This window comes from Oryctolagus cuniculus, chromosome 6, assembly GCF_964237555.1.
Source record: "Oryctolagus cuniculus chromosome 6, mOryCun1.1, whole genome shotgun sequence".
NCBI classification, from domain to species: domain Eukaryota; kingdom Metazoa; phylum Chordata; class Mammalia; order Lagomorpha; family Leporidae; genus Oryctolagus; species Oryctolagus cuniculus.
The window spans coordinates 769,748-913,926 of record NC_091437.1 but is presented as its reverse complement, the minus strand read 5'-3'; the positions used below and the strand labels follow the sequence as shown (position 1 = coordinate 913,926).

At 41.2% G+C, this 144,179-nt stretch overlaps 7 protein-coding genes, 1 long non-coding RNA gene and 1 pseudogene across 8 annotated transcripts; 3 read left to right on the top strand and 6 right to left on the bottom strand.

Annotated features, from left to right (window-relative positions):
- The first annotated feature begins 8,144 nt into the window (after positions 1 to 8,144).
- On the top strand, positions 8,145 to 9,110 carry LOC127486241 (olfactory receptor 2T2). Its single transcript, XM_051830027.2, has one exon. The coding sequence runs from the start codon at positions 8,145 to 8,147 to the stop codon at positions 9,108 to 9,110; it is 966 nt and encodes a 321-aa protein (XP_051685987.2).
- A 7,877-nt stretch (positions 9,111 to 16,987) lies between these two features.
- Positions 16,988 to 18,013, top strand: LOC100354590 (olfactory receptor 2T11-like; annotated as a pseudogene).
- Positions 18,014 to 29,571: 11,558 nt separating this feature from the next.
- LOC138850109 (uncharacterized) lies at positions 29,572 to 75,763 on the bottom strand. Its single transcript, XR_011389625.1, has 3 exons — positions 74,551 to 75,763; positions 61,344 to 61,505; positions 29,572 to 29,934 (listed from the first exon to the last, which is right to left on the bottom strand). It is a non-coding gene; the product is annotated as an uncharacterized lncRNA (long non-coding RNA).
- Positions 38,483 to 39,949, bottom strand: LOC127486242 (olfactory receptor 2H1-like). Its single transcript, XM_051830029.2, has one exon. It carries the CDS (start codon positions 39,452 to 39,454, stop codon positions 38,516 to 38,518), a length of 939 nt encoding a protein of 312 aa, XP_051685989.2. The 5' UTR covers positions 39,455 to 39,949; the 3' UTR covers positions 38,483 to 38,515.
- LOC100340051 (olfactory receptor 14I1) lies at positions 59,017 to 59,952 on the top strand. The gene has a single exon (XM_002724227.4). It carries the CDS (start codon positions 59,017 to 59,019, stop codon positions 59,950 to 59,952), a length of 936 nt encoding a protein of 311 aa, XP_002724273.3.
- Positions 62,299 to 65,048, bottom strand: LOC127488833 (olfactory receptor 14C36-like). Its single transcript, XM_070075949.1, has one exon. It carries the CDS (start codon positions 63,246 to 63,248, stop codon positions 62,313 to 62,315), a length of 936 nt encoding a protein of 311 aa, XP_069932050.1. The 5' UTR covers positions 63,249 to 65,048; the 3' UTR covers positions 62,299 to 62,312.
- A 2,528-nt stretch (positions 75,764 to 78,291) lies between the features above and the next one.
- On the bottom strand, positions 78,292 to 79,742 carry LOC127488935 (olfactory receptor 2G6). The gene has a single exon (XM_051839619.2). It carries the CDS (start codon positions 79,505 to 79,507, stop codon positions 78,515 to 78,517), a length of 993 nt encoding a protein of 330 aa, XP_051695579.1. The 5' UTR covers positions 79,508 to 79,742; the 3' UTR covers positions 78,292 to 78,514.
- A 15,198-nt stretch (positions 79,743 to 94,940) lies between these two features.
- LOC127488835 (olfactory receptor 2H1-like) lies at positions 94,941 to 96,548 on the bottom strand. Its single transcript, XM_051839461.2, has one exon. The coding sequence runs from the start codon at positions 96,288 to 96,290 to the stop codon at positions 95,352 to 95,354; it is 939 nt and encodes a 312-aa protein (XP_051695421.2). The 5' UTR covers positions 96,291 to 96,548; the 3' UTR covers positions 94,941 to 95,351.
- An 18,261-nt stretch (positions 96,549 to 114,809) lies between these two features.
- Positions 114,810 to 115,751, bottom strand: LOC100349302 (olfactory receptor 2H1-like). Its single transcript, XM_070076399.1, has one exon. The coding sequence runs from the start codon at positions 115,749 to 115,751 to the stop codon at positions 114,810 to 114,812; it is 942 nt and encodes a 313-aa protein (XP_069932500.1).
- Between the last annotated feature and the right edge of the window lie 28,428 nt (positions 115,752 to 144,179).

The following is a 144,179-nucleotide window of genomic DNA, read 5'->3' as shown; positions in this document are numbered from 1 at the left end:
GTAACATGGAGAGAATGACCTGTTTGTTTTATGGAACAGTGAGTCTGCCTCACAAAGGATTCTGGATAGGAAAGAAATGGCTTCAGATCTGGCCAGCTCAGGAGCTTCTTCCAGATCTCTCTTGCAGGTGGGAGGGGCCCAAGGACTTGGGCCATCTTCCACTGCTTTCTCAGGCCATAGCAGAGAACTGGATCAGAAGTGGAACAACTGGGACTCCAACCACTGCCCATATGGGATACTGACACTGCAGGAGGCAGCTTTACCTGCTATTCCACAGAGCCGGCCCCAGGACAAATTAACTAATTGTACTGAATTCATGTTTTTCAATGAATTAAATTACGATTTTCTAACCCAGTTCTTACCCCAGAAGTGTAGTATGAGGGAAAATGAGATAACTGGTGTGGAACAAGTTTAGCTTCAGAGGTGCTGTGTGCTCTTCAACATGCAGAGGGAGGCAAAGCTCACCCCACGCTCTTATTGCAGGGGTGGTCATGAGTCTTGGATTGCCCTCACAGCAGATTTCTGTGCCCAGAGGGGAGGCTGCAGAGTGAGCAATTCCATCAAGACCTGTAATAAAACAGAGAAGGTGCCTCCAGGGCTGGTGTTGCTCTAACGCAGCATCCACTTCCCCTTCAGTGCCCCCAGTAACTCACAAGAAGCTGGCAGTTGCAAGGCCCCTGATGCTGCTCTTTCTATATAACTTCAGAAATGGGGCGGGGGCTGAGTGCCCACAGTGTGGAACATCTGCATCCCCTATCAGAGCACCAGTTCCAGGACCTGCTTGCTAATGCCCTTGGGAAGACAGTGGATGTTGGCTCAAGCACATGGGCTCTTCCCTCCACGTGGGAGAGCTGGACGGAGCTCCAGACTCCTGGCTTGTGCCTGGTCAGGCCATGGCACTTGGGGAACAAACCAGCAGATGGAAGTTCTTTCTCAGTCTCTCGCTATATATATCTCTGTCAATTTGACTTTCAAGTAGATAAAAAAATAAATAAGTAAACACTAATAAAAGAAAACAGGTATATGCTCTGATGGGGAGACAGCTGCCTTGTGGAAGCGATGACTCCGCAATTCTGTGGGATCTGCCTTCCTGTCTCCCACCTGCTTCCAGCCGCCCTCTCCTCTTCCAGCTGAGCTTGTGGTGCAGCATTGCCCTCAAGCGACGGCTGAGTGCATGAAGCGCCATGCGCAGGTCTTTTCAGCTTCAACAGCTCCCTGCCTTCCAGAGCAGGGTCACCAATCCCAGAACAGGCTTGTCGCAGTGAACTTTTCTCTTCCCTACTTAGGGTCACTGTCTTCTCTCCCATCTCCTCCACCCCACATTTCTCTCCATTCCCATCACTGACTAACAACCTCTCCTTCTATCTCCAAACTCTCTCCTCTTTCCTTTCTCTCACCTCAGCTGCTACCCTGAGGTCACCTGAGGCTGTAACCTACCTGTGGCTGTGGCACACCACCCCCACAGAAAGAGTCCACTGGCATCAGTCACTGAGGGCCTGCTGGACTTGTGGATGGCAATGCACCCATGAGCTGGTTTAGTACACATGAAGCTTTCAATCAATACTATGTTGCTGTTGCTGTTGGCATTGTCATCACTGGTGTTGTTCTACTTTCCAGACGAGACCACCTTCTCGTTTATTTTCTTCTCCAAAGAAATAAATAATTCACATGTCAAAATTTTTATTTTATTTGTGCTTGCAGGGCTCCTGTGTGACCGCCTTGACTCCTTGGTCCCCGCTCTGGCAGCCTTTCCTGCTTTCTTCTTTCTCTTCCTGTTGTCCCTTTTTCCTGCTGTATTTGATATCCTTCCACTCTACCCCTAAGATGAATAATTCTGAGAAACACTTGCCCTCTGTGTCAGATGTCTATAATTAAATATAATTTCCCAAAGAAAACAAGCCAATGATTTGGAAAGAAGAGGTTTTTGTTATGCCACATCACCTTTGAGAAATGTCAAATCTCAACTTTATATTTAGGGTTAGCCTGGGTCTCACAACACCCCTGGATCAGGGATCCAGGGGCAATGCTATGACTAGACAAGGTGTTCTATAATTAAATGTCAGGTAGTGTTGCAGGTTTTCACTTGGGAGAAGAATGCAGCCTGTGACAAGAGGCGCTAGTCTTCCTCCAGTGTACTGAGTGTTGCTAACTGATGCAGGCATCAATTCTGGACTCCCCTAGGGGGTGGAACTCTATTATTAATGAACACCCTTCTCTTGGCCCAGCCTCACCTCTGTGCCTCAGTAAGAAGTCGGTCACTCCACAGCTGCCATCCTACGCTGGGACTCAGCCCATCTGAGGTGGGATTTGGGTTTTCATGGGAAGCACAGAGAAAGTTACCCCAACACTGCAGTGTTTTTTGGGGGGGGCATTGTTCTGCAACCAATAGCAGCTGGCTGTGCTGTGACCTTATCTGCTGATAACACAGAGAGAGGTGGATGAATGCATGCCCAGACTTGGGCAAGCAGACTAATGGACAAGCAATAGGCCAATGGTGTAGGGGCATGCATGGATCTAGTGAATAGGGAGAGGGTGGCACAGTGATGGTGGAAAGAGAGCTTCCTGTACATGAGGAGGCATATCAGGCAAGTGTGGGCAGGTGGCAAGGGTGTGTGTGATTGAGGGGATGACAGATTGGGAGGCAAAGGACACCCTCTTTGTATGTTCTTACGTGTGTGTGAAGGTGTTCTGCATATTTGGGAGAAAAATAAAATGCTGAATGTTTTCTTTTTCCTTTTTGATGACAGCTACCACCCATCTCACTCCATGAAACATAAGATATAGTATTTTTAAATAAAGATAATGCTCTGTAAAGAAATCCCCTCAAAGCCATCCTAGCCGGTGGCTGTATGATTGAGGCAGATGGCGACAGAGATGTGGTGAGCTGGGGGACTGTTAGGTGCAGTGGCGAACTCCCAGTGATCAGACTTGCAGCTCTCTGCCTCTCGGCCACCCACCCACTGAGGGCCATGGGAAGCCCCTCTCTCCTGCCCCCATTTCCTTCTCTGCAGCATTAGTAGGGTGGACTCCATGGCCCAGACACAATGTCCTCACTTCTGTTTCCCAGCAGGCAAACTGACACCCTGTTCAGAAGCCTGTCTCTGTAGGTGATAATAGGAGCCTCCTGGCAGCTGGCAGCTGGCAGCTTGGGTTGTAGATCATCCACCAGGTACCCCAGAACCTGGCTGTGCTCACTACTTTCTGCTCCATTGCTGGTAGCCTTGGTAACATTTTCTAGGTATGTTACACTCTCCCTGCTGCACTCATTCCTGGCAGTCAATATGCAATAAATATGCCTATGTGGCATCATCATGCTAATTTTTTTTAGGCAAGGGAAGGTTCTTCTATTTTTTTTTTTTAATGCTAAATTGGCTGTGGTGATGATGAGGGAAACTAAAGTACTGGTTGATTTTTTTTTTTGCTGATCAAACCCGTTACCATTTAAAGAACAGTGCAGGTAAAGAGGATATCTACAAAAATATATGATCATTAGAATTAGATATCAGGCAAAGGAAAAAGACAAGTTGTTACCTCTGGATATGAAATTGCCAGAATTCGTAAACTCTGATTATTTAACATCTAAAGTATTTCCAAAGTGTTTCCTAATTTGTGATTGTAGAAAAAGGTTATAGTTCAGTGATCACAGCTAATTATAGTTACCAAAAGCTTATTAATAATAATTAATATTAATCATCTTTGTGACAGTTAATATTATTCATATTACTTTCAACATTGTAGAACTGTAGAATTTGTATCTTTCTTAAACACCCATTTCATCCTGTAACTTTCTTACTAAAAGGAATCTGGCACTACACCCTATTTTCCTAGATACCTTGAGCCAAAGTCCTCAGCCTCTATTCCCTGGCCCAGAGGAGCTCTCCATGGTGCTGAACCCTGGCTTCCCCACCCCACATGCTGATGGTTCCTCCGGCAAACCTGGGCTGACATTGCTCAGTCTCCCTCTGCCTGTTTGCTGTGCACCTGAGTCTTCCTGTCTCAGAGTGGCACAGGAAACCCCCATGAAACATTCCAGGACCAGGGAGACAGGCGGCAGAGACCACTCTGGTTGGTTCACAGAGAGGGCTCTATCAGCCGACATCTCAGGGCTCTTGCTGAGCTGCATTCATGCAGACGTGTTGGAATGGACTGGCCAAACTCTCCTCCCTGGTGAAATACTGCCTGGCCTCATGTGGAGGGTTCTTCTCACAAGCTGCTGTGAGGGTCACCAGCAGTGCCTGGATCTGGGCCTGTCTCAGAACAATGCTGGCTTGAAGTCCTAAAATGTACAGCTTCCCCCAAGCAACACCCTGGAAGGCCCTCCCTGCATACACTCAACAATATATACACTTGCATGTTCCAGACACACACACACACACACACACACACACAGTAGAACTCACTCACTTGTGCACATATCACTTGCACATTCAAAAACATACTCACGACACATGTGCATGCCACACACATTCAACATATATACATACATGCCCCAGACATACTAAATCACTCCACATACACATACAATACAGAACTCACTCACATGTACACATATCACATACACACTCAAAAACCTGTTCATGCTCACAAGTGCATGCCACACACACACTCAACACACAGTCACTGGCAACTCGGATCCAAGTTGTAGGTTTTACTTCCTGAGTCTCTGATTGATTAAACATTGAAACGTGGCATAAGTTGTGTCTTTCCATTGCCAGCTTTCTATTCTGTGTTCTAGGATCTACCCAAAGATGGTCCTAGGAGGATCCTGGGTCTTTTGAAGATTGTGTAAAGTGCAATCTAGAATTTATTTTCACTCCATTTTTGACTCAAAAGCATTCACTCATTTTCTTTGGTAATTCGCAAATTGATTCATTGTGTCAGTCTGGGAATTGCAGTTTATCCAGGTATAATTTTAAACGGATGATAAGAAGATGATATAATTTTAAAAGTAATTAATATATAAAATCTATAATTTGTGTAAATAGAAAAAAAGATTGATGCTCAAGATGGTGCTACTGTCTGCCTACATGGATATTTTGTTTTCCAAGCAGTTTTTGCAGTGGGATTTCAGGTGTGAATGAAATTTCAGGTGTAGGGTGTCTCCAAAGACAGCCTCTAGGCTGTGACTCTGAGCTGTGCCTTCACTCATTAAAACAGGCAAAGGGGGCTAACATTCACCCAGCTGTTCAGTTACCATCTGATACTCAGGGATTTGTTTTTCTTCTCCCGTACAGATAAGGTGTGTCAAATTTAAATTTTAGTACAAACTAATGTAAAATTGCTTTTCATTTTCTCCTGTAAAGTCCTACTTAATCATCTTTGATGACCAAGAAGGAAAAGCATCTATTTCTCTTATGATTTTTACTACAAAGCGGGGGGCGGGGCTCATTCTTTCCAGGTGCTTCAGAGACTGCATCTGTAACCACTGTGGAACAAAAGATGCATGTGTGTTTACAGTGTTGTCAATCAACACATTTGATAAAAATGTTTCTTCAGGAACCCATCACTGAGATGAGGAGAGGCCTATTGTGATGTGAGGGGTCTTTAAAGGTTTGTGAAACTGCAAAATATGAAAAAGTGTGTGTATCATAAAAAATCTCTGTATAAAAATAAATCTATATTTTAATTTCATTTCCATGAACTTAGTGAAGTACCCTTGTATAATAATAGTCTTAAAAATTAATTAAGTATAGTGTTCAAAGTCAATAAAAATGAAAACTGACAGTTCATTTCTCAATATCCCTCAACACATCACAGAGATGCACAGTCACACAGACACTTCCATCGCTGGTTCACTCCCTAGCTGGCCATGACAGCCAGTGTTGGGCTAGGCTGAAACCAGAGTCTCCCATATAGGAGCAGGGGTCCATCCACTTGGGCCATCTTCTGCTGTTTCCCAAGCCATTAGCAGGGAGCTAGATTGGAAATGGAGCAGGTAGGAGGAGACCTGGTACCCATATAGGATGTCAGGGTTGAACTCCGCAGCTTTATCTGCTACTCCACAGCACTGGCCCCTGCCAATTTCTTAAGTCACAAATGGATGCTTGTTTAAAATCTTAACAATGTAGTAATACTAATCATATAGGACAACTCAATTTCTATGAACCTATGAATTATTGATTACAAGACAATATGGAGAATAGGACAGCTATGAACTTGATGAAGTTTTCCATATAAAGTGAAGGGATTGCAAAACATATATAGAAGTTAGCTCCATGTAAAAATAAAACATATACTACAGAGGTACTGTGTGGATTATTACTTCTTTTTTTTTAAACTTTTATTTAATGAATATAAATTTCCAAAGTACAGCTTATGGATTACAATGGCTTCCCCCCCATAACGTCCCTCCCACCCGCAACCCTCCCCTTATCCACTCCCTCTCCCTTTCCATTCACATCAAGATTCATTTTCGTTTCTCTTTATATACAGAAGATCAGTTTAGCATACATTAAGTATAGATTTCAACAGTTTGCTCCCACACAGAAACATAAAGTGAAAAATACTGTTTGAGTACTAGTTATAGCATTAAATCTCAATGTACAGCACACTAAGGACAAAGATCCTACATGAGGAGTTAGTGCACAGTGACTCCTGTTGTTGACTTAACAAATTGACACTCTTGTTTATGGCATCAGTTATCAACCTAGGCTCTTGTCATGAGCTGCCAAGGCTATGGAAGCCCCCTGAGTTCACTGACTCTGATCATATTTAGACAAAGCCATGGTCAAAGTGGAAGTTCTCTCCTCCCTTCAGAGAAAGGTACCTCCTTCTTTGATGACCCGTTCTTTCCACTGGGATCTCACTCAGCGAGGTCCTTCATGTAGGACAGTTTTTGCCATTATGCCTTAAGGCTGATTCTGAGGCCAGAGTGCTGTTTAGGACATTTGCCATTCTATGGGTCTGCTGTGTATCTCACTTCCAATGTTGGATCATTCTCTCCCTTTTTTATTCTACCAGCTAGTATTTGCAGACACTAGTCTTGTTTATGTGCTCCCTTTGACTCTTAGTCCTATCATTATGATCAATTGTGAACAGAAATTGATCACTGGGACTAGTGAGATGGCATTGGTACATGCCACCTCAATGGGATTGAATTCGAATCCCCTGGTAAGTCAGCTTGAGCATGTCCCGAATTGCACATCTCTTCCCTCTCTTATTCCCACTCTTATATTTAACAGCGATCACTTTTCAGTTAAGTTTCAGCACTTAAGAAGAATTGTGTATTGATTACAGTATTCAACCAAAAGTATTAAGTAGAAAAAAAAACATACTAAGAGGGATAACATATCAAGTTGCTCATCAACAGTCAGGGTGAGGGCTGATCAAGTCACCATTTCTCATAGTGTTCATCTCACTTTAACAGGTTTCCTTTTTGGTGCTCAGTTAGTTGTCACCTATCAAGGAGAGTTCAAGGAAGAGTAGGGGAAGAAACAGCAGAAGAAACTCTTCCAGAACAAGTGATTCACAGTGGACCTGCGTGGAGAGCGTGGGAGCCCACAGTTCGGGATACCAGCGGCAGACTCAACATACGTCAGCACTGCAACGCAAGGTGAGCCGAACCTCAATAGCCCGAGACACCGGCAGGCAAGCGGAAAGAGGAGACTAGAGGGAATGACCCCGGAGGGAAAAGTTTACCAGGCTAACTAGAAGAGAGAGAGAGAGAGAAAAAAAAGGTGACTGGTACAGACATGGGTTTCTCTCTCTCCGCTCACCTCTCAAAGGTGAGCAAGACAAAGAGCAGGTGCCATCTTGGACATACGTCATAAGCAGAGTGACCTCAGGTCTGCACTGGCCCTGAGCCTAGCAGAAAAACCTGACTCTGGGCTGGGCGAATTAACAGGAGATTAGGACCTAGTAAATTTGTGGGATTATTACTTCTGCACTTCATATGTAGCTTACAGAGGATGGACTTGTGGTGGCCCTGAACAGATGATGACTTTGTGTGAGTTTAGAGGTTAATCAGTGGCATAAAGATAGTTAATATGAAACCTGGATTTAAAGTGATTCTGAAGTCCATGTCCTTCCTTTACTCCCATTGTTTCTGCCATACCATGGGTGGTGACCTCTTCCATAATACGATGATTGAGTAACCCACAGACTTCTTGGCTCTGCAGCCTCGGGGGCTGCCAGGCCATGTGGACATGGAGATTCTGCACAACTCCACAGACTTCATCCTCCTGGGTCTCATCACCCACCCCACGTGCCCTGGCCTCATCTTTGCAGTCATCTTCTCCATCTTTGTGGTGGCTGTCACAGCCAACGTGGCCATGATCCTGCTCATCCACAGGGACCCGCACTTCCACACGCCCATGTACTTCTTGCTCAGCCAGCTCTCCTTTATGGACACTGTCTACATCTGTGTCACTGTCCCCAAGACACTCCAAGACCTGCTGTCCAAGGAAAAGACCATTTCCTTCCTGGGCTGTGCATTTCAGATCTTCTTCTACCTGACCCTTGTTGGAGGTGAATTCTTCCTGCTGGGCTTCATGGCCTATGACAGATATGTGGCTGTGTGCAGGCCCTTGCGGTACCCTCTCCTCATGAACCGCAGGGTTTGCTTATTCATGGTGGTGAGCTCCTGGGTAGGCGGATCCTTGGATGGATTCATGCTAAGTCCTGTCACCATGAGCTTCCCCTACTGTGGGTCTCGAGAGATCAATCACTTCTTCTGTGAGATCCCAGCGGTGCTGAAGCTGTCATGCACAGACACGTCTCTCTACGAGACCCTGATGTACGCTTGCTGCGTGCTGATGCTGCTCATCCCTTTGTCTGTCATTTCTGTCTCCTACACACACATCCTCATCACGGTCCACAGGATGAACTCTGCCAAGGGCCGGCACAAAGCCTTCACAACGTGTTCCTCCCATATAATGGTGGTGATCATCTTCTATGGGGCAGCCTTCTACACCAATGTGCTGCCCCATTCCTACCACACGCCAGAGAAAGATAAGGTTGTGTCTGCATTCTACACCATCCTCACCCCCATGCTGAACCCCCTCATCTACAGCCTGAGAAACAAGGATGTGGAAGAGGCTCTTAGGAAAGCCCTGGGGAGGTGTGCTGCCTCCCGGAGAATCAGAGCAGGGAGAGTGCCCAGGAAATACTAGGAGTGGGTGATGAAGCAAGTCTCCTTGTTGCTATGGCCAATGACACAGTCATTCCAGAAAGTACTGCCTTGATTTTGAAAAGCATGCCCTGTCATTTTCACAACTCAAAATCACCCACTGAGAAAAGTCATTGCACTGCAAGCACCAGTTAAGAAAAGTAGACAAAAGCAGCAAGCACCTCATCATGGTTAACTTGCTCAAATCCATGCTTAGTCCATCAGCACCACCAATCATCCCAGCAGGCAAGCACCCCTTCTGAGTATCATCAACAGTCATTTTTGATATATTTTTGCGATTTATTTAGAGAGAGGAAGATATTTCATCCATTGGTTCATTCCTCAAATGGTCACCATGGCCGGGGTTAGTCTGGGCCAAAGCCAAGGACCAGGAGTTTCATCCAGGTCTCCCATGTGGGTGCAGGTACCCAAGTACATGGGTCACCTTCTGTTGTTTTCCCAGGTGCATTTTATACATCACAAGTGGGTGCTTTCAGTCTGTATTGATGACCAACTTCTGCACAGAAATTACAGCAGAATTTTACATGTCCTTGATAATTTAACAGCAAATATCCAAAACAAGTGAAATGTTTTCTAATGGTAATATAATAACTTAGCACTTTCCTTAGAAAACTTTTGTGTAGTTTATATGATTGTATTTTGGGTTCTGTATTTATAGTCACATTTTAGCAATGTCATTATCTTCTTACCTAAAGACTTATACTGTGGACACTTACTCTGCCTTTATTCACATAGAATAAAATATCCCTGGAAGTTAATAGCATTTATTGATTGCTTCATTGATTGATTTTTTTAAAAAAAAATGACTTTACCATTAAGTTTGCAATGTTACTACAAACCTACAAAAATACATCTATACTTGAATAAAGTGCACATACATAGAACAATGAATCAAGATATTTCATGTGCTGACTTAACTCCCTGTGGTCAAGTTTCTCAATTTCCCTATTGACAGTCTCTCCATTGTTATGCAAAGGGACAAAGATTTCCTTTCTTAATTGATTGGAGTTAGGTGTGGTGTTTTGATAGGTGTGCAACTTTGATAGGGCATTGACTAAACAAGGATCACACTGAGTCTTCTACCCATTCATTTATGTAACTGACTTCTTCCTGGGTATAGGTCCTAAAATATGAGAAATACAAAGTGGCATTGATTCACCTGGAGTTGCTTTTCTCTAACAGTAAAAGACTTAGAAAACACCTTACAAGTATCTGCCTGCTTACATGGTTGACAATGACACAGCACAGGTCACTCAATCCTATGCTATTCTGTGTCAACAGAGAGACAGGGAAAGCACTTGCTCCTCTAAGTTTCCTTCAGTGTGCTAAGCGCCAGGTTGGTTTTGCCTCAGAAAGTTCCTACTGGTTTGATCTTTTCCTGGCGTTAAACAGAGTATCCTGGAGGGATGGATCTCTTCACCTGCAGATGGAGGCCAGGATTACTTGTGAATGAAATTGTGAAACACTCTCACTACTGGATCCATCCTAGATCCCTGCACTGACACCATCTTCTTTCTCCTTCCTCTTCCCCCACCTAGCACCATCATGGTCCTCCCTATATAAAACCAGTTCACTTCACTCCTACCCATGTCTTCATTCCCTTCTCCACAGGGGCCGACCTGCACCCCGGGCCTCTCTGGATTATTATCTAGAAAGACTTCTGTTCTTACACATCCGAGACTGATGCTTGTGAGTTTAACAGTGCATGTAACTCATACACTGGCAGCTATTTCAAAACACTGCGTGAGGAAGGTTGTTAAAATTTCCTGGAGATGTGCATTGGTGTCTGGGACACAGGAGGAGGGACTTCTGCAATGCTGCTCAGAGTCCAGTCAATGGGATCGCTTGTGGTTACATGTTTGTGCTCCCTTTGGCAGGGTCAATCATTCCCACCACTAAGAATGTGCATATTCCACCTAAATGTGATTTTTTAAAACTGTGAAGTCTCACCATATACATGGTGGGTGCCTACTTTGCTCACAAATAGCACTAACCCCATCCTAATAAGGAGTGACAAGGACATTTTCCCCCAGTCATCTCACCAAATTCTTGTCCAAGTTGACTTAAGGTCACCAGTGTTTCATCTTTCTAAAAACTCATACATTCCCTTGGGAAAGAGTGAGATAATTACATTTGCTTACAATTTGTTTTCAGTATTATCACATTCTACATTTGCAACTTGACATTCACATGACATGCATTGTTCTCAAGCATGAGGAAAAGAGGGAGAGAGAATATTCCCCATTTCCAAAACGCATTCAGCTGCCTTATCTGATTCTGATTCTGGTCCTCACAAAGATCTATGAAGTAGAACACACAGGAGATGTGCCCCATGGGGAAAGGAGAAACTAATGTTCAGAGCAAATTAGTGCTTCATTTAAGCAAGAAAGAACCCTGCCTTCTGACTTCTGGTCTGGTGATGTGGTGCCAGACTTAGGCGCTAATTGACAGGCAATGTCTAAAGGAGAAGCTCCTGGTATAACATGTGACTGCCAGCTTGTTAATCCTAATAATGCCCTCAAGGAGCAACGTGGGGATAAAGCCACACCTGGTCACTGTTGGATGCCAGTGCACTGGTCTACCCAGGGCCTGAAGACCCCAGTGAGGCTGCTCCTGCAGGTGAGGGGCTTAGATGTGAAATTCACGGAACCTTTGCTTTTAAGTGTTTGTTTTATTTGTTTAAGGAAGAAGCATTTATATGTACACAGCATGAAATTAGAATGACAGGAAAGATAAAATCTACCATTAAACATTTTCTTAATTAACCAGGAAGATTTCAGGTAACTGAAAATACTTGGGCGATTATTCAGCCTGGGGAGAGAATGGAGACCTGTGTCGCCCAGAAGATGACAGTGCCTCCCCGCCAAGTGGAGTCCCTCCTCTAAAGGGAGGGACATGAAAGCAAAATCCTTCAGACACACGCAGGAGGAGGGAACACTGGAACAACAGGTAACTACTTGACATCCATGGGTTATTTAGCTAAACAACAGGCTAAGTCACAGTTAAATAAACTAAAACAGACCCTTTCAGGCAGGTTAGTACTGGGAGCAAATCTGAAGGACAACTAAGGTCAGGTCACATATTCCCCAAACATTTGCAGGGGAGCTTCCTTCAAACTGTCAGAGACTCAGAGGTCAGGTGAAAGTGTACAGGTTCTGTTTCCATTACATCCCTCACATTAGCTGAGAACGTCCAAGTGATGAACAAATGCCTGCAACATCAGCTCTGACTATCCAATGTTGTTTCTTTTCTTCCATCAGCCCTTGAAGCTTATTTGATTTTATCAAATTTTACTCCTCACATAAGCAAAACCAAGGATCTTTCTCTTGCTCGGTGATAGACCCAGGCACACAGAAAAGTCCCTGCTGTGTTAGAGAAGTGTGCTCTCCACCAATACCACTGTAATGGACCAGTGAAGGCCATTTCATCTCAGGGGCTTCACACTCTAAAGCACAAGCCTGATTCTTCTAATCTTGTCCCTGGGCATCTCAGGTGTGAAGAATGGCAGTGGAAACAAGGTCAGTGGAATCAGGAGACTTTTGCAGACCAGGTAGAATTGTATGCTGAGGGTAAAGCTGGGAGCAAAACAACTGTCATCAAATTCTTTCCAAATTCCCCTATTGTTTTTTAAAATTTTATTAATTTATTGAGAGGTAGAGTTACAAACACAGAGAGGGAGAGACAGAGAGGTCTTCCATCTGTTGGTTCACTCCCGAAATGGCCACAATGGCTGTAGTTGGGTGGATCCAAAGCTAGCAGCAGGAGCTTCTTCTGGGTCTCCCACATGGGTGCAGGGACCCAAGCACCTCAGCCATCTTCTACTGCTTTCCCAGGCCATAGCAAAGAGCTGGATAGGAAGTGGAGCAGCCGGGAGTAGAAGTGGCTCCCATATGGTTTGCTGGCACTGCAGGTGGAGGTTTAGCCTATTGTGCCACAGCGCTGGCTCCTGTGAAGAAATCCTGCCTCTACACCATGGTCTGCACTTGGCATTTGGTGTCAGAAATAGTGGCCAGGTTCTGCAGCATCTACCCCTTTGGAACGTCAGTTCCAATCCTCTGCCTGGGACACCCCCTTGCCAGGGTGAGCAGGGTTGGCGTGCTCATATTCTACCTCCTCACGTGGCACATAAGCAAGAGGCAGCAGCACCAAGCGTTCAGCAACACACTTAGTAAGGGGAGCACTCAGTGGTGGGAGCAGTTTTTGTGATGCCACCCAGGAGGTCGAGACTGCCTTTGCTTTTCCAGGGATGCTTAGTTGGGTAACTAACCGGAGAGTCTGACCTGGCCCCAGCAGTGAACGGCCATGCTGAGAATGTCTGGCCCTGTGATGGCCTCCCCAAGGGGCTGCCCTGTGACCAGCAATGCTGGTCTGCCTTCGCAGAAGTGCCTGCCTAAAAGTGACAAAACTGCCCCAACAGGCCAGCTAAACACAGCATGGGAATTTGAATTCTGATGACAGAGTTGGCATTTGACATGAAGTCTGTTTTACAATACTGTTTAAAAGGAAAATGTCCAGGTAGGCATTTGACACTACTTGGGATGTTCACATCCCATGTGGAGGTGTGGAGGTTTGACTGCTGCACTGCTCCCGACTCTAGCTTCCTGCTAAGTCACACCTGGGAGGCAGTGGTGGTGGCTCAAGTGCTTGGGTCCCTGTCACTCATGTGGGAAACCCAGATGGAGTTACAGACTGCTGGTTTTGCCTGCTGCAGGTATTTAGGGAGTGAACCAGCAGATGAGTTCTCTCCTTCTCTCTGTTGGTCTATCTCCCTCTCTCTACTCTCTGTCTTTTGAATAAAAAATACAATAAGTAACCAAATGTTTTTAAAAATAAAATAACTCTTTAATCCCCATTTGTAAAAAAAGAAATTATCAATTCCCAACTTGACTCTCACTGGGATTAAACATGACAATATGTCTGATCTGATTTCATCATCATTTAAAAAATCATCTGTTATTTTTTACTTTATGTTTCTGTGTGGGAGCAAACTGTTGAACTCTTTACTTAATGCATGCTAAACTGATCTTCTGTATATAAAGAGAATCAAAAATGAATCTTGATGTGAATGGAAGGGGAAAGGGAGTGGGAAAGGGGAGGGTTGCGGGTGGGAGGGACGCTATGGGGGGGAAGCCATTGTAATCCATAAGCTGTACTTTGGAAATTTACGTTCATTTAATAAAAAAATAAAAAACAAGAACTGGTGAGAGGAAGTCTGGCAAACCAAAGGGAAAATAAATTGCTGGATTAAGACTTGAAAAAAAAAGAAAAGAAAAGAAATAATCCCCATTTGTGGGATCTGTACCTGGGAAATTCTCAGGGACAAGTATGCAAAATCTCACCATTGTTTACCACGTGGATTTAGCTCTGTAAGCATTCACAGAGTTACTGCAGTAATGTCACAATTTACTGCATAAGGATTGAACCTGGGCTCACACATTTTAAAACGGTTTCCATGTGTGTATTGTAACGGTTGTGTCCTCAGAGTCATTTATTTTGAGGGAGCTCTGCCACCCCCTCCCCCTCCCCCTCACCATGCAGGGTGCTCTGCAGTAGCATGGTACTTTCCCACAGCTGAGGGAATTTGAACGCCCACAAACTCAGTTTATAATATCGCAGTTCTGAAGGTCAGAAGCCTGGCACTGGTCACACCGGGCTGGGGTCAGGTTGCTGGGAGAATGGCGCTCCTGCTTGGACGGTGAGGACAGAATCCATCGCTTGGCCTCTTCTGGTGTCCAGCAACCACCCTGGTTCCTGAGCTCACCGCACTTCCTGTCTGCAGAATCAGGGGCTGAACCGCTCTGACCTCTGCTTCGATACCAGGTCTCCCTTAACTGTCCTGCAGGGCCTCCACATGCAGAACAGCCCAGATCAATCTCCTCATGTCAGAGTCCTTCTGTGGGGCCTGCAGGCAGAGTCCTTTGTACCACAGAAGGCAGAGCCACAGGTGCGGGGGACCAGGCAGGGAGCTCTGGGGGAGCTGCTGGTTTATTTAACACTCAGGCAAGGCTATCACAGCTTCATTGCATTTAGTGAAGTAGAAAGTTAATGGTAAGTCCTATGATATTTTTAGGAAAAATTTCCGGGTAACAAGAAGCAAATGCAGAGAACAATTAATGGGTGATGATTTCCTTTCTGTCTGTTTCACAGAGAGTAGATTCAGACTGTTCTATTAACACCTACCAGGTGGTCTCTGGATGAATCATAACACTTGAAGCTACAGTTAGCTCTTTTGTAATACATGGACAGAGCTGACTGACCGGTGTCACAGCAAGGACAGCTGCAGAAGACAGAGGACTGGTGAGTGAGTGCTGCCCTGGCAGACAGCTATGCTGACATCCCCTAGCCTCAGCCACGTGAGCTGGTTGTGAGCCATAGGGGAGTGAGTTGTGAGCCATCAGAAGTGCATTCTTGCCCCAGGGGTGGACAGCTCTGTTAAGACTCTGGAGCCTAAAGTATGACTACTCTTTTATCAATGAACTTTTAATGAACTAAAAATGGCTTTAGGCAATGCTTCGCTTCAATTTCTCTGAGCAATGGAATGGGCCTTAAATGAGTGGTCAGGGTATCCAGACCACCTGACCTAGACCTGCTGTTGGCATGCGCTGCTGTTACTAACCCCAGGGAAAGTGCAGAGAGCAGGGGCCATCATCCTGCTAGGATCTCCTCTGCTTTGTACTGGATTCTACTGCCCACATGCCCTGTCAACAAATTCCTTTGGGAAGCAGGTGTGGCTCAGGCCTGCTGAAGAAAAACCAGCTAAATTTGAATTTCAGATAGTGAATCTTCCCAGTGTGAGTCTATCAGAAACAAGAACTACAAGACATCCTTGATGCTTCTCTGGAAGTCACATGGCTGAGCCTGCAGGACTGAGACTGTGGGGCCACAGAGAGCATGTCCTGGCCCTCAGGTCCAAGTACAAGGGTGCTGGGTACTCACACCACCAAAGCCAACACTTGGGAGGAGAGCACTTTACTGCAGGGGTGACTCTTGTAGAATCAGTCTTTAACCCACCGACAGTAAAGATAAAAATCTGTTCTGAAACTGTGCCCTGTGGTTCTCACACCTCGCATATAGCTTGTAACCAAGTGCAGCTATGGCCTCTGGGTGAACACTGGCAGAGGGCAGCCTAGCTAACATCCTGTTCCTTACAGGACTGTTGGGGACATAGCTTCAAGCAGCCACCACTTAATTGTGAATCCCCATCCTCTGTTTCCCAAACCCAGAGTAGCAATGGGGAGCCATGCAGGGTGTAACAGAGACTGCTTGTGAAGAATTTAATTCTGAAAGGGGATTGCCAATAAGTGAGAGAGCAAAGGCTATTTGGAGAAAGACCCTCTAGGGCAACACCAAGCAGTCTGAGCAACAGTGAGGACCCCCAGCGCTGGTTTCCAGTAGCAAGAAAGAGCAGAGACCCTGTAAACACCCGGCCCCCACCCTCTGTTCCTCATTGCTCACTTTAGCCATTCCGTCCCTCCATGAGTCACTTACTGAGACCAACCACACGCTGGGTGACTTCCTGGATGCAGGCACTACAGGAAGAGCAGGACAGGTAAGGTGAGAGCCCTCCCCAGGCGTGGCAGACAGCCACGATGTCACCCAGTCCCCATGGCCTATTCAGTAGCTGGAACAGAGACTCAAATAAACAGGGACATTCTCCTAGATGAAGAGCACAATGGCTCCTGCTGCCAATTCCCTGCTCCTGGATTGTGGCCTGGGAAATCTCATCCTAGCCAGACCCCCACCTTACCCCACCCCACCCCGAAGTGTCGTCTCCACTGCCTCTTTCCCATGTGGAGTGTGTTGGGTCTTGTTTCCCTCCAGGTCTTTGGGTCTCCCTGCTCCTGGGAGCTGCCACAGGCAATGCTGGTGAGAAATAGAACCTCGTCCTCTGACTTTGTGTTCCTGGGCCTTCAGGTGAGCAGCGAGACCACAGGGGTGGTATTTACAGTCATCTTTGCAATCTTCGTGGTGGCTGTCATGGCAAATGTGCTCATGATAGTCCTGATCCAGGCCGACTCCCTCCTCCACACGCCCATGTACTTCCTGCTCAGTCAGCTGTCCGTCATGGACACCCTCTTCATCTGCACCACAGTACCCAAGCTCCTGGTGGACATGGTTTCCAAGGAGAAGACCATTTCCTTTGTGGCCTGTGGCATTCAGATCTTCCTCTACTTGACCGTGATCGGCTCAGAGTTCTTCCTCTTGGGCCTCATGGCCTACGACTGCTACGTGGCCGTGTGTAACCCCCTCAGGTACTCCGTTCTCATGAACCACAAGGTGTGTCTTCTGCTGGCTACTCGGGCCTGGCTGGGCGGCTCCCTGGATGGCTTTCTGCTCACCCCCATTACCATGAATGTCCCATATTGTGGCTCCCACACCATCGACCACTTCTTCTGTGAGATCCTGGCCGTTCTTAGGCTGGCCTGTGCAGACACATCCCTGCATGAAACCCTGATGTACATCTGCTGCGTTCTCATGCTGCTCATCCCCATCTCTATCATCTCCACCTCCTAATCCCTCATCCTGGTCACCGTCCACCGCATGCACTCCGCAGAGGGCCGCAAAAAGGCTTTTGCGACCTGCTCTTCCCACTTGACCGTGGTCAGCATTTTCTACGGGGCTGCCTTCTACACCTACATGCTGCCCAGTCCTTCCACACCCCCGAACAGGACAAGGTGGTGTCGGCCTTCTACACCATTGTCACACCCATGCTGAACCCCCTCATCTTCAGCCTCAGGAACAGGGATGTGATGGGGGCATTTAAAAGGATGCTGACACGTTGTTCATCTGCTCAGAAAGTAGTGACAAGTAACACCTAGGCATTCAGCAACAGCGACAGGAGGACAGGGCTTCTAAGAACCACCTCCATGTGCCCTGTTCCCTCAAAGTGTGCCTCCTGTTGGGGATTAGGATGCTTCAGTCTGTCAGGACTCCTGCTCCTGAGGGAAGTGGGGGATGTAGGGACCTTTTGGCAAAATATTATAAAAGAAATGATTATTAAGTAAGCCCAGGAATTCATTGTGTCTTTGTTTTTTGTTTGTTTAGGGAAAGAATTCAAATATTCATAGTAACTGTTTTGTGTTGAACTTGGCCTTCTTCACAACCTATTTCCTGGTCAAACCAAACCAAAGCCCTAAAAAGCTACCTAATTTTGTGCAGCAAATTGCATGATGATTTCTAAAGCAACAATGTAAAAGAATGCCAATCTAAAAAGCAGTGACAAAGATGATGAACCACACAATTCACTCATGTTTTTTATCATGAGATTGATACCACAACCTTGAGAGCTCGGATCATCCTTGCCTCTGTTGTGCTGATGTCAAAGCTCCCAAATACTTGGCCACTCTGATGAACTGAACAGAACCTGTGTTGAGGCATGAACAGCAGAGTGCCACACAGCTACTAGAGGGAGCAGACTCTGGTGTTTGCCACTGAAGAACACTGCTGTGCTTCATGCCTTATGAGGGTAATAACAGCACACCAGACTTGGTCACCTCCTTAGTCCAAAGCTGCAAATTCCCCAGTTCCGTGCATTCAACAACAATGCTTGGAGGCATCTGGGCCTTGATTCTGAGCTGCAGACACCTGGAGAGTTCTCTGTCATGGTCTGGCACGGTAAGATCTCAGTGTCCACAGTGCGTGAAACACAGCAGGGAGAAAATGCAGATGCAGGGAGAAAACTCGTGCAGTTTCAAACAGGAAGAACAACATGGCTGGAGCAGGACGGAGACCCAAGAACTCCTGGATTCTGTGTGTGTTGGAAACCAATGTGGAATGAAGGACAGCTCACTGGTTTGAGCAGAAAGATAGGTGAACAGAATTGTTACTGACTGACTGAGCTTAGGAAGACTTCCACAGTGGCAGTTAGGAGAAATCAAGAATTTTTGAAATGTCTCTTAGATGTCAAAGGCATACAGCAATTCAACTGGAATTCAGATTTGATTCTGAATTCAGGGCTAGTTGAGGTCACTCTACCTAAGAGAATGGATTTGAGATTTAGACCTGAGGCTCAAGTCTAAATGAGAAGTGAATGAGAGAGGCAATAAGGTCTTGTGAAGTAAGAAGAAACAACATCTGAGGCAAGGGTAAAGAAAGCATTTGAAGAAAGAGGCTAGGATCACCTGCAACAAGTGCACACTATAGCTGGAGGAAGACTGTGGGGCAACATGGAACACCCTGGGACATTCCCAGGAGCAGCTTCCTGGGGGACATCCCACCTGGACAGGACTCCAGAGCGTGGATTGGATGAGGGCAGTATAAGTAGTGTTGATATTGGGTTTCTTTTTTGTTTCTGTTTGGAAAGGAGAGGAGAGACATGGAACACATGTAGAAGGGCATGAGACACCAATGTGCTTGTTGTCTGCTGCCACAGCTGTCTATGGTTTCAAAAGAATTAGCCAGTTCAGCGAAATAAAACAGTGATGGATGAGACATGGAGCAAGCTTCAGGGGGATGTTCTCTGAGCACAGATGTCAGCACAGAGCAGAGAGGTTGACATGTGTGAATGCATGTGTGTGCACTTGTGTGCCCGTGTGTGTGCGCATGCATGTATGCATGCACATATGTGTGTGCATGTGTGTGTGTGTATTCACGGTCAGGTCACTGCCTACAGCAGTAGGGAAGGCAGAGCACAGGACATGTGAGAGGGCTATCTGACAGCTTTCATCTCCTTCTCAGAGGAACTGGAGTCAAGCCCAGCTTCCGTGAGCAGAGAGCAGGGGCTCTTGTTCAAAGTTTTGGAGTGACTAAAGTCATCCTGCAGAGGGGGCAGGTGAGCGAGTAGGGCAGAGACAGAAGCACTGAAGGGCATCCTTAGCACCGCCCAGGATTGGGTTTATGAATTTTATGAACATGTCTGTCTGATAATTTGTGACACGTACTCAAATAAATGTATTGTTAATTATATTTATCCCAAGTGATAAATAAATGTTTACTGTGTGCCGATTTATGTGTGGCTGGCATTTGTGCATCTCCCAATATGCATTTTATATTTCAATTAACACACTATATAAAATGAATGAGTATTTATTACAAGGTATATGTGCTAGCTTAATAAACACTCTTGTATAGTTGCCATGTGCGAGTACATACAAGCACTTGTGTGCAGCGAGGAGAAGCAGTGAGTATTATCTGAGGTCCATTGGGTGAAATCAAGGCAGTGCATGTGCGTGAGGTGTGAGATGAGCCATAGCAGGATGGGGCCCACCCTCTCTCAATTCCTTAATGAAAATTCCCTAATATGTACAGATACTATTTAGATCTGAATATAAATAACACTGAAAAATGTGGCTTTGTGTTATCCTTATTTGCCTATTTCTCTTCCAGCTTGCTAGAATGTACACACGATGGCAGGAGCTCAGGCCACCATCTTGCCCAAATGAAAGCATCCTTATCCTCCCCATGGTGGAGGAGGAGGCTGGGTGATGTCTGTACCACCTCAGGGACAGTCAGAGATCAGAAGTGACCACTTAAGTCTATATACTCTGGGAGGAGGCAAGATGGCAGAATAGGAAGGGAGCACACTGATAGTCCAGGGAGAGACAGTTTAATAAAAGTGGAGATACTGCAGGAAGAGTAGGGGAGGAAACAGCAGAAGAAACTCTTCCAGAACGTGTGATTCACAGTGGACTTGTGTGGAGAGGGTGGGAGCCCACAGTTCGGGACACCAGTGGCAGACTCAACACACAAGTGCTGGAACACGAGGTGAACCGAACCTCAATGGCCAGAGACTCCGGCAGGCAAGCGGAGAGAAGAGACTAGAGGGAACGACCCCCCGGGGGGGGGGGGAAGTTCACCAGGCTAACTGGAAGAGAGAGAGAGAAAAAAAAAAAAAGGTGACTGGTACAGACACGGGTTTCTCTCTCTCCGCTCACCTCTCAAGGGCGAGAAAGACAAAGAGCAGGCGCCATCTTGGACATACGTCATAAGCGAAGCAACCTCAGGTCTGCACTGGCCCTGAGCCTAGCAGAAAAACCTGACTCTGGGCGGGGCGAATTAACAGGAGATTAGGACCTAGTAAATTTGTGGTGCTACTGAACTGAGACTGTGAAAAAAGAGACGGTGGGGGAGAGAACTCACGGAATTCACGTGAGTACTCTCCAGAGACGCTACAATTCTGTAACTTTGGCAACCCAGTGGGAGACTGAAGGAGAATTTGAGCCCACTCTGAGGGCAGAACAGATTCCCTGTGTGGTCCTGGGGAAAGAGCTTCTGATCTCTGCCTCCTGTGGGTATATCATTTGCCTGCTAACTACCTCCAACTTCATTCAGCTGTGCAGAATTACTTCCCTTTTGAATCAAAAAAAGAAAGAGAGAGAGAGAGAGAGATCTACCACACCTAACCTGGGAGTGTCACCTTTGGCACACCAAACAGAGCTCTCAGGCCACACCCATCTCAAGCCCTAAGGCTCCATCAAAAACAGATAGTCCACTTAATCTAGAGTCATACTATAACAAGAAAAAGCACCACAGTGAAGAAACCAAATATCTCCAATATGCCAAATAACAAACGCAAAAACTGAGGTAATAAAAACAAAGAAGTCACCATGACGCCCCCAAATGAAAAAGACACCCCAATTCAAGATTATGAAGATGATGACATAGAAGAAATGCAAGAAGCAGATCTCAAAAAATTGATAAGAACATTAAGAAGTTCTCAAAAACAAATTCTTGAACTACAGAAATCCTTAATGGACAAGATAGAAAATCTCTCTCGTGAAAATGAAATATTAAGGAGGAATCAAAATGAAACGAAACAGCTAGTACAACAGGAAACTGTGATAGTGATGAGAAATCATTATGAAGTGAAGAATTCAATAGATCAAATGAAAAACACAATAGAGAGCCTTACAAACAGAATGGGTGAAGCAGAAGAGAGAATATCGGACTTAGAAGACAGAAAAGAGGAAAGGATACAGTCAGACCAAAGAAAAGAAGAGGAATTTAGAAATCTAAAAATTATTGTTGGGAATCTTCAGGATACTATTAAAAAACCCAACATTCGGGTTCTAGGAGTTCCTGAAGGCATGGAGAGGGAGAAAGGATTAGAAGGCCTTTTTAGTGAGATATTAGCAGAAAATTTCCCAGGTTTGGAGAAGGACAGAGAAATCCTAGTACAGGAAGCTCACAGAACCCCTAATAAACACAACAAAAGAGATCCTCACCACGACACGTTATAATTAAACTCTCCACAGTGAAACATAAAGAAAAGATCCTAAAATGGGCAAGAGAGAAACTTCAGATTACTCTCAGAGGATCTCCAATCAGACTCACAGGTGACTTCTCATCAGAAACCCTACAAGCTAGGAGGGAATGGCGAGATATAGCCCAGGTACTAAGAGAGAAAAACTGCCAGCCCAGAATATTATATCCTGCAAAGCTCTCATTCATCAATGAAGGTGAAATAAAGACTTTTCATAGCAAACAGAAATTGAAAGAATTTGTTGCCACTCAGCCAGCCCTGCAAAAGATGCTTAAAGATGTGTTACACACAGAAACACAGAAACACGGTCATCAATATGAAAGAAGGTTAAGGAAGGAAATCTCACAGCAAAAGATCACAGGGAATTCAAAGCATATATTAGAACTTATCTTTGGCAAATGGCAGGGCAAAGTTACCACTTATCATTAGTCACATTGAACGTGAATGGCCTGAACTGTCCAGTTAAAAGACACTGATTGGCTGATTGGGTTAAGGAACAAAACCCATCTATTTGCTGCTTACAAGAAACACATCTTTCCAACAAAGATCCATACAGACTGAAAGTGAAAGGCTGGAAAAAGATATACCATGCCAACAGAAATGAAAAAAGAGTGGGCGTAGCCATCTTAATATCGGACAACATAAACTTTACCACAAAAACTGTTAAGAGAGACAAAGAGGGACACTATATAATGATTAAGGGATCAATACAACAACAAAATATAACAATTATCAATGTATATGCACCTAACTACAGGGCACCGGTTTATCTAAAAGATTTGTTAACGGACTTAAAGGGAGACTTAGACCCCAATACAATAGTACTGGGGGACTTCAATACTCCACTCTCAGAAATAGACAGATCAATAGGACAGAAGATCAACAAGGAGACAGTAGATTTAAACGACACTATAGCCCAAATGGATCTAACAGATATATACAGAACTTTCAATCCTACAGCTAAAGATTTTACATTCTTCTCAGCAGTACATGGAACCTTCTCTAGGATTGACCACATACTAGGCCATAAAGCAAGTCTCAGCAAATTCAAAAGAATTAGAATCATACCATGCAGCTTCTCAGACCATAAAGGAATGAAATTGGAAATTAGCAACTCAGGAATCCCTAGAGCATACGCAAACACATGGAGATTGAACAACATGCTCCTGAATGAACAATGGGTCATAGAAGAAATCAAAAGAGAAATCAAAAACTTTCTGGAAGTAAATGAGGATAACAGAACAACATACCAAAACTTATGGGACACAGCAAAAGCAGTGTTAAGAGGAAAGTTTATATCAATAGGTGCCTACATCAAGAAATTGGAAAGGCACCAAATAGATGAGCTTTCAATTCACCTCAAGGATCTAGAAAACCTACAGCAAACCAGACACAAATCTAGTAGGAGAAGAGAAATAATTAAAATCAGAGAAGAAATCAACAGGATTGAATCAAGAAAACATTCCAAAAAATCAGCCAAACGAGGAGCTGCTTTTTTGAAAAAATAAACAAAATTGACACCCCATTGGACCAACTAACTAAAAAAAGAAAAGACCCAAATCAATAAAATCAGAGATGAAAAAGGAAATGTAACAACAGACACCACAGAAATAAAAAGAATCATCAGAAATTACTAAAAGGACTTGTATGCCAGCACACAGGGAAACCTATCAGAAATGGATAGCTTCCTGGACACATGCAACCTACCTAAATTGAACCAGGAAGACATTGAAAACTTAAACAGACCCATAACTAAGACAGAAATTGAAACAGTAATAAAGGCCCTCCCAACAAAGAAAAGCCCAGGACCAGATGGACTCACTGCTGAATTCTACCAGACATTTAAAGAAGAACTAACTCCAATTTTTTTCAAACTATTCAGAACAATAGAAAAAGAGGGAGTCCTCCCAAATTCTTTCTATAAAGCCAGCATCACCTTAGGGACACTAACCCACTGTTGGTGGGAATGCAAACTGGTAAAGCCACTAGGGAAGTCAGTCTGGAGATTCTTCAGGAACCAGAATATAACCCTATCATACAACCCAGCCGTCCCACTCCTTGGAATTTACCCAAAGGAAATTAAATTGGTAAACAAACAAGCTGTCTACACATTCATGTTTATTGCAGTTCAATTCACAATAGCTAAGACCTGGAACCAAACCAAATGCCCATCAACAGTAGACTGGATAAAGAAATTATGGGACATGTACTCTATAGAATACTATACAACAGTCAAAAGTCAAAAGAGGGAATCCTCCCAAATTCTTTCTATGAAGCCAGCATCACCTTAATTCCCAAGCCGGAAAAAGATGCAGCATTTAAAGAGAATTACAGACCAATATCCCTGATGAACATAGATGCAAAAATCCTCAATAAAATTCTCGCCAATAGAATGCAACAACACATCAGAAAGATCATCCACCCAGACCAAGTGGGATTTATCCCTGGTATGCAGGGATGGTTTAATGTGCACAAGACAATCAATGTGATACACCACATTAACAGACTGCAGACGAAAAACAATATGATTATCTCAATAGATGCCGAGAAAGCATTTGATAAAATACAACACCCGTTCATGATGAAAACTCTAAGCAAACTGGGTTTGGAAGGAACATTCCTCAATACAATCAAAGCAATCTAAGAAAAACCCACAGCCAACATCCTATTGAATGGGGAAAAGTTGGAAGCATTTCCACTGAGATCTGGTACCAGACAGGGATGCCCACTCTCACCACTGCTAATCAATATAGTTCTGGAAGTTCTAGCCAGAGCTATTAGGCAAGAAAAAGAAATTAAAGGGATACAAATTGGGAAGGAAGAACTCAAACTATCCCTCTTTGCAGATGATATGATTCTTTATTTAGGGGACTCAAAGAACTCTACTAAGAGACTATTGGAACTCATAGAAGATTTTGGCAAAGTAGCAGGGTATAAAATCAATGCACAAAAATCAACAGCCTTTGTATACACAGACAATGCCATGGCTGAGGAAGAACTTCTAAGATCAATCCCATTCACAATAGCTACAAAAACAATCAAATACCTTGGAATAAACTTAACCAAGGACGTTAAAGATCTCTACGATGAAAATTACAAAACCTTAAGGTAAGAAATAGAAGAGGATACCAAGAAATGGAAAAATCTTCCATGCTCTTGGATTGGAAGAATCAACATCATCAAAATGTCCATTCTCCCAAAAGCAATTTAGACATTCAATGCAATACCAATCAAGATACCGAAGACCTTGTTCTCAGATCTGGAAAAAATGGTGCTGAAATTTATATGGAGACACAGGACACCTTGAATAGCTAAAGCAATCTTGTACAACAAAAACAAAGCTGGAGGCATCACAATACCAGATTTCAGGACATACTACAGGGCAGTTGTAATCAAAACAGCATGGTACTGGTACAGAAACAGATGGATAGACCAATGGAACAGAATTGAAACACCAGAAATCAACCCAAACATCTACAGCCAACTTATATTTGATCAAGGATCTAAAACTAATTCCTGGAGCAAGGACAGTCTATCCAATAAATGGTGCTGGGAAAATTGGATTTCCACGTGCAGAAGCATGAAGCAAGACCCCTACCATTTCCCTTACACAAAAATCCACTCAACATGGATTAAAGACTTAAATCTATGACCTGACACCACAAAATTATTAGAGAGCATTGGAAAAACCCTGCAAGATATAGGTACCTGCAATGACTTCTTGGAAAAGACCCCAGAAGCACAGGCAGTCAAAGCCAAAATTAACATTTGGGATTGCATCAAATTGAGAAGTTTCTGTACTGCAAAAGAGACAGTCAGGAAAGTGAAGAGACAACTGACAGAATGGGTAAAATATTTGCAAATTATGCAACTGATAAAGGGTTGATAACCAGAATCCACAAAGAAATCAAGAAACTCCACAAGATCAAAACAAACAACCCACTTAAGAGATGGGCCAAGTACCTCAATAGACATTTTTCAAAAGAGGAAAACCAAATGGCCAACAGACACATGAAAAAATGTTCAAGATCCCTAGCAATCAGGGAAATGCAAATCAAAACCACAATGAGGTTCCACCTCACCCTGGTTAGAATGGCTCACATTCGGAAATCTACCAACAACAGATGCTGGCGAGGATGTGGGGAAAAAGGGACACTAACCCACTGTTGGTGGGAATGCAAACTGATCAAGCCACTATGGAAGTCAGTCTGGAGATTCCTCAGAAACCTGAATATAACCCTACCATTCAACCCAGCCATCCCACTCCTTGGAATTTACCCAAAGGAAATTAAATTGGCAAACCAAAAAGCATTCTGCACATTAATGTTTATTGCAGCTCAATTCACAATAGCTAAGACCTGGAACCAACCCAAATGCCCATCAACAGTAGACTGGATAAAGAAATTATGGGACATGTACTCTATAGAATACTATACAGCAGTCAAAAACAACGAAACCCAGTCATTGGCAACAAGATGGAGGAATCTGGAAAAACATCATGCTGAGTGAATTAAGCCAGTCCCAAAGGGACAAATATCATATGTTCTCCCTGATTGGCGACAACTAACTGAGCACCAAAGGGGAAACTTGTTGAAGTGAAATGGACACTATGAGAAACAGTGACTTGATCAGCTCTTGTCCTGACGGTTGATGTAAATGTAACACTTTATCCATTTTAGTATTTTTTTGTTCTGGTACCATTAGTTGAACTCTGTAATTTACACATAATTATTCTTAGGTGTTTAAGTTTTAACTGAAAAGTGATCCCTGTTAGGAATTTGGAAAACATTATGTTGAGTGAAATAAGCCAATCCCAAAGGGACAAATACCACTTGTTCTCCTTGATAGGTGACAACTAACTGAGCACCAAAAAGGAAACCTGTTAAAGTGAGATGAACACTATGAGAAACGGTGACTTGATCAGCCCTCACCCTGACTGTTGATGAGCAGCTTAATATGTTATCCCTCTTAGTATTTTGTTTGTTTGTTCTACTGAATACTTTTGGTTGAATACTGTAATCAATACAGAATTCTTCTTAAGTGCTGAAACTTAAGTGATCGCTGTTAAATATAAGAGTGGGAATAAGAGAGGGAAGAGATGTGCAATTCGGGACATGCTCAAGCTGACTTACCTCAAACGGTAGAGTTAGAAACATACCAGGGGATTCGAATTCAATCCCATTGAGGTGGCATGTACCAATGCCATCTCACTAGTCCCAGTGATCAATTTCTGTTCACAATTGATCATAATGATAGGACTAAGAACAAAGGGATCACATAAACAAGACTAGTGTCTGCAAATACTAGCTGATAGAATAAAAAAGGGAGAGAATGATCCAACATTGGAAGTGAGATACACAGCAGACCCATAGAATGGCAAATGTCCTAAACAGCACTCTGGCCTCATAATCAGCCCTTAAGGCATGCGGATCCAGCTGAAATGCCCATGAGAGTATTTCAGGCATGGAAAGCCAAGACACTCTGGCAAAAAAAAAAAAAAAAAAAAACCTAAATGAAAGATCTCCACGAGTGAGATCCCAGTGGAAAGAACGGGTCATCCAAGAAGGAGGTACCTTTCTCTGAAGGGAGGAGAGAACTTCCACTTTGACCATGGCCTTGTCTAAAAATGATCAGAGTCAGTGAACTCAGGGGGCTTCCATAGCCTTGGCAGATCATGACAAGAGCCTAGGGTGATTACAGATGCCATAAACAAGAGTGTCAATTTGTTAAGTCAACAACAGGAGTCACTGTGCACTTACTCCTCATGTAGGATCTTTGTCCTTAGTGTGCTGTACATTGAGATTTAATGCTATAACTAGTACTCAAACAGTATTTTTCACTTTATGTTTCTGTGTCGGAGCAAACTGTTGAAATCTATTCTTAATGTATGCTAAACTGATCTTCTGTATATAAAGAGAAACGAAAATGAATCTTACTGTGAATGGAAGGGGAGAGGGAATGGATAAGGGGAGGGTTGCAGGTTGGAGAGACGTTATGGGGGGGAAGCCATTGTAATCCATAAGCTGTACTTTGGAAATATATATTCATTAAATAAAAGTTAAAAAATGAGCTAAAAAGCAGAAACAGAATATTCTAGTTATAGAAACATTTTAAAGTCTTTAATATAGTTTTTAAAAAGTTATTGTTTCCCTTTTTAGAATGTTAAGAGAATTATTTAACACTAGCAATATTTATGGCATAAGAAAAACACATTCATTGTTTTTTGTGTAAATAAATTTAAATTTTTGCTGAAAAAAACAAGTCTATATACTCTGAAACGCCATAGAAATCTAAGAGCAAAGACTACAGTGCACAGAGTGGAATAACAGTATCTTTAATACACATTTTATCTGGATATCAAAATTTAGTGTGATATTTGTGTTCTACTGAGAATATAAAATACCCATGCATCCCCAAAGCAACTTTGTAATGATCAATCAGTTTTTATGTAGTAGACATATGGTGAGGTTTTATGAAAGTTTTCTGAACACTTGATTTCTAAGACTGTGTCAGCTTTGAAAAATTTAAATATATTTTATTATTTTTGTGTGTATATTCTTGTCAATATAGCAGAACTTATTCCTCCTGTCTAGCTTATTTTGAATGATAGTATTGGTGTGTTCAGAATTCAGGATCGAGAGTTTTATTCTCTCACTCTTTTCCTCTGACACTTCCTCTCTGACAAATTGATTATCTGGAAATACGCTGTTTCACCTAACATATTTACAGATTTTTCTAAAATAACTTGAGGTTTCTGTGTTGCTGAATCTCAGTGAGATTCTCTTGTTGCCAGAGAATGCACTCTGCATGATGTTAATCTTTTGTCTACAGTGAGGTTGGTTTTATCTGGATGGATGGCAAAATGTGTCTTCTGTTGCTGGTTGGTAAAATGTTCTGTGTGTATCTGTCTCCATCCTGAATCTGAGGGGGACAATGCCTGACTTTTCTCAGTCTCACCTGATTTTTACTCTTTGGAGTTTTTTGGTAATCAAAGGCTAGTGTCAATTAGCACAAACCAGCTGCATGCACCCTTCAAACTGGGCCCAGTCTAAAGAAAGCAATAATAATCAAAATTGTATCTGTTCAACCACTCTGGCCCCTATCGGCCCTTTGAGCTTATTGGTGTTGACTCAGTGTATGGGTGGTTTTTGGTAAGTCTGAAGAGGCCAAGGCAACTTGGCTGTCTTACAAGGTCACAGCAGGAGGTCTGTCTCCTCAGGACGTGAGTCTGACAAGATGGGTATCTGTGGTGGTTTTAGATTTATTGATACAAAAAAGCCAGTTTCCTGGTGGTCCCGCTGGTGGCTGGCGATTGCTATATTCTTGGAAATCTGTGATAAATGACCTCTGCTCAAAATGACCTCACTGATGGTTGAACTGTTTGATGTCTAGATCCTCCTAGACTAATTCAATCCCTTCTGATGCATCAGTTATCTGCAATAAAAGCCTAGACGGAACTCCAAACTGTAAGGTATACGGTATGCAGTTAGACCTGATTCAGGGATAAGAAGGGCCTTGGAGAAGGTCTTCAGTCTCCTGCTATAATCCACTTGAGATTATGTCTTCTCATAGACGAATGACTTGTAAATACCTTAGTCTGTGTAGCCTGATGGAAAGAACATAAAGTAATTACCAAATCAGTGAGCGAATCTTAAATGAACTACTAAAACTAAATAGTAGTGAAGGGTTATGGAAAGGACATGTGTAATGAATGGGTTTGTTTGAGCTGGGTGTTAACGGTTACTAATGGAGTTAAACTAAAAGGTAAATGTTCCAATCTTCATAATCAATTGTTGTAAGTAGATGTTCCAATTCTTTGCAAAAAAAATAGTGTTTTTTGTATTCGATTATTGTATAATTTAGCATCACTTTGAGTCTCTGTTCTATTGTATCTCAAATATAAATTAAATCTTTAAAATCAAAGAAATTGTTACATGGCTATGGAAATCAAGATTAGGGAGGGGTTACATGTAATAGGAGGTCAATGGTTTGAAGTGGATGGGAAACAGACTTTGTTATCATAAGGAAACATCATTAACTCTGTAAGGATCATTTATGAGTGGGCATTTGCAAAATTTATGAGAACAGTAAAGAATGTGTAAAATCAACAGCGATGTAACTTAGGGTATAAAAATAAAGTCTGTTGCTCTCTCATCGGAGCAATGCCATCAGCCTTGCTGTGAGTGTGTCTCTCATTTCTCCCCACACCGACGCCTCCCACACATTCGGGAACTCCTGGACCTGCCAGAGCAGGCCTCTGGCAAAAGTCCACCTGGGCGTTCCAAGTAACACAACTAACAGTTCTGGTAGTGCCTGCCAATTATTACAGAAGGATACATTCTAAAGATGAGGAAAGTGGAATAATCTAAAATAAATTTGAGGAACAGCTAACTGGGTATGATAAAACCAGAATGAGACTAATCATAAGGGGGTGAAAAGAAGTAAACAGGAGAAAAAAGCATCCAAGGGATTGCCAAAACTTTCCTGGAAAGAGGCATTATTCACAATTCTGGGTGGGGTTCAGAAACTGTTCTGCACCAAAATAAAATTGTGCTAGCTTTTTAAGTGTAGGAACAGGGCCCTTCTTGAGGCACTGTGAAGGATAGACATAAGTTTGAAAACAGCCCCAAAGAGCAACCTGAACTCTATTCAAATGGAGAGAACACAAATCAAATCCATGGTGGAACTCAGTGGGAGGGATGGTGACATCACTGATGCTTTACAAAAAAGTTTTAGGGACAGCATTCCAACGATATCACAGAAGGCAAATGGCTGACTCATTTTAAGGGGTGGGATGAGATGAAGCGAAGCCCTCAGTAGCACACCATGCCTACCCCTTTGTGAGGAAAAAGCTAATCTCATTCTGGGCAGTACAGAGGAACCGCAATGAACAGCCAGCCCAACAGACATCTCCTTCAGTGCAGTTAACATAATCCTGTCTGTACCATGAAAGTGGAGCAAAGCTTCGGCTCATCGGGTACCCACACTTGTCTTGTTGTGTCAGATCACCTACAAACAAAAGCTGAGCTTCCAGCAGAAATCTCATATACAAGTGGGATCAAGATGTTGAAGCAGGAGACAAAACATGGCCTTAGCAGCAAGAGCCACAAGAAAGCCATGGCTACTAAGGGGAAATTGTCCAGGCAGAGCAAAAGAAGATAGGTCAAGAGCAAAGGTCACAGCCAACAGTTTGTTGGAGATGTTGGTTGAGTTTCTGCAGGGTCAAAGAATGAAATGTCTGCCAATTGTAGGGGTGTTTTGAGACACTGAGTCAAAGATTCCGTGGAAAATCCCCAAGGAAAGCTCTCCCTGAGAGTCGTCCGGCACCGTGACAGTGCCCCTGCTCATTTCCCTCATCAAACCAGGACAAGTCTAATGGCTCTCAGTGGGACATCAGGCATCCACCTTACATTCCTACTTTGGCTCCTTCTGACTTCATTTTGTTCCCTAGCATCTAAAAGTCTTTAAGGACACCCACTCCTCTTTAGCTAACATCTCCCAGCACCCTTAGTTTGCCAGAGATGAACTAGGTGGCTGCTCTCATCACTTACAAAAGTGTACTGGACATGACAGATCTTTAGGCTTCTTACTTTTACCTGTTACTTATATTTTCCATGAGCACCTGAAAGTCCCTTCCTATTTCTGCCTCTCTGATAAATCTTCCAGCAAGCAGTTGACTTGAACTCTTGGGTGTACAAAGAGCAATGTCTTGCAATTCTTTGTTCCCTTAAGCTTAAACAAAAACATTTTCCATACAAATCTTGCAGAAGGCTTCCCTTCTTTTTTTTCCCTTCTCTTATTTAATAAATATAGATTTCTGAAGTACAACTTTTGGATTATATCAGCTTTTTCCCCATAACCTCCCTCCCACCCACAACAATCCTATCAACTAAACCCTCTCCCATCCCATTCTTCATCAAGATTCATTTTCTTTTTTTTTTTTCTTTTTGACAGGCAGAGTGGACAGTGATAGACAGAGAGAAAGGTCTTCCTTTTGCTGTTGGTTCACCCTCCAATGGCTGCCACGGCTGGTGCGCTGTGGCCAGTGCATCACGCTGATCCGAAGCCAGGAGCCTGGTGCTTTTCCTGGTCTCCCATGCGGGTGCAGGGCCCAAGCACTTGGGCCATCCTCCACTGCACTCCCGGGCCATAGCAGAGAGCTGGCCTGGAAGAGGGGCAACTGGGACAGAATCCGGCGCCCCAACCGGGACTAGAACCCGGTGTGCTGGCACCGCAAGGCGGAGGATTAGCCTATTGAGCCACGGTGCCGGCCAAGATTCATTTTCAATTATCTTTATATACAGAAGATCAACTTAGTATATGCTAAGTAAAGATATCAACAGACCGCACCCACATAGACACACAAAGTATAGAGTACTGTTTGATTAATAGTTTTACCATTAATTCGCATAGTACAACACGTTAAGGACAGAGATGCTACATGGAGAGTAGGTGCACAGTGACTCCTCTTGTTGATTTAACAATTGACACTCTTATTTATGGTGTCAGTAATCACCTGAGGTTCTTATCATGAGCTGCCAAGGCTGTGGAAGCCTCTTGAGTTCATCATCTCCCATCTTATTTAGACAAGGCCATAGTCCAAGTGGAAGTTCTATCCGCCCTTCAGAGTAAGGTACCTCCTTCTTTGATGGCCTGTTCTTTCTGCTGGGATCTCACCCACAGAGATCTTTCATTTAAGTCATTTTTTTTTTTTGCCACAGTGTCTTGGCTTTCCATTCCTGAGAAACTCTCATGGACTTTTTAGCCAGATCTGAATGTCTTAAGGGCTGATTCTGAGGCCAGAATGCTGTTTAGGACATCTGCCATTCTATGAGTGTACTGTATATACACTTCCCATGTTGGATAGTTCCCTCCTTTTTAATTCTATCAGTTAGTATTAGTAGACACTAGTCTTGTTTATGTGATCCCTTTGACACTAATTCTATCATTATGATCAATTATGAACTGAAACTGATCATTTTGACTAATGAGATGGCATTGGTACATGCCACCTTAATGGGATTGAATTGGAATCCCCTGGCACATTTCTAGCTCTACCATTAGCGGTAAGTCTGAGTGAGTATGTGCTGAGCTATACATCTCCTCCTTCTTTATTCCCACTCTTATATTTAACAGCGATCACTTTTCAGTTAAATTTAAATGCCTATGGCCGGCGCCACAGCTCAATAGGCTAATCCTCTGCCTGCGGCACTGGCACACCGGGTTCTATTCCCGGTCAGGGAGCCCGATCTGCCCCGGTTGCCCCTCTTCCATGCCAGCTCTCTGCTGTGGCCCAGGAGTGCAGTGGAGGATGGTCCAGGTCCTTGGGCCCTGCACCCGCATGGGAGACCAGGAGAAGCACCTGGTTCAGGGCTTCAGATCAGCATGGTGTGCCAGCACAGCACACCAGCCACAGCATTCATTTGAGGGTGAACCAACGGTAAAGGAAGACCTTTCTCTCTGTCCCTCTCTCTCTCTCACTTTCCACTCTGCCTGTCAAAAAAAAAAAATAGGCCGGTGCCGTGGCTCAATATGCGAACCCCCAGCCTGCAGTGCTGGCACACCAGGTTCTAGTCCTGGTCGGGGCACTGGATTCTGTCCCAATTTCCTCTCTTCCAGTCCAGCTCTCTGCTGTGGCCCAGGAGTGCAGTGGAGGATGGTCCAGGTCCTTGGGCCCTGCACCTGCATGGGAGACCAGGAGAAGCACCTGGCTCTGGCTTCGGATCAGCGTGGTGCACTGGCCACAGTGCGCTGGCTGCAGCGGCCATTGGGTGGTGATCCAACGGAAAAGGAAGACCTTTCTCCCTGTCTCTCTCACTTTCCACTCTGCCTGTCAAAAAAAAAAAAAAGGAAAGAAAGAAAAGAAAAAAGAAAAAAGAAAAAAATTTAAATGCCTAAGAATAATTGTGTGTGTTAGGGTCCGAAAACGCCCACCGCCCGAGGAACCTCCAAGAGACTTTCTCTCATGCAACCAGCAAAGGTTTAAAGATTTATTGATCCAACATGTTGGGGCTCTCTGAACATAGAAGAACAGAGGAGCCTCGAGGAACTAAAGTATAGGGTTTATAAAGGCAAAAACTGCAAAATCGGGAGGGGGGAGAGAATACACGGTTGCTAAGCGGTTGCTAAAATCTTACAATCAGCAATTATGATTTTAAAACATAGACAAATCACATCTTTATTATTAGCCCAGGTAACCCAGGTGCAACCTTTCTACTTTTAAGCTTGAGCAATCATGCTAGGGGGTTTTTGTGCTCTGTCAAGGTGATGTAGCGCACTGCTGTTGTCCGACTATTTGAGATCATAGTTTTAGACCAGAGTCTCATGGTGGGGGGGTTGCTTTCCCAGAATGGAGTCTCAAGTGCCCCAAAATGGAGTCCCTACTGTCAAAGGGCTACTTCATGTGTTAATTGAAGAGTTCAAACAATGGTATTAAGTAGAACAAAAAAAAATACTAAAAGGAATAAAATAGTAAGTTGTCTTCAACAGTCAGGACAAGGACTGATCAAGTCATTGTTTCTCATAGTGTCAATTTCCCTTCTGCAGGTTTCCTTTTAGGTGCTCAGATAGTTGCCACAGATGAGGGAGAAAACATGATATTTGTCCCTTTGGGACTGGCTTAGTTCACTCAGCATGTTTTCCAGATTCCTCCATTTTGTTGCAAATGACCTATTTCATTTCTTTTTACTGCTGTATAGTACTCTATAGAGTAAATATCCCAAAATTTCTTTATCCAGTCTTCTGCTGACGGGTTGATTCCAGGTCTTAGCTATTGTGAATTGAGCTGCAATAAATATTAATGTGCAGACAGCTCTTTAATTTACCAATTTAATTTCCTTTGGGTAAATTCCAAGGAGTGGGATGACTGGGTTGTATGGTAGGGTTATATTCAGGTTTCTGAGGAATCTCCAGACTGACTTCCATAGTGGCTTAACCAGTGTGCATTCCCACCAACAGTGGGTTAGTGTCCCTTTTTCCCCACATCCTCGCCAGCATCTGTTGTTAGTTGATTTCTATATGTAAGCATTCTAACTGGGGTGAGTTGAAAACTCATTGTGGTTTTGATTGATTTATATTTCCCTGATTGCTAGTGATCTTGAACATTTTTTCATGTGTCTGTTGGACATTTGGAGTTCCTCTTTTGTAAAATGACTATTTAGGTCCTTGGCCCATCTCTTAAGTGGGTTGTTTGTTTTGTTGTTGTGGAGTTTCTTGATCTCTTTGTAGATTCTGGTTATTAAACCTTTATCAGTTGCATAATTTGCAAATATTTTACCCATTCTGTCAGTTGCCTCTTCATTTTCCTGTTTCTTTTGCAGTACAGAAACTTCTCAAATGGATGTAATCCCAAATGTTAATTTTGGCTTTGACTGCCTGTGCTTCTGGGGTATTTTCCAAGAAGTCTTTGCCTGTGCCTATATCTTGCAGGGTTTCTCCAATGTTCTCTAATAATTTGATGGTATTGTGTCATAGATTTAGATCTATAATCCATGTTGAGTGGATTTTTGTGTAAGGTATAAGGTAAGGGTCTTGCTTCATGCTTCTGCATGTGGAGATCCAGTTTTCCCAGCACCATTTGTTGAATAGACTGTCCTTACTCCCGGAATTGTTTTTAGCTCCTTGATCAAATATAAGTTGGCTATAGATGTTTGGATTGATTTCTGGTGTTTCTATTCTGTTCCATTGGTCTATCCATCTGTTTCTGTACCAGTACTATGCTGTTTTGATTATAACTACCGTGTAGTGTATCTTTAAATCTGGTATTGTGGTGCCTCCGGGATTCTTTTTGTTGCAGAAGATTATTTAGCTATTCGAGGTCTCCTGTGCCTCCATATGAATTTCAGCATCATTTTTACCAGATCTGAGAAGAATGTCTTTGGTATTTTGATTGGTATTGCATTAAATCTATAAATTGCTTTTGGGAGAATGGGCATCATAGAGATCTTTGACATCCTTAGTTAAGTTTTTCCCAAGGTATTTGATTGTTTTTGTAGCTATTGTGAATGGGATTGATTTTAGACGTTCTTTCTCAGCTGTGGCATTGTCTATATACAAAGGCTGTTGATTTTGTGCATTGATATTATATCCTGCTACTATGTCAAATTCTTCTATGAGTCCAATAGTCTTAGTAGAGTTCTTTGGATCCTCTAACTAAAGAATTATATCATCTGCAAATAGGAATAGTTTGACTTCTTCCTTCCCAATTTGTGTCCCTATGATTTCTTTTCCTTGCCTAATGGTTCTGGCTAAAATTTCCAGTACTGTATTGAATAGCAATGGTGAGAGTGGGCATCCATGTCTGGTACTGGATCTCAGTGGAAATGCTTCCAACTTTTCTCCATTCAGTAGGATACTGGCCGTGGGTTTTTCATAAATTGCCTTGTTTGTGTTGAGCAATGTTCCTTCTATGCTCAATTTGCTTAGAGTTTTCATCATGAAAGGGTGTTGTATTTTATCAAATGCTTTCTCTGCATCTATTGAGCTAATCATATGATTTTTCTTCTGCAGTTTGTTAATATGGTGTGTCACATTGATTGATTTGCGAATGTTGAACCATCCCTGCATACTAGGGATAAATCCCACTTGGTCTAGGTGGATGAACTTTCTGATGTGTTTTTGCATTCTGTTGGCTAGAATTTTATTGAGGATTTTTGAGTCTATGTTCCTCAGAGAAATTGGTCTGTAATTCTCTTTCAGTGCTGCATCTTTTTCTGGCTTAGGAATTAAGGTGATGCTGGCTTCATAGAAAGAATTTGGGAGGATTCCCTCTCTTTCAATTGTTCTGAATAGTTTGAGAAGAATTGGAGTTAGTTCTTCTTTAAATGTCTGCTAGAATTCAGCAGTGATTCCATCTGGTCCTGGGCTTTTCTTTGTTAGGTGGGGCTTTATTACTGATTCAAATTCTGTTTCAGTTATGGGTCTGTTTAGGTTTTCTATATCTTCATGGTTCAATTTAGGTAGGTTGTATGTGTCCAGGAATCTGTCAATTTCTGCTAGATTTCCCTGTTTGCTGCCATACAACTCTTTTCAGTAATTTCTGATGACTCTTTTTATTTCTGTGGTGTCTGTTGTTACATTCCCTTTTTCGTCTCTGATTTTACAGATTTGGGTCTTTTCTCTCCTTTTTTTAGTTAGTTGGGCCAATGTTGTTTAATTTTTGTTAATTTTTTTTTTAAAAAAACAGCTCTATAGAAGGCTTTCCTTCTTCATCTTCAGGTTAACACACACACACACACACACACACACACACAATGTAGCTTTCTCTTCCCTTCTCCAGGGAATAGGGTCATCTGAGCCCTTTTCTATATTTTGCCCACATGCCAAGTTCTCATTATTCAGCTATATCCATGAGTTTCAGTAAACCTCAGCAGAAACTTCTAGCTCAATTTTTGTTTGAAATTGTTTTAACATCAGCATCCCATTTGCAAAAACTCACTTGAATTCAGGCAGAGCTGTGATTCTATAACTTTGTAACAAAGGAATCAACACAAAAGCACATGAAGCAGGTTGGTTTTGTACACTTATTTCATATTTAATGACTGTTATGTAGATAGAAAAACATAATTGACCAAGTACTGAACATAGCAATAATCACTTTGAGAATAAATTAAATTTGAATTAAAGTGAGATCTCTTTCCATTGGAGGAAGACACTTCTGCATCCCTCTGAATGGTGGACAGCACAAGAAACCAGATAGAATCCCCATGTGTCACCCTAGTTTTTATACTCATAGACTAGTCAAAAAGAAAGGCTGAATATGAGAAAACCACCTCGGAAACTCCACACACTAATTCCTCCCTTCAAGCTTACGTAGAAGATGTCACAAAGGACAGTTCTCTGCTTTTTTCACTTTAATATTCAAATATTAACTTATGTCCTCTTCTAATTTTTCAATATTCACTTACTGAGGCTGCATTACTTAAGAAATAATAAATCATGTTCATCAAAAGTTAACTTTGCAACTAACATCATTCTGTGGCTAGAAATACTTTAAATAGTGATGATTTGCCAAACCTGGTGTTATAGTTTTTGCGTTTTCAAGAATGAATGAATGATACAAAATCATAGCAAATAATGCCATAAATTTTCATCTTAACTTAACTCATTCTTTACTTAGAGTTTTTTTGAGAGATATCGTATGGAGAGTGTGAGAATGTTCTTTCTGGTCCAAAAGCTCAGGGATCTACTCACGATCTACTTATGCAGATCCCCTTTCTCAGCATCCTTTGAAGAGCATCCTTCACCTCTTTGTTCCTCAGGGTATAGATGAGAGGGTTCAGCATGGGTGTGACCACAGTGTAGAAGAAGGTGAAGAACTTGCCATATTTGGAAGAGAAGTTGGTCTTAGGGTCTGTGTACACCATTGCCACTGTCCCATAAAACATGAAGACCACAAGGAGGTGGGAAGAGCAGGTAGCAATGACTTTCTGCCTCCCCGCCTCTGACTTCATTTTCCCCACTGCTTGAGCTATACGGCCATAAGTAGTCAGGATCAACCCCACAGGCACCATGGTGAAGATGACAACAGAGATAGTCATCTGCCACTCGTTGATGGAAGTGTCACCACAGGCCAGGCGTATGAGAGCAGGAACCTGACACAGAAAGTCATCCAGGTGGTGGTGAGTGCAGAAGGGCAGCTGGAAGGTGATAGGAGATTGGACTAAAGACTCTGTCAGGCCAGACAGCCAGGCCATGAAAAGCAGCTTCCAACAGAATGGACAGTGCATGATGGTGGTGTAACGCAGAGGCTGACACACAGCAATGTAGCGGTCAAAGGCCATGACCACCAGAAGGATGCCTTCTGTGGCACCAACACAGAGGAACACACAGAGCTGCATGACACAGCCTGCATAGGTGATGCTCTTGTCTGGCCCCCATAGGTTTGACAGCATCTGGGGAACACAGGCTGTGGCCAAGCAGAGATCCAAGAAGGAAAGATTGCTAAGAAAGAAGTACATGGGGGTGTAGAGACGAGGGTCCATGCGTGAGAGCAAGATGATGGTTGAGTTGCTGAGAACGGTCACAGGATACAGGATGATCACAACCCAGAAGAGAACCAACTCTACCTGGGGCCATCCAGAGAATCCAAGAAGGATGAAACCCACCGGGAAGCTCTTGTTTGTCATTCCCGATGTTTTTGCACTGGGTGGTAGGGAGGGGTGATGAGAAATATTTTATAAACAGACTGTAGAATTCCACTACATTTATCCAGAGACTGCCACACATTAATAGACTTCCAGGGTCTTTTCTTCCTAGGCCACAATAAGCTACAAACCTGCATCTGTACAGTGCATTCTTAGGACCAGAAGGGATATTTCTAAGGTGCTACTCCTTGTAACTACTCTCCAAATTTTGTAATCACAACACTCTCTGGGGACCTGCACATAAGCACATCCCCCTCGCCAGAGTATCCTTCAGCTGTGTAGGGACTGGCTCAAGGAAACATTTGGAGTGACATACTGAACACAGCAAGCATCTCTCTTTTCTCTCCATGGGTAGCCTAAGTAGCAGAGTAATATTCTGCATTGTCTGGGGATATTACCAGGAACACATGAAATGGCAATGGTCCCAGAAACAAGCCCTTGTATCCTCCAAGCAGACTCAAAGCTGTGAGATCCTGGCCCCAGCATGGTTCTCTGACACCTTAGCAAGGGCCTTGGTAGAGGAGGCATACAGTTGGCAAGGACAAATTCCTGGCTCTTCCACTCTCAGTAAACTGACTTAATTTACTTTATATATACAACTTAAAAATGCTAGAATACTGTTTTCATCTGCAAATGATTATACTAATCCCCACCTCAGAAAATTCAGGTTCAAATCTGAAGGATCCTGTTGTAATGATGCCTGCTGCGGTGGGCCCAGAACACCCAGCATGTCAGCACTGGTGAGGAGACAGCATTGTAATTGCTCTTTAATTCCAGCCACAAAAATGTCTGTATTGTCATCCACAGCAATCACTCAGGCATAATAGATGATTTCCAGCCACAATCATAAGTTAAAAGCATAAATGAATCAAATTAAGAACGTTATGAAATGTGTGATGATTCTGCAGCCTTGCTTCATAGAGAGGGGAGATCCCTAAAGTATCTGACTGAATCAGATCAAGATTGGGCATCCGCAGCTCTCTGCTATAGCCCGGGAGTGCAGTGGAGGATGGCCCAAGTCCTTGGGCCCTGCACCCACATGGGAGACCAGGAAAAGCACCAGGCTCCTGGCTTCGGATCAGCATGATGCACCGGCCACAGCAGCCATTGGAGGGTGAGCCAATGGCAAAAGGAAGACCTTTCTCTCTGTCTCTCTCTCTCACTGTCCACTCTGTCAAAAATAAAAAATAAAATAAAATAAAAAAGATTGGGCATCCGATTCTGGGGAAACTTACCTTGAAGGCCAATTTCCTGTCTTATAGAAGCTGTGCAATGTTTCAGAGGACAACAGGCACCTTAGTTACAGGGACGCGCTCTGCAGTGTTAGGTGATGAAAACCAAGATGCTGAGTGTGAAAAGTGGGATTTGCAGGTACACCAGCAGTGCAAGAACTCTGAGCTGCCCTGTTAGGGGCTGTGACTTTCTGACTTGAGGGCTGAGGACAGCTACTCTGGAGAAAAGAGGTAAAATCCCTGCCTTCCCAGAGCCCTGAGGCCCATCTGAGACAGAGAGCTGCTCAGGAAACCAACAAGTAAATCATAAGGATTCAGGTCCTTCACCAGCGGGTTCTATAAACATGCAAAGGAACAAACCAAAACACGGGGTGTGATGTGAACATCAGGAGTCAGAGGAGGATGGAGAACCAGAAGCGGTTCCCTCCTGCAGGAGAAATGCGGAGAACACCAAGTGGTGCCCAGGGAGGTGGGCCCACCCACTTTGCCCCAAGTCCCCCCATAACCCACTTGGTCTCCCCCATGCCAGCCACCCGGATTGACTTCAGGAAGCACACCTGACTCAGAGAGTGAGGTGCCTGACCCTGGCTCCACATCAACTTCTTCCTCTGCTTTCTGTCTTCGAAATGGTATCCGGAGTTCTCTGTTTCCCTTATGTAGGGAAGAAAGAAATTCTGTTCTGTGGCATTATGTGTCATTCATGACTGAAACAACATTGAATTACGTTCTGTAAAGTGTAACTTTTATTCCTTAAGTATGTTTTGTTAGCACTTTAAACAAAGACATAGATGAAACTAAAATAAGAAATAAAGAGGGGGAGGAGGCAAGATGGCGGAATAGGAAGGGAGCACACTGATAGTCCGGGGAGAGATAGTTTAATAAAAGTGGAGATACTGCAGGTTCAAGGAAGAGTAGGGGAGGAAACAGCAGAAGAAACTCTTCCAGAACGCGTGATTCACAGTGGACCTGTGTGGAGAGCGTGGGAGCCCACAGTTCGGGACACCAGTGGCAGACTCAACACACCAGCGCTGGAACGTGAGGTGAGCCGAACCTCAATAGCCCGAGACACCAGCAGGCAAGTGGAGAGAGGAGACTAGAGGGAACGACCCCCCGGGGGGGGTGGAAGTTCACCAGGCTAACTGGAAGAGAGAGAGAGAGAAAAAAAAAAAAAGGTGACTGGTACAGACACGGGTTTCTCTCTCTCCGCTCACCTCTCAAGGGCGAGCAAGACAAAGAGCAGGCGCCATCTTGGACATACATCATAAGCAGAGTGACCTCAGGTCTGCACTGGCCCTGAGCCTAGCAGAAAAACCTGCTCTGGGCGGGGCGAATTAACAGGAGATTAGGACCTAGTAAATTTGTGGTGCTACTGAACTGAGACTGTGAAAAAAGAGACGGTGGGGGAGAGAACTCACGGAATTCACGTGAGCACTCTCCAGAGATGCTACAATTCCGTAACTTTGGCAACCCAGTGGGAGACTGAAGGAGAATTTGAGCCCACTCTGAGGGCAGAACAGATTCCCTGTGTGGTCCTTGGGAAAGAGCTTCCGATCTCTGCCTCCTGTGGGTATATCATTTGCCTGCTAACTACCTCCAACTTCGTTCAGCTGTGCAGAATTACTTCCCTTTTGAATCAAAAAAAAAAAAAAAAAAAAAGAAAGAGAGAGAAAGAGAGAGGTTTACCACGCCTAACCTGGGAGTGTCACCTTTGGCACACCAAACAGAGCTCTCAGGCCACACCCATCTCAAGCCCTAAGGCTCCATCAAAAACAGATAGTCCACTTAATCTAGAGTCATACTATAACAAGAAAAAGCACCACAGTGAAGAAACCAAATATCTCCAATATGCCAAATAACAAACGCAAAAACCAAGGTAATAAAAACAAGGAAGTCACCATGACAACCTCAAATGAAAAAGACACCCCAATTCAAGATTATGAAGATGATGACATAGAAGAAATGCAAGAAGCAGATCTCAAAAAATTGATAAGAACATTAAGAAGTTCTCAAAAACAAATTCTTGAACTACAGAAATCCTTAATGGACAAGATAGAAAATCTCTCTCGTGAAAATGAAATATTAAGGAGGAATCAAAATGAAACGAAACAACTAGTACAACAGGAAACTGTAATAGTGACTGAAGTGAAGAATTCAATAGATCAAATGAAAAACACAATAGAGAGCCTTACAAACAGAATGGGTGAAGCAGAAGAGAGAATATCGGACTTAGAAGACAGAGAACAGGAAAGGATACAGTCAGACCAAAGAAAAGAAGAGGAAATTAGAAATCTAAAACATATTGTCGGGAATCTTCAGGATACTATTAAAAAACACAACATTCGGGTTCTAGGAGTTCCTGAAGGCATGGAGAGGGAGAAAGGATTAGAAGGCCTTTTTAGTGAGATATTAGCAGAAAATTTCCCAGGTTTGGAGAAGGACAGAGAAATCCTAGTACAGGAAGCTCACAGAACCCCTAATAAACACGACCAAAACAGATCCTCACCACATGTATTAATTAAACTCTCCACAGTGAAACATAAAGAAAAGATCCTAAAATGTGCAAGAGAGAAACGTCAGATTACTCTCAGAGGATCTCCAATCAGACTCACAACTGACTTCTCATCAGAAACTCTACAAGCTAAGAGGGAATGGCGAGATATAGCCCAGGTACTAAGAGAGAACAACTGCCAGCCCAGAATATTATATCCTGCAAAGCTATCATTTGTGAATGAAGGTGAAATAAAGACTTTTCATAGCAAACAGAAATTGAAAGAATTTGTTGCCACTCGTCCAGCCCTGCAAAAGATGCTTAAAGATGTGTTACACACAGAAACAGAGAAACACGGTCATCAATATGAAAGAAGGTAAAGGAAGGAAACCAAGGAAGGAAACCTCACAGCAAAAGATCACAGGGAATTCAAGGCATATATTAGAACTTATCTTTGGCAAATGGCAGGGCAAAGTTACCACTTTTCATTAGTCACATTGAATGTGAATGGCCTGAACTGTCCAGTTAAAAGACACTGATTGGCTGATTGGGTTAAGGAACAAAACCCATCTATTTGCTGCTTACAAGAAACACATCTTTCCAACAAAGATGCATACAGACTGAAAGTGAAAGGCTGGAAAAAGATATACCATGCCAACAGAAATGAAAAAAGAGCGGGCGTAGCCATCTTAATATCAGGCAAAATAAACTTTACCACAAAAACCGTTAAGAGAGACAAAGAGGGACACTACATAATGATTAAGGGATCAATTCAACAGGAAGATATAACAATTATCAATGTATATGCACCTAACTACAGGGCACCGGTTTATCTAAAAGATTTGTTAACAGACTTAAAGGGAGACTTAGACCCCAATACAATAGTACTGGGGGACTTCAATACTCCACTCTCAGAAATAGACAGATCAATAGGACAGAAGATCAACAAGGAGACAGTAGATTTAAACGACACTATAGCCCAAATGGATCTAACAGATATATACAGAACTTTCAATCCTACAGCTAAAGATTTTACATTCTTCTCAGCAGTACATGGAACCTTCTCTAGGATTGACCACATACTAGGCCATAAAGCAAGTCTCAGCAAATTCAAAAGAATTAGAATCATACCATGCAGCTTCTCAGACCATAAAGGAATGAAGTTGGAAATTAGCAACTCAGGAATCCCTAGAGCATACGCAAACACATGAAGATTGAACAACATGCTCCTGAATGAACAATGGGTCATAGAAGAAATCAAAAGAGAAATCAAAAACTTTCTGGAAGTAAATGAGGATAACAGCACAACATACCAAAACTTATGGGACACAGCAAAAGCAGTGTTAAGAGGAAAGTTTATATCAATAGGTGCCTACATCAAGAAATTGGAAAGGCACCAAATAGATGAGCTTTCATTTCACCTCAAGGATCTAGAAAACCTACAGCAAAACAGACCCAAATCTAGTAGGAGAAGAGAAATAATTAAAATCAGAGAAGAAATCAACAGGATTGAATCAAGAAAAACATTCCAAAAAATCAGCCAAACGAGGAGCTGCTTTTTTGAAAAAATAAACAAAATTGACACCCCATTGGACCAACTAACTAAAAAAAGAAAAGACCCAAATCAATAAAATCAGAGATGAAAAAGGAAATGTAACAACAGACACCACAGAAATAAAAAGAATCATCAGAAATTACTAAAAGGACTTGTATGCCAGCAAACAGGGAAACCTATCAGAAATGGATAGCTTCCTGGACACATGCAACCTACCTAAATTGAACCAGGAAGACATCGAAAACCTAAACAGACCCATAACTGAGACAGAAAGTGAAACAGTAATAAAGGCCCTCCCAACAAAGAAAAGCCCAGGACCAGATGGATTCACTGCTGAATTCTACCAGACATTTAAAGAAGAACTAACTCCAATTCTTCTCAAACTATTCAGAACAATCGAAGAAGGGGGAATCCTCCCAAATTCTTTCTATGAAGCCAGCATCACCTTAATTCCCAAGCCGGAAAAAGATGCAGCATTTAAAGAGAATTACAGACCAATATCCCTGATGAACATAGATGCAAAAATCCTCAATAAAATTCTCGCCAATAGAATGCAACAACACATCAGAAAGATCATCCACCCAGACCAAGTGGGATTTATCCCTGGTATGCAGGGATGGTTTAATGTGCACAAGACAATCAATGTGATACACCACATTAACAGACTGCAGAAGAAAAACCATATGATTATCTCAATAGATGCCGAGAAAGCATTTGATAAAATACAACACCCGTTCATGATGAAAACTCTAAGCAAACTGGGTTTGGAAGGAACATTCCTCAATACAATCAAAGCAATCTATGAAAAACCCACAGCCAACATCCTATTGAATGGGGAAAAGTTGGAAGCATTTCCACTGAGATCTGGTACCAGATGGGGATGTCCACTCTCACCACTGCTATTCAATATAGTTCTGGAAGTTCTAGCCAGAGCTATTAGGCAAGAAAAAGAAATTAAAGGGATACAAATTGGGAAGGAAGAACTCAAACTATCCCTCTTTCCAGATGACATGATTCTTTATTTAGGGGACTCAAAGAACTCTACTAAGAGACTATTGGAACTCATAGAAGATTTTGGCAAAGTAGCAGGGTATAAAATCAATGCACAAAAATCAACAGCCTTTGCATACACAGGCAATGCCATGGCTGAGGAAGAACTTCTTAAGATCAATCCCATTCACAATAGCTACAAAAACAATCAAATACCTTGGAATAAACTTAACCAAGGACGTTAAAGATCTCTACGATGAAAATTACAAAACCTTAAAGAACGAAATAGAAGAGGATACCAAGAAATGGAAAAATCTTCCATGCTCATGGATTGGAAGAATCAATATCATCAAAATGTCCATTCTCCCAAAAGCAATTTAGACATTCAATGCAATACCAATCAAGATACCGAAGACCTTCTTCTCAGATCTGGAAAAAATGGTGCTGAAATTTATATGGAGGCACAAGAGACCTCGAATAGCTAAAGCAATCTTGTACAACAAAAACAAAGCTGGAGGCATCACAACACCAGATTTCAGGACATACTACAGGGCAGTTGTAATCAAAACAGCATGGTACTGGTACAGAAACAGATGGATAGACCAATGGAACAGAATTGAAACACCAGAAATCAACCCAAACATCTACAGCCAACTTATATTTGATCAAGGATCTAAAACTAATTCCTGGAGCAAGGACAGTCTATCCAATAAATGGTGCTGGGAAAATTGGATTTCCACGTGCAGAAGCATGAAGCAAGACCCCTACCTTTCACCTTACACAAAAATCCACTCAACATGGATTAAAGACCTAAATCTACAACCTGACACCATCAAGTTACTAGAGAACATTGGAGAAACCTTCAAGATATTGGCACAGGCAAAGAATTCTGGAAAAGACCCGGGAGGCACAGGCAGTCAAAGCCAAAATTAACATTTGGGATTGCATCAAATTGAGAAGTTTCTGTACTGCAAAAGAAATAGTCAGGAGAGTGAAGAGACAACCGACTGAATGGGAAAAAAATATTTGCAAACTATGCAACAGATAAAGGGTTAATAACCAGAATCTACAAAGAGATCAAGAAACTCCACAAAAACAAAACCAACAACCCACTTAAGAGATGGGCCAAGGACCTCAATAGACATTTTTTAAAAGAGGAATCCAAATGGCCAACAGATACATGAAAAAATGTTCAAGGTCATTAGCAATCAGGGAAATGCAAATCAAAACCACAATGAGGTTTTACCTCACCCTGGTTAGAATGACTCACATGCAGAAATCTACCAACAACAGATGCTGGCGAGGATGTGGGGAAAAAGGGACACTAACCCACTGTTGGTGGGAATGCAAACTGGTCAAGCCACTATGGAAGTCAGTCTGGAGATTCCTCAGAAACCTGAAGATAACCCTACCGTTGGACCCAGCCATCCCACTCCTTGAAATTTACCCAAAGGAATTTAAATTGGCAAACAAAAAAGCAGTCTGCACCCTAATGTTTATTGCAGCTCAATTCACAATAGCTAAGACCTGGAACCAACCTAAATGCCCATCAATGGTAGACTGGATAAAGAAATTATGGGATATGTACTCTTTAGAATACTATACCGCAGTAAGAAACAACGAAATCCAGTCATTTGCAACAAAATGGAGGAATCTGGAAAAACATCATGCTGAGTGAATTAAGCCAGTCCCAAAGGACAAATATCATATGTTCTCCCTGATCGGTGACAACTGACTGAACACCAAAAATGAAACCTCCTGAAGTGAAATGGACACTATGGGAAACGGTGACTTGATCAGCATAGCCCTGACTGTTAATGAACAACTTAATACATTATCCTCTTAGTATTTTTTTTGTCTGTTCTACTTAATATGACTGGTTTAATTCTGTAATTATCACACAGTTATTCTTAAGTGTTGAAAATTAACTGAAATGTGATCCCTGTTAAACATAAGAGTGGGAATAAGAGAGGGAAGAGATGTATAATTTGGGACATGCTCAAGCTGACTTGCCCCAAATGGTAGAGTTAGAAACATACCAGGGGATTCCAATTCAATCCCATCAAGGTGGCATGTACCAATGCCATCTCACTATTCCAAGTGATCAATTTCAGTTCACAATTGATCATAATGAAAGGACTAAGAGTCAAAGGGAGCACATAAACAAGTCTAGTACCTGCTAACACTAACCGATAGAATAAAGGGGAGAGTGATCCAACATGGGAAGTGAGATACTCAGCAGACTCATAGAATGGCAGATGTCCTAAATAGCACTCTGGCCTCAGAATCAGCCCTAAAGGCATTCCGATCTGGCTGAAAAGCCCATGAGAGTATTTCAGGCATGGAAAGCCAAGACACTCTGGAAAAAAGATCTCTGTGAGTGAGATCCCAGTGGAAAGAACAGGTCTTCAAAGAAGGAGGTACCTTTCTCTGAAGGGAGGAGAGAACCTCCACTTTGACTATGACCTTGTCTAAACAAGATAAGAATCGGAGAACTCAGAGGGCTTCCATAGCCTTGGAAACTCATGACTGGAGCATAGGGAGATTACTGATGCCATAGACAGGAGTGTCAATTGGTAAAGTCAACAACAGGAGTCACTGTGCACTTACTCCTCATGTAGGATCTCTGTCCTTAATGTGCTGTGCATTGAGATTTAATGCTATAACGAGTACTCAAACAATATATTTCACTTTGTGTTTCTATGGGGGTGCAAACTGTTGAAATCTTTACTTAATGCATACTAAACTGATCCTCTGTAAAAAAAAAAAAAAAAAAAAAAAGAAATTATCAACTCCCAACTTGACTCTCACTGGGATTAAACATGACAATAGGTCTGATCTGATTTCATCATCATTTAAAAAAAATCATCTATTATTTTTCACTTTATGTTTCTGTGTGGGAGCAAACTGTTGAAATCCTTACTTAATGTATACTAAGCTGATCTGTATATTAAGATAATCGAAAATGAATCATGATGTGAATGGAAGGGGAGAGGGAGTTGGAAAGGGGAGGGTTGTGGGTGGGAGGGATGGTATGGGGGGGAAGCCATGGTAATCCATAAATCGTACTTTGGAAATTTATATTCATTAAATAAAAGTTAAAAAAAATAATGGAATTAATACATTAAAAAAAAGAAAAAGAAATAAAGAGTTTTCTAGCCTCAATGTCAAATACAATATTTATTATAAAATTTTGTTTTTTAGTATAATTTTTGAATTGACAAATAACTGTTGCATGCATTTACAGAGTACCACAGCAGGTTTCCGTGCTTACTCAGCAGAGTGAACAAACTGGGCCAATTAACATATCCATCCTTTCAAATATCTGTCATTTTTATATGGTAGGAGCATTACATTTTAATTAATAATGCAGGCAGAAGCACAGATATATATACATATAAGAACAGAATCATGCTGTGTATCACTCAATGTCTGTGGAAATACTATAAATATGTCTTTTTTATTCATACTTTTTATTAGTATATCTTAGGAACAGAATTTATGTGACAGTGTTGCTCTCACAGTAAATGAAGATTTCTTCAAAATTTTTGTTAATCTAAAATAACGTAATGAATTCCTTTATCCTCTCTTGGTTATGTTTCAGAACTGGTATCCCTTTCATTTTTGTCTACACAGTTTTCTACCCAGCGCGGATCACACCACACACACCGCGGGGAGAGCACCTGTTCTTCCCTTACTGGCTGTAGGGAAGCCTCACACCTTCCCCTGTTCAACTCAGCAAACGCAAAGGGGGACACTCCAGTGTGTTTACCATGAATACCAAGAATACATTTTTTTCTGTATTTCCAAGCCATGCGCAGAACCTTCTTTAATAAATGTTTGTTGTGTCATTTTAAATTTATCTGCCTACCCTCTTCGGGTGATGTGGTTGTTAAACACTACTGATGTGCAGCCTTCAGTTTGTCAGAAAATGCAGGTAAACTCCCCATATTAAATGTGTTGAGATGGTTCATCTCTTTACTATCCTCAGAGGCCTTTTCCTTTACCAAGTTCTGAGATGATAAAGAATGGATTTTCTTTACTGCCTTTCTGTGTAGCTTAAGCAACTCTTCACCATGCATGTGTGTAGCAGTTATAAAGTTTCATTTTCTGCATCTCGCCCTCAGTGAATTTGATATTTCAATGTGAAATTCAGGTCTCAAAGTTATTCCTAATTTTTTTTTTTACAGGCAGAGTGGACAGTGAGAGAGAGACAGAGAGAAAGGTCTTCCTTTACCGTTGGTTCACCCTCCAATGGCCGCTGCAGCCGGCACACTGTGACTGGCACACTGCACTGATCTGAAGCCAGGAGTAAGGTGCTTCTCCTGGTCTCCCATGCGGGTGCAGGGCCCAAGGACCTGGGCCATTCTCCACTGCTTTCCTGGGCCACAGCAGAGAGCTGGCCTGGAAGAGGGGCAACCGGGACAGAATCCGGTGCTCCGACAGGGTTAGAACCCCATGTGCCGGCGCCACAGGTGGAGGATTAGCCTATTGTGTCACAGTGCTGGCCCCTAATTTAATTATACATTTTCCAAAAAACAGATTTAAGTGAAGATAGAGGAGTGGGTGTTGAGCCTAGCAGTTAAAACTCCTATGTCCTGCATTAGAGTACCTGGGTTTCATTCCCAGTTCTAGGCAAACACAGACCCTGGGAAGAGCTGGTGATAACCCAAGTAATTCAGATTTCCACTCCCAGCTTTGTCTCCAGCCCAAGCCCCAGCTATTGTGGGCATTTCAGGCATGAACGAGCAACTGGGAGTTCTTACTCTGACTATCTTTAGGTAGGAAGTCAGAAATTGAGCCTATGTGTGTATGAGAAAGGCCTGAAGATCTGCACCCACTGCGGAAGCTCCAGAAGCCCAGCATCTTACACTTCAAAGTCCCCCCAGGATCCTGATGACCTTCCAGGGGTCCTGCCCCTTCACCCTGGTCTGATAAACACCCTTCCTCTAAGAAGGGGCGAGGCCAGCCAGGCTTCCCCTGTCTGATAACTTCAGTGGGAAGAACTCAGAACGGAATTTTTTGTATTTACACCCAACAAGTCCTTGGTTCTGGGAGAAGAAGGAGAGGGGGAGATAAAAGGTGGGAAGGCAAGACCCATCCCCTTAAAAGCCCCAGCCTAAATGTGAACTGAGAACTCTCTCTCTCAGGTTCTGTCTGGAGAGGTGCCTATCGGTTCTTACAGATGTCTCTACCCTAATAAACCTTGCTATGTTGCTTTCCATTGCTCTCTGTCTCACGCCTGAATTCTGTCTTGTGCAAAGACAAGGACCCTTTGCTTCTCTGGTAATATATCCATCAATCTATATCTATCTATCCATCTATCTATATTTCTGGGTTTCAAATAAATATACTTTTAATAAAATACATTTCCACAGTATATTATTGGAAACCATGATCAGTTTGCTTTTATTTTCTACTAAAAGCCTTGAGGGACGACACGTTCCAATCTTGTCTTTATGGCTCCAAATGAGGAATATGTTAAAGGGAAACTCACTCTCTCTTTCTCTCTCTGCCAATTATCCTCCTCAGATTGTGATAATAAAAATGATCCATAATTTAATTAAGTGGTACTTTGTAAGGGAGATGCAGATTTTAGTTATTAATAGGCCTTAGTTTCATTAAAGATGATCCTGTTGCTCGTCAGCATTCGTAAAATACCAAATGTTTGGAATAATTAACCACTATTGTTCACTTAAAAATAACAGTGAAGCAATCCACTCACTCTTCTCTCCTTTCAATATGAGGTATTTGAAAAGTCTGTGTGTATGTGAGAAACGCAACTGCACATGCTACAGCAATGCAGTATATAAAAGGCTGCAGGTTTGTATGTGCCTCTGTGTGCATCTGAGTATGCACACTCCCCAGTAATTTCACAGCCCAGAATCTGTGAGGCCAAATGGTGGACAACAATCATTTGAGATGTGCACCAGTCCCCTGGAATCCACAAATCTGGTGTCCAGAGCATCTACATGTCCTGAAGTTACACCCATCTAATCCTCCCCTTACTCACTCCTTCAATCTCAGAATGAGAGCAGCTCACCTGGACTGGACAGGAGGTTGTGGGTGAGTCAGAGAGAGCGTCACACTGCCCAGCAGTCCCAGCAGATGTTCTCCCATCTCGGACTTCGAGATGCTCCCCAGTTAAACACAAGGCACTGAGTGCCAGACATTCGGAGTGGGGAGAGAAGCTGAACCTCTTTTTATTTCCATTGTGGCAAAGAGCACAGGGAGCCTAGAGGAAACCCTGGCTTCCCAGGTGTCCCCTGGGGCTTCTGTCCTTGCAGGAAATTCACTCTCAGTCCCAGAATATTGTAAATACACTGAGGATGAAAATATCCTTCCCTTATCTTTAATAAGTTAAAAAAGCTACCTTTATATCTGCTCTAAGTGGATTCCCCATTAATTTAATAAACAATTGACTTATTATGTTTTGACAGCCGCTGGCTTGTTCATTTGCTCCATAAACACTCAGTGATGTCTGTGATGTGCCCATGTTTGAGTTACACTGGAGATTCCTTAAGGACGGGAAAAGTCAGAGAAAAACAATGATGCTGGTTTTCATCCACCTCACATAAACTGCATGTGCTATGATACAGCTAAAAATAACCAAAGGACATAAAATAAGCTAATTAATGAAAACATCACCTCATATGCCATTTTTGAGTTGAAAACATTTGAACTCTTTTAAGAACTCTGGAATGTATGATGCATGATTGTTAACGGTCACCAATCTCACAATAACCTCTAACGCTCGGTCTGATTAATTTATCCCCTTATACCATCCACTCCCTTAACCCAGAATCCTATATACTATTCTATTTCTTTATGTTTCTGGATACCACACATAATTGAAATCATTCAGTGTTTGTCCTTCTGTGCCAGGCTTATTTCACTGAGTAAAAGATCCTCCAGGTTATGTTGGAAATGACAGATTTTTTTTTATTGTAAAGGATGAATAACATTCCATTGTCTATATGAGGATACTTCACAAAGTTAGTGGAAAAGTGAGTTAAAAGATGCTTATTATTTTTTTTGACAGGCAGAGTGGACAGTGAGAAAGAGACAGAGAGAAAGGTCTTCCTTTTCCGTTGGATCACCACCCAATGGCTACTGTGGCCGACGCGCTGCGGCCGGCGCACTGCGCTGATCCAAAGCTAGGAGCCAGGTGCTTCTCCTGGTCTCCCATGCAGGTGCAGGGCCCAAGCACTTGGGCCATCCTCCACTGCACTCCAGGGCCATAGCAGAGAGCTGGCCTAGAAGAGGGGCAACCGGGAAAGAATCCAGCGCCCCGCCCGGGACTAGAACCCGGTGTGCCAGTGCTGTAGGCAGAGGATTAGCCTATTGAGCCGCGGTGCCAGCCAAAAGATGCTTTTTTGGTACCAAAAAAACCTAAACCTAAGTATATGAAAAATTTTCAGATGTTCAAGGAAAATGCAAATTATGAAAAAATGATACACAGATTACAAAGCTTTTTTTCCACCAACATATACATCTTTCAATTTCATTTTCCATGAACTTTGAACGACCCTCATCTATGTTGCCTTTCTTTGTCCATTCATCTGATGGAAATCAGAAATGAGCTTATGTGTGTGTGACAAAGGCCTAAGGAACTGACATCTACAGTGGTCCAGTATCCTCATCTCAAAGTCATCCCGATAACCTTCCAGGTGCAGCCTAGTATCTGCACTTCAAAAGTCCTGCCCAGATCCTGATGACCTTCCAGGGGTCCTGCCCCTTCTCCCTGGCCTGATAAACATCCTTCCTCTAAGAAGGGACGAGGCCAGTCAGGCTTCCCCTGTCTGATAACTTCAGTGGGAAGAACTCAGAACGGAATTTTTTGTATTTACACCCAACAAGTCCTTGGGTCCGGGAGTAGAAGAAGGAGATGGGGAAGGAAGGCAAGACCCACCCTCTTAAAAACCCCAGCCTAAATGTGAACTGAGCACTCTCTCTCAGGGTCTGTCTGGAGAGGTGCCCATCCAGGCACCTCTTACAGATATCTTACCTCCAGGACAACTTACAGATGTCCCTACCCTAATAAACCTTGCTATTTTGCTTTCCACTACTCTGTCTCACAGCTGAATTCTTTTTTGTGCGAAGACAAGGACCCTTTGCTTCTCCGGCAACAAAATTAGACAATTCCCAAATACTACAAGCTTCAAAATTCCATGTGATTCAACAAAGAAATCTGATGAGATCATACATTATATCTATATCTATATCTGTCTATCTATAGACATGAAAATGAAGACAAAACTCATCAGAGTTGTAGTGTGGCACAGGTGAAACTAAGAGGAAAGTTTACAACATTGAACACACATACTAGAAAATTACAAAGATCTAAAATCAATAGTGTACATTTCAACATTAGGAAATGAGAGAAAGGAGAGTCAATTGAATTCCAAGTAAGCAGAAGAAAAGACATAATAAAAACCCATTGAACTTGAAAATTGAAAAACAGAATGAAAAATCAATGTAACAAAAATCTGTCTTTGAAGAGATAATAAAATTGATTAAGCCTCTATTCAGTCAAATGAAGAGAAATCTTTCTTTGATGAAAATTTCTGCCTCTCTCTCTCTCTCTCTGTGCTGCCCCATACTTTCAGCTCAATTATCACATCCAATTACCACTTGACAAGGTGAAGGTCTGCCTCCCTCTGAGGCCAATGCCCCAGGCTTCTCTCTGGGGTGATCCACTCCAGACTCTGGGGACCCACTCCCTGGGAAGCTCACAGAGAAGATTCTCTCCTTGACGTAGTGTGCAACAGGTAGCTTCCACCTCTGAGCTTGCTTATTAAACGCAGTCGTTTCGTCTCATGGTGAACGGAGGAAGATACCAGAATCACCCCTTTGACCCCACCACTGCAGAAAGTACTCATACGCCAAGAGCCGCATGTTCTTTCAGAAAGGTATTTCTGTTCTTCTGTTTCTCAGAGTTTCATGCAGTAGGGGAACTGGATGTAACTGCACAAGGCTTGTGCAAGTGATCATTTCAAACTTCTAGCAATGAAAACATCATGCCTGATGTTTGATTAGAGCAATTTGATTGTTCTCTTAGTCATGTTCCACACTTGTTCAATGAAGCAAGCAACAGAATAGTGTGGTACATTCAGTTCACTTTGATTTTTATCATTGTAATCAGTGTTGGGGCCTCTATGGCCAGCTTGGGACTGTTCAGCACACAGCTTGTGGGGCAGGCCCATGCCCACAGCCCTTGAAACCGGCAGTGATGGGTGATTCTTGAGGATCAGAACAACAGTGACACGAGTGTGCAAGGAGGCTCAAGTGCAGTTGACATAAATGCCCTCAGTGCTGGCATGGCAGCAGAGGTCATCCGGTCAGTGCCTTTTACTTTTGGGGGCCACTGAAAGTGAAATTTATTTGTAACATCCCCATTTAAATCAGCTCCCTGTAAGCTAACACAGCTAGAATGCAGGTCTCCATCAGTCCCAGCATTCGTCAGATGCTGGTGTGCTCCACCAGCTGCGTGGTCTTGATTTACAGCTCTTGGAGTGAAAGAGCCCATAGGGCAGGTGAACGTGGAGTCTGGATATTCTTAGGTAGTCAAATTGTAGACAGTGGAGCCAGGGGAGGGAAATGACCCCAGGTGAGTCGAAGAGTCCAGGGCTGCTGTTGAGGCTGCTTTTCAGCCTGAGTCTGTGCTGGGGTCCCTTTCAGAGAGGAAGGACTTGGGAGCAGGTTAGAACAGGGGGCTCCCTGTCAGTGCATCTGTGTTACCTGCATGTTGAAGCAGGTGTAGAGCTGAGCCGGGTGCCCTCCCCATCCCCCAGCCCACACCATGCATGTCTTCATGTGTGCATTCCCGGCTTCCTCCACCCTGACACTGTTTGCAGCAGAGTGACTGAGGTACGTTTATCCCAACTAAGTGGACGTGATTATATATGCTACCACTCATTTTTGCTCCTGACGTGAAAAGAATTCCACAGTCACTTATTTGTTCCTCAAAGAGACTGGGATGCAGGAATGTTGGTAAATGTGTAATTCCATGCACTTTGCAGTTAGAAGTAATACAAAGTTTACATTAAATCTGACAGTGATGTATGTATGTATGTGTGCTGAAAGGTACTATGCCTTTTTAATATATGGTTGACTATCAAGTATTTGTTAATGAATATTATCAATGATTTTTCCCATTATTTTCCATAGATGTGTTGTATGAATGTGTACTATATATAAAATATTTCTACTTGTTTCTCTAAAAACCAATCCTGCATATTCTCAATTCTAAACAGCACACACTTCCAAGAAGTTATTGATTGCATGATAATTTCAATAAATAACAGTAACTATATAGAAACTACATAAAATTATGGGGTAGTTTTCCCTTCTGGAAGCAGGAGGTGATGGAGTTGAAACAGTGGCATGATTTCCATTCTCTAGGTGACTAAGCATGAGAACTGCTCCAAGCTAACCAGGGGGTGGGGCCCTGTTGCTGACTGAGTCTGGGAGCTGTGTGACCACCTACCCTGATGTTGGTGAGGGAGGGGGGCCTAGAGCTACAAGTCTGGATTGTTTGGTTAGGACTCTGAGGACAAACCAAAACCAAATTAGTAACAACGTGCACAGTACTACTTGTTTCACTAAATTCTATTAATAAGTAAATGGCAGGACAAAAATGCTGTTTTTACTATTACACATTGTCAAACAATACACTGGGTAGAAAAACATAAAGAAAATAGTAAGAATGATGAAGCAAATCTTGCATCAACAACCTCTGTCATGCTTAATCATGTTTTCTGAATTTATCATTTTAATAGGTGAGGTGTTACATAGATTCATGAAGCCAAAAAAAGTCTTATTTATTTTCACTAAATTTTATAAGTGAGTTGAAATGACATCTGGTTTATGACACACAACAGTATTCCAACTGCTTCTTGATACTAATATGCATAATATTAAAATGTGAAATGCCACAAATGTGGGATGAGCAAAAATTATTGTTAATTAATTAACCATTTATTCATCTTTTTGTGCTTGATTTAATATTGTAAATGTTGAGATATTACAGAATAGTTAATGTTCAGTTTTCTACCTGTTTCTCATGGTTTCCTTCCTCTGTCCCGCATTCACTAATTGGGACCATGCATTCCCTATACCATCTCTTATCTGTGTGCATCCATAACTAATATCTCGTGTTCTGAATGTTGAAACTCACATGACGGAGAACATGCTGTATGGAATTTTCTGTACTGGTGTATGTGGCGCTGCCACACTCAGCATGGCTGCTGTACAGGGACCTGTTCTTATATAAAACAGGGCTTTGGATCCCTTCTCCTCATGAGGACAGCACACAGCCCTCAATTTGGTAACCTTTACACTTGAGTATATATTTATTAAAGGAGCCACAAAACGTGTATAATGAAAAATTTTCTTACATCAAAACAAATTCTCCCTTAAAAAATTAATTCTTTCTGGGGCTGGTGCTGTGGCACAGTAGTTTAATCCTCTGCCTATGGTGCCGGCATCCCATGTGGGTGCTGGTTCTAGTCCTGGCTGCTCTTCTTCCCATCCATCTCTCTGCTATGGCCTGGAAAGGCAGTGGAAGTCCTTGGGCCCCTGCACCCATGTGGAAGACCAGGAATAAGTACCTGGCTCCTGGCTTCGGATTGGTGCAGCTCCAACCATTGTGGCCATTTAGGGAGTGAACCAACAAAAGGAAGACCTTTCTCTGTCTCTCCCTCTCACTGTCTGTAACTCTACTTCTCAAAAATTAAAATCTTAAAAAAGTTATTTCTTTCTTTCATATCAGAAGATTGCAGGTTTGTGTCCTGCCGCGGTTGCCACCAAAAAAAATTATTTCTTTTTTTTTGAATCATTAAAATGAGAGAGAGAGAGAGAGAGAGAGAGAGAGCAAGTGCTTCTCTCTGCTGACTCACTAAACAAATGACCACCAGGGCCTGAACTGGTCCAGGTGCAATGCTAGAGCTGGGAACTCAATCTGGGTTTCCCAAGGGGTATCAGGAACCCAATAGCCTGAGCTAACACTGCCACCTTCCAAGGCCTGCATTTCCAGGAAGGTGGAGCCAGGAGTGGGAACCAGGAATTAAACCCAGGTTCTCTGATGTGGAACACAGGTGTCTTTACACTAAGGTAAAATCATACTTTTTAAATTAGGTTTTCCATAAACTTTTTTATTATATAAAACAGTGAGTACAAAACAGCATGCTTTAAAGTTTTGATTTTGATTTCCCTACCTACTAAGGTTGGACACACGTTTTAATTGGTTATTGATCTGCTATCTGCTGGTTCACTCCCCAAATACCTGACACGGCCCAAAATGAAGCAAGTTGAAGCCAGGAGCCCAGGTCTCAATCAGGGGACCCATGTACTTGAGCCATCACATGTTACCCCCCCAGGATGCACACTGCAGGAAGGTGGAATTGGCAGATGAGCTGAGACTCAAACCCAGACACTCTAATATGGGATGGAGGTGCCCCAAGTAGTTCCTTGACTGCTGCAACTGACCTTTGCCCCAAGTTCATTGTTTCTGCTATGCCTCTGTTTCTCCTGCTGAATGAGAATAATAATCTCAATTCCTTGTGCCATTATGAATATTACTTGAGTTTAATGTATGCACAGTACAGATAGTAGCATCTGGCATGGAGAAGGTTCTACACAAGAGTTATGGCATCATAACTATTACTATTGTTGTGTCTAGTGCATGGACACAAAATCCATTTGACTCTCTCCAAAACAGAACTATTAACAATATGGCTTAAGGTCACATTTGGTATTCTTTCCTTTCCTTGAATCATAAATCTCATTGTAAAGCGACATGCTGCCGAGGTTATTCAACAAACACCTAGAGCTCACCGACTGCCCAGGATGTGTAGTTACAGCTACAACTACACCTTTTGCACTAAAACATCACTCAGAAACTTGTACAAAAGGCAGATTATTGAGTATCTCCCACAAATTCTTATTTGGTTTATTGGCAATGGAACCCGAGAACCTACTTTTTTTTATACAAACATCCTAGTTGATTGGATGGAGGAATTTCTTAGCTTGTGTTTGAAAAGCACTGCATAGCAGATCACTGACACTAAATGACAGCTTTTAAAGATTAGTTACTCGATTCTTAGTCTTTAGCTCTCTAAACCTTACAAAGCTTATAAAACAATCTGCCAACATCCCACTTGCTTTAGGAGTATGGAAGATGACCAACAGATTTGATTTGTTGACTTGGTTTTTCTTTGTCTCATTTAAAATGGTCATGCTTTCTTCTCAACAATCAGAACACGGGTCCCCCTGCCAGATGAACAATCTCACGGATGTGGCAGAATTCCTGCTCATGGGCTTTTCTGAAGTCTGGGCCCTACAGATTCTGCACGCGGGGCTGTTTCTGCTGCTTTATCTGGCAGCACTGGTGGGGAACCTACTCATTGTGACAGTCATCACGCTGGATCACTATCTGCACACGCCCATGCACTTCTTCCTGAAGAACCTCTCCTTTCTGGATTTGTGCTACATCTCAGTCACCGTGCCCAAGTCTGTCCACAGCTCCCTGATGCACAGCAGCTCCATCTCTTATCTTGGCTGCATGGCTCAAGTCTATTTTTTCTTTGCCTTTGCCTCTGCTGAGCTGGCCTTTCTCACTGTCATGTCCTATGACCGCTACCTTGCCATTTGCCGCCCCCTCCAGTATGGAGCTGTGATGACGGCAGGGAAATGCTGCCAGATGGCAGTGACTGCCTGGCTCAGCTGCTTTTCCTACGCAGCAGTGCACACTGGAAACATGTTTCAGGAGCCTATTTCCAGATCCAACAGCATCCACCAGTTCTTCTGTGACATCCCCCACGTGCTGGCCCTGGTGTCCTGTGAGGTTTTCTTTGCAGAGTTTGTTGCACTAGCTCTCAGCTCGTTCTTGGTGATGGGCTGCTTTGGTCTCATGATCACCTCTTACTTCCACATCTTCTCCACGGTGCTCAGAATCCCTTCAGGAGAGGGTCGAGCAAAAGCCTTCTCCACTTGCTCCCCACAGCTGGCTGTCACCGTGCTCTTCCTCAGCACCGGGCTCTTTGCTGCCTTAGGGCAAGTTGCCAAATCTTCATCCTTTCAAGACCTGGGAATTGTTCTGGCATACACAGTTCTGCCTCCTGTTCTGAATCCCATCATATACAGTCTCAGAAATAAGGAGATAAAAACAGCACTGTGGCGGCAATTTTGGAAGATACACCCTCTGCCATTGTAGGACTTCTGGTCTTTGCTGTAGAAGGTTTATGATAAAAGATGTAACGATCCTAAATACATGATGACAAATGATGAAAAAGCTGCTGATTCCAATTTGGAAGATTGCTAAATTAACAGAAAATCATCCATTTTATTCTGAATTTCCAATGTAAAAGAATCCAAGGTTATGTGCACAATTTCATTTCTAATAATTTATAATTATGCTTTCCATAACTCATTGATCAATATTTTCTAAATATTATCTTTTAATATTTCACTTTATTTTCAAATAGGCAAAAATGTAAAACTACAATGTATTTGTTTTAAATTTATTTACTTATACTCAAAACTTCAGTGTAGCTAACAAATATGAGCTGTATATATTTACACTATACAATTTGATGCTTTGACACATCGACCCACTACAGATTATTACATCAGGATACTTAAAATATCCATTAACTCATGTACTTGTTATGGGGGGACAGAACTTGAAGATCTCTATTATCAGCTCTCAAGTATTTGGTACACTGATAACTGCTGTTACCATGTTGCACATACAGTCCCAGAACACATTCATCTGTCTAATTGGAATGACTGTGGTTCTGATATGCATTTCCTTGATGACTAATGATGTTGACAGATTTTGTTTCCATGCATCTATTAATTATTGACATGTCTTTTTTTGGGAAGTGTATATTCAGATCATTGGTCCATTTGAATGAATTAAATACTTACTGTTGAATTGCTTGAGTTCTTACAGTTTTTAGCTTATAGATTCATCACCTTGATTAAACTTATTTCCAATATTATAATTTTGAAGCTATTGTAAGATAATATTTGATTTCTTTTTTGGATAATATAGTGCTAATGTGTAGAAAAACTAGTGATATTTGTATGCTGATTTTGTGTCCTGCAATATGACTGAATTCATTTATAAAATTAACATTTTTGGCAGAATCTTCAGGAATTTCTATATATAAAATTATATTGTGGGGCCAGCACTGTAGCACAGTAGTTTAATGCCCTGGCCTGAAGCACCTGCATCCCATATGGGTTCTGGTTTGAGTCCCAGCTGCTCTGCTTCCTATCCAGCTCTCTGCTATGGCCTGGGAAAGAAGTAGAAGATGGCACAAGTCCTTGGGCCCCTGTAGCCATGTAGGAGACCGAGGGGAGGCTCCTGGCTCCTGGCTTCGGATCAGTGCATCTCCGGGCACTGCGGCCAACTGGGGAGTGAACCATCGGATGGAAGACCTCTCTCTCTCTCTGTCTCCCTCTGTCTCTCTCTGCCTCTTCTCTCTCTGTGCAACTCTTTCAAATAAATAAAAAATAAATCTTTACAAAAAATTATATTGTTTCCCAACAGAGATTATTTAATGTCTCTTATTTATTTCTCTTATCTAATTGCTCTACCTGGGTCTGTTGCTGCCATGTTGAATAGCAGTGGCAAAAGGGGCATCCTCAACTTGTTCCTGATATGAGAGGAAAAGCTTCAACTTTTCACATTTGAGTAAGATGGTAACCATGGACTTGGGATTCACGAGAGGGCTTCAAAATGTTCATGAAAACAGGGAACTGAAAGATAAAGTTTATTTTGGGCTGAAAAATTTTGAAAATCATGTATGATTTTTCACAACAGATTAGAGTATTACTTTTTCTTTAAATTATATTTTAGGTTTCAATTCTTTTGGATTTAAACACTTAAATTACTTTGACTGAGTATCATGTTATTTTTATAGTTACACTATATTGAATAAACCAGATTTTATGCCTGAGAAGTCACTCCTTTATTAAGTTTTCTTTTGAGAAATTATAAAAATTACTAAATATTTGATGAATCATAGGTGTACCTATTCCAAAATTATTTGGAATCAATATATTGTTTCATATCCATCCATTAACATGTGCAAATGCTACAAAATGCTATAATTCCTGGAAGAGCAATGGAAAGGTTAAGCAATACACTCATAATTACAAGAATGATCACTCTGGTTTCAGTAGAATAACTGGGTGTGGGCAATATAGCACACAGAAACCAGACCAGGAGTGTTTATTTATTTGAAAGGCAGAGACACAGAAACGGACAGACAATTATCAGAAACTGGAATTGAAGCAGAGCTAGGACTTGAACCTAGACACTCCAACGTGGGATGTGGGCATCCCAAATGGCAGCTTAACTGATCCACCAAACTCCCATCTTCCATAGACGTAAATATGAATATAGATACAGGTATAGATAAGGATAAAGATATAGATATAGGTATAGATATAGATACAGATATATATATATAGAGAGAGAGAGATAGAGAGAGAGAGAGACAGATATAGATACATATAAGTTTGAATCTCAGTGACTTCCCAGTATAAATCTAAAGTAGATCCCTATAATTTTCTAAAATAAAACTTCTGTAGTATTCTTTTCCTTATAGCTCCCTTTATCTGTTGGTTTCTAAGACTGTAGATGACAGGATTCAAGAATGGAGGAACAACAGTGTAGAATACAGAAAGAATTGTGCCCTGAACCATTTCAGAGGTCACAGAGGGCCTCAGATATACACAGGCGCCAGAGCTCAGGAAGACAAACACCACAAGGATGTGTGGGACACAGGTGGAAAAGGCCTTTCCTTGCTCTCGGGCTGGAAACTTGAGCACGGTGGAGAATATACGAACATATGACATGGTGATGAAGATGAAGCAGCCACCAACAACTAGCACGACAGAGAGCAGGAGTAAGAGCTCACTGCTGAAGGTGTCAGAGCAGGAGAGGCTGAGCAGAGAGGGGATGTCACAGAAGAACTGACGGACCACGTGGGACTCACAGAAGGGCAGCTGGAACGTGTAGCCAGTGTGCACGCCTGCATAGATGAGGCCACTGAGTAGGGAAGCCAGGGTCATCTGTACACGGAATCGGTCATTCACGGTAGTGGAGTAGTGAAGAGGCTGGCAGATGGCCACATAGCGGTCCCAGGCCATGGTGGTGAGAAACAGCACCTCCACATATGCACAGTAGATGACCAAGAATATCTGAGTTGCACACCCAGCCACTGAAATGGCCCTGTTGTCAGTGAGGGAGTTGACACAGGCATTGGGGACAGTGACAGAAATGTAACACATGTCCAAGATGGAGAGGTTCCTGAGGAAGAAGTACATGGGGGTGTGAAGGCTCCAGTCCACAGTGGTGACGGTGACAATGAGCAGGTTCCCCAGCAGGGTGCCCAAGTATGTTAGTAGGAATAACATGGTGAGCAGGATCTGAATCTCTCGTGTGTCAGCAAAGCCCTCAAGGAGAAACACAGTCACCACAGTGGAATTGGCCATTTTCTGGAAAGCCTGGTTGATCTGGAAAAAAAAAAAAGGTCACAAAAGATGGGAACCATAGCTAAATAATAATTATCAGCTAATCAACAAAGTGACCTAAACACTTTCCTTGATAATGTTTACTTCTATTTAATGTACCTAACCTATGTAATACAACTAACAAGTCCATTTTTTCACCTTTTAAATCTGCCTACATTCTTACCACTCTGAAGTAGTTATCATTTAAAGGTGCTAAAAAGGATGGGGTACTCCAATCCGATTATATAGGAGTGAGGCCCAGCCCTGCTACTCAGTTTCCACACTAACAACCAACCCATAATTTTCACTGTTTTAATAAAGGGTGAACTGGTTACTACTGGCATGTTCCTCTGAGGAAAACATGTGCGTAAGTGAGGAAGAATTAATACCAGTCTTTTAAAGACTCTTCCAAAGAACATAAAAGAGGGAATACTTTGAAACTCACTTTAATGACACCAGCATCATGCAGTGTCAAAGCCAGACAAAGGCAGCACAACAAAACAAAACACAGATGAATATCCTTGAGAGACATTCATACAAAAGCCCCTGGCTTGAAAGGAAGTTTCAACATAAGCAAGCCAATCGGTGTGATTCACAACATTATCAGATTGAAGGATAAAAGTCACACAATAACCTGAATAAATGCTGAAACACATTTCATAAAATTTAACTTTTCATAATAAAATTTTGTTAACAAATTATGTATAGAAGAATCTTTGTCCCCCACAATAAAGATCATTTTAGAAAAGCTCACAACTAACATCATACTCAATAATGAAAAAATGAAAACTTCTCTCTAAAATTTGGCAAGGATACATATTCTCACCACTTTTATTCAAAGTAATACTAGAAGTCCATTCCAGAGCAATTAGACATGAGAAACAAATGAAAGGTGTCAAAGTGGAAAGGAAAAAATAAAGTTATATGAGCAAATGTGGAAAACTCTGAAGACTTAACAGACACAAAAAAACTGCTTTGAGAAAAATGAACTCAGAAAAACTGTGAGATACAAAATTTATATATATATACACATATATATTGCATTTCTGTATATGAACAACAAAATGTTCAAAAAGGAAGTCAGGAAAACAACCACTTTTCCAAAAGCATCAAACATAATAAATCACTAAAAAATAAACTTAACCAGCTGAAGTAGTTCTGCACTGATAAGTGTAAATACCAATAAGTGAATAAAAACACACAAATATAGGGAAAGGCATCCCTTGTTCATAGAAGTAAGTAATAATTTGTTACAATGACCAGTTTAAAAAGCTACACACAATGCAGCCCCTAAAAATATTAACCCAACATTTTTTATACAAACAGAAATAAAACCTAGAGTTAATATGGAACCCAAAAAATCTTGACAGAAATTTTCAGCAAGAAGAATTAAACTGGAAGCACTATATTTCCCTAATAAAATTTTTTGAGTGATGAAGCCACAGTCATAAAAATATGATACTGTCTTAAAAAACAAGCATCTGGACCAACAGAATAAATAGTGTGTCCAGAAATAAATCCACATCTATGTGGCTAACTGATCTTCCACAAAGGTGCTGAGAGCACACACTGGTGGAAGGACATATCATCAATTAATGATGTTGGGAAAACTCAGTATGCACACATAGAAGAATGAGATTGAACCCTTACATGCACACACACTCAACGTGAAATAGATTAAACATCTAAACATAGGACAGAAAGCTGTAAATTCTAATGTGTGTTCTGCCTAGCCAATATGATCTATTTATGTTTATAATAAGGTCCATAGTTTATTTTAAATGTAATTAGAACATTTGGGTTCTTGTGTACTTGAGCTGATTTTAAGAATTAGAGTACACATCTGCTCTTAATACCCCATTAAGTGAAACTCGATGAAGGGCGGGATAGGAGAGGGAGTGGGAGTGGGAGAGGGGAGGGCCACGGGAGGGAGGGAGGTTGTGGGGGGAGCCACAACAATACAAAAGTTGCACTTTGTAAATTCACATTTATTAAATTAAAAAAACTATATAACAAACAAAAAAAAGAAAAAGAAAAAAAAGAACTTAATACTTTACCATTTTAGTATTTTTTATGTTCTACTTAAAACTATTGGTTGAACTCTGTAATTAATACACAGTTACTCTTAGGTGTTTAATTAATGCTATAACTAGTACTCAAATAGTATTTTACACTTTGTGTTTCTGTGTGGGTGCAAACTGTTAAAATATTTACTTAATATTTGCTAAATTGATCTTCTGTATATACAGATAATTGAAAATTAATCTTGATGTGATTGGAAGGGGAGAGGGAGTGGGAGAGGGGAGTGTTGTGGGTGGGAGGGAAGTTATGGGGGGGTGGAAGCTATTGTAATCCATAAGCTGTACTTTGGAAATTTATGTTCATTAAATAAAATTAAATATAAATAAAAAAACAATACCCCATTAGGGATGAAACTATCAGGATCTCTTAAGTTGAAATAAGTGAACAAAGGCACTATGAATCCCTTTATTTTGATTTTGCAACAAAACCAACTTAAAGGCTTTTAGCATTAGTTTTCTGGTGATGGTCAAATATAGTGACAGAATTCAAAGGAACAAGTTTTTAAAAATATAAAATTTGTATTCTCATTTTTAGCTAAGTGATCATTTAGCCTTCATCACATATCTCTTTTTTGGAATGGGCACTGTATGCATTCAATGATTTTCAAACATGTATTTTGACCATAACAAAAAAAATATCAAAAAGATATGAAAGCAAGCCTTGAAGATTCAGCTAGGAATAAAGTCCATATATAACTACTGGCAAAAACGAATGCAATCCCATAAAATCGTGTCCAAAGTAATATCTTTAAAAAACTTTATATATGTGTACACACACATACATGCATTTATACATATATATATATAAATACACATATATCAACCACTTGCATGTTGTTGTTTTACTATTGATATCTTCAGTCTTTTCTGGAACTCCTGTACACATAGTCTCTGAACGTCTTGTAAGCAAATGGTAAACAAAGGTTCAAAAATTTTGAATCAGTGAAGATGGCATAAAGATAAAATGATAAGCTATAGGTAGGTTCCATATGTCGGACATGAATCTGTCACATTCTCTAATATCATTGTGGACATCTGAAATGACAGCAACTACTATAAAATAAGTAGCAAGATTTCTGTTCCTTTAAGGAAATTACTAATTGTTTCACATGAAACCATAAGTTGGGTTTCTGCACTGACCCTCTCCAACTGTACTTTTAACTGGAATTCCATTTCTATTTCTAAAGAGAAAACAATATTGCAAAGTGAAACAAAAAAAAATCTCCAGGAAATCAAAGTGTGAATGAGAGGGAACTATCAAAGGAGGACATTGTCAACAGGAATCACAGTGTTCTCACCCTTAGGTATTGTCTGTGATTGTCTTAGAGATGCGAATTAAGGTTTCTCTTGTTAACTTCTAGTCAAGGACTCAAAGCCAGCTCCCCAGATTGTCCATGCTTACAGCATTTGAGAATGCTTTCAGAAGAATCAAGGACACTCACCTTTTATAAGTGGGGCAGCTGTGATTTCCTGTGCACCTCCAGCAAAGCCCTTGGGAAAACAGTCCTTCCCATGCAGTAACAGCAGGCTGCCCAACGGAGATTTCAGACAGGAAACTATCTCCAGAGCACAGGTGAAATGGAGCCAATTAAAATTTGATAATGGACACAAGGACTGAACAGCTAGAGGTGGTGTTACCAGTGAATATGTGTAAATGGTTATTAAGCTAATGAACTAGAAAAACTAGAGAACGTAAATACATATTTGTCATTTGAAATATTGGGGGCATCTGTGCAGACCTCAGAGACATTGTCCTCTATTTTAAGCAACCCCATTCTCTATTGATAACACACACACATACACACTGCTGTGCTCAGCTCTGAGAGAAAGTCAGAGGAATGGATGGAAATCATTCCTCTGAAAACTTTAAGATACATAAATATATTCATCAGAAAGGCAGGGTATGAACAACTGCCATATATCATGGGCCACTACAACACTGAGATTAACAGTATGATGTCTAGTAGCCATTTCTACATTCAAACCCCAGCTGTCCCTCTGCAGTTTTGAGGATTTGGAAAATTGTTTTCTATTTTACTCTCTAAGCCTCCATTTTTAAGATGTTCATTAGGGACATTATAAGAATCACATATGTTAAAAAAACATAAATTGAGTAACTACCACACATTTTTTAAAGTCTGTGTATTAATAATTGTTGCAGTTTAACACCTTTTTTTAAGATTTATTTTTATTTATTTAAAGACAGAGTTACAGACAGAGGTAGAGCCAGAGAGAGGGAAAGAAGCCTTCCATCTACTGGTTCACTCCCCAAATGACTGCAGTGGCCAGAACTGAGCTGATGTGAAGCCAGGGGCCAGGAGCTCCTTCCATGTCTCCCATGTGGGTGCAGGGGCCCAAGGACTTGGGCCATCTTCTACTGCTTTCCCAGCACATAAAAGAGAGCTGGATTGAAAGTGGAGCAGCCAGGACTTGAACTAGCATCCATATGGGATGCTGGTGCTGCGGGCTGGGGCTTTAACCAACTGCGCCACAGTGCCGGCTCCAACACCTATATTTTTATTTATTTATTTATTTATTTATTTATTTTAATTTGAAAGCCTGAGAAATAGAGACAGAGACCCACAGACATGGATCTCCCATCCTTTGCTTTCTTCTTAACAGCTACAGATGGGCCAGGCTGCATCCCATATGGAGTGTCTGGGTTAAGTCCCAGCTCCATTCCCGATTCTAGGTTCCTGCAGCCCTGAAAGGCAGGAGATGATGACTCAAACAGTTGGGTTCTTGCTACCCACATAGGAAATTCAGATGGAGTTCTGGGCTCCTGGCTTTGACCTGGCCCAGACCCAGCTGTTGTGGGCAACTGGGGTGTGGATGGAAGATCCCAGACTGTGTGTCTGTATGTCTTTCTATCCTCTCTCTGCCCTTCAAATAAATAAAATAATATATGAAAAAATCAATCCCCGAATGATATGGTAATGCACTTTCATACATTTGATTTATTTATAAGGAAAACTGTTTTTGTAAATAGCAACATTTCCCAAAATATGAATATCATGATTGTTGTACATATCAAGTGATTCTACCATTCAAACTATTCACTCCCTTCCATCACTACAGGACCTGTTGGTTTGCAAAGCTGCTTCACATATGAGATCTTATTTGAACCCATGAGAAGGTAGATTCAGTTGAATAAGAGGTGGAGCAAAGAAGAGAACTTCATTTTTCTCATTCCAAGTCCAGTGGGGATATGAACCACCAGAAAAGACTTTAGGGGGAACTGTTCATTTAGCATAGGCTACGATTAACCTGCAGAAAAGGCGATCCCAACTTCTCCATGACTTAGAAACCACAAGGATTTATCTCCTGCTCACTCAAATTCTCACAGTGGCTTTTCTGAGGGAACTGGCCTCCATATAGTGACACAGTGCCCCATCTCTGCCCTTTAACAGCTGCCTGAGAGTCCCTTCTCACATGGGAAGGCTGCCTTCAAATGAAAGAGTTTGAGTGCTCACCCATGCCCTGGTCAAGCAGGGCCATGAGAGTAGTTCTGGCCCAGTCTGTGAGGGTAATGGACACATGCCGTTTCTCAGTCATTTGATCTTAATCAAAAAATCTCTGCCACATACGACACAGTGAAGAAAGGTGGGGTTTGCAGAAATAAGAGTAAAGTACTCAAGAACATATATAGTGACCGGTGCCGTGGCGTAGTGGGTTAAAATGACACCATGGCAGTTTCTAGTCTTGGCTACTCCACTTCCTATCCAGTTCCCTGCTAATGCGCAAGGAAACAGTGGAGGGTAACCCAAGTGCTAGGGACCCTGACCCTCATGGGAGACCTAGAAGAAGCTGCTGGCTTCATCCTGGCCCATCCCCTGCCAATGCAGTCATTTGGGGAGTGAACCAGCAGATGGCAGACCTCTCTCTCTGGCTCTCCCTCTATTTCTCTCTTGTTCTCTGTTACTCTCCCTTTCAAATAAATAGAATAAGTTAACACAATTTTTAAAGAACATATATAACAATGACATACAAGATTATACCTGAGTCTTTCAAGCTCATAACCCTGCTTTCTCAGAGTCTGAGTATCTGATTCTGACAATAATGCTGTAAGGAAGTTATCATAGCCTTTTGAAAATACTGGGAGTTTACATTTACACTAGCAGTGAAGATACCACAACCTGCATTAGAGTGTCTGGGTTCAATTGCCAGCTCTGGCTGCAGACTCAGTTTCCACTAGAGAAGACTGGAGGCAGCAGAAGATGGCTCAAGTAGTGGAGTTCCTGCCAACCATCTACAAGGCCTGTATTGAGTTCTTGGTTCCTGACTTTGAGCTGGCCTAGTCCTGGACTTTAAGAGCATTTCAGGAACTAACAAGCACTATGCCACAGCACCGGCGCCAACAGCTCATTTCTTTAGCACTGAATAACCTTTCACTGTCCAGATGTACCACAATTTATTTATCCATTCACCAACTGAACAACCACCTGATTGTGTCCAAGTTTTGGCAATTAAAAATAAGACTGCAGGGCAGGCTCTGTGGCATTACCAGGTAAAGCTGCTGCCTGCAGTGCTGGCATCCCAGATGGACACCAGTTCAAGACCTGGCTGCTCCACTACCAATCCATCTCTCTGCTATGGCCTGGGAAAGCAGTAGAGGATGACCCATGTCCTTGGGCACCTGTACATCCATGGGAGACCCAAAAGAAGCTCCTGACTCCTGACTTTGGATCGGCACAGCTCTGGCCATTGCAGCCATCTGGAGAGTAAACCAGTGGATGGAAGATTCTCTCTCTCTCTCTCTCTCTCTCTCTCTCTGCCTCTGCTCTTCTGTAACTCTGTCTTTCAAATAAAATAAATAAATCTTTAAAAAAAATAGGACTCCCAGAAATATTCATATCAGGTATCTGAGTGGATGTAGCATTTCAAATCCTTTAGGTAAATACTAAGGGGCATAATTATTGGAGCATATGTTAAGATTATGTCGTTGAAACTATCGAACTGCCTTGCAAAATGGTTGCAGTATTTTGCATTCACAGCAGCAACAAATGAGAGTTCCTGTTGCTTTGGATTCTCACCAGCATTTGATGTTGTCAATGTTACAAAGTTTGGCTATTCTAAAATATGTATAATAGTAGCTCATTGTTTTAATCTTTACTCCCTGGTTACTTATTATGCTGAGTATCTTTTCATGTGTTAATTTGCATTCTGTATAATATTTATGGTAAAATGTATGTCGAGGGTTTTCATCCATTTTGTAAAATTCAGTTGTTTTCTTATTGTTGAGTTTAGGAGTACTTCTGTATTTTGTAAAATATTCCTGTGTAAACTAAATCTCTTGCAAATATTTTCTTCTAGTTTGGTGAAGTCTTTCAGAGTAAAAAATGATTTTAATGAAGTCCAATTTATCAATTTTTTCTTTCATGGAATATATTTACTGTTGGATTTTAAAAGTCATTGCCAAATCTAGGGTCATCTAGACCTTTTCCTGTTTACTTCTAGGAGTCTAACAGTTTCAAGTTTTACATTTATTTCTGTGATCCATTTTAAGTTATTTTAACATAATTTTTGTATTCACACTCATTTTTAATCTTTGACTTGCAAATAATAGTTGTACATATTTGTGGGGTACAATGGGATGTATGATTGAGGTATATTGTATAATGATCAAATCTAATAATTGGCATATCCACCACCATAAGCATTTATTTATTTATTTGAGATGAGAGCATTCAAATCTTCTTTCTAGCTGCATTGAAATGTACAATGCATTATTGCTGACTAAAGTTATTCTACCTATGTTTTACTGTACAGAATTTCTCCCATATGACTGTAATATTCTATCTACTGAACAACCTCTCTCTATACTCTTCCTCAAATCCTCCCCTGATAACCAGTGTTCTGGTCACAATTTCTATGAGATCAATGTTTTTCAAAATTCCACATGACTGAAAACATGTCTTTCTATGCCTGGGTAATTTTACTGCACATTGCATCTTCTGGATTCATCCATTTTATTGCAAATTTAGAGTATTCCATCCTCTTTCGCAGCAGAATAATCATGCCATCGTGTGTATGCCACAGTCTCATATTCATTCATTGATGGATATTTCAGTGGATGGCATCTGCACCTGTTGGCTGAAACGAGCAGCGCTGTGATGAACATGGAAGCGGAAGAGAGGGAAGGACCGACCTCCAGGACAGTGACCAAGGGAGAACTCTGAACTCCACCACAGAGCCACAGCTACTGTAGATAGCATAGGAACTGGAGATGGCCACACATGGAGGAGAAAGAAGGGCACAAGTTCAGTTGTGATCCTGGATCCAGCCAGCCAGGAGGACTCTGCTATACCAGGGAAAGGCAAACAGGAAAGCCCCAGCCACGGCCACCATCACTTCAGACTGGCACGCTTGAGTACAAGAGAATCTCCACATCCTCAAAGACTTTAAATCCAGTATTGGGCACTCATGACTCATTTGCTTCAGAGAAGGAGCTCACAAGGATTCCCCCCATTCCCCAGAACATAGGTTACTAAAGCATAGGGCCAACACCAGGACAAGGCCACTGCAAAGTCTAGACTGACCTAGGGGCCAGGAGGCAGCCCAGGCATAACAGTTGCCACCTGAAAAAGCCCAGCACCACTTGCCTGAGGACAGGCTCCACTCCAACCTGCAGCTTCAGGACAGTGGCTGCCACTGCAATGAGACCAGGAGCTACAGTTGGCATTGTAGCACAGTGAGTTAAGCCACTGCTTGCAATGCTGGCATCCCATATCCATGTGCAGGTTCAAGTCCCAGCTGCGTTGTTCCTGATCCAGCTTGCCGCTAATGTGGCTGAGAAGGCAGTAGATGATAGGCAGAGTGTTTGGGCCTCTGCCACTCATGTGGTAAACCAGAATGGAGTCCCTCTTCCATGGAATTAACCTGGCCAAGTCCTGGTTGTTTTAACCATTTGAGGAATGAACCAGCAGATGGAAGATCTCTCCCTCCATCATACACCCTGTGTGTGTGTGTTTGTGTGTGTGTGTCCCTCTCTCTGTGTTTTGCCTTTCAAGTAAATAATCTTTTTTTTTAAAAAAAAAAAAAGACCCACGCAGTGTACACGCTCAACTCTGCAGGACCTGAAAACATGGGCATCTGCAAACCCACTTCAGAGTCACACCACCACCTTCACAGACATGTGCAGCCCAGACTATGGAGACCTGATAGACACCACTAATGCTGACAACAGCTGAAGAAATCGCAGAGCGGCTACCTGACTTTTACAAAGACAATGCACCTCCCCAACAGGCTCCTGATACCTCATCTAAAAGAAAATGTTTCTTCCTATCAAGCTTTCTCCATGCAATTGGAAGAAGTATTATACCAGATGCACAGACATCAACCTGGGGTTACAAGAAGCATGAAAAAGCAACAACTATTTACTTCCAAAGAGAAGCAATAGTTCTCCAGAAACAGAACATGAAGGAACTCTATAAAATGCCTGAAAGGGGAATGCAAAACAAGGTTCCCAAGGAAACTCTGAGATGTGCAAGAGAACATGGGTGGACAATTCAATGAAATGAGAAAAACAGTTCAGGTGTATGGAAGAGTGTGCTGAAGAAGGGCTTTTTTTTTTTTTAAGCAATGTAGCACATCATCTGTAATGTTATTTTACTTTTATCGATTTTCAGCTTGAAGATGAGAATCTGAACAAAAACAAGGACGGGAAGGCTGAAACCTCAAAAGATTCTTCCTTCTGGGGCTCTCCCCTGGCTTCAGGCGTTTATGCCACCCAGCCCAGATTGTAGACTGTCCACGTGAATTTGAGGACAGCTGTCTCTCTTCAACTCAGGGGAACTGCTTTCTATCATTTTGTAGTATTTACATCTCCTTGTTTGCTCCTCCTTGAAGTATGACCCAGTGCCTCAACTATGCAGTGCTGCACTGGAGCAAGCTTGCACTGCTGTTGGGGGCAGGGCAGAGGGAACAAGCAAGGGAAGGGCTGTGTGCAACCCATCCCAGCTCGGGGGTTGATGACATCACTCTGGGAGCTTGAATTTAGTCATGGATGTAGTATTACACTACAGAAATCACCAGACTCTACAAACCACCCAAACTGTTCTGTTTGCTCCTGGGGGGGAGGGGGGGGGATATGGTCAGCCGGCACACCATTGCCACTACACCTTTGAGTGTTTTTCCTGTGTTAATAAACACACACACAGAGTGAGGGATATTCAAAACGTCCAGGAGACATTTTCCATCAACATTTTAAAGCACATGCACTTTCATCTTCTTTTCCCCAAAGTCCAAAACATTTCTTTTTTTTTTTTATGATTCAGTGATGATTTATTCATTTGCATCGACGTGAAAGGCAGAGAAACACACACAGAGAAAATGAATGAATGAATGGGTGCGCAATCACATTATTCCAGCTCAATGAATTATCTCAGAGAAAGGAAATAGGTTAGGAGAGAACATGGCATATTGGGATTGACTGAGGTGTCTGCTGTGTGTAAAATATCAGTAGGAAGAGACGAGTTGAAAGCAAGGGATTAGAATTTGGGGGAGAAAGAGAGATTTTTTTTTCCAACCCGCAACCCTCCCCTTATCCACTCCCTCTCCCCTTCCATTCACATCAAGATTCATTTTCTATTCTCTTTATATACAGAACATCAGTTTAGCATACATTAAGTAAAGATTTCAACAGTTTGCTCCCACACAGAAACATAATTTTTCTCCTTTTACAAAGCATTTCTGAACTCAGTCTCTGTGAGATGATACATTTTCTAGTTCAATTTTGGTAATCAATTTAGAAGGTATACACACAACAACACATTATACTCCATAAACCACACACCTACAAATATATTTGCTAATCATACTTCACTAAAGGTGATTAAGTTGTCTATTTTTTTTTTATCTTTCCTGTTATTTTTAAAACTCTTAGGGGCTGTTGCTGTGGCATCGCTGGTTAAGCCACCACCTGCAGTGCCCGCATCCCATATGGAGCCACTTTGAGACCCAACTGCTCCACTGACGATCCAACTCTCTGCTATGGCCTGGAAAGCAGTGGAACATGGCTCCAGTGCTCGGGTTCCTGCACCCACATTGGAGACCAGGAAAGAGCTTCGGATTGGCCCAGCTCCCACCTTTGCGACTATTTGGGGAGTGAACCTGTGGATATAAGATTCATTCATTCTCTCTCTGCCTCTCTGTAACTGCCTTTCAAATAAATAAATAAATCTTAAAAAATTAGAAGTTCTTACCATGACTTTGTTTAGAAGTCTTGTGCATCATTTATTCTTTCGTTTCTTTTCCCTCCTTTCCTTCTTGTTTTTTATTCTTTAACGTCATTGTACCGCCACGTGTGGACCCGACTCTGAGAGGCAGGCGGCATGGCTGTGGGTCACCGGCACAGCCCTAAGGCCATGCTTTTTCTGACTCCTCTTTGGATTCAGTGTCCTCGCCTTCCCCTGCGTAGACACAACTGCTGACTGGAAACTACTGCCTCCTCATGGGCACCAAGGACGGGGGTCATGCTGCTCCGCTCCTCGCCCAACGACTGACCACGGCCGCCTCCTCACACAGGGAACCGAAGTCGCCGTCCTTGTTGACCCCGCCTCTGACTGACCACGGCCCCCTCCACACACAGCGGACGGTATTCGCCGTCCTCCGCCCCGCCTCTGACTGACCACGGCCGCCTCCTCACACAGCGGACGGAAGTTGCCGTCCTCGGCCCCTCCACCTCTGACTGACCACAGCCTCTGACCACGGCCTCCTTCTCACAGTGTGGGTGGAAGTCGCCGTCCTGGTTGGTTCCACCTTTGACTGACCACGGCCGCCTCCTCACACAGGGAACCGAAGTCGCCGTGCTTGTTGACCCCGCCTCTGACTGACCAAGGCCCCCTCCTCACACAGCGGACGGAAGTCGCCGTCCTCGTTTGTTCCGCCTCTGAGTGACCACGGCCTCCTCCTCACACAGCGGACAGAAGTCGCCGTCCTCCGCCCCGCCTCTGACTGACCACGGCCGCCTCCTCACACAGGGAACCGAAGTCGCCGTGCTTGTTGACCCCGCCTCTGACTGACCAAGGCCCCCTCCTCACACAGCGGATGGAAGTCGCCGTCCTCGTTTGTTCCGCCTCTGAGTGACCACGGCCTCCTCCTCACACAGCGGACGGTATTCGTCCTCAGCCCCACGTCTGACTGACCACGGCCCCCTCCTCACACAGCGGACAGAAGTCGCGGTCCTCGGCCCCGCCTCTGACTGACCACGGCCTCCTCCTCACACAGCGGACGGAAATCGCCCTCCTCTGCCCCTCTGCTGCCTACTGACCATGGCCTCCTCCTCAGCCCCTCCACTGGTGACCGAGCCTGGTTGGTCCTGACAGGTACGGGGTAGGGGTCATCCTCCTCTGCTCCTCTGAGCACCATGAGCGAGCCCAGGTACGTGTGAGGCCAGTGTCTATCCGGGGCAAGGCCGGCAGTGCTTCCATCTCCGTTCCTCGCCGTCTGGGCTAGGGGTGGGCTGTGGCTTCCTCGGTTTGTCTCTGAGATCTGATGCTTTCTGTTTTCCATGAATGTTCAGAATTTTGTGCGTAGCAGGCATCATTTTCTGTTTGTTTCCCCCAACTTCAAAAAAATGCACCTTTTAAGATTTTATAGTGTTTGGAGGGTTGCCAGAACCATGCATATACATTTCACTATTTTCACTGTGTAGTTTTAAAACAATTGTAATACAGGACTATCCCTTTCTTGGAGTCATAATTGCACGGGTCTTCTCCAAACAACACTGTAATAGATGTAAATTGGATTACATGTCCCTGCTTTAGGCTTAATGACTGTATTTAGAAAATATCTGATGCATACATAATCTGAACATAGACCACAGGAGTCAAAAGTTGCTCAAAGTGATTATTTATCAAAAAGGAAACAAATGGAAGCACTTGGGCCATCTTGCACTGCTTCTCCTAGGCCATTAGCAGGGAGCTGGATTGGAAGTGGAGCATTGGAGTTATGTGATGCTGGCATCAGAGGTGGTCACTTTTTACTCTCTGTGTCACAACACTGGCCCCGCCCATCCTCTATTACTTTCATTTTTTTTTTCCAGAAGAAACATCTATTATCTCTTTAATGCTAACATTTTCAACTTTATCTTATTTATTCTATCTAAACTTCTATTCTGAATTATTTTTGCAACTTTTTGTGTTTGGTAGTTGATTTTTTTCAGTGGCATTTCATTTCCTATTACCTTATTTTGCCTGTGAAATTATCTTTGTTTTTTCTTTGTTATTTCTGTATATATTTTATATATTCTCTATATAGTTATTTCTATATATTGTGTTGATACCATTACTTCATATCTGGTCATCTTTTCACTTTGAGCTTTATTTTTCTAAAAATGTCTCATTTTGTGTTGTAGATGCAATATACCATTTAAATTGATTTCAACTCTGAATTAGGCACATTCTTTCCTATGGTGTGTTTTTCTGATTATAAGGAATTGATGTATTTATAAATGTGAAGTTTCCTTATATAAATGGAGAAGTTATTTCCCCTTGGAAATGAAAGCATGCTTTCCTTAGCACGTTCCAAAGCTGATGGGAGAATGCACATAATAATATTCTACAAGACAAGCTCAACCAGGTTCATACCCCTCTCATTTCTGTTAGAGTGGATAACAGACTATCCATTGTTTTATTTGTTTCAAATGTTTAAAGGGGTAAATTGGACACCATAAGGTTGGAGGAGAATCCCTGAATCATTCAGTAAACTCTCTGAGGCTTTTTTGTGTTTCTTATGTGCACCGTTTTACCTTTGATTATCATTGGCAGTGGGTACAAGCTTGAATTTTATCATTTGTAAACAGGCTATAACATCTTGATGCAAACATGCATTTTAGATGAACCTCATTTTCCTTTCTGCCATCAAAATTCTAACTTGTTTAAAGCCACCTCACCAGATTCCACTCTGTCTGTATTTTTGCTTTCCTTGCACTCATACTTTCATGCTCTTTCTTCCCTGCTGTGTATATAATGACAATGTAGAGTAAAATTAATATGATAGAACAACTTTTTTCTGTAATTGTAGAACTCACTTAAAATACTTAGGCTTACCATATTGATGAAGTTCAAATCTGTTTTTGGAATAAAGGAGATGAAGATGGTTGGGGGGAGCATCAGGTATTGTGGAATTAAGAGGGTAGCCATATATAAGAATACAGTTCTTATTAATTTGTATCTGAATATCCCATTTTTTAAATTTTAGGAGCCAAATATTTGACTGTAAGCACAAATGTGAACTTGTGTGGGATCTCACATTTCATATTTTAAAGCATGAAACTGTATAAGTAATACTGTCTTCTTAAGAAACACTTTCTCCTTTCTTAGGACCAGAGAAATTACTTTTTGGTAGACTTTTTATCTACAAAGTGCTAAAACACTTCAGAAAAAATTAGAATAAATCTAAAAAGTCCATGAATTGTTTAATGCAAACTTGCCTATTTGATTCCTTTAATAAAATAATAATCATTATATGCATCCCACAATTCTGTGGAATCAAGGTGCCAATATGACTCTTAAGTACACTTGTTTTTCCTGCTGTAAATGAGCCAGTGCAGTGGGGCATGTGTCAGTTTCAAATGTCATCCGAGGGGTCTTGAAAAGTTCATGAAAAGTGTGTATTATGAAAAAGTGCATGGATTTCTAAATATTTTTTGCACCAAATAAGCTTGGCTTCTAATTGCCTTTTTCCATGAGTTTTTTATAGTACCCCTTATTAATGGGAAAATGGTTATATATTACTTCCTATCTATTATATGTACATATTGCTTAGTCTATTTGTATATATAGGCAAATATATACATATTAACATGTGTGAACATATGGAAACTGCAGTATGTATCACATGCTATACAAAATATATTAGGAAACAGTTTTTCCCAGAGAGTGAGAAGAATGGTGTTTCACAAAAGTGGGAAACTGTAGATAACATTTCAGCTGAGCCTTTATGAATAAACAGAAATTTACCGATGGATCGCCAAACTAGGTAGAAAAAATGGGTATATGAAATTTGATGGCATAGCTGAGAAAGAGCTGAGTGTTTTCAGTAGAGAGCATAGAATTTTTGTCCCTTGAGTACCTCAGCTTCTTGCAGAACTGCAGATTTTGTACTAACCTGTGGCTCTGAACAGAGGAGTACTTAGTACAAACCATCTAGTGCCAGATATCCAGCTCATAACCTTTCTGACCCCAAAGCATGTCCTATTACCATTGCCCTCAAGGCTCCTTTCACATCTTTGTTTCTCAGAGTATAGATAATAGGATTCAGAAGTGGAGTGACTATGGTGTAGAAAAGAGAAACAAACTTTCCCTGGTTTTTGGAGCTGCTTTTGGCTGGTTGCAGGTACATGAAAATGATGGTCCCATAGAAAATGATGACAACAATCAGGTGAGAGGAGCAGGTCCCGAAGGCCTTTTTGCGCCCTGCAGCTGATTTGATCCTCAGAACAGCCTGGGTTATGAAGCCATAGGAGACTAAGATGAGTGACACAGGGACAATCAGAAACACTACACTGGCCACAAAGAGTTCTCCCTCATTGAAAGTTGTGTCCACACAGGCCAGTTTGATGAGCACTGGCACCTCACAGAAAATGTGGTCCAGTTTCCGATGACCACAGAGGGGCAGCTGCACAGTGAGGGAGCACTGAATGAGAGAGGTGACCAGTCCACTGAGCCATGCTGTGCTGGCCAAGGCAACACAGAGCTTGGGGTGCATGATGGTGGCGTAGTGCAGTGGCCGGCAGACTGCAACATAGCGGTCGTAAGCCATGACCGCCAGGAGAATGCACTCAGAGGAACCCAACCCCATAGCCACATAGAGCTGAGCCACACATCCTCCATAGCTCATGCTCTTGTCTTTCTTACTCATAGTAACCAGCAGCTGTGGGGCAACACTTGTGGTGAAACAGATGTCCACACAGGAGAGGTTGCTGAGGAAGAAGTACATTGGTGTGTGGAGTTTGGCATCCACACAAGACACCAATATGATGGCTGTGTTCCCCAGAATATTAAAGATGTAAAAGTGCAAAATGATGATGAAAAGGCACCTTTCCAGCTGGGGCTGATCTGAAAACCCCAGAAGTAGAAAGCCATTTCCAGAGCTGTTGTTGGCTTCCTCCATCTTCCACAGCTTGAGCTTACAAAAGGATGAATATCCTAGGGACATAAGGGCATGAGCTCAACATTGGCAATCCCCAACTGTTTGCAGTGCCACATTATAGCACCTGTAGAATTTCCTCAATACGTATCTGCAGGCAAGAGATGCCACCTCCTTCTATTAACTCTGAAATTAAAGTATGGAACCAAGAACCAACAGCCTTCTCCAAGGAGCAGATCCACCAAGGGGACCCAGGAGTCCTGTCCTGTGTGGGCTCCTCCAACAAGGCATCGTGATGGTTCTACCTTCCAATATAAGTACCAGCCACCCTGTTCCTCCCTCTGTGCCCAGGTCCAAGCCACCAGGCTCCCTCCCCAGCTCATGGCCTAGACCTTGCACTTTCTGACAGAGCCCCAGCTGGAGTCTGAAGTAACCCAGGTGTGAGGGGGTCCTGCAGGCAGCCTGGGGGTGAACAGAAAGTGCTCCACACTCTGCTTTGTTTGCGTTTTTTAATAAAATAATCTCATGTGGCAAAAAAAAAAAGTGCAGGTGCAGTATCCTTCCAAGGATAATATAGAAAAATGAAAACCACTAAGTAGCCACCTTCTTAGCACATAAATGAATGATTCCAAATACAGTTGCCAGAGAGCAAAGCTGAATCAGCCTATGGTATTCAGACTAATTTAGCAATGAGGACATCCAGAGTCAGAAATACACACAACTTTGAATTGGTAACAGTTCAGGAAGAGGCAGTAGTCAGCATACAGCTCTAGAATGGAGGTTAACCAGGGCCAGGAGAGAATCTGATGAGAAAAAAAAAATCAACTGAATTGTTACTTTCTTGTTTGCATGTGGCAGTGAAATAGAACTTAAAGTTAACAAATCAGCCAGTGAAACATGAACCATCTTTAAACATACAGGAATAAACACTGGCATAGAAATAGTTCTCAAATTAGATTATAAAAGAAGAGATGAGAGAAAATTACTTTAGAAGCTATTTTATTTTGACATATGCCGAGTAACTGACAGATATTGTGTATTTGAGGTATATATGCTGTCTTTCAAAACAAAGAATGTAAATAAATAAAAATAAAATAAATAAATACAATAAAACTTTCAATATTAAAATATATGTAAGGTCTGCTTGAAAAGAGTAATAATGTATTCACCCATGATTGTTCAGAAATTTAAACTTTAGATAAATTAATTTTCAGGCAATTGAAACATTTCTCTAATTTATTAAACATTCAGGTAGCAATTTTAAAGATACGTATTATTTAATCATCTATTATTTTTTAAAGTGACTAAAAATAACTCCCTTATTTTGCTAAGGAATTCTGGCTGCGTGTTTACTGTAAACTGCTATCAGTCATTCTGCCCATCCTTCTCATCCCCTCCTGTCATTGTAAGAGAATCAAAGAATCGTCCTATCACACACCCTCCAAAGTATCTCTCTTCTTGTCTCTCTCCCACTTTTTCTCTCCCTCTCTTGCGTGTGCGCACACACACACACACACACACACACGATCTTTCCTTAGCCTGAAAAAAAGAGACTGGAAGGTGAAGATTTATTATTTTCCCGAAGTAGTTACAAAACTCAAAAAAAGAGCTAAGATGTGGTTTATGCAAGATTATATGTGGCTTTCTGAATACATGGGAGGGATCCAAGTACTTGGACCATCTTTTGCTGCTTCCCAGGTGCATTAGCAGGGATCCTGAATTGGAATCAGAGCAGCCAGGACTCAAACCAGTGCTCTGGGATGACAGCATGGCAAGCAGCATTTTAACCTGCTGTGCTACAATGTTGGTCCCTGATTTTATGTTTTGTATATCAGGCCCATGCCATTTTCTCAGGACAAGGTCTTAATAACTGTACTTATCAATCATCTTTCTACTTCCTCAAGTTCCTGGCACTGCATTTTCCTTCCCCCTGCTCAAAGGCTGTTAGACCCTTGAGCCTGACTTCTCAGTCTGGAGAGAAAGCAAAGCTCATCTGAGTGGTGATCATGATCCATGAGTGGATCAATGGCCCTTTCTGCAGCATGAGTCATAAAGTATGTTTGTGTGTTTATGGGATTCTTTGTTTGCTGCAGCCTGTTAGCTCCCTAGATTAGCACTGTGGGCTAGAGGAGGTAAACATAAAGATTGAACTCAGAAGAGAAACAGGTTTTCTGAGGCCAAAATTCATTTTCTCTGCCTGACTTCTAGATCTTGTGCCATTATCACATACTTGTTCACTTGATCTGCTGTCTAACTAGTATAATATGTCCTTGTGCAAGGTGAGTAAGTCCAAGAGACCTGTTGTAAAGCCTTGTACACTTAACAGTTATGGCTCAGCACTTGAAATTTAGGTAAGATATTAAATTCATGTTAAATATAGTCACCATAATAAGTAATTGTTGAAAAATCCATGAGCCAGGCAATGAATTCAGTTTTGGAGATACTATAATGAAAATTAGACAAAAAGAACCAGTGAAACTGAAAGAGAAAATATTTCCCTACAGCAATCATCTGAAAAAGAAGTTCAAAGCCTTCTTCATGGTATAATGTGGCAGGTACAAGCAGAAATGTTTTAAAATTATGTTTCCTTCCCTCACAAAGGACACTAGTAGCCAGTAAAATTTATCAGTGGGAAAGAATCCCGTCAGTTTCTGCTATCAGTGTTTGCCAGGTGCTGCTCTTTAAAGTGAGGAGTCATTTTGTCCATTCTGTTTGATGATCTGACCTCATCTGAGCAGCTGGCTGAGACTTGGAACAGGCAATTTCACCTGACTCCTTCACAAACCTACATAATCCCAAACACGGAACAACCTGGACTGGAAAAGGTCAAGTATAAGGATATGTTTAATTTATGCTATGATTTTTGGCTGTAATCAATCAACAAATTCACATCCACTAAGTTGCTGTTACTCACAAAAGAGAATAAAAATGGGGGGTGGACATTTGGTGCAGTGGTTAAGACTCTGCCTGGGATGCAGGCATCCCATATCAGAGTGCTTGGGTGGAGTCCCAGCTCAGCTACGAATTCCAACTTCCTGCTAATATGCATGCTGGGAGTCAGCAGGGTCAAATATTTTGTTCCCTACCACCTATATGGGGAGACTCAGATTGAATTCCAGGCTTCTGGCTTCAGTTTGGCCCATCCCAAGCTGTTGAGGCATTTGGGGAATGAACCAGTGAGTGGGAGATCTCTCTGTCTGCTTCTGCATTTCATTTAAAAATAAATAAAAATTTAAAAGTTAGCAAAAATATGGGCATTTCTACATGAGACTTTGTGATTCATGTTTGCAACCCACAAGCCACAGCTTTTACAATCTTTTAGAATACCTGATGTTGTGGGAGAGGCCAGCTTCTTCTTGGATTGTCTTTTTCTGGTTCAATATTTTTCTGTGCTTCCAATGATAAATCTCAGGTATAATAGCAAAAATATAAAATAATATAAAAATATAAAAATCTAATTGGGGCAAAAAGAAACAGATAGCCCCTTACCAATATGTAGGAAGTAGGGTGCATGGCCTGCTTCTTCTGTATTGTTGCATATCTGGGGTCGGAGAAGTGACACCCACAGAGTGACCACACACCAAGCCTAAAATAATGAGAAGTTCCAAGAGGGAATGGAGAAGAACAAAGGCTCCCAATAGGGATAGAGGGCCTAGATTTAGGGAATGGCTTGTTTATCCTGTCAACTCCACAAGGACTACAATCCCAGTTCACCAATTACATTTTGAGAGAATCAGAGATTTGTGATCCTGGGATCACTACTTCTGGGGAAAAAGCCTTACCCTTCAGTGGACCAAATGCTTACAACAGAAATCTAATGAGCAGAAATATGCAATGACTCTTTCAAGCCTGAACTTGTAGTTTCAGTGTGTAATAAAATATATCTATTATATGAGATGGGAAATTAAAAACTGAAATTAATATGTTAAGCACATGAAAATAATAAATTACAACGGAATAACATGAAAACAAAAAAGTATGAAGTTGAAAAAATTCAGGTAAGTCAAAAATCGTGTTGACTCATTTTTTTAAAGATTTATTTATTTATTTGAAAGTCAGAGTTACACACAGAGAGAAGGAGAGGCTGAGAGAGAGAGAGAGAGAGAGAGGCCTTCCATCTGCTGGTTCACTCCCTAAATGGCCGCAATGGCTGGAGCTGCGCCGATCTGAAACTAGGAGCCAGGAGCTTCCTCCAGGTCTCCCACGTAGGTGCAGAGGCCCAAGGACTTGGGCTATCCTCTACTGCCTTCCCAGGCCATAGCAGAGAGCTAGATCACAAGAGGAGCAGCCGGGACTCGAACTGGCGTCCATATGGGACACTGGCACTGCGGGCAGCAGCTTTACCGTCTATGCCACAGCGCCAACCCCCGGCTCATATTTTAAAAGAGATTATTTCAGGTATTCTCTGTGCACAGTCCCAGTGCACAATATGCTGGCAAGTAGATTGCTTTAGTCATGATATAATTTAGTTGTTTAAGTAAGTGATTTTAAAAGTTTTTAAAATACAAAATCAATACATATTTATGGAATTTCTTTGTGCTTATCACTTTTATTGTTTTGTGAAGATTATACATAGATAAATAATCAAAGACATGGAGACTTCCTGGAAAGCTGGATGATGGATCATGGAGTCTTGGGTTGGGGATTCATACATTCAAACCATCTGGAATAAGTTCTTCACTTTACATAGGAGAAATTAGAGCATTCAAAGCTTCGTGAGTTACAGTGGATCACACAGAGCAGCTTCAGAGTCTGCACTGTAGTTCTGGGATCCAATTTTCATATCTATGTCTGAGGCTCAAATGGATACAAAGCTAAATAGCAACCAGACAGAAAGGATAATGCATGCATGAGTAATGTAGCTGGGACAGAGTACCTGAACAAAGCAACACTTGAGTTCAAGTGCCAAGTGCCTTCATGACACGAATTTAAGACTGAAGACATAATTTTCCTATTCAAGAATTTTATCCAAAATACATCGTCTATTTATCTCCAAATTCTTGTTTAAAAATATGAACATTTTAACTCCATAATCTGAGTTGAGTGATAATACCTAAATGTGTTTGGCCAAGGTTTAAAATTGATAATAAAGATTCTTCAAAAAGTTAATGGAAATTGCATGCTATAAAATTATTCATGGATTTCTAAAAAAATTGTTCCATAAAAAACTTATCTTTTAATTCTATTTTCCACAAATTTGTTGCCATGCCCTCACGTTCATTAACCACAGGGCCTGTGCTCCAGAACAAACTGGGGGTCGGGAGACAAGGACTGGGCTGTGGTCCACTTCTTCTTGGTGCTGTGTGTGCAGTTCCTTTAGATGTTTCCTTTTAGGTTTTACCTGAGCAGCATCTGGAATTATGTAGCATGGAGCTAAAGGAGGCTGACTAACTGTAATCTTTAAAATAAGTATTTGAACTAGACTGCCACTTAGTGGCCAGTCCCTCACCAATTTTGGAGATGTGAGATTTCAGAGCAGTTGGAATGAAGTCAAAACAAGTACTGGCATGGGGTCAGAAGGAGCTAGAACCCATGCCTCTGCCAACTCTGAATGCTGGCTTTCTGTTCATCTGTAAAAGTCACTCCGGGCACAGTCCCAGCACACAGTAGACTGGCTAGTGGATATATTAGAGCCGTCTGTGTGTCCAGAGACTGCAGAGCTGAGAAATCCCAATGCCAGATTACACTGTGGAACAGAAAGCTTTGTAACACCTCCCCTCCCTCATCATAATATGCATTTTCAGAGAACTTTTTGAAGATTCATGATGTTAAAGTAACAATGGAAAATGGAATTTAAACTGGAACAAGAGAGAAGTGGAAAGGTGAAAAATGAGTGAAATTGATGCTATTAGTGAGGCTAAAGAAGTTTTGGTGTTGGTGTACAGGCACCATTGTTAGCCAATGGATGTGCCTGACACCTTCCTGTGGGAGCTTGTGACTCTCCCCTTGTGGGTTTGATCTGGCTGCAGGCGTGTGCTCCTCACAGGCACAGGGCACTGTGGCCATGTCTCACAACCAGGAGAAGCCCACAAGTGAGTGTGGGCTGGGATTGGTAGACAAAGTCTTTAGCTTCTTTCACTGGTGATGCAACTTTGAGATGTTCCATGCAGTCTTCACAAGCACCTGTAAGGTAGTGAAGCCTTGGCACTCGTGGATTCCTGCTGGCAGACATATGAAGGTCAGTGAGGAATGGAATCCTGGTCCAGACCATTTCACTGTGCTTTCAAGTCTACCAACTAACCAGTGATAATTCCTTTGGTCACTGGATGCAGACTTGTGATTGATACGATTCGGAACTGCCTGAACATCTACATTTGTTTCCTAATCTATGGACCAAGACTAATTTAGTAGAAAACAAGCGAAATCCCCCTGAAGTTGTCCTCCTGGACAAGTTGGTAATTCAGAAGAAAATGTGATATATAAGATCATTTATTTTGGAGTCAACAGTTTTTGAAATTCATGTGTAATTTGTCACAGTAGACTAAAATATTAATTATTATTCAATTTGTATTTTAGATAATTTCCTTTGGCTTTACTAGGCTTCTTCAGAAAGCATTATTGGAAAACTATGTATAAATATTTGAACTACCTGTGTGCGTGTGTGTTTCTATGCTCATTATTTATGGCTTATAATAAAGGCGTTATATACACTATATATAATATGTGTACATAGATATATACAAACACACACGCAAAGAGAGAGATTTTCTTCATCCATCTTCCATGAGAGGACTCTGGATTGTAGTCACCTTGATTGTTCCCATGTCCTAGCTTTTGTGAATATTGAGTCAAGGAAGATAGGAGAACAGCTATCTCTTTGAGACACTGATGTGTTTCCCCTTTAGAGCTATACCCAAACTAGGAATTTTTGGTAATTCTCATTTTTTAAGAAAATCCTATACTGCTTCTTGTAATGCCTGCACCAATTTGCATTCCAACCAACAATGTGCAAGGATTCCTTTCATTCATACAGCAGCATTTTATGATGCTATTCTCTTGCCTTTTTTATATTCTCCTCCTAACAGGTGTCATGTGATATCTCACTGCAATTTTAATTTGCATTTCCCAGATGATTATTGATGTTAATACCTTTTCATAAGCCGATAGATATCTGTATGTCTTCTTTATTTTTAAACCTTTTTTTATTTATTTGAAAGAGTTACACAGAGAGAGACGGAGAGGAAGAGAGAGAGAAAGAGGTCTTCCATCAGCTGGTTCACTCCCCAAATGGCCGCAACTACAGGAGTTGCACCAGTCCAAAGCCAGGGAGCTAGGAGCTTCTTCCAGGGATCACATGTGGGTGCAGGGGCCCAAGGACTTGGGCCATCTTCTACTACTTTCCCAGGCATAGCAGAGAGCTGGATGGAAAGTGGAGCAGCTGGGACTCGAACCGGCAGCCATATGGGATGCTGGCACTGCAGGCGGTGGCTTTACCAGCTATGCCACGGCACCAGCCCCCATATGTCTTCTTTGGGAAAAAAAAATCTGTTCATGTATTTTGCCTATATTTTTAAAAATTTGCTGTTGAGTTGTATGAGTCACTCATATAGTTTTAAATGTTAATCATTTATCACATAGATGGTTTGTAAATATTTTCTCTCAATCTGTAGGTTGTCTTTTCATTTCATTATGGCTGCTTTCTTTGCCTTCTAAATGCTTTGTAGATTAATGTAATGCCATTTTTTTGCTTTTTTTATGCTTTATGTCATTTCTGAAAAAAAAAGTTATTGCCTGTATCAACATCAAAGAGTTGTTTTTCTCTTATGCTTTCTTCTAGGAATTTTACAATAGCTCTTACACTTAAGTCTAATACACGAGGTTCAATTTTATTCTTTTGCATATCAGTATCCATTTTTCACAATGCCATTTTTTGAAAGAACTATTATTTTCCCAATGTGTATTCTTGGCACACATCCTAGTAAAGTGTTAGTGCCATATGTGTGTGGGTTTTGTTCTGGGCTCTTGATTCTTTTCCATTAGCTTCTATATCTTTTCATGCCAGTACCATGCTGTTTTCATTATTATAGCTTTGTGATATAATTTGAAATCACAGACTGTAATGCCTCCAGCTTTGTCCCCCCCACCAACTTTACTGGCTATTTGGTGTAATTTTCTGTTTCATGCAAACTTCAAATGGTCTCTGTCTAGAATGGTTTTTGTCTAAATGGTTTTTTACCTAGAATGGTTATTGTCTATTTCTGTAAAAAGATGCCACCAATTTTTGTAATGATCGTTTGGAATAAGTAGATTGCTTTCGATACTATAGAAGTTTTTAACATATTAACTATTCTTATCCATAAATGTAGGATAACTGTCCATTAATTTGTGTCCTACTCAATTTCGTTCATCTGTGTTTTAAAGTTTCAGTGTAGAGGTCACTCACTTCCTTGTGAAAATTTATTCCAAAATATTTTGGTTTTGAAGTTACATAGGGTTTTTTTCTTTATTTCTTTTTAAGATTGTTTGTTGTTTGTAAAGAATAACAATTTTTAATGTTAACTTTCTATTCTGAAACTTTACCAATTTGGTTTATTTGTTCTAAGAGATTTTTTGGTAGTGTTTAGGGTTTTCTACATATAATATGTCATCTACCACCAGAAACAATTTTACTTCTGCCTATCCAGTTTGGGTGTATTTTATTTCTTGACTAACTGCTCTGATTAGGACTACTAATACTATTTGAAATACACGTTAGAACCCTTGTTTTGTCCCAGGTCCCAGAAGAAAAGCTTTTAGCTTTTCATTGTTAAACTTATCAGCTATGAATTTGTCAAATAGCATCTTTGTTATGATTAGGTATGTTCCTACTAAATGCATACATGATTTACATACCACCATTACAATATTAGAATGTTCTACCTGTGAGTCTGTCCTTATTTTGCCAGCTAGTTTTATGCTTTCAGGTGTTTTTATGTCACCTACTAGCATCCTTTTCTTGTAGGTCAAAGAACTTCTTTTAGCATTTCTTTGAAGACAGGTCTGGTAATGATGAATTCACTCGGATTTTCGTTTATCTGCAAGTTGTTATCCTTCACTTTTTAAGGACAGCTGAGGGCACATAGTTCTTGGTTGGTAGTTTTTTCCTTCAACCTTTTGAATATATCAGCATACTCACCTGCTGCCTATTTGGTTTCTCCTGAGAAGTCTACCATTAGGTGTGCTGCAATTCCCTTATATGTCATTTGCTTCTTTTCCAATGGCACTTTCAGGATCTCTTCTTTGTCTTTGCTTTGTGACAGTTACATTGTAAAATGTTACGGAGTAGCCATAATTGAATTTAACATGTTTGTAGACATTTTAATATCTTTATATTTATATCTGTTTTCCATGTTTGGAGAGTTTCTTGCTATCATTTCTTTAAATAAGTTTTCTGACCCTTTGTCATTATTCATCTTCTTTAATTCTCATGATTTAAATATTTGTTCTTTGGATGCTCTTCCATAATTCCCATAAGCTTTCTTTTTTCCCTTCTTTTTCTCTTTTCTCCTCTGAATATATATTTTGAAATAATCGTTCTTTGAGTTCCCCAAATTCTCACTTGATAAATTCTGCTGTTGGTCCTCTCTAGTGCATTTTCTGGTTCGTTATATTTCTTAGCTCCAGGATTTGTTTTTATTTAAATTATGTCAGTCTCTCTGTTCAGTTGCTCCTTCTGGTAACATTTTTTTGGTCAGTTCTCTGGGTTATTTCTCTGTGTTTTCCTGGAGCTTGCTTGAAATAGTTATTTTGAATTATTTATCAGGAAGTTTGTAAAACTTTATCTCAGTCACTGGCATTGTATTCTGTCTACTTGGTGATGGCACATTTTCTGATCATTCTTGATTTCTGTGGTTTTGCATTGATAGCTACACAACTGAAGAAGTAGGCACTTAGTCCAGTCTTGGTAGACTGAATTTCTCTGTAAACACCCTTTCATTGTAAGCTTAGCCAAAGATTCTGAGCAAGCCACGTGGCATGTTCCGTGAACCTGAGACCTCTGCGAATATGGAAGTGTTAGGGGGTGCTGTAAGTCCAGAATTGCCATGGCTGGTCCAATGCTAGGCAGGAATCCCAACTAGTAGGGCTGGTTTACTACTAGGACATGGCAAAAGCCTGGGGCTGCTAGGCTCGCCTGTCCCTGAGGGCTGTTGAGAGTCCATTGCTACTGTGATCAGTTGTCAATGACAAGGACTGGAGACCAAATCCACATCACAGGAGTTATATATTCCTAGCTGTTGTGAGGGTAGGCCTGGAGGCTCAGTTCACAGATAGTTGTCTGTAGCCAGCAGCCATGGTAGCTGTCCTGTGATCAGTTTTATTGTGAATTCTCAGTATTAGAGAAAAAAACAAAGTGCTATGCTTAAGTTCCTCTTTCCCAAATAGCAGATAGAATCATTCTTCTGTGCTCTTCCTGAAGTTGGGAGAGTGATGACACAAGTAATGCAAATCTTATCATCTTCACTATGTTCTTATCTTCATCTGCTTATCATCTTCACTATGTTTTTTTCTTTCTTTATCTTTGAGATGTAAGAGCAAGATTTGTTAGAGTCAAAGACCTCCAGCCAGAGTGGCATGGATGGGGGCTCCAAGAGAGGAAAATACCCAAAAGGGCTGGTGGTACTGAAACCATTTTGCTTATTAATATTTCTGAAATTAATAAGCTGTGTGGGTCCTTGCCTTGAATTCAGAGAAGAATTGTGAATACTGGCTCAAATAGTCCAGACAGCATGGTAAATTTTAAGGATTTTACTCAGTGTGGGAAATACATAGGAGAGTGAGAGTTCTATCTAAGGGAGAAAGAAGAGTCTAGAAATTAAGTTAGAGTTCATATCAAGCAGAGAGCAGGTCAGGAGCCATGTGCAGCAAGCAAGTAGGCAGGAAAGCAGGGAGTTGGTGGCCCAAAGGCCATGTGCCCCAAAGGCACAGGCAGCAAGGGCAGCAAAGGGCAATAAGGGTGAAAAAGGGAGAAAGGGGAAGGGCCCACTGTGTTCCAGGCCTTTTACCTACTTCTAAAGGGGAGTGGTTATGTAGCCTGATTGGCAGGTGGACACACAGGTGGGGTCAGGTAAGGGGCATGAGATTACATAGTGGGCATGGTGAAGTCATGGTCTTCCAGCTCACAGATCTAATCAATTTTATCTTATCTGCATGCCTGCATCAGTACTAGGGTTTTTAAGCACAATTTTGGGGAAGAAAAAAATTTGACATTCAGTTACAAGGTGGGAATAAAACCCACCAAAAGACTGATTTGCAAATTTTTATCCTGTTTGGCTTACTCATGGTAAAACATAGAGCCATCAGAAGGGTGGGTTAGGTAACTTGTTTACAATGAACTTGAGCTCAGAAGGTTGGAATCTCCACTCCTTTGTTATTCTTATGGTAAAATTGGAAGCTTTCAAGAAGTGGGAAGGCAAGTGCTTTTGACCTTTCTAGAAGATAACTTTTAGGGGAAAACAAGCACTCTGTACCCTCAGTTTCCACTGGGACCACCCTGACTGCCTTTTAACCCATCTGACTCCTCACATTTACACCCCAGAAGAATGGACCCTAACTTCTGTTAGGGGAACTGAGTTATAACCACTCTGGCTGCTTCATGATGAAAAGGGTCAGCATTGGGTATGATAGTCAAGACAAGGCTTCACTATGTTCTGAATATTATGTTATAACTAGGTACTACAATCTCTGGTCTGATTTCCTTAATTCATGTGACAGTATTTTTGTGCATAAAAACTTGTTTAAATTTGTATCTCTGTGGGAACATGATTGTTAGAGAACTTTATTTCACCATCTTGCACCACCTTTTCTCTAAAGACTAAATTGAAAGCATGAATTATTTTCCTCAAAGAAGAGATTAACACTTGTAAAATTTTAATCACTATTGTTGAGTTGGTAAAGTTTTGGATTAAGATTTTAAAATTTTTCATTATGAGAAGACATACAAGGTATGTTTTTTTCTGTTTTTCTACATTATGCTCTTGATTAATTCTTTCATTAATTAAGTAGATTAAAAATGAAATTATATGTTCAAATGAAGTCTCAAACAGAGTTCCCATATACGTTTCAAATTCCTGTAGTAATCCTTGTGGTAAATATAGTTTTCCATCAGATTCTTAAGATATCTATACTGTACAAAACAAACTAAAGCTTCAATGCAATATCTAGAAAAAATCCAATGTCAATGTCATTCTTCACATAAAAAGAAAAAGAATTCTAACAGTCACAAATAATCCACAAAAAATTGCAAAAGTAATCATGAGCAAAAAGAACAAAGCTAAAGATACTGCATTACCTGATTTCAGACTACACTGCTGGCATTTTTAAAATGTACCAATTAACAAAGCTCACAGGACTGACAGACACTGGCCAATTCTTGCAGAAGGAAACATTTTAAAGATGGAAATAAATGCAATAAATGAGAAAAATTGCTTTAAAATAATTAAGTGCACTTTTGGAGAATAAATCAATAGTGAAAATGGTAAGGGAATGAGAAGAGAAATAGACAAATAAACACTTAGCTGCCAGTTCAATGGGTCAGCAGAGAGTGCAACAAGTAGTATTTTTTCCCATTGTTCTCTATTTGAAATTATCTTAAGCTCCTAAAATATACATTTTTATAGAAATACTACACAACAAGGAATTCCTTTTTTCCTCAGCTTCATAAAGAAAACCTACCTCTCCCATCGCACCTTCTCTGAGTCTTCTCACATCCCTTGATATGGTATTTGCCAATGACAGGCTGTGTTCCAGTTACAGACAGATGTCAGAATATCTCAAAACTCTTTCCAGAAGAATTTAGGTATAGCCAATTGACTTTTTTGAGCTAGAAAACATGAGAGGAGATGGCATGTGTAACTTAATGGACGGAAATATAGCTGAGACCAACAGTCTTGTGTTCTCGAATTGGAGACGCCCCTAAGGACAAATGAACTTGGGTCTCCAAAGCTGCAAATATAGAACCACTAACAGAATTCATGTACACCCACACTAGACTTTATGTATGCAAGAAATAAACCAGTGTTACCTGATAAGGCTTTGTAAATTTGCTGTTGTTACTCTGGTACCCTCTTAAAATATACTGAAACTGAAACTTTATAGGTGTCTTTTTTTTTTCTTTTTCCTTTTCTTTTCTCTCTATCTCTTTTTTTTTTTTTTTTTTTTTTTTTTTTTTTTTTTTTTTGACAGGCAGAGTGGACAGTGAGAGAGAGAGAGACAGAGAGAAAGGTCTTCCTTTTGCCATTGGTTCAACCTCCAATGGCCATCGCGGCTGGCGCACTGAAGCCTGTGCATCACGCTGATCCGAATCCAGGAGCCAGGTGCATCTCCTGGTCTCCCATGTGGGTGCAGGGCCCAATGACTTGGGCCATCCTCCACTGCACTCCCGGGCCATAGCAGAGAGCTGGCCTGGAAGAGGGGCAACCTGGACAGAATCCGGCGCCCTGACCAGGACTAGAACCCGGTGTGCTGGCGCTGCAAGGCAGAGGATTAGCCTATTGAGCCGTGGCACCGGTCTATAGGAGTCTTTTTAATCAGTATCAAATTTAGCTCCCAGCACTGACCTGTTGTCTTTCAAATATTTTGCCAACAGTGTTACTCCCAGAACTCTGATTTATCCAACTATTCATAGTTACATCTGCCAACTACCCCAATGACTTTTTGATAAATTGGAGAGTGAATATGGTTACAATTTATGTACATATGAGCTATTTTTTGATATTTGAAAAAAAAAGAATCAAGGGCCTTGAAAAGACTTAGGAAATCTGAATGGGACTTTCCAGCTCATAGTTGTGTTAAATCACTGGAAGCACCATTTAAAACTGAATCCATTGCCGGCCGGCGCCATGGATCACTAGGCTAATCCTCCGCCTAGCGGCGCCGGCACACTGGGTTCTAGTCCCGGTCAGGTCGCCAGATTCTGTCCCAGTTGCCCCTCTTCCAGGCCAGCTCTCTGCTATGGCCCGGGAGTGCAGTGGAGGATGGCCCAAGTACTTGGGCCCTGCACACCATGGGAGACCAGGATAAGTACCTGGCTCCTGCCATCGGATCAGCACGGTGCGCTGGCCGCGGCGGCCATTGGAGGGTGAACGAATGGCAGAAGGAAGACCTTTCTCTCTGTCTCTCTCTCTCACTGTCCACTCTGCCTGTCAAAAAATTTAAAAAAATAAAATAAATAAAAAAAAAACTGAATCCATTGCAAAAAAAATGGTTTAGATTTATGCAGTTGTGGTTCCAAAATGTCACTACAAAGAACAGAAGCCATGAAAGAGTCTCTCTCTCTGCTTCTTCTCTCTCTCTGTTTGTCTCTGTGTGTGTGTGTGTGTGTGTGTGTGTAAACATGGAAGTTAAATTTAAATTTGCATTACATTTAGAGCTCTGTTTCAAGGAATGTGTGTCTTTACCTCTTCTGGGTCCTAACACCTCAGGGACACCTCATTGTGGTGGATTCATCTTTAGAAACTTCACAGAGACTACAGCACAAAAGCATGCAGGTAAAAATGACAAAACTGAAAAGAATGGAGCAAGTTTGTACTCAGTACCTGGGGAAGCTACAGGAAAATTGCATAAGAAAATCCATGATATAAAATTGTACCAATTCTTTATTTTAAAATTGAAAAAAGATAATTTATAATCTATTTTCTAATTTGAGAATATTCAGCTTGTAGAAGTTATGTGGCTTCAGAAATAATTTATGTTCCTCAAAAATTAACTGTAGAACTAATATTATTCATCATCCAAATATATATATATGTTATATATTAAGATTTATTTATTTATTTGAAAGTCAGAGAGAGAGTGAGAGGGACACAGAAAGATCTTCCATCCACTGGTTTATTCCATAGATAGCTACAACATCCAGGCCAGGCTGAAGCCAGGAGCTTCACCTGGGTCTCCCACATGGGTAGCATGGGCCCAAGAACTTGAACCATTTTCTGCTGCTTTTTCCAGGCCATGAGGAGGGAGCAGGATCAGAAATGGAGCAGCAGGAACTTGAACCACTGTCCATACGGGATGCTGGTGTCACAGTTGGTGGCTTTATGCCTCAGTACCAGCCCCCAAATACAATTTTAAGTTATCTTCTGGCAACAATTAATACTAGATTGGGATTTTTTTAGATTTATTATTTACTTGAAAGTAAGAGGGACAGAGAGAGAAGGAGACCAAGAATTTTCCATCTGCTGGTTTACTCCCAATGGTCACAATAGCTGAAGCTGGGCCAGGCCTAAGCCAGGAGCCCAGAACTCCTTCTGGGTCTCCACAGAGGTGGCAGGGGCTCAAATATTTGGGCCATCTTCTGCTGCTTTCCCAGGTACATTAGCAGAGAACTGAATTGGAAGTGGAATAGCCAGGATGCAAACTAGTACTCTCATATAAGATATGAGCATTGAAAGAGGTGGTTTAACCCATAATGGCAGTCCCAAGATTTGTACTTTATTGTTTAGCAAGGATATGTAAAATCATAGAAATAATGGATAAGTCATTTTTATATTAAACTCACAACTTTTTAAAAGATTTTTATTTGCTTATTTGAAATTCAGAGTTACAGAGAGATACTGAAAGACAGAGAAAGAGAGAGAGAGAGAGAGAGAGAGAGACAGAGAGAGAAATCTTCCATCTGCTGGTCCATTTCACAGATGACGGCCAGAGCTAGGAGCCAATAACATTACCCTGGTCTCCCATGTGGGTACTGGGGAACAACTACTTGGTCCATCTTCTTTTACTTTCCCTAGGGCATTAGCAGGGAGCTGGATCACAAGTGGAGCACCTAGGATATGAACTGGCACCCATATGGGATGCCAGCATCACAAGTGGTAGCTTAACCGACTATGACACAACACTGGCTCAAAATTCACAACTTTTGCTGTTGATTCAAAGACTTAAAAGGAGAGTGGGTTCATGTCATGACTTACAGCATCCTTCCTGGTTCAACGATTTAATATCAGTATTTCTTTAAGCGGATCCCCTTTCTCAGCATCCTTTGAAGAGCATCCTTCACCTCTTTGTTCCTCAGGGTATAGATGAGAGGGTTCAGCATGGGTGTGACCACAGTGTAGAAGAAGGTGAAGAACTTGCCATATTTGGAAGAGAAGTTGGTCTTAGGGTCTGTGTACACCATTGCCACTGTCCCATAAAACATGAAGACCACAAGGAGGTGGGAGGAGCAGGTGGCAATGACTTTCTGCCTCCCCTCCTCTGACTTCATTTTCCCCACTGCTTGAGCTATACGGCCATAAGAAGTCAGGATCAACCCCACAGGCACCATGGTGAAGATGACAGCAGAGATGGTTAACTGCCACTCATTGATGGAGGTGTCACCACAGGCCAGGCGTATGAGCACAGGAATCTCACACAGAAAGTCATCCGGACAGTGATGGGGGCAGAAGAGCAGCTGGAGTGTAACAGGAGATAAGATAAGTGACTCTGTCAGACCTGACATCCAGGCCATGAGCGCCAACTTCCAACAGAGTGGACGGTGCACAATGGTAGTATAGCGCAGAGGCTGACACACAGCAACATAGCGGTCAAAGGCCATGGCCACCAGCAAGATGCACTCTGTAGCACCAACACAGAGGAACACACAGAGCTGCATGACACAGCCTGCATAGGTGATGCTCTTGTCTGGCCCCCACAGGTTTGACAGCATCTGGGGAACACAGGCTGTGGCCAAGCAGAGATCCAAGAAGGAAAGATTGCTAAGAAAGAAGTACATGGGGGTGTAGAGACGAGGGTCCATGCATGAGAGCAAGATGATGGTTGAGTTGCCCAGGATAGTCACGAGGTACAACATGATCACAATCCAGAAGAGAACCACCTCTACCTGGGGCCATTCAGAGAATCCAAGAAGGATGAAGCCCACCGGGAAGCTCTCATTGGTCATTTCTGTTGCATTTTCATTTGGTTTTGGATGGAATGTTAAGTAAAGTTTTATAGATGAATTTTGTAGACAGACTCTACTGCTGTTTATTTAGAAAAAAACAACAATATTACATTTCTAGGAGCCTTTAAATAGGATATATTGGTGCTTTCCTTTATATTAAATCAATAGAATACAGTCTCTTCCTCTCCACAAGGCTGCATTGTTTGCAACAAGTGGATGTTTTCAAGATATGACCACTTGCAATTCATCTCCAAGGTCTGAAATCCAGCATCCCCAATAGACACCACCACACATTCACTAAAAGCTACTTAAAGCTTCCTCCACCACTGTCCTTTCAGCTATGTATATAGAAGCTTTCTATACAATTTAGAATAGAATGTTGAACACAGTTATATTTTAAATATGTATTCTTCTAAATTAGTGGGTTATTATTTGCATTGTTTGAGAATATTAAAAGGAACACATGAGATAGTGATTGTCTCAGAAACAAGGCCTTTCTTATCTCACCAACTGGTGATGTATAATTTAGACCATGAGAGCTTAATTATGTTATTACTCTCTGAGTGTCTAAGTAAGCACCTTGACCTAGGAGACACAATCTAGTTTGCATACCTGGTTAATTTGCTATAAATACGTGAATTTAAGCTAATTTAAGTAAATGTCTTAAAAATTCCAAGTACTACTTTTGTCTGAGAAATTATTACAGCTCTCACCTCAGAAGAATGAACCACAAATTAAACTTAATAAAAGTTTAATAGTTCCTGTTGTCTTTTAATACAAAACTCCAAACACTATTAAAGCTAGTAAAAGAAAAAACACTATAATCAAGCCTAATTCTTGCCCCACAAAATATCCACTATTGAAATTATCAGTAATCAGTTTGGCATAATAAATGATTTTTTTTATTTAATTATAGCCTAAGTAGATCCTTTTTCACAATTTACAGCTACTTATTATTTTAAAGATTTGACAGACAGAAACTGATAAATGGACAGAGACATTTCTTCTATTTGCTGTTCACTCCCCAAATGCCTGCAGCAGCCAGGGCTGGGCCAGGTGGAAGCTGGGCACTCAGAGATCAATCCAGGCCTCCCACATGCTGACAGGGACACAACTACTTGAGCCATCATCCTTGCCTCCAAGGATGCATGGAATTGGAACGGAGCTAGGATGGAAACTAAGGTTTTCCAATGTGGAATGCAGGCATCCCAAGGAGCATCTTAACCACTGCATCAAATGCCTGTCTCTGTAAATGAATTTCAGCCAAGAACCATAATGACAAGTAGAATGAATTAGGGTGACACAATTATGAAATCTGTGTTTGTTTTAAAGCTTTACTTCATGAATAGGGAGAAAAGGTGCCAAACAGTCATTAGCTAGAAAATACTAACCTGGAACATTGGATTTGGTGTGCATTTTCCTGGAATACTAATTTTCCTTCTTCTTGGGATTGTAGCATAAGTCAAAGGAGATCAAAAGTATGAAAGCAAAGAACCAAAAAACAATAACATTAGGTAAAAGAAGATCACATTAAATATTGTGATTATTAGATTTTGAAAATGGAAAAACTGAAAAACTGGAGAAGAACATGAGAGACTGGTCATAGTCAATAGCGTCTTCCCAGGTGTTTATTCCATGTCTGCTGTCTGTGCGGCGCTCTGCTAGGATGTGAGAACACACAGTGAGCAGAGAGGAATTGACTGCCTTGTAGAGCTCATGGGCCTGTGGGTGACAAGAGAGCCAGTCAACAAGGAGCAAATAAATGCATCCTAAGGACTCAAGTTTCAGGTGTTGGGTTCTGTAAGTGAAAACCCATCAGGGCACAGTAATTGAGTAGCATAATGGAGGAATCAAGAGCCAGGAAGATCATTTGATGCAGGGAAAACAAAGGGCACAAAGTCTTATGCTGAAGAAGTGAATGTGCTCCACTAAGTCCATTGTGGCAGAGGAAAAGGAAGAACGACTGGTGCTGGTGGTCAGGGACCTCTGCTGCCTTCTCATGAGCCCTGAGGGAGCTCACCACCCTCAGCCACAGAACCTGCACTGGGTGCTGTGAGATGGTGCCTCTTCCTCAGTTGCCTGCATCCCCACAGCACTCAGTTCACCTGTTCACCTGTGCTGGCTCACTCTGCAACACTCCAGGATTGGCATGTGGACAGGAATGTGCCATTGCACCTCTGACTTTTGGTTCTGAGATGATACCACAGATTCAAGCTGTCCTTACGTAAGGGAAAAGTAAATTCAGATCAATGGCATATGTGATATTTTTGTTTAGAATTATATTTAGTGATTTTGGTAAAATATTATCTTTTTCGCTCTCTAAATGTGTTTTATGAACACTGTAGGTAATTAAGACAACAATGAAAATACAAGAAATTAAACTCTTATAATCCCACTCTCAAATATTATTTACTATAAAATTTTTGTTTTTTATTTTCAACATATGTTAATGAATTACATATAAATATATGAAAGATATGGAAAAATCATGCTGTTTACAGCTCCATATTTCACTAAATATTTGAATTGTGTACATGTTAAATACTTTTAGAAATATCAATCTTGAATTTAAAGCTTCGGAGTATTCTGCCTTAGAAACAGACGTTATGTTACATCTTGTCTTTTACTATAAATGTAGATGTCTTCCAAATATTTATTAATCTAGAACAACACTAGGATGAATATCTGTGTAAAGAATCCCTTGGTTCTGGGCTTACATTCCTTACTAAAATAAGTGTCCCTCTCTGAACCACACTGAGGCTGCCTGCATTGAGGGTGCCCACAGTGACCCGCATCACCTCTGGAGCCCTTCGCTTTGTCCACAACACTTCTCGAGTCATCCTGTTCCCTCTCTCTAATTCTGCAAGTCCAAAGGGCCCCCTATATTGAATTAAATGAGCATATTAATTTTTGTGTTTACAAGTCACTTGTGTTTACAAGACATTTGCAAATTCTTTCTCACCAAGATGTTTGTGCCATCTGATGAACAGTTAAGAGATTGTTACACATTATTGGCCTTTAAACTGACTCATCATGTAATCCACATAAGTTCCCAAATCAAAAATATTTAAGTGTGATTTATCTCCTTCACCTCCAGAATGTTGTTCTTTTTTCAAATCTCAATTCATTTTTCATGTTGCTGTCTTCATTGCTGTTGCTCAGGGTTTACAAAGTGTCCACTGATACATTTGAGTAGTTTCTTAATGTTTTCATGTCCTACATCTAAGCCATTCATCAGCATTAATTCTGAGGTGAAATAAGATCTAAACTTCATGACTTACTTGCCATTAAATTCCCAGTGTTTGTGACCAGAGGAGCCTGTCTCAGCTCCTGGCATCACAGATCATCTTTGCTGTGCTCATAGCTGGAGTCACACACCTCGTCTTCATAGTTGTGGGATAATTACCAATCTGTTTTATCAGGTTCTGGAACCAGATACTTTTCTGATGTCTTTATGTTTTAATTAATAAGTACATAATATAAATGTTATTTCTAAGTAGGCCATGATTTCATTAAGATTGACTCTGATTCTAATTATATATTCTAATTACACACACACACGAAGTATCCACAAATGTGGAATAAATTAAACTATGGTGCACTTTACAACAGCAGTTGGTTAAACAATTCACTACCCAATACATCAGGAGAGGTTTCTGAAATTCACTGCTGTGAGATGAGAGATGAAATCACATGCAGTAATATTCCTACAGCAAAGGTCATAAAAATAGCTATTAGTGTCTATGTGTGTTGTAATATGCAAATTCCACAATAAATCTATAACACATGATCCTTGAGACTGAATAGAGCATGATGATAATTTTCATCTTAAAACACATCCTGTTTCACAAGGTATGACAGAATTTCACACAAGCCCCCTTCAAGTCCAGGGACATGTTATGCCTTCTGCCCATGTTCATGCTTGTCTGCCCCTCCCTCATTCATTTTCTACCCTCTCCATCTCAGAATGTGAGCAGCTCACCTGGGGTGGACAGACAGCAGATCGTTGGCAGCCTACCCAGCTGGGAGTTCCCTGCTGATGGTCCTCTTCTTGGGATCTTACCACAGACTTGCCAATCTGGGGATGCTCCCCAGTGAAAGAGATTGCAGTGTAGACATTAGGAAGGGGGATAGAAGGTGACTCTCCTTTTATTTCCACTAAGGGGAGGGCACAAGGAGCATAAGGCAACCAGCCATCCCCAGGAGGTCCCAGGGACTGCTGACTTCACAGTAATCAGCTGCCAGTCCCAAAATACTGCAGAGACCCAGCACATGAGACATGCTTCCCTTACTTTCAGGAAACGAAATGAGCCATCACTTTAACTCTTTTCAGCTGACTGTTGATTCCACATTTATCATTTTGAGGGAGTGGGAACATTCAAAATCCTTCCTTGTAACTATTTTGAAATACACAATGCCTGACTATTAACTATATTCACCAACTGTGCTCTAGAACACCAGGCTTCTTCATCCTTTCTAACAGTAACATTGCACTCATGGACAACCTCCCCCCATTTGATCCTCCCTCTCCAGCCTCTGGTGACAACTACTCTGTTTTCGACCTGTATGAGAGCAAATGATTTCAATTCTTGATATATGTGAGATCATGGAGTACTTGCTTTCCTGTGCCTGACTTACTTTATTAATGCCTCCAGGTTCAACCACATTGTCATAAAGTACAGTATTGCTTTTTTATTATTAAAAGTGTATTGTTGTATATATATGCCACATTTTCGTTATCACACAAGTAATTCTGTTTCTTGACTATGGTGAATAGTGTTATTTTGATTATCATCATACTGATTTCATTTTCTGTAGATACATACCCAGGAGTGAGATTGCTGGGTCATACAGTAGGTTTGATTTCATTTTCAGGGGAACTACTCCACTATACTGTTTTACATAATGGTATCCTAATTTACATTCCCAATGAAAGTGTGTAAGTGTCCTGTTTTCTCTGTCCTCTTGCCATCATTTATTATTTTATGTCTTTATGATAATAGCTATTCCAGCAATAGTGATGTGAGAATCCCTAATGGTTTTGATTTGCATTTCCCTAATGATTACTGATGATCATTTTTTTGTGTACCTGATGGTCATTTGTATGATTTTTTTTTAATTTTCTTTATTTGAGAAGTAGAGTTACAGACAGTGAGAGGGAAAGACAGAGAGAAAGGTCTTCCTTCCACTGATTCACTCCCCAATTGGCCGCAATGGCCAGAGCTGCGCCAATCTGGAGCCAGGAGCTTCTTCTGGGTCTCCCACGTGGGTGCAGGGGTCCAAACACTTGGGCCATCTTCTACTGCTTTGCCAGGCCATAGCAAACAGCTGGATTGGAAGAGAAGCAGCTGGAACTAGAACCGGCACCCACATGAGATGCTAGCACTGAAGGTGGAGGATTAACCTACTGCTCCACAGCGCCGGCCCCATAACTTCTTTTGAGAGATTTCTTTTTGGGTCTTCTGTCCATTTGTAATCAAATAATTTGGATATTGATGTTGTTGTTATTGAGTTGTTTGAGTTCCTTACAAAAATAGATATTAACCATAGTAACACGACCAAGAAATTTGTTTATTAAATAAAATTTCTACAGCCATTGGCTTATTTATTCACTCCACAAATGTTCATTGAATGCCTGTTTTGTCTCCACACGTAAGTAGTCATTAGAGATACAATAGGGACTAAAACAATGTTTGAAAAATATAACCAATAAATAAGGATGAAAATACACATTCAGATGTACATTTAATGTGGGATATAATGTTTATGTATGTGGTGGAATGAGAAGGCCATGCCAAGATACCGCTGGCAAGTGAGTGTCAGTTACTCAGGAATGGCTTTAAAACCCACCTGGCAACAGAGCCTGCCTGGAAACAGGCTGTGATTGTATGGCTTTGGATACTGCCTAGCAACAGGCTGTGACTGGTTAAGGCATAGACTGCCCCTTGACCAGATTGGCTGCCTTGGCTATTTATACCCCGCTAGCTCTGGTCAGCCAGTTGAATGGCCCACAGCCTGTGTGCGGTCATGCCATTCTGGATTACCATTGTTCCTCATTCCTACCCCTATCTGAGCAAACACTCCTGTGGTCTCCTGTTTTGAGCGCCGGTTAGTCAACGATGGGTAAGATCCCCTGGGGGACAAGCTAAGACAGGCACAGCTGCATACAGAGACCACATGGAAATGAGAACGGGGTCAACAGTGGTATGGCCAAGAATCATGCCTCCCATTGCTCAAAAATAAATGAAAAGAGGGAAATGTGGTAGAATAAGAAGGCCATGCCAAGATGGTTGCTGGCAAGAGCTCATCAGTTACTCAGGAATGGCTTCGAAACCCACCTGGCAACGGAGCCTGCCTGGTAACAGTCTGTGATTGGATGGCTTTGGGAACCACATGGCAATGAAGCCTGCCTGTCAACCAGCTGTGATTGGATGGCTTCAGATACAGCCTGGCAACAGGCTGTGATTGGTTAGGGCATAGACCACCCCTTGACTGGATTGGCTGCCTTGGCTATTTAAGCTGTTGTACCAACTGAAATAAATGAGTCTGTGGAATGCTGGCCTCTGGCCCACTTTCACCCGACTCCCGGGGTCTGTGTGGTGACTCCGCGCCTCTTGCCCCCACCACGCTCCTCCTCTCAGAACGATTCCACAGCAACATATATAAGTGTGGGGGGGGGGGGGGGAAGGAGCCTTCAACTACCAACAATTTGAAACATCCTAGAAAACCTGGACACAAACATCTGTCACCAGTACACAAGGAGATCACAAGCTGATCTCTGAAGTTTCTTTGGTGATGTAAACTGATAGAGAAATAGAGAAATGTTAGCAATGTTTGAGTCAATCACCTTTTAATAGTTAACCCACTGATCAAGTGTGAAGCAGAAGACCAGGAACTTCAAGTGCGTAGTGCTTTAGGGAGCAGAGCATTCATTGGATCACAAACACTGGATGAGGCAAACTTTAGCTTACCAAGCAGTGATAAGAGAAACTGTGGACACAGTTTGTTATGAAACTTAGAATTATTTACTAATAACATTTGAGCAAATGTGACTACATATGACTAAATGAATCATGGTTTTATTGTGGAAGTCGAGGGAAGAAATGTGCAGATCAGGTGTGGGTTCTTCTGAACCTTAGGTGTTAACTTGAATGAAGCTCACACAGACAATAGCATCAAAGGTTTATTAAAGGAAAAGAAAGTACACTTTTTAGCAGAGTGAAAGTGGGCCAAGAATCAAGGCACAGACTGAGGCTGATAATTGAGGCCCCAGATACAGATAAAAGCTCTATTTTATGGGTTGGCTCTCGGGTGAGGGCAGCCTCCAGTGTCATCCTGAGACTATGGCACAGAGGCTCTCTGGCCATGATCATGTCTACATACAGCTTCTTAGTGAAGGAGTTTTTTTAACTTGCAGTTTCCCCCCTCAGCTTCAAGTAGCTATTCTCTGCCTTCTACCTCAAGGTGGAGGATAAGAACAGGGAGACATAGACAGAGAAATGGAGAAACAAATTGAGACTATGAGAGAGTTTTGGAATTTGCTTTTCTCAGCTTCCCCAGTTAACACTTAACCATCTCCTGCCTCAGTGTGACTAAATATTCTCTAGAAATGCAGGGGGAAGATATTTAACCTAGCAGTTAAGACATCAGTTTAGATGCCCTCATCCCATGTCAGAGTACCTGAGTTCAATACCCTGCCGAGGCTCCTAGTAATGCAGACCCTGGGAGGCAACAGTGGTGGCTCAAGTCATTGGGTTCCAGACATCCTTGTGGAAGATCTGGATTGCATTTCCAGCTTTTGACTTTGGCCTGGCCCAGTTACAATTGTTGGAGGCATTTGGGGAGTGGGCCAGTTGTCTCTCTTCCTCTCAAAGAAATATTCTTTAAGTTCATAGGAAAATAGAATGAAAATATATTTTAAAATATACCGAAAATGCCACAAACTTCAGCAATATGTAAACAATGATATAAAAAAGAAGTTGCAGAGATTGGTGAGATGGATGTGGGAAAATGAATAATGACAACTCCTCCCATCAAAACTTCTAGAAAATCAGCAAGGAAATAGCAGAGTTCATTAACACTATAAACCAAGTGGACCTAACAGATATCTACAGAACTTTTCATCCTACGCTTGTGGAATACACATTGTTCTTAGAAGTGCATGGAACTTTCTCTAGGACTGACCACATGGTAGGCCATAAAGCAAGTCTCACAAAGTTCACAAACAGCCCTTTCAATTTCTGTTTGTTATGGAAGATATTTATTGTACCTTTATTCATGAATGAGATCTTTGCAGGATACGGTATTCAGAGTTGACAGTTTTGTTTTTTTTTTTTTTTCAATTAAGACTTGGAATATATCTCGCCATTTTCTCCTAGCCTATAGGGTTTCTGATGAGAAGTCTGCTGTGAGTCTAATGGAGACCCTCTGAAAGTAATCTGGTGTTTCTCGCATGGACATTTTAGAATCTTTTCTTTATGTTTTACTGTGGAGAGTTTGACTACAATGTGTTGTGGTGAAGATCTTTTCTGATCATGTCTATTATGAGTTCTATGTGCTTCCTGTACTTGGATGTTCCTTTCTTTCCCCAAATTGAGGAAGTTCTGTTATCATTTCATGAAAAAGGCCTGCCAAGCCTTTCTATCTTTCCATGCCTACAGGAACTCCTAGAACCCCTATGTTGTTTTGTTTGATAGTATCCTGTAGATTACCAACAGTGTTTTTGAGTTTTCTAATTTCTTCTTGTTGTTTTTGGTCTGAGTGTATACTTTACTGTGATTTGTCTTCTAAGCCAGATAGTCTTTCTTTTGCTTCACCAATTATGTTGTTAAGGCTTTCCATTGCATTTTTTATTTGTTCTATTTAATTCTTCATTTCCAATATTTCATTTTGGTTTCTATTTAAGACTTCAATTTCAACGGAGAAATTTTCTTTCATGTCATGTAGGGATTTCATTAGTTTGTGCATTTGCTTCTGAGTATTTCTGAGTAGTTCTATGATCAATTTTTGGAATTCTATTTCTGGCATTTCTTCAATCTCTTTATCCTCACAATCCAGGATTGAAGTGTTGAGTCCTTTTGCTGGCATCATGTTGTCTTCCTTACTCTTGTTTCTTGAATTGGTACATTTATTATTCAGCATTTGTGGAAACACTTGTTGGTTTCTTTGTGGTTTTTTTTTTTGCTGTGGCGGCTTTTATCTTTGGACTTGTGGAATGTCTACTTCTTTCAGCGAATACCTAGAGGCATGGCAGATGTGGCCAGGGAGCTCTGTTCAGTGCTCCAGGGTGAAGGGAGTGTCCAAGGTGACACCTAGGTTGGGTGTTGTAAATCTCCTTTTTTTCATCAGAAGGGAGGTTTGTTCTGCTCTGTTGGAGTAGACTCTGCTCACCTCCTCTCCTCAAAGGTGACCAGTGCCTGGGCACTAGCCCCAGTGGGTATAATATTCATCTTTGCTGCCATAAGAAACACACACAAGATCTATGTAGTCCTCAATATAAGCACAGATTCCACAGCAATGTCCCTCACCAGGAACCAGGGATCTCTGTGCATATGGAGACTCTCACAGTGACTGCCCAAAGTCCCAGTCACACCCTGAGCCCTCCCATGCAGCCTCAGTGTTTTCACTCCCACAGTCACAAACACCCAGGCCCCTGTCAGTTCTCCCTGCCAGACTCAGGAGTCTCTGTTCTGCTGGTTGCTGGACGTGGATACGAGCTGGTGCAGCTGTTACATATGTCCAAAATGGTGCCCACTCTCTATTAGCTTGTTACAGGACACCATTGCAGGGTGATTGGGAAGAGAGAAACTTGTGCCTTTTTTCTCCTCCAGTTTGGCAGCCACACCATCCCCCACAGGGCTCCAAGCAGGATTCCTTCCAAGCTCTTCCTGCAGCTCTGTCGTCAGTGGCTTGGGCTGCTGCTGACTGGTCTCACCTCACTCTACAAAGCTTGTGTGGAGGCTCTCAGCTGCTGGGGTCCTAGTTATGCATGTCTACACTCTCCATGTAGGTCTACAATGTCCCTCTAATTAGCATGGCTTTCCTCTGCCCTTTTCTCCCTAACACTTCCCTGAGACTGCACTCTCTCCACTTTTTTTAAACTATCTCCTCCTAGACTAGAGTAGTAAGCTCCCTCCCTACTTTGCCATCTTAGTCCAATCCCTCAAGGAATTGTTTAATTCAGATTTTTTTTTCAATGACTCATTGTTCATTCAGGAGCCGGTTGTTTGAGCTCCATGTATTTGTACAACTTTATTTTATTCGTATAAGTTTCTTGTTGTTAATTTCCATGGTTCCATTGTGATCAGAAAAGATGCATGCTATGACTTTGATTTTTTTAACTTGTTAAGACTTGCTTTTTGAGCTAGTATACAATCTATCCTAGAGAGTGTTCTATGCACTATTAAGAAAGAATGTGTATTCTGCCTCTGTGCCTGGAATGTTCAGTAAATATCTATTATGTCCATTTGGTCTGTAGTGTACACCAAATCATTGGTAGTGTACTTTAACTGTGCTATTTCTTTGTTGATTTTTTTGCCTGGATAATTTTACCGTTCATAAAAGTGGGCTGCCAAAGTCCCCAATATTAATGTATTGGAGCTTTTCTCTCCCCTTAGATATAATAACATCAGTGTTCTAAAATTGGTAGCACTGGCATTAGATGCTTATATATTTACAATAACCCTATTTTCTTTTAAATTGATCCCTTAATCATTATATAGTGAGTTTATTATGGGCAGCATATTGGTTTTTTGTTGTTGTTTATTTGTTTTTATTGGAATTAATATAGAGGCACAGGAGACTTAGAATACCTAAAACAATCTTGTACAAAAAAAAAAAAAGCTGGAGGCAACACAATATCAGATTTCTGGACATACTAAAGGGCAGTTATAATCAAAACAGCATGGTACCAGTACAGAAACAAATGGATAGACCAATGGAACAGAATAGAAACACCAGAAATTAATCTAAACATCTATAGCCAGCTTATATTTGATAAAGGAGCTAAAAAATTCCGGGAGCAAAGGCAGTCTATTCAACAAATGGCGCTGGGAAAACTTTCAGAACTAGTGGGACATGGTGGACCTACCTAAAGGGCATGGATGCCCAAGGCTCTGGACACCAGCCACTGAATCTATGCACCAGCCCTATAAAGGGAGGTGAGGTGAAACCTCAGTAGCCCAAGACACTGGCAGGGAAGCAGCAAGAAGAGCCTAGAGCGAACGAGGCTTGAAGACCTGTGTGGGAAAGTTCACCAGACTAACTAGAGGAGAGAGGAAAAAAAATAAAGAAAATAAAATAAAAGGGACCAGTATGGACACGAGTCTCTCTCTCCACTCACCTTACAAAGGCGAGCAAGACAAAGAGCAGGCGCCATTTTGGACATATGTAAAAGTTGTGCCTACCATCAGCCAAGCAGAAAAACCTGACTTTGGGGTGGGGGGGGTGAAATAACAGGAGGTTAGGACCTAGTGAAGGTGTGGAGCTAATGAATTGAGACTGAAAGAAAAAAAAAAAAAAACGGTGTGTGAGAGAACTCATGGAGTTCACGTGTGTACACTCCAGAGACGCTACAAACTCGGTAACCTTGGCAACCCGGTCGGAGACTGCAGGGGAATTTGAGCTCACACCGAGGACAGCACAGATCCTTTGTGTGGTCCTTGGGACACAGCAGATGAATATTATACCCACAGGAGCAAGAGATCAGACACTGACTGCTTTCAGTTCTGCTCAGCTGTGCAGAATTACTTCACTTCTGAATTTAAAAAAAAAGAGAGAGAGAGAGAGAGAGATTTACCATGCCTAACCTGGGTGTGTCACTTTGGCACACCCTTAACCCTGAAGAACCAAGCAGAGCTCTCTGGCCACACCCACCACAAGCCTCTAAGGATCCGTCAAAAGCAGACAGTCCACTTAATACAGTTATAGTATAACAAGAAAAAACACCACAGCAAGGGAAGAAGAAACCAAAGAATATCTCCACAATGCCAAGCAACAAATGCAGAAACCGAGGAAACAAGAACAAGGCAGACATTATGATGTCCCCAGATGAACAAGACACCCCAATCCAAGGTTGTGAATATGAGGAGATAGAAGAAATGCAAGAAATGGATTTCCAAAAAGTTTATGATAAGAACATTTAGAAGTTTTCAAAAACAAATGCTTGAACTATGGAAATCCTTACTGGACAGGATGGAAAATCTCTCTCATGAAAATGAAATCTTAAGGAGGAATCAAAATGAAATGCTGAAACTAGTAGAACATGAACTTGTGATAGTGAAATCAAAATGAAATGAAGAATTCAATAGGTCAAATGACAAACACATTAGAGAGCCTTAAAAACAGAGTCGGTGAAGCAGAAGAGAGAATAACAGACTTAGAAGACAGAGCACAGGAAAGTATACAGTCAAACCAAAGAAAAGAAGAGGAAATTAGAAATCTAAAAAATATTGTTGGAATGGGAAGCTGGATACACAGCAGACTCATAGAATGGCAGATGTCCTAAACAGCACTCTGACCTCAGAATCAGCCCTTAAGGCACTCGGATCTGGCTGAAGAGCCCATGAGAGTATTTTAGGCATGGAAAGCCAAGACACTCTGGCAGAAAAAAAAAAAGAGGACCTAAATGAAAGATCTCTGTGAGTGAGGTCCTAGTAGAAAGAACAGGGCTGTCAAAGAACGAGGTACCTTTCTCTGAAGGGAGGAGAGAACTTCCACTTTGACTATGACCTAGTCTAAATAAAATGGAAGATGATGAACTCAAGAGGCTTCCATATTCTTGGCAACTCATGACAAGAGCCTAGGGAGAATACTGACGCCATAAACAAGAGTGTCAATTTGTTAAGTCAACAACAGGAGTCAGTGTGCACTTATTCCTCATGAAGGATCTCTGTCCTTAATGTGTTGTTCAATGTGAATTAATGCTATAACTAGTACTCAAACAGTACTTTATACTTTATGTTTCTGTGTGGGTGCAAAATGTTGAAATCTTTACTTAATTTATACTAAATTGATTTTCTGTATATAAAGATAATTGAAAATGAATCTTGATGCGAATGGAATGGGAGAGGGAGCACGAGATGGGAGGGTTGCAGGTGGGAGGGAAGTTATGGGTGGGAAAAGCCATTTTAATCCATAAGCTATACTTTGGAAATTTATATTTCTTAAATAAAAGTTTTAAAAAATGGTGGAATTGAAAAACATCATGCTGAGGGAAACAAGCCAGTCCCAAAGGGACAAATATCATATGTTCTCCCTGATCAGCGACAACTTACTGAACACCTAAAAGGAAACCTGCAGAAGTTAAATGAACACTATGAGAAACAATGATTTGATCAGCCCTTGTCCTGACTGTTGAGGAACAACTTACTATTTTATTCCTTTTAGTATTTTTTTTGTTCTACTTAATAGCATTGGTTGAACTCTTTACTTAACACACAATTATTCTCAGTCATTTAACTGAAAAGTGATTCCTGTTAAATAAAAGAGTGGGAACAAGAGAGGAAATAGATGTACAGTTCAGCACATGCTCACTCTGACTTACTTCTAATGAGAGCTAGAAACGTGCCAGGGGATTCCAGTTCAATCCTATCAAAGTGGCATGTACCAATGCCATTTTACTTGTTAAAGTGATCAGTTTAAGTTCATAATTGATCAGAAAGATAGGGATTACATAAGTAAGACCAATGTCTGCAAATAATAATTGATAGAATTAAAAAAGAGAGAATGATCCTACATGGGAAGCAGGATGCACAGCAGATTCATAGAATGGCAGATGTCCCAAACAGCACTCTGGCCTCAGAATCAACCCTTATGGCATTCGGATCTGGCTAAAAAGCCATGACAGTTGCACAGGCATGGAAAGCCAAGACACTGTGCCAAAAAAAAAAAAAAAAAAAGAAAGAAAAGAAAAAAAGAAAGAGGACCTAAATGAAAGATCTCTGTGAGTGAGATAACAGCAGAAAGAACGGGCCATAAACGAAGGAGGTACCATTCTCTGAACGGAGGAGAGAACTTCCCCTATGAATATGGCCTTGTTTAAGTAAAATCAGAGTTGGTGAACTCAAGAGGGTCTCATACCCTTAGCAGCTCATGACAAGAGCCTCAGGTGATTACTGACATCATAAACAAGAGTGTCAATTGTTGAATCAGCAACAGGAGTCACTGTGCACCTGCTCCCCATGTAGGACTTCTGTCCTTAATGTGTTGTACTATGTGAATTAATGGTAAAACTACTACTCAAACAGTACTCTATACTTTGTGTGTCTTTGTGGATGCAGTCTGTTGAAATCTTCACATAGTATATATTGAGTTGATCCTCTGTATATAAAGATAATTAAAAATGAATCTTAAAGAAGAATGAGATGGGAGAGGGAAAGGGAGTGGGAGATGGGATGGTTGCAATTGGGAGGAGGTTATGGGGGGAAAAGCCATTATAATCCAGAAGTTTTACTTTGGAAATTTATATTTATTAAATAAAAGTTGAAAAAAATAAATATCCATTATTCTTTCTAGTAAGTTATATTTTCACTGATGTTAATGATAGAAGTTACCTTCCTTTGTTTCTAAAGATTTATTGTTTCTTATTCCTTTTTTAAAAGATTTCTTTATTTATTTGAAAGGCAGAGTTACATATAGAGAGAAAAGAGACAGAGAGAGATTTTCCGTTCACTGGTTCACTCCCCAAGTGGCTGTAATGGCCAGAGCTGGGTTGGTCTGAAGCCAGGAGCCAGAAGCTTCTTCCGGGACTCACATGGGTGTAGGGGCCAAAGCACTTGGGTCAGCCTCCATTGCTTTCCCAGTTCCATTAGCAGGGAGCAGGTTGGAAAGCAGAGCAACTGGGAATTGAATTGACACCCATATGTGATGCTGGCACTGAAGATGGTAGCTTAACCCACTGCACCACAGTGCCAGCCCCAAGATTTATTGCTTCTAAAGATTTACTTATATTTATTTATTTGAAAGGTAGAGTGACACAGAGAGAAGGAAAGAGGGAGGGAGGGAAAGAGAGAGAGACAGAGACAGAGAGAGAGAGAGAGAGATTGAGATTTTATCTATTGGTTCACTTCCCAAATGCCCACAACAACCTGAGGCTGGGCCAGGCTTAAGGTAGGAATGAGGAATTCCATCTGGATCTCCCAGTGGGCGGCAGATACCCAGTGCTTTGGACATGAATTGCTGCCTCCCAAGCTCATTAGCAGGAAGCTGGGTTTTCCCAATCACTCTGACATGGTATGCAGGCATTCCAAGTTTGAGTTGAACCCAACCCACTTTAAGTATCATCTGTAAGGCTGGTCAAATGGTGATGAACTCCACAAGTTTTTGCTTGTTTGGGAAGTCTTTATTTCCCCTCCCTTGATAGCTTTGTTTAGAAACTTCATCTACGGGTTTGTCAAGTATTCTGGGTTAGCAGTTTTTTTGCTATTGTTGTTCAAAACTTGGAATGTATTTTTTCATTCCTTCCTGAACTTTTAGGTTTCTGTTGAAAAAGTCTGCTGTCATACAATGGGAGTTCCCTTACAAGTAGCCTGGTGTTTTCTTCTTGGAAACTTAAGATTTTTTTGTGTGTTATAAATTGGAAAGTTTCACCAGAATGTGTTGTACGAAGTGTTCTTTTCTGTCTTTGGGGGGATTCTATGGGTTTCCTAATTTTAGATTTCCATATATTCCTGAAGATTAAGGAAATATTCAGCTATTATTTAACTGAATAAATTTTCTAAGCCACTTCTCTTTTCTGTTTCATCAGGGACTCCCAAACTTTCATACTGGCTCATTTAATGGTGTCCAGGAGATTGAATGCTATTTTCATTCTTTCTCATTTGTTTTATCCTATTTTTTTTTTGTCTGACTGACATTTTCACAGGCCCATCTTCAAATTCAGATATTTTTCTTTTGCTTTACTTACCCTGCTATTTTTTGACTGATGGAGATCTTCATATCTAATATTTCTGTTAGGTTCTTTTTCAATATCTCAATCTCATTCCCATCATGCCTCAGTTTCCTAATTTCATTTAGTAGTCTGTATACATTCTCTTGTATCTCTTTGAGTGACATCAGAATTATTCTTTTGATTTTTTTTATCAAGCATTCTGTCAGTCTCCATTTCTTCAGAATCTGATACTAAGGCATTAGTTTGTTTATTTAGGCCATTGTATGGCTCTGTCTTTTACTACTTCTTTTGTGACTCTGTTGAATTTTGTGCAACCAGGGGATCAGTTTTTTCTATATCTTTTTTTTAAAAAATTATGTATTGAAAGTCAGAGTTACACACAGAAAGAACGAGGGGGTGGATCTTCCATCCACTGGTACACTCCCCAATTGGCCACTATAGCTAGAGCTGCGCCAATCTGAAGCAAGGAGCCAGGAACTTCTTCTGGGTCTCCAACGCAGGTGCAGGGGCCCAAGGACTTGGACCATCTTCTTCTGCTTTCCCAGGCCATAGAAGAGAGCTGGATTGGAAGTGGAGCAGCTGGGTCTCGACCTGGCACCCATATGGGATGCGGGCACTGCAGGTGGTGGCTTAATCCGCTACACCACAGCACCGGCTCCTCTATATCTTTTAAAGGATAATTTTCATAGATTGAGAGATTCCTTCCCTGAAGGTATTTCTTTGACTTCTGACACAACTGACAGAATGGGAGAAAATGTTTACAAACTATGCAACTGATAAGGAGTTAATATCCAGAACATATCAAGAACTCAGGAAACTCAACTACAAACAATATAAATAATCCAGTCAAGAAATAGGCAAAGAAAATCGACAGGCATTTTTCAAAAGATGAAATTCAAATGGTCAACAGATAGATGAAAAGATGCTCAGGATCACTTGCCATCACCACCATGAGGTTTCACCTCAACCCCGTGTAAATGGCTTTCATATAGAAATCAAAAAACAATAAACGTTGGCAAGAATGTGGGGGAAAAGGTGCCCTAATCCACTGTTGGTGGGAATGTAAACTGGTACAGCCAGTGTGGAAGACAGTATGGAGACACCTCAGAAATCTGAATATAGACCTACCATATGACCCAGCCATTACACTCCTGGAAATTTACCCAAAGAAAATGAAATCAGCATGTGAAAGAGTTATCTGTGCCTCAATGTTTATTGCAGCTCAATTTACAATAGCTAAGATATGGAATCAATCCAGTTGCCCATCCACCAACTACTCAACAAAGAAAATGTGATATATATACACTATGGAATACTACTCAGCCATAAAAAGGAATGAAATCCTGTCTTTTGCAATGAAATGGATACAACTAGAAACCATTATCCTTAGTGTAATGTGTCATTCCCAAAAAAGACAATTACCATAGTTTTCCCTGACCTTTGGTAATTAATAGAGTACCTAAAAATGTAATGTATATGAGCAAAATCGATATTTTGAGAATTGATTATTGTTTACAACCCTAGTCTCTACTGTGGAAGACCAGAGTTTTTTTCTTCCTACTATTTGTTGAATTTTTACTTAGTAGAGGGTTAATCTTATGATTATAGAATAAACTGAAAGTATGTCATTGCAAAAATAGAAAGAATAAGAGAGGAAGGATGGAGTGTGGGGTCATGGGTGGGAGGAAGGGTAGGGTGGGAAATATCACTATGCTCATATATCTGTATATATGAAATACATGAGATTTGTTCACCTTATATAAATAAAAAAGTTGATATTCAATATCCAAGTCCCTTTTGAAAACTCAATTGGATATAGGCAATATTCTGATTCCACATTTTCAAAACACAATAATCAACACCTATATCTATGTGATATATTTTATACATATTTTCTCTTAGGAAAATTGCCTTGCTAGTGTGTACATAGAAAAATAAATTTGAGAAATATATTAACATTTTTAACCACACGGAGGTGACATTAAGTTTGGATTAGACATAGAAAGCTGCAGGTCTTCAGTAATAAGAGTGCTTGCACCCTTTGTTAGGTTTCAAGTGCCTCTGAGGCACCTCAAAGGAAGTTTCATCTTCTGAAAACTCCAGCTGAGGAAGAGCATACCCAAAATGCAGGTAGGCTCCACTCTCTGTGTCATGAACACAAACAAATTAAAAAGGAAAGGCTGCAAATGTAGTAAGAACTCAGGGAAACTCCAAGGAAATCCCCCCCTTTCAGGTTTGTCTAAGCTAATCTATGGTATACAGTCCTCCCCATGAATTATTATTATATTTTCAACTTTAAATCCCAAATAACATCAAACATATTTTTTATAAATTCCAGAATGTTCTGTTCATCATTATTAAGTTGCATAAAAATAATATATATGCCTCAAAAGTTAATGTTGAAATTAATATTTACCCAAGACAACTACATTTTGAACACTTATTGTATGACACAAATGGTATTGCATTTGGATATTTACTTAGCAAGGTGATATTTAAAGTATCAAGGATAAAAATGAAAATAATTTAGTCTTTTTGATCAAAACTTCCTTTGGGGAAATATTTAAAGACTAAAAAATGAGTAAGTAGCAGTCATGACTTTCAACTTCCTTTCTGGTCCAAATTCTCAATCATCTACTTTTGCTTATGCAGATCCCCTTTCTCAACACTCTTTGAAGAGCACCCATCACTTCTTTGTTTCTCAGAGTATAGATGAGAGGGTTCAGCATGGGTGTGACCACAGTGTAGAAGAAGGTGAAGAACTTGCCATATGTTGAAGTAAAGTTGGTCTTAGGGTTTATGTACACAACTGCCACTGTGCCATACAACATGAAGACCACAAAGAGGTGGGAGGAACAGGTGGCAATGACTTTCTGCCTCCCCTCCTCTGCCTTCATTTTTACTACTGCTTGAGCTATACATCCATAAGAAGTCAGGATCAACCCCACAGGCAGCATGGTGAAGATGACAGCAGAAATGGTCATCTGCCACTCAGTGGCAGAGGTGTCTCCACAGGCCAGGCGCAGGAGGGCAGGAACATCACACATAAAGCTGTCCAGGTGGTGATGGGAGCAGAAGGGTAGCTGGAGTGTGATGGGAGATTGGGTCAGAGACTCCATCAGGCCACACAGCCAGGCCATAAGCACCAGCTTCCAACAGAGTGGACGGTGCATGATGGTGGTGTAGCGCAGAGGCTGGCAGACAGCCACATAGCAGTCAAAGGCCATGACCACCAGCAGGACGCCTTCTGTGGCCCCAACACAGAGAAACATGCAGAGCTGCATAACACAGCCTGCATAGGTGATGCTCTTGTCTGGCCCCCACAGGTTTGACAGCATCTGGGGCACCGGGATTGTGGTGAAGCAGATATCCAAGAAGGAGAGATTGCTAAGAAAGAAGTACATAGGGGTGTAGAGACGAGGGTCCATGCACGAGAGCAAGATGATGGTGGAGTTGCCCAGGATCGTCATGAGGTACAGCATGATCACAATCCAGAAAAGAACCGACTCTTCCTGGGGCCATTCAGAGAACCCAAGAAGGATGAAGCCTACTGGGAAACTTTTGTTAGTCATTCCTCTTGCTTTTGCATTGGGGTTGGATGCAAGGTGAGATATTATGAATGGATTTTGTAGAAAGATTTGGCTTAAATTTGTTTAGAGAAAGTAAGCATTGTTAGTTTTCTAGGCCTTTCGGGAATGTGTCCCTTCACCTTAGTTCCATAAGATACAATCTCTGTTTCTAAGGCTGCGTTTTTATGTCAAAACAATATTTTTAAGACAGCTCCCTTGGAATTTGCCTCTGAGATCTGTAATCACAACATCCCCAGTGGACGCGTTCACAGAGCTCCCTCACATGGTTCATGTTCCTCGCAGCACACCTCTGCAGTGATAGTCACAGCAGCTCTCCAAAAGTCTTGCAATAGGAAATGCTAGATCCAAACCTTAGCTTTCACTTATCTACAACATAATCCTTCAACAAGGCATATTTTTATTATTTGGTGATGTTAGTGGGGAAAAATGAAATTCAGGTAATCTCAGGATCAAAGTCCTATTGTTTTCAGTGTAAACCCTGAAGGAGAACCTGAAGTCATTAGCAAACCCTGGAGTCTGAGGAAGCACCGTGCACAGGAGACACTCTGACTTTGAAAATAAGTATATAGGAGCTGGTGCTGTGGTGTAATGGGTTAAGTCACCACCTTCAGGGCAGGTATCCCATAAGGGTGCCAATAGAGTCCCGACTGCTCCACTTCCTATCCAGCTCTCTGCTATGACCTGGAAAAGCAGTAGAAGATGGCCCAAGTCCATGTGCACCTGCACCCATGTGAGAGACTGGAAAGAAGCTCCTGGCTCCTGGTTTCAATCAGCACAGCTCGAGTCCATGTGGTCACTTAGGGAGTGAACCAGTGTGGTGGAAGACCTCTCTCTCTCTCTCTCTCTTTCTCTCTCTGACTCTTTGTCACTCTGCCTTTCAAATAAATAAATCTTTAAAAAGTAAATAAATGAATGCAAAAAAAAAAGCAAATCTAGGATGGGCACATGGTTTCTTCACCCTAGATAAAGTAATGTAATTAACTCTTAAGTAAACCACTCTAACATGCTGAGCCACTTTTCTTATCTAAGTAAACAGGGTCAACATGCCAAGTTAAGAAATCTCATTGAGAGGATTAAGGTCCTGATTAAAGGGATAAAGTATAATGGCTCCTGTTACCTTTCAGCAGAAAACAGTCAGCTTGGACACGGACATCATGGAAAACAAAACCCCAGCATTGTTATCTAATCCTTGATGTCCTCATCTATCAGCTAGGCATAATACATAAATGTCAACCAAGAAATAAATAAAAATAGAAATGAGTCATGATGACGAATGATGATCTGTGTGATGATTTTAAAGCTTTGTTTCCTGGGCAAGTAGAAAGGATGGAAGGCAGTTGTAGCGTTAAATTGAGTTAAGAAACACGATCCTAGCATATTACGTTTCTGGCTTGCAGATCCACCAAGAATATGAATGGAAGTGAGCACACAGAAAATTAAATGACTGGAAACTGAGTTACAGATTTGAACATCAGATTTTAAAAGTGGGCAATCCAGGCAAGAATTTGAGGAACACTACAAGGGACTGCTACAGGACAGCAACTTCATAGGGGGTTAGCCATGGCCTCCATGCACCTCACATAGGGAAGAGAAGTACAAAGCTTTATAAAGCTCAGAGAGCAAGTGGACAGAGGCCACATGCCACAAGGGATTCACCTTTTTCAGATGAGATTTACTACATATGAGAAAAGCATTGTTTTATTAACAAGAACCAGAGTAGGATTATTTCATGTCATAGAAGAGGAAATCTTGAGCCAAAGGACTCTGTTAGCTCCTAGAAGTTCTGCATGGCAGGGAGAAAGTGAGAGCCAAGTCATGGACAGGGGCAGCATCTCTGTTCTACCTCTATCTCTGTTCTACCTCTATCTCTGATCTGAGCTCTACAAAGCACCCAGAATTAATGACAGAATGTCCACTCTGTCCTGTCAGACTGTACCGGGTCTTCACCGCATTTTCTTACCTGAATCCACCTTTGCCTGATGGGGATCACCTCTGCAAGAAACAGTGTCATGTGTACAAAACTTGTCCATCTGGATTTTCTCTTGGAAATGATATCATGGATTCAGTTGTGTTGAGTTTTATATTTTTATTTATGAGAGACAGAGTGTGTGTGTGTGTGTGTGTATGTGTCTACCCATTCATTCGTGCAATCTTCCAAATGCCCACAATGACTGAGAATGGTCAGGTCAGACAGGAGTTGGGAATTCAATCCAGATCTCCCACATGGGTGTGGGGACCACGCTACTTGATTTGTCTCTTGCTGCCTCCCAGGATCTGCATTGGTAGAAAGCTGAAGTCAGTAGCTGGTGGGAAGCATTGAACCCAGGTGCCACAAAATGGCGTATGGGTGTCTCACCCAACATCTTAATCGCTGAGCTAAATGCCTGCCCTTGCCTTATATTTATAAATATCTATAATTTTCATTATATTAATATATTTTGTGTTATAGATCATTGAAGACATATATGAAACACAATAATGTAATAATAAAGATAGGTCTAATCCCACCATCATAGATTTATGATAAATTTGTATTTCTTGCTTTCCACACCCCATGGCCATTGGGTTGCTGTGTCATCCTGAAGTTTGGCTACAATTATGGCAGGATCCATACATTTCTATTCTTGTGGCTGTGGCCAAATAATGATTAATTGATTGTGGGGAAACACATCTCTCTCATTCTCTTGTCTCTGCCTCTCTCCATTTTCTGTGTATCTCTCTCTCTCTCTGACTTTCTCTCTGTCTCTATCTCTCTCTCTCTTTGATAATGAAATTTAGCAGTATTTAAGAAATACATTAATACACAGATGCAAATTCTCATTGGGTCATAGTTTCATTAAGCTGACCACTATTCTGAGAACAAAACATTCAAACTTGTGAAAATAATTAAACTCTACAATATGCTACCTAACTTTAGCAATATACTACCTAACTTTGTATGCCTTCAGTAAGAGGAATTTTGTGTATTTTTGAAATTTAAAGATAACAATACACAACGCTATCATTGTACATCGTGATGTTTTAAAATATCCATATGTTGGGGAAAGGCTAAGCCTAACTAGCAAATGCACAGTTGGATGAGAGGAATAAATGTCAGGAGACCTTTTGTGCAACATGCTGTATTTTTGAAATTTACTGCTGGGATATAAAAATGAAATTGTCTGCATAGATTTCTGCAACAAATTCATCATAATATCAGTTGTAACCTAACATGTGAGTGTCTAAGTGTACTTCACAGCACAAATTCTGCAGTAAGTGCACATTGCAGGATGCCCGAGTCTGGAGAGGGAGCGATTTCTGCATCTTAGAACACAGCCTGTTAGATGCAGTGCTGGGCACTTGGCACAAGTCTCCTTCAAGCCCAGAGACAGATTGTACATCCTGAGATTCCACTCGTCTGACTGCTCCTTTCTCATTTCCTAACCCCCCCACCATAGCAGTGACAGTGGCTCACCTGGGCTGGAAATCAGTTCAGTGGCACTGCTGGAAATGTCAAGCCCTCTTGGCCAGGAGCACCCTGCAGATCTTCCTTGTGTTGGGATCTAATCTCAGCTCCCTGACTCTGAGATCCCCCTCAGTTAAATATTAGGTGTGGTGTCCACCTCAGCAGATGGGCAGAAATCATGTGACTGTTCTGTTTCCCCAGAGGGAAAGAACAAAGGAGCACAGAGGGCCCTGAGCTGCTCTGCAGGTCCCGGGGGCCTCTGTCCTTGTAGGTAATGAACTGCAGTCCCCACAGGCGGCGTAGGCCTGAGAGTGAAAAGCGCTTCCCCCGTGCTTCACAAAGTCAACTGAGCTACCAGCTAATTGCTTTAGTTTGCCTGTTTTATGTTGATCCCTAGTAACATAACAAAGCAATTGATTTATTGGTTATAGAAGCTGAAGTTCCAACAGTCGTTTATTAATTCACTCCACAAATGCATATTTAGCTGCTGGGTTCACATTCCTGTGCTAGTCACGGAAGATACAATAAAACTAAAGTCAGCAATAATTAAGAAAATATTCTTTAGCAGGCTGAAATTAATTGCATGTGCTCTTATACAACTAAAACCAGCCAGAAAATATTAGTAATTCAAAACGATGTTTATAGAAGATGAAATGAATCATAAAAAAGAGTTTGTTGCTGAAGTATAAAGCAGAAAATACGAACAATTACATGTATCTCAGGCTACAGAGAGAGAAAACAGAAAAATACGCGACAAAAACATGCCATGAATTGTCTTGTGTAAACAGTGTAGCATACATAAAAGACCTGAAGATTATAAATGCTTTTCAAAACTAATTTGTGACTGAAATATCTTGAATATGTGGGCAACTCTGAGTCCTCCACCACCAGATGTTAAAAATAGTCACCTGCTCTGCTTTGACCCAGGAAACATGAGAGGAAGTGATGTGTGCAACCCATGGTTCCCCTCCCTGTTGTCCTCTGTGGAAATGGAGACACACTAAGAAAGCAGCCTGGAGCAACACCTTCACAAGTCCAGGATACTCCCCCCACCAGGGCATCCACACTGACTTTGGACGTCTAAGAAATAAACCTACCTGGGATGTTAAAGTACTGCTGACCTGCGGTGGTGACCCAGTCACCTTCCCGTGTGCCCTGATTAATACACCCATCCAAGCTGTACACAGGTCTCTCAGCATCCTCAGCTAATTTAGCCTCTAGCACTGAGCCACTTGCTTTCCAAGAATTTTGCCATCAGTGTCGCTTCCTTAACACTGCCTTAACCAATTCTTGATACTGACATCTGGCAACCACCACTCTGTGACAAATCAAAGGATGGATGTATGAAGGAACTTGAAAAAGTTTATGGGGGGGGTGCGGCACCGCGGCTCACTAGGCTAATCCTACACCTGCGGTGCCGGCACCCCAGGTTCTAGTCCCGGTCGGGGTGCTGGATTCTGTCCTGGTTTGCCTCTCTTCCAGTCCAGCTCTCTGCTGTGGCCCGGGAAGGCAGTGGAGGATGGCCCAGGTCCTTGGGCCCTGCACCTGCATGAGAGACCAGGAGGAAGCACCTGGCTCCTGTCTTCGGATCGGCACAGTGCACCGGCCACAATGTGCCAGCCATAGCAGCCACTTGCAGGGTGAACCAATGGAAAAAGGAAGACCTTTCTCTCTCTCTCTCTCTCTCTCTCTCTCTCTCTCACTGTCTAACTCTGCCTGTCCAAAAAAAAAAAGTTAATGGGAGGAAAAATGAAAACATAAGTTTATTTTGGTGCAAAAATTTTTGAAATCCATGCAGACCTCTTCCATAATGCACATTTATCATGAACTTTTTGAAGAAAACTCCTCATTTGCATGTATTTCAAAAGTTTTTGTATCAAAATAAGCATCATTTAATTCCATTTTCCATGATCTTTTTGAAGTCCCTCATAATTTCTTAAAAGTGTATCATACTATTTATTCATTGGTAATAGAACAGGAGCCTACTAGAATTTCATTAAACCTCAATGGACATTTGCAACTAAACTTTTATGCTTAGTTTCTAGAAGCATGCTTTAATAACTGAAACCCATTTATAAAATCTCACTTGGATCTAGGCAGTGTTCTGATTCTACAGTTACATAAACAAGAAAATAATACAGAGAACCCATGAGACATTTAGTTTACTTTTCTGACTTTATATTAAATTTAAAACTTACTTTAGCTTCTGTGTGGAAAAAGTATATTTGAATATCACATTTTTCAACACTTAGAGAGTAATTTAAATGTTAATTACATTAGGAATCTATGGAAGAAATGAGTGTGCACACTCCCTTTGGATTCAAAGGCTTCTTAAGGCACCCTTCTTTGGTGGCTTGATCTTCTGGAAATTGCAGAGAAGTGAAAAATATAACACAACGAGTGCAGATAGAGTCTCTTCTTTGTGCCTAAGTTGGCATTTTTATATCAAACTAAGAAGGCCATAAGGACCTCAAAAAACATCAACAACAAAATCAACCAATCCAGTTAAAAAATGGACAAAGGACCTGAATAGACAGTTCTCACAAGAAGAAATACAAATGGCCAACAAGTATGTGAAAAATGCTCAACATCACAAGCGTCGAGAGAAACGTAAATCAATACCTCAGGGAGATATCTCAAACAGCTAGCATCAAAAAGACAAAAAATGTAGCACATTCTGACAAGGATGTATACAAAGAGGAGCTCCTATTCAGTGTTGGTGGGAATGCAACTTAATACAGCAACTATGAAAAGCAGTATGGAGATCCCTCAAAAAAACTAAAATGGAAATGCTGTGTGATACAGCATTCCCACCTCTGGGTATATCCAAGATGTGGAATCATTGTGTCAAAGAGACACCCACCCCACCGTTTCTACTGCAGCAGTGTTCACAATAGTTAAGATATGGAGTCAACCAAGGTGTTCGCCATCAGAGGAACAGATAAAGACAATGTGGTAAATGCACACAGAGGAATATTTTCAGTCAATCCTGTCACTGCAGCAAAATGGATGGAATTGGAAGTCCTTATGTTGAGTGAAGTAAGCCAGACACAGTAAGACAAACACAACATATACCACGCATTCTCCCTCAAATGTAGAAGCTAAGATATCAAAATCTGAATACAAAATGGTGGCTCCTAGAGGTAGGGGCTGGAGGAGAGAGAGGGAGCTAGCTTATCAGGTACCAAGTCAGTCAGATGGAAGGATTAAGTTCCTAGTGTTGCACAGCACAGTGGGGAGACTGTAGTTAAAATGACCCATTAAACATTTTATGAGCAAACAGAAGAGCCCCAAGTCTCCTAATACAAAGTAATGGCAAAAAGGGGGACCTGTGGACTATGCTGATTTGATCACACATGTTTACATGTCTGGAATGCCCCATGTATACCATAAATATGTGTAATCACTGTTCATCAATTTTTTTAAAAACTAAATAGCTAGCAAAAGAAAAACAATTAGAGATTGTATGTGTAGCATAAACCAGAAGAAACCGAGGGCAATTTCCCTTACTGAGACTTGAATAAAACAATCCAGATCTGTTTTCTGATTTTAGAAAATTCATCTTATGATAGTTACGTTGCTTGAAGAATAAAAATATATATTCTTCAAAAGTCAATCCTGAAAATCATGTTCCTCTCCAAATAAAAACAGTGTTCCTCTCATCAAATAAAATTCGAATATTTATCATGAATCAAACAGTGATGCATGCATTTTTAACAGGACGACATCTAAAATCATTGTGGTAACAATATAATATAGCTTACTGTTTTTGAATTAATACAACATTCTTAGTCATATTTTTAGGCTCTCTTATAGAGAGTATGAGAATGTGCTTCCTGGTTCAAATGCTCAATTATCTACTCTTCATTACCCAGATCCCCTTTCCATTGAAGAGCATCCTGCACCTCTCTGTTCCTCAGGGTATAGATGAGAGGGTTCAGCACAGGTGTGACCACAGTGTAGAAGAAGGGGAAGAACTTGCCATGTTTGAAAGCAAAGTTGGTCTTAGGGTCTGTGTACACCATTGCCATTGTCCCATAGAACATGAGGACCACACGGAGGTGGGAGGAACAGGTGGCAATGACTTTCTTTATGCCCTCCTCTGACTTCATTTTCCCCTCTGCTTCAGCCATATGGACATAAGAAACCAAGATCAACCCCACAGTCACCATGGGGAAGACAACAGCAGCGATTGTCATCTGCCACTCATTGTTGAAGGAGTCTCCACAGACCAGGAGTATGAGGACAGGAGCCCCACACAGAAATCCATGCAGGAGGTGGTGAGCACAGAAGGGCAGCTGGAAGGTGATAATGATCAGATCAAAGACTCCATCAGGCCAGAAGCCAGGCCATGAATGCCAGCTTCCGATAGAATGGACAGTGCATGATGGTGGTGCACAGATGAAGTGGAGAGCCAAGAAGGAAAGATTGCTAAGAAAGAAGTACATGGGGGTGTAGAGACAAGGTACACAACTCCACACACCAGAGCGAGATGCTGGTGAAGTTGCCGAGGACAGGATGATCACGATCCAGAAGAGAACCAACGCTACCTGGGGCCATTCAGATACACCAAGAAGGATGAAGCCCATTGGGAAGCTCAGGTTAGTCCTTCCTGCTGGTTTTGGTGTTGGGGTTTGGAGGTGTTGGAGGCAAAGTTTGTGGACAGATCCACTGCCATTTATCTGGATAAGACGAGCATGATTGGTTTTCCTGCAATATTTGGGCAGAACATGTGGATCTTTACTCTGAATTAGGCCAGTGAGTTTGATCTCTTCTATAAGGCCATGCTGCTTAAACCAAAGTGATTGTATAAGGTACTACCCCTTGAAATTCATCATTGAAATCTGTAGTCACAGGGTGGGCATTTGGCAGAGAAATTAAAATGCCCACCTCTTACATCAGAACAGTTGGGTTCAAATACCAGCTCAGATTTCTCACTTCAGTGTCCTAAGGCAGACCCTGAGATACAGCAGGAGTGGCTCCTGTAGTGGGTTCCTGCCACCTCTGTGGGAGACCAAACTGAGTTCCTGGCTTTCAGCTTCAGCCTCACCCAGTGTGTGTGTATGTGTGTGTGTATGTGTGTGTGTATGTGTGTGTGTATGTTAGAGAGAGAGAGAGAGAGAGAGAGAGAAGTAGCAGCAGGAGTTAAAATGAAATGTTGAAAAAAAATTTTATCTTTCATTTCTCTCCTTCTTTGATTCCCAAAGTGGCAGATACTTCTTTGCACTGTTGATACCAATAACTCATGGAACAGAGATTATCCCAGAACCAAGGCCTGTCCTCTCTCAATGCTCTGTAATCAGTGAGATATTTACTCTTATTTTTTTTTTACTTTTTTTTAGTAAATATAAATTTCCAAAGTACAGTTTAAGGATTACATGACTCCTCCCCCCAACTTCCCTCCCACTCACAACCCTCCCATCTCCCACCCCCTCTTCCATTCCATTCACATCAAGATTCATTTTCAATTATCTTTATATACAGAAGATCGATTTAGTATATATTAAGTGAAGATTTCATCAGTTTGCACCCACACAGAAACACAAAGTGTAAAATACTGCTTCAGTACTAGTTATAGCATTATTTCACATTGGACAATACATTAAGGTCAGATCCGGGGGGGCGGAGCCAAGAGGCGGAATAGTGAGGGTGCGCACCGATAGTCCAGGAAAATTTAGTTTAATAAAAGGGGAGTTACGGTAGCCTCCGAAAAAAGAACCAGGTAAATATTGCAGAGGAAACTCTTCTGGATCAAGTGGCTGTGAATCAGAGGACCTACTGGGAGAACAAGGTCGCCCACCACGCGAAAGCGGGTGCCGCGGAAGCCGCAGGGTCTGCATACCAGTGCAGGAAGGAGAGTGCATGTCACACAGACAACAGCGGGGAGACTTGGGACGCCCAGGGCTCCGAGTCCACACATCGGCGCTGGAAGGGGAGGTGAGCTCAATAACCTGAGACATTGGCGGGGAAACAGGGGTCAGAATCTAGAGGGGGGCCGGAAAGTGCAGCAAACTCACTACCGGAAAGAAGGAAAAGAAAAAAAAAGCTTGGGGGTCTCCCTTTTGCAAGGCTGCAAGGCTTGAAGAATTTGCAAGAGACAAAGAGCAGGCCTCCTCTCTGGATTTACATATCAACAGTGGAGAGCTAAGGAACTGAGTCACTACAATTCAGTAGCCTAGACAACTCAGTGGGAGTCCAGAGGAGCCTAAACAGACTCTGGGTAGAAGCCAGAGACTGGAAGCTAAATACCATCAATTCTGCACAGCCTTGCCATGCGGTGTTACTTACCCCCTGAATAAATAAAATAAATAAATAAATAAATAGAGAGAGATTTACCACGCATAACCTGAGGGTGTCACCTTTGCACACCCTTAACCAGGAAGAACCAAGCAGAGCTCTCAGGCCGCACCCATCTCAAGCCTCCAAGGCTCCCCCAACAGCAGGCAGTCCACTTAACACAGACATAGCATAAAAAAAAAAAAAATGCACAGTGATGAAAGAAGAATTAACTATGCCAAGTAACAAACACAGAAATCGAGGGAACAAGATCAACGATGACACTATGATGCCTCCAAATAAGCAAAACACCCCAAACCAAGATTATGAAGATGATGAGATAGAAGAAATGCAAGATACAGATTTCAAAAAATTTATGATAAGAACATTTAGAAGTTTTCAAAAGCAAATCCTTGAACTACAGAAATCCTTATTGGACAGGATTGAAAATCTCTCTCGTGAAAATGAAATTTTAAGGAAGAATCAAAATGAAACTCAGAAACTAGTAGAACAGGAAAGTGTGATAGTGAAGAGAAATCAAAATGAAATGAAGAGCTCAATAGATCAAATGACAAACACATTAGAAAGCCTTAAAAACAGAGTCAGTGAAACAGAAGAGAGAATATCGGATTTAGAAGATAGAGCACAGGAAAACATAGTCAAACCAAAGAAAAGAAGAGGAAATTAGAAATCTAAAAAATATTGTTGGGAATCTACAGGATACTATTTAAAAAACCAACATTCGAGTTCTAGGAGTTCCTGAAGGCATGGAGAGAGAGAAAGGATTAGAAGGCCTTTGTAGTGAGATACTAGCAGAGAACTCTCCAGGTTTGGAGAAGGACAGAGACATCCTGGTAGAGGAAGCTCATAGAACCCCCAATAAACATGACCAAAAGAGATCCTCACCACGACACGTGGTAATTAAACTTACCACAGTGAAACAGAAAGAAAAGATCCTAAAATGTGCAAGAGAGAAACGTCAGATTACTCTCAGAGGATCTCCAATCAGACTCACAGCAGACTTCTCATCAGAAACACTACAGGCTAGGAGGGAATGGCGAGACATAGCACAGGTGCTAAGAGAGAAAAATTGCCAGCCCAGATTATTATATCCTGCCAAGCTCTCATTTGTGAATGAAGGTGAAATAAAGACCTTTCATAGCAAACAGAAATTGAAAGACTTTGTGGCCACTCGTCCGGCCCTGCAAAAGATACTTAAAGATGTGCTACACTCAGAAACACAGAAACACGGCCATCAATATGAAAGAAGGGAAAGGAAGAACAACTACCAGTAAAAGAGCATGGGAAGCTCAAAACATATACTAGAAAATATTTCCGGGAAAATGGCAGGGCAAAGTCACTACGTATCAATAGTCACATTGAACATTAATGGTCTGAATTCTCCAGTTAAAAGACACCGTTTGGCTGACTGGCTCAAAGAACACAACCCAACTATTTGTTGCCTACAAGAAACACATCTCTCTAACAAAGAGGCATGCAGACTGAAAGTGAAAGGTTGGAAAAAGATATTCCATACCAACAGAAACCAAAAAAAAAGCAGGTGTAGCCATGTTAATATCAGACAAAATAAACTTTAATACAAAAACTGTTAAGAGAGACAAAGAGGGACACTATATAATGATAAATGGTTCAATTCAACAGGAAGATGTAACTATTATAAATGTATATGCACCTAATTACAGGGCAATGGTCTATTTAAAAGATATGTTAAGGGACTTAAAGGGAGATTTAGATTCCAATACAATAGTATTGGGGGACTTCAATACTCCACTCTCAGAAATAGACAGATCATCCGGACAGAAGATCAACAAGGAAACAGCAGATTTAATTGACACTATTGCCCAAATGGATCTAACAGATATATACAGAACTTTCAATCCTACATCTACAGACTTCACATTCTTCTCAGCAGTGCATGGAACCTTCTCTAGGATTGATCACATACTAGGCCATAAAGCAAGTCTCAGCAAATTTAAAAGAATTAGAATCATACCATGCAGCTTCTCAGACCACAGCGGGATGAAGCTGGAAATTAGCAACTCAGGAAACCCCAGAAAGTATGCAAACACATGGAGACTGAACAACATGCTCCTGAATGAACACTGGGTCATTCAAGAAATCTAAAGAGAAATCAAAAACTTTCTGGAAGTAAATGAAGACAACAACACAACATATCAAAACTTATGGGATACAGCAAAAGCAGTATTGAGAGGCAAATTTATAGCAATAGGTGCCTATATCAAGAAATTGGAAAGGTACCAAATAAATGAGCTTTCAGCGCATCTCAAGGACTTAGAAAAACTGCAGCAAACCAAACCCAAATCTAGTAGGAGAAGAGAAATAATTAAAACCAGAGAAGAAATTAACAGGATTGAATCCAAAAAAGCACTACAAAAAATCAGCCAAGCGAGAAGCTGGTTTTTTGAAACAATAAACAAAATTGACACCACATTGGCCCAACTAACTAAAAAAAGAAGAGAAAAGACCCAAATCATTAAAATCAGAGATGGAAAAGGAAACATAACAATTATACACCACAGAAACAAAAAGAGTCATCAGAAATTACTACAAAGAGTTGTATGCCAACAAAGTGGGAAATCTAGCAGAAATGGATAGATTCCTGGACACATACAACCTACCTAAACTGAACCATGAAGACATAGAAAACCTAAACAGACCCATAACTGAAACAGAAATTGAAACAGTAATAAAGGCCCTCCCAACAAAGAAAAGCCCAGGACCAGATGGATTCACTGCTGAATTCTACCAGACATTTAAAGAAGAACTAAACCCATTTCTTCTCAAACTATTCAGAACAATCAAAAAAGAGGGAATCCTCCCAAATTCTTTCTATGAAGCCAGCATCACCTTAATTCCTAAGCCAGAGAAAGATGCAGCACTGAAAGAAAATTACAGACCAATTTCCCTGATGAACATAGATGCAAAAATCCTCAATAAAATTATCGCCAATAGAGTACAACAACACATCAGGAAAATCATCCACCCAGACCAAGTGGGATTCATCCCTGGTATGCAGGGATGGTTCAACATTCGCAAATCAATCAATGTGATTCACCACATTAACAGACTGCAAAAGAAAACCATATGATTATCTCAATTGATGCAGAGAAAGCATTTTTTTTTGACTTTTATTTAATGAATATAAATTTCCAAAGTACAGCTTATGGATTACAATAGCTTTTCCCTCCCCATAACTTCCCTCCACTCGAAATCCTCCCCTCTCCCGCTCCCTTCCTCCTTACTTGAAATCCACTGATAGATTTTTTTTAAACTTTTATTAAACGCATATAAATTTCCAAAGTACAACTTATGGATTACAATGGCTTCCCACCCATACCGTCCCTCCCACCCACAACCCTCCCCTTTCCCACTCCCTCTCCCCTTCCATTCACATCAAGGTTCATTTTCAATTATCTTAATATACAGAAGATCAGCTTAGTATACATTAAGTATGGATTTCAACAGTTTGCTTGCACACAGAAACATAAAGTGAAAAATAATAGATGATTTTTTTAAAATGATGATGAAATCAGATCAGACCTACTGTCATGTTTAATCCCAGTGAGAGTCAAGTTGGGAATTGATAATTTCTTTTTTTTTTTTTTTACAGAGGATCAGTTTAGTATGCATTAAGTAAGGATTTCAACAGTTTGCACCCCCATAGAAACACAAAGTGAAATATACTGTTTGAGTACTCGTTATAGCATTAAATCTCAATGTACAGCACATTAAGGACAGAGATCCTACATGAGGAGTAAGTGCACAGTGACTCCTGTTGTTGACTTTACCAATTGACACTCCTGTCTATGGCATCAGTAATCTCCCTATGCTCCAGTCATGAGTTTCCAAGGCTATGGAAGCCCTCTTAGTTCTCCGACTCTTATCTTGTTTAGACAAGGTCATAGTCAAAGTGGAGGTTCTCTCCTCCCTTCAGAGAAAGGTATCTCCTTCTTTGATGACCTGTTCTTTCCACTGGGATCTCACTCACAGAGATCTTTTGCCAGAGTGTCTTGGCTTTCCATGCCTGAAATACTCTCATGGGCTTTTCAGCCAGATCCGAATGCCTTTAGGGCTGATTCTGAGGCCAGAGTGCTATTTAGGACATCTGCCATTCTATGAGTCTGCTGAGTATCTCACTTCCCATGTTGGATCACTCTCCCCTTTATTTGCTCCATCGGTTAGCGTTAGCAGGTACTAGACTTGTCTATGTGCTCCCTTTGACTCCCAGTCCCTCCACCATGACCAACTATGAACTGAAACTGATCACCTGGAACAGTGAGATGGCATTGGTACATGCCACCTCGATGGGATTGAATTGGAATCCCCTGGTATGCTTCCAACTCCACCACTTGGGGCAAGTCAGCCTGAGCATGTCCCAAATTATACACAGAGAAAGCATTTGATAAAATTCAACACCCTTTCATGATGAAAACTCTAAGAAAATTGGGTATAGAAGGAAAATTCCTCAATATAACCAAAGCAATTTATAAAAAACCCACAGCCAGCATCCTATTGAATGGGGAAAAGTTGGAAGCATTTCCACTGAAATCAGGCACCAGGCAGGGATGCCCACTTTCACCACTGCTATTTAACATAGTTCTGGAAGTTTTAGCCAGAGCCATCAGACAAGAAAAAGAAATCAAAGGAATACAAATTGGGAAGGAAGAACTCAAACTATCCCTCTTTGCAGATGATATGATCCTTTACTTAGAGGATCCAAAGAACTCTACTAAAAGACTATTGGAACTCATAGAGGAGTTTGGCAAAGTAGCAGGAAACAAAATCAATGCACAAAAATCAACAGCAATGCCATGACTGAGAAAGAACTGCTAAGATCAATCCCATTCACAATAGCTACAAAAACAATCAAATACCTTGGAATAAACTTAACCAAGGACGTTAAAGATCTCTATGATGAGAATTAAAAAACCTTAAAGAAAGAAATAGAAGAGGATACCAAAAAATGGAAAAATCTTCCATGCTCATGGATTGGAAGAATCAACATCATCAAAATGTCCATTCTCCCAAAAGCAATTTATAAATTCAATGCAATCCCAATCAAGATACCAAAGTAATTCTTCTCAGATCTGGAAAAAATAATGCTGAAATTTATATGGAGACACAGGACACCTTGAATAGCTAAAGCAATCTTGTACAACAAAAATAAAGCTGGAGGCATCACAATACCAGATTCCTGGACATACTACAGGGCAGTTGTAAGCAAAACAGCATGGTACTGCTACAGAAACAGATGGATAGACCAATGGAACAGAATTGAATCACCAGAAATCAATCCAAACATCTACAGCCAACTTATATTTGATCAAGGATCTAAAACCAATTCCTGGAGCAAGGACAGTCTATTCAATAAATGGTGCTGGGAAAATTGGATTTCCATGTGCAGAAGCATAGAAGCATGAAGCAAGACCCCTACCTTACACCTTACACAAAAATCCACTCGACGTGGATTAAAGACCTAAATCTACATCCTGACACCATTAAGTTATTAGAGAACATTGGAGAAACCCTGCAAGATATTGGCACAGGCAAAGAATTTCTGGAAAAGACCCGGGAGGCACAGGCAGTCAAAGCCAAAATCAACTATTGGGATTGCATCAAATTGAGAAGTTTCTGTACTGCAAAAGAAACAGTCAGGAGAGTGAAGAGACAACCGACAGAATGGGAAAAAAATTTGCAAACTATGCAACAGACAAAGGGTTAATAACCAGAATCTACAAAGAGATCAAGAAACTCCACAACATCAAAACCAACAACCCACTTAAGAGATGGGCCAAGGACCTCAATAGACATTTTTCAAAAGAGGAAATCCAAATGGCCAACAGGCACATGAAAAAATGTTCAAGGTCGCTAGCAATCAGGGAAATGCAAATCAAAACCACAATGAGGTTTCACTTCACCCCGGTTAGAATGGCTCACATACAGAAATCTACCAACAACAGATGCTGGCGAGGATGTGGGGAAAAAGGGACACTAACCCACTGTTGGTGGGAATGCAAACTGGTCAAGCCACTATGGAAGTCAGTCTGGAGATTCCTCAGAAACCTGAATATAACCCTACCGTTCGACCCAGCCATCCCACTCCTTGGAATTTACTCAAAGGAGTTTAAATTGGCAAACAAAAAAGCGGTCTGCACCCTAATGTTTATCGCAGCACAATTCACAATAGCCAAGACCTGGAACCAACCTAAATGCCCATCAACAGTAGACTGGATAAAGAAATTATGGGATATGTATTCTCTAGAATACTATACTGCAGTAAGAAACAACGAAATCCAGTCATTTGCAACAAAATGGAGGAATCTGGAACACATCATGCTGAGTGAAGTAAGCCAATCCCAAAAGGACAAATACCATATGTTCTCCCTGATCAGTGACAACTGACTGAACACCAAAAAAGGAAACCTGTTGAAGTGAAATGGACACTATGGGAAACGGTGACTTCATCAGCATAGCCCTGACTGTTAATGAACAACTTAATACATTATCCTCTTAGTATTTTTTTTGTCTGTTCTACTTAATATGACTGGTTTAATTCTGTAATTATCACACAGTTATTCTTAAGTGTTAAAAATTAACTGAAATGTGATCCCTGTTAAACATAAGAGTGGGAATAAGAGAGGGAAGAGATGTATAATTGGGACATGCTCAAGCTGACTTGCCCCAAATGGTAGAGTTAGAAACATACCAGGGGATTCCAATTCAATCCCATCAAGGTGGCATGTACCAATGCCATCTCACTCGTCCAAGTGATCAATTTCAGTTCACAATTGATCATAATGAAAGGACTAAGAGTCAAAGGGAGCACATAAACAAGTCTAGTACCTGCTAACACTAACCGATAGAATAAATAAAAGGGAGAATGATCCAACATGGGAAGTGAGATACTCAGCAGACTCATAGAATGGCAGATGTCCTAAATAGCACTCTGGCCTCAGAATCAGCCCTAAAGGCATTCGGATCTGGCTGAAAAGCCCATGAGAGTATTTCAGGCATGGAAAGCCAAGACACTCTGGCAAAAGATCTCTGCGAGTGAGATCCCAGTGGAAAGAACAGGTCTTCAAAGAAGGAGGTACCTTTCTCTGAAGGGAGGAGAGAACCTCCACTTTGACTATGACCTTGTCTAAACAAGATAAGAGTCGGAGAACTCAGAGGGCTTCCATAGCCTTGGAAACTCATGACTGAAGCATAGGGAGACTACTGATGCCATAGACAGGAGTGTCAATTGGTAAAGTCAACAACAGGAGTCACTGTGCACTTACTCCTCATGTAGGATCTCTGTCCTTAATGTGCTGTGTATTGAGATTTAATGCTATAACGAGTACTCAAACATTATATTTCACTTTGTTTTTCTATGGGGGTGCAAACTGTTGAAATCTATACTTAATGCATACTAAACTGATCTTCTGTAAAACAAAAAAGAAAAAAGAAATTATCAATTCCCAACTTGACTCTCACTGGGATTAAACATGACAGTAGGTCTGATCTGATTTCATCATCATTTAAAAAATCATCTATTATTTTTCACTTTATGTTTCTGTGTGCAAGCAAACTGTTGAAATCCTTACTTAATGTATACTAAACTGATCTTCTCTATATTAAGATAATTGAAAATGAATCTTGATGTGAATGGAAGGGGAGAGTGAGTGGGAGAGGGGAGGATTGCGGGTGGGAGGGACGGTATGGGGGGGAGCCATTGTAATCCATAAGTCGTACTTTGGAAATTCATATTCATTAAATAAAAGTTAAAAAAAAAGTCAGATCCCACATGAGGAGTAAGTACACAGTGACTCCTGTTGTTGACTTAACAATTTGACACTCTTGTTTATGGCGTCAGTAATCTCCCTAGGCTCTAGTCATGAGTTTCCAAGGCTATGGAAGCCTTTTGAGTTCGCTGACTTCAATCTTATTCAGACAGGGTCATAGTCAAAGTGGAAGTTCTCTCCTCCCTTCAGAGAAAGGTACCTTCTTCTTTGATGGCCCCATTCTTTCCACTGGGATCTCACTCACAGAGATCTTTCTTTTAGGTCTTCTTTTTTGTTAGTTTGTTTGGTTTTTTTTTCCAGAGTGTCTTGGCTTTCCATGCCTAAAATACTCTCATAGGCTCTTCAGCCAGATCTGAATGCATTAAGGACTGATTCTGAGGCCAGGGTGCTATTTAGGACATCTGCCATTCTATGAGTCTGCTGTGTATCCCACTTCCTCTGATGGATTGTTCTCTCCCTTTTTGATTCTATCAGTTAGTATTAGAAGCCACTAGTCTTTTTTGTGTTATCCCTTTGACTCTTAGACCTATCAGTGTGATGATCAATTGTGACCTGAAATTGATCACTTGGACTAGTGAGATGGCATTGGTACATGCCACCTTGATGGGATTGAATTGGAATCCCCTGGCATGTTTCTAACTCCACCATTTGGAGCAAGCCCGATTGAACATGTCCCAAATTGTACATCTCCTCCCTCTCTTATTCCCACTCTTATATTTAACAGGGATCACTTTTCAGTTAAATTTAAACACCTAAGAATAATTGTGTGTTAATTACAGAGTTCAACCAAAAGTATTGAGTAGAATAAAAAATGCTGAAAGAGATAAAGTATTACATTGTACATCAACAGTCAGTACAAGAGCTGATCAACTCACTGTTTCTCATAGTGTCCATTTCACTTCAACAGGTTTCCCCTTTGGTGCTCAGTTAGTTGTCGCCGATCAGGGAGAACATATGATATTTGTCCCTTTGGGACTGGCTTAATACACTCAGCATAATGTTTTCCAGATTCCTCCATCTTGTTGCAAATGACCGGATTTCATTGTTTTGACTGCTGTATAGTATTCTATAGAGTACATGTCTCATAATTTCTTTATCCAGTCTACTGTTGATGAGCATTTGGGTTGGTTCCAGGTCTTAGTTATTGTGAATTGAGCTGCAATAAACATTAATGTGCAGACCACTTTTTTGTTTCCCAATTTAATTTCCTTTGGGTAAATTCCAAGGAATTGGATGGCTGGCTTGTATGATAGGGTTATATTCTGGTTTCCGAGGAATCTCCAGACTGACTTCCATAGTGGATTTATCAGCTTACATTCCCACCAACATTGGATTACTAAGCCTTTTATCCCACATCATAGCCAGCATCTATTGTTAGTTGATTTCTCTATGTAATCCATTCTAACTGGGGTGAGGTGAAAACTCATTGTGGTTTTGATTTGCATTTCCCTGATGGCTAGTGATCCTGAATATTTTTTCATGTGTCTGTTGGCTATTTGGATTTCATCTTTTGAAAAATGTCTACTGAGGTCCTTGGCCCATCTCTTAAGTGGGTTGTTGGTTTTGATGTTGTGCAGTTTCTTGATCTCTTTGTAGATACTGGTTATCAACCCTTTATCTGTTGCATAGTTTGCAAATATTTTTTCCCATTCTGTCAGTTGCCTCTTCACTTTCCTGACTGTTTCTTTTGCAGTACAGAAACTTCTCAATTTGATGCAATCCCAAATGTTAATTTTGGCTTTGACTGCCTGTGCTTCTGGGGTCTTATCCAAGAAGACTTTGCCAGTACCTATATCTTGCAGGGTTTCTCCAATTTTCTCTAATAATTTGATGGTGTCAGGTCATGGATTTAAGTCTTTAATCCATGTTGAGTGGATTTTTGTGTAAGGTGAAAGGTAGGGGTCTTGCTTCATGCTTCTGCACGTGGAAATCCAATTTTCCCAGCACCATTTATTGAATAGACTCTCAATGCTTCAAAAATTAGTTTTGGATTCTTGATCAAATATAAGTTGGCTGTAGATGTTTGGGTTGATTTCTGGTGTTTCAATTCTGTTCCATTGGTCTATCCATCTGTTTCTGTACCAGTACCATGCTGTTTTGCTTACAACTGCCCTGTAGTATGTCCCGGAATCTGGTATTGTGATGCCTCCAGCTTTATTTTTGTTGTACAAGATTGCTTTAGCTATTCGAGGTCTCCTGTGTCTCCAATGAATTTCAGCATCATTTTTTCCAGATCAGAAAAGAATGCCTTCGGTATTTTCATTGGTATTGCATTGAATGTATAAATTGCTTTTGGGAGAATGGACATTTTGATGATGTTGATTCTTCCAATCCATGAGCATGGAAGATTTTTCCATGTTTTGGTATCCTCTTCTATTTCTTTCTTTAAGATTTTGTAATTTTTATCGTAGAGATCTTTAACGTCCTTGGTTAAGTTTATTCCAAGGTATTTGATTGTTTTTGTTGCTATTGTGAATGGGATTGATCTTAGAAGTTCTTTCTCAGCTGTGGTGCTGCCTGTGTATACAAAGGCTATTGATTTTTGTGCATTGATTTTATACCCTGCTACTTTACCTAACTCTTCTATTAGTTCCAATAGTCTCTTAGTAGAGTTCCTTGACCCCCTAAATAAAGAATCATATCGTCTGCAAAGAGGGATAGTTTGAGTTCTTCCTTCCCAATTTGTATCCCTTTAATTTCTTTTTCTTGCCTAATAGCTCTGGCTAAAACTTCCAGAACTATATTGAATAGCAGTGGTGAGAGTGGGCATCCATGTCTGGTACCAGATCTCAGTGGAAATGCTTCCAACTTTTCCCCATTCAATAGAATGTAGGCCATGGGTTTTTCATAAATTGCTTTGATTGTATTGAGGAATGTTCCTTCCATACCCAATTTGCTTAGAGTTTTCATCATGAACGGGTGTTGTATTTTATCAAATGCTTTCTCTGCATCTTTTGAGATAATCATATGGTTTTTCTTCTGCAGTCTGTTAATGTGGTGTATCACATTGATTCATTTGCGAACATTGAACCATCCCTGCATACCAGGGATAAATCCCACTTGACTAGGTGGATGATCTTTCTGATGTGTTGTTGCATTCTATTGGCGAGAATTTTATTGAGGATTTTTGCATCTATGTTCATCAGGGATATTGGTCTAATTCTCTTTCTTTTTTTTTTTTGACTTTTATTTAATGAATATAAATTTCCAAAGAAAGGCTTATGGATTACAATGGCTCCCCCCCATCCCCCATACCGTCCCTCCCACCCGCAACCCTCCCCTCTCCCACTCACTCTCCCCTTCCATTCACATCAAGATTCATTTTTGATTCTCTTTATATACAGAAGATTAGTTTAGTATACATCAAGTAAAGATTTCAACAGTTTGCTTGCACACAGAAACATAAAGTGAAAAATAATAGATGATTTTTTAAATGATGATGAAATCAGATCAGACCTACTGTCATGTTTAATCCCAGTGAGAGTCAAGTTGGGAATTGATAATTTCTTTTTTCTTTTCTTTTTTTGTTTTACAGAAGATCAGTTTAGTATACATTAAGTAAAGATTTCAACAGTTTGCACCCCCATAGAAACACAAAGTGAAATATACTGTTTGAGTACTCGTTATAGCATTAAATCTCAATGTACAGCACATTAAGGACAGAGATCCTACATGAGGAGTAAGTGCACAGTGACTCCTGTTGTTGACTTTACAAATTGACACTCCTGTTTATGGCATCAGTAATCTCCCTATGCTCCAGTCATGAGTTTCCAAGGCTACGGAAGCCTTTTGAGTTCTCCGACTCTTATCTTGTTTAGACAAGGTCATAGTCAAAGTGGAGGTTCTCTCCTCCCTTCAGAGAAAGGTACCTCCTTCTTTGAAGACCTGTTCTTTCCACTGGAATCTCACTCACACAGATCTTTCATTTAGTTTTTTTGTTTTGTATTGTTTTGTTTTGCCAGTGTCTTGGCTTTCCATGCCTGAAATACTCTCATGGGCTTTTCAGCCAGATCCGAATGCCTTTAGGGCTGATTCTGAGGCCAGGGTGCTGTTTAGGATATCTGCCATTCTATGAGTCTGCTGAGTATCTCGCTTCCCATGTTGGATCACTCTCCCCTTTATTTATTCTATCGGTTAGTATTAGCAGGTACTAGACTTGTTTATGTGCTCCCTTTGACTCTTAGACCTATCAGTGTGATGATCAATTGTGACCTGAAATTGATCACTTGGACTAGTGAGATGGCATTGGTACATGCCACCTTGATGGGAGTGATTGGAGTCTCCTGGTATGTTTCTAACTCTACCATTTGGGGCAAGTCAGCTTGAGCATGTCCCAAATTGTACATCTCCTCCCTCTCTTATTCCCATTCTTATATTTAACAGCGATCACTTTTCAGTTAAATTTAAACACCTAAGAATAATTGTGTGTTGTTGCATTCTATTGGCAAGAATTTTATTGAGGATTTTTGCATCTATGTTCATCAGGGATATTGGTCTAATTCTCTTTCAATGCTGCATCTTTTTCAGGTTTAGGAATTAAGGTGATGCTGGCTTCATAGAAAGAATTTGGCAGGATTCCCTCTTTTTCAATTGTACTGAATAGTTTGAGAAGAATTGGAGTTAGTTCTTCTTTAAATGTCTGGTAGAATTCAGCAGTGAATCCATCTGGTCCTGGGCTTTTCTTTCTTGGAAGGGCCTTTATTACTGTTTCAATTTCTGTCTCAGTTATGGGTCTGTTTAGGTTTTCGATGTCTTCCTGGTTCAATTTAGGTAGGTTGCATTTGTCCAGGGATCTATCCATTTCTGATAGGTTTCCCTGTTTGCTGGCATACAAGTCCTTGTAGTAATTTCTGATGATTCTTTTTGTTTCTGTGGTGTCTGTTGTTACATTTCCTTTTTCATCTCTGATTTTATTGATTTGGGTCTTTTCTCTTCTTTTTTTAGTTAGTTGGGCCAATGTGGTGTCAATTTTGTTTATTTTTTCAAAAAACCAGCTCCTCGTTTGGCTGATTTTTTGTAATGTTTTCTTGATTCAATCCTGTTGATTTCTTCTCTGATTTTAATTATTTCTCTTCTCCTACTAGATTTGGGTCTGGTTTGCTGCAGTTTTTCTAGATCCTTGAGATGAGTTGAAAGCTCATTTATTTGGTGCCTTTCCAATTTCTTGATGTAGGCACCTATTGTTATAAACTTGCCTCTCAATACTGCTTTTGCTGTATCCCATAAGTTTTGATATGTTGTGTTGTTGTCTTCATTTACTTCCAGAAAGTTTCTGATTTCTCTTTAGATTTTATCTATGACCCAGTGTTCATTCAGGAGCATGTTGTTCAATCTCCATGCATTTGCATATGCTCTAGGGATTCCTGAATTGCTAATTTCCAACTTCATTCCTCTATGGTCTGAGAAGCTGCATTGTATGATTCCAATTCTTTTGAATTTGCTGAGACTTGCTTTATGGCCTAGTATGTGGTCAATCCTAGAGTAGGTTCCATGTACTGCTGAGAAGAATGTAAAATCTTTAGCTGTAGGATTGAAAATTCTGTATATATCTGTTAGATCCATTTGGGCTATAGTGTCATTTAAATCTACTGTATCCTTGTTGATCTTCCGTCCTGTTGATCTGTCTATTTCTGAGAGTGGAGTATTGAAGTCCCCCAGTACTATTGTATTGGAGTCCAAGTCTCCCTTTAAGTCCCTTAACAAATCTTTTAAATAGACCGGTGCCCTGTAATTAGGTGCATATATATTTATAATAGTTACATCTTCCTGTTGAACTGAACCCTTAATCATTCTATAGTGCCCCTTTTTGTCTCTCTTAACAGTTTTTGTGATAAAGTTTATTTTGTCTGATAATAAGATGGTTACACCCGCTCTTTTTTCATTTCTGTTGGCATGGTATATCTTTTTCCAGCCTTTCACTTTCAGTCTGTATGCATCTGTGTTGGAAAGATGTGTTTCTTGTAAGCAGCAAATAGATGGGTTTTGTTCCTTAACCCAATCAGCCAATCGGTGTCTTTTAACTGGACAGTTCAGGCCATTAACGTTCAATGTGACTATTGATAAGTAGTAACTTTGCCCTGCCATTTTCCCAAAGATATTTTCTAATATATGCTTTGAACTTCCTGTGATCTTTTGCTGTGAGGTTTTCTTCCTTTACCTTCTTTCATATTGATGACCGTGTGTCTGTGTTTCTGTGTGTAACACATCTTTAAGCATTTTATGCAGGGCTGTACGAGAGGTGACAAATTCTTTCAATTTCTGTTTGCTGTGAAAGGTCTTTTATTTCACCTTCATTCACAAATGAGAGCTTTGCAGGATATAGTATTCTACGCAGGCAGTTTTTCTCTCTTAGTACCTGGGCTATATCTCACCATTCCCTCCTAGCCTGTAGGGTTTCTGATGAGAAGTCTGCTGTGAGTCTAATTGGAGATCCTTGAGAGTAATCTGACGTTTCTCTCTTGCACATTTTCGAATCTTTTCTTTATGTTTCACTGTGGTGAGTTTGATTACAACGTGTTGTGGGGAGGATCTCTTTTGGTCATGTTTACTAGGGGTTCTATGAGCTTCCTGTGCTAGAATGTCTCTGTCCTTCTCCAAACCTGGGAAGTTTTCTGCTAGTATCTCACTAAAAAGGCCTTCGAATCCTTTCTCCCTCTCCATGCCTTCAGGAACTCCTAGAACCTGAATGTTGGGTTTTTTAATAGTATCCTGTAGATTCCCAACAATATTTTTTAGATTTCTAATTTCCTCTTCTTTTCTTTGGTTTGACTGTATACTTTCCTGTGCTCTGTCTTCTAAGTCCAATATTCTCTCTTCTGTTTCACTGACTCTGTTTTTAAGGCTCTCTGATGTGTTTGCCTTTTGATCTATTGAGTTCTTCATTTCATTTTGATTTCTCTTCACTATCACACTTTCCTGTTCTACTAGTTTCTGCGTTTCATTTTGATTCCTCCTTAAGATTTCATTTCTTGAAGGAGATTTTCTATCCTTTCCAGTAAGGATTTCCGTAGCTCAAGCATTTGTTTTTGAAAACTTCTAAATGTTCTTATCATAAATTTTTTGAAATCCGTATCTTGCATTTCTTCCATCTCATCATCTTCATAATCTTGGCTTGGGGTGTCTTATTCATTTGGGGGTGCCATAATGTCTTCCTTGTTCTTATTTCCTTGGTTTCTGCGTTTGTTGCTTGGCATTGTGGAGATATTTTTTGGATTCTTCTTCCCTCGCTGTGGTGTTTTTTTCTTGTTAAACTATCACTGTATTAAGTGAACTGTCTGCTTTTGATGGATCCTTAGAGGCTTGAGATGGGTGTGGCCTAAGAGCTCTGTTTGGTTACTCAGGGTTAAGGGTGTCCCAGGTTAGGCGTGGTAAATCTCTCTCTCTCTCTCTCTTTCTTTCTTTCTTATTCAGAAGGGAAGTAATTCTGCACAGCTGAGCAGAATTGAAGGTAGTTAGCAGACAAATGATATACCCACAGGAGCCAGAGATCAGAAGCTCTTTCCCAAGGACCACACAGGGAATCTGTTCTGCCCTCAGTGTGGGCTCAAATTCTCCTGCAGTCTCCCACTGGGTTGCCAAGGTTACCAAGTTGTAGCATCTCTGGAGAGTACTCATGTGAATTCTGTGAGTTCTCTCACCCACCATCTCTTTTTTCACAGTCTCAGTTCATTAGCACCACACATTCACTAGGTCCTAATCTCCTGTTATTTCACACTCCCCTCCCCCCAGAGCCAGGTTTTTCTGCTTGGCTGAGGGCGGGTGCAGTCCTGAGGTCGCCCCGCTTATGACGTATGTCCAAAATGGCGCCTGCTCTTTGTCTTGCTCATCTTTGAAAGGTGAGCGGAGACAGAGAAACTCATGTCCGTACCAGTCACTTTTTTTTCCCCTCTATCTTCTTGTTAGGCTGGTGAACTTTTTCCCACGGGGTTTCAAGCCTCGTTCCCTCTAGTCTCTTCTATCCACTTTCCCACCAGTGTCTCGTGCTATTGAGGTTCGGTTTACCTCGTGTTCCAGCGCTGGTGCATTGATTCTGCCACTGGTGTCCTGAGCCATGGGCTCCCACACCCTCCAGGCAGGTCCACCGTGAATCACTATTCTGGAACAGTTTCCTCTGCTGTTTCTTCCCCTACACTTCCTTGAACCTGCAGTATCTCCACTTTTATTAAACTGTCTATTCCCGGACTATCAGTGTGCTCCCTTCCTATTCCTCCATCTTGCCGCTCTCCACTTAATTTACTTTTAAGTAAATACACGTAACAAATCTGATTTGAGAAAGGCTGTAACAACTACCACACAGAGGATTTAAGTGCAGAATAAAAAAAGGTCATGCCTTCTACCTTTCAAAACAAAGCACTAAGCATAAATACAACTAGTAGAACAAACATCACTAATATTGTTGTCTAACTCTTACTTCCTAAGTATTGATTACTGAAATACTCCATAATCAATTGGCATAAAAACAATTTTAAAAAAGTAACATACTTAAAAGTAAAAATGAATCAAAGTGACAAAATTATGTGAATTTGACATAGTTTTTAAGCTTTGCCTCATGAGCAGAGGAACAGGTGTGGCAGAGGCACTGCTAAGCAATACTAACCCAGAGATTGGGTTAGTCACTAGACGACATCTTGGAATATTGATTTTGTGTTTTCTGGGAGTTGTAGAGTAGTTCAGAGGGAAAGTAGCAATATTAAAGGCATGATCTCATTTAAGTGAAAAAAACCTGAGTTGTTCATCTGACACTGAGGTTGTGAATGTGGCCATACAAGGCAGGATCACCTGGGTACTACTTCCTCTCTAGCAGCTGAGTGGGATTTCTATCCTGTGCCTTCCTCGCACCAGCACTTTTCAGTGATGCAAGAATATACTGGGAGCAAGAGAGATAGAATTCCTGCTTTCATCAGCATGTAGACTCCTGCAAGGAGCAGGTAGGAAATAACCATAAGAATCCAACTCTTTCAGGCGATAACTTCTGTAAATCGGAGGCGGGGACTACAGGAGCTGGACACAGTCAGGCACTTGAGCTGAACTCGGCTCCTCTCCTCCAGGCTCCAGTGATCCTGTCCTGGACACACCTCGGTTTGTTCTTGCAGGACACCTGCATTAATTCCCAGCGGGGCATCCTGCTCCATCCCTACATCACTTCCTCAGCTCTCCGGGTCAGAGTGTGCACACACACACTGGCCTGTGTGACATTGTGGCATCTGGTCAAGAACACTCAGGGTTTGCCTCTGAAACTACGTCATGTTTGAGTTCTTCTTCATGGAGGGTGAGAATACACTCACATCACATAATATTTTACAAGCATAATTATACAATTGTCTAGTGTTAAATATGTTTAACACCAATATGTTTAATATGTTAAATTGTGTTAAATATGCTTAACACTAATATGTTTCTATATGATAAATTATGCTTGTAAAATATTATGTTTCACTGTATAAATTAAGTTTACGAGTAGTATAAATAAGTTAAGAGCAATGGACAAAAGAAGTAATAGAGGTATATGTAGTCCCATCATCAAATAACATATTTAATATAAAATCTTATTTTTTTAACAAATATTATATTGCTATATTACACAAAAGATACCAGATATGAACTAGAACTATGTTGTATCTTAACACTAAGTTTCTTTAAATATTATTCTCATATCTTTGAACATTTTATAAGTATCACTCCTTGAATGGAATGTAATTAAATGCTTCATAGTATTTTACCTGAGCACCAAAATTTCAGTTACAATTTTTCTGTTGTTTTACATAGTTTTTACTATAAATTTTCCCTATCTAAAATGATACAGAAATGAATATCTATACCAATAGCTCCTTGAATGTGTCTGGTTGTGTTTTTGTTGATAGAACATTGGTCTGTTTTGAATCCTGTGTCTGTGGATGTAGCTTCCCAGGAAGGCCCTCCTGTCTGATCCCGTGGGAGGTAGTGTCTGCCTTTTGACCTCACTCAACATCACTGGAGGTCATCTATTTTTCTTCTCTGTAATTCAGTCAATAAATCACTGGGGCCCTGGTGTGTTCTCAGCGTGCAATTTATTATTGGTCTGGCTTATTTTTTAACTTACAAGGTCCCTAAGAATTCTTTACTAAAATGTTTCTGATTCCTATTTAAATTTATGAGATTTTTTAATTAGTAGTCAAAATAATAGAATACATTACTTCCTGGACAATAGGTGTTAGCCTTTGATTTATTACCTATTATGAAATAAGCTTTGGCCTTTTTAAATCATTTGATCTTTTTTGTGACCCATACAAAATTCTCTAATTTAAAAAAAAATCTGATGTTGTTTAACTCTATTTCTCTCCTCAGAAATTATTTTTTCTTATTTTGATTCTGTTTATTTTTATGTTATTTTATTTCTTGCCTTCTTCATAGTTTAGCTGTATCTTTACTAATACATTGTGTAGTTCTTTTACTTTTTTCTTACTATGAATTTTAATCAATTGGATTTTTTAAATAAAAAAAAAACATAAAAAAGTATTCCTAATCTGTGACTAAATGTTCAGAGCACTTTTACTGAAGACCCTTTCTGCATTTGGTGAAATGAGATTGTTACACTAGGACAGTTAGTGTGTTGTCTTGTGAGACACGTCACTGCAGCCTCCAATTTTAGTACCTGCTTGGACACATAAGATTTTGTTTTCAGAAATAAGATGGGAAAATATCTGCAAATAAGTAAATACAGCATACGACCCATTTGAAAAAAGAATTTGGGTTTGTTAATATGTGTCTATGTATATATGTGAATTTACTTACTCCATGTAAATGTAAATTTTAAATGCATATTTCCAGAACACATACAAGTGTTTGTAAATATGTTATCACTGGCTTAACTCTGGCTAAGCCCAA

Coding starts and splice junctions, on each gene's coding strand:
- LOC100340051 (XM_002724227.4), top strand. CDS start 59,017: ATGAACAATCTCACGGATGTGGCAGAATTCCTGCTCATGGGCTTTTCT.
- LOC127486242 (XM_051830029.2), bottom strand. CDS start 39,454: ATGACAAACAAGAGCTTCCCGGTGGGTTTCATCCTTCTTGGATTCTCT.
- LOC100349302 (XM_070076399.1), bottom strand. CDS start 115,751: ATGACTAACAAAAGTTTCCCAGTAGGCTTCATCCTTCTTGGGTTCTCT.
- LOC127488833 (XM_070075949.1), bottom strand. CDS start 63,248: ATGGCCAATTCCACTGTGGTGACTGTGTTTCTCCTTGAGGGCTTTGCT.
- LOC127488935 (XM_051839619.2), bottom strand. CDS start 79,507: ATGTCCCTAGGATATTCATCCTTTTGTAAGCTCAAGCTGTGGAAGATG.
- LOC127486241 (XM_051830027.2), top strand. CDS start 8,145: ATGGAGATTCTGCACAACTCCACAGACTTCATCCTCCTGGGTCTCATC.
- LOC127488835 (XM_051839461.2), bottom strand. CDS start 96,290: ATGACCAATGAGAGCTTCCCGGTGGGCTTCATCCTTCTTGGATTCTCT.